We start from the raw sequence: 116,428 nt of genomic DNA on the forward strand, positions 1-116,428 counted from the left end.
GGAAATCCCTTGTCATCCCTAGACTCAAGTACTCCTCTCAACTCTGGTCTCCTGCTAGTAAAAGACAAATCAAGGTACTAGAAGCTCTGCAATAGAGCTACCTGAAAAAGATCAACTGTGTACACAGAATGACTTACAACAACTCACTTAAACAACTCAAATTTTACTCGTTACAACGACGACGTGAACGCTATCAAACCATATACAGTTGGAAAATAGCTGAAGGCATTGTCCCAAACCTTCACCCACCCATGCAAACCCATGCAACACAAAGAAAATGGCGTCTCTTTCAACTACCATCGGTGCTGAACAATTCCACAAGCTTCGCTAAACTACACAACAGCTTTCGTTATCAAGATCCAAGAACCTTCAAAGCCCTGCCCAAGTCTCTAAGAAGCATCACTTCATGTCCAGTTTTAAAGTTTAAAACAGCCCTCGACAAGTTTCTCAAAACTCTCCCAAATGAACCTCCGATCCCCGGGACAAATGAAGCCTCAGAAAACAGTGTAGTTCGATCTAATCCTCATCCTCCACGTCCACGACAGGCGTGAAGCTACAACTTCAAAAGTTAACACAAGTAACATAGGTAAGTAACATATACCCTTATTTCCAGGAGTAACGATGGCTTATGGTGGCGCCCTTGAGTATTTAATGCTCATTTTGAGGTATGCAGACCCAAATAAGCGTACGCGTCTACCAGTGTGCCATCTCCCAAATTGGATTAATCCGGGGCTATGGTAACGTTTACTCGCTGATAATAAATTGCCGCCAAGGGGAATCGAACCTCGGTCTCGCGCACAAACTGCGAGAGTTATAACAAGCCACAGTGGGGCTTAAACTGGGGCTTATTTATATCCTCCTGTCGTCAAAATTTCATTTACGTTTTCTAGGTAATTTCCAGGCATTCTCCAGCCAAGGCTTTATTTTTAAGTAGTTTCTAACATTTGAAAAAGGAAAATTAAACATAGTCAAATAAGAGGTAAAAAAGGTGGTGACTACTTGGCAAAAAGACATCTATGTGGTTTTAAATATTCTGTGATCTGTTCAAACCAATCTTTAAGAAAAAAGTTTTAAAGTGCAAACTACAGTATTAAACTCGTCCGTTTAAGTTTTAAATTTAGTAGTAAATATTTTGTTCCTTATAACGTTCATATAATAATGTTAGAACATATGTAATTCTTCCCTTATCCAATGAGTTCACTGACATTACACACAAAAATTGAACAAACGAAAAAAAACTTTTTGTAAGGTTTCAATGAAACATGGGGACACAAAAAATGTCAAACCGTAGTTGATAGACAACCGAACTGAGCCACCAAAAAAAGAAGTGTGTGAACACACCCTTGTCTCCAGGGGATTTTCGCCTTTTTAATATGATTTCTCTCTCATGAAAAAGGCAAAAACTGGGACAAAGGCGGTATGAACAATCTTTAGTAGTAATTAAAATATCCTCCCATCTAGATAAAACTTTTACGCGCACGCTCTCTACAATCTCATCTCAACAATACAGAAATGTTTACATTTACGCTACAATTACCATTTTTATCAACCGATGGGAATCAACTATCGCTTAGTACACACGAGAAAAGGCAGCTAGCTGAGTTGGAAAGTCAAAAAGGTAATTTAGAATATCCAATTTAGGAGAGGTATAACGCCCTTGGCAAATTATTTAGCCAGGATGAAATTTCTTCGTGTAATTAATGATGGTGTGGGTCAGATTGCAGGAAGTGTTTTTGTGCCAGGAAGAAACAGAAAAATTGAGTAAAAATCTTATAATTTTCTTTGGTATAGTTTTAACAAGAAAGTAGCAACTTTGTTCCTAGAGATTTTTTTTTGATGAATTTGATTGGCTGCTCGTAATAACAACTCAGGAACCAAGACATCCTGGGGACGAGGATGAAGGAGGATTTGCCACTGGACACTACGAGGGCGTTATGAATAAAACAAGGCATTTTTTTACGAAATGGTTTTCTTAAAAAAAGTATACACAAACAAATTTGGCATGGTCGATCAAACAACAAAATGGTAGCCATATCCATCAAAACATTGTAGAAAAATGTGTTAAAGTTAACTATGGGTTTAGATAAATATAAAAAGTTGGATATAAACACGTTTATAAAGTATTGACATGTTTTACCACTGGTACGCAAACGCGTAGTTACACACTATGGCTTATGATCCATGTCACTTTAGTTGTTGTGAGTTGTACGGCTGACGTTATCAGTGATCTTCCTTTTCTAAAAGAAACATGAATACATATACTTTTTTATGAGAACAAAAACTTTGGTTTCAGTCTGAGATATTAATATAAATATAAAAGATATAAAAAATTAACCTTAGATTAACTTAGATTGGATCATTATAATAAGATTACTAACAGGTTGCCAGGAAACTCTCCCTCGCTGTGCTTCTTTACACGAGTTCAATGCGCTCGAGAAAGCATAGAGAATAGAGGATTTCCTGGCTAAGCGCCAAGGTGCCTACACCTATATTAGGATTTTTTTAGAGTGAAAAATGTTGATATATACGAAGGTCAATCTTTATCACGCGTTACGTTAAGAATTTATTTTATAAATCTTTCTTAGAGGTTTTTAGCATCAAGTTAAAAATGCACAAAATAGTTGCTTAAGATTTTAAAAAATTGCAGAATAGATTCTGAAAAAAAACTTTTTCTCCATTTTTCGGTTCTGCTGACTGCAAAGTAATTTAGTGAGTACTTCTCCGGATTTCCTGGTGTAAATAGAAGAACAAAAAGGGAACAAGAATGAGTAAACACATTGATAAACTATTTAGGGATGATTGGTTAGTATGAAGTACGAGAGATACTAACCTTTCCCACATTTGAGTTGCGTACACACCCAGTGACCACAAGCGCATTTGCTAAAATAAGCACATCAATCATATGTGAATCACGTAGAACAACAAACTCAGTTTTATACTGTAATAACACACAAAATCACGATAGCATGTTAATAATAGCATGGGGAAGATAAATTAGTAGGGAATTATTAACACTTTTTATGCGAACATTGGAGTAAAATCAATAACAACAAAGAACAAAAACGGATGAGTATAATCTCGTAAAAAACGTTCCTGGCCGGTAAAAATTACATTAAATCAATATAGAAATAAAAAAAGTCGAGATGAGAAAGGGAGTAGAAACTGTCTGCAATGATTTTTCTTACCATGTGTTGCATCCTTGTGGAATCACATCTCCTTCGTCATATGCTACACCATCTAAGTCGCATTCTAAAGCAGTAAAGTATAAATATGTGTAAATATCCAAACATGTCCACTTTCCATAACTGTTAGAATTTTAGATGTAATTATAGGTAAGCATGATTGAATGATATTTGTGCTCTACGTTTTGCGATATAGAACAAGAAAATAAAGAAAATTTAAACTTATTTGGTAAAGAAATGTCTGATATAGTTTACAGTAACTCCACTATTTCATACACCACTTTGCATCAAGTTGTGCAAAAATAACAGCCTATGTCTTGCTGGTTCCAAGCAGTAAGTAAAAAGAGAACAGCACAAAAAAATATGTTTTTGAGAGATGCAAATTCTAAATAGTTATACCTTCTTTGGGTGGATAAAAACTTGGATGTAGGCATTTATGGAACTCATCAAATTCTAGTTTGTAATCTGAATTCACATCTGTAATCGCCATTAATTCACTCAAACACAAGCCACGTAGTATAGGATTGGAATAAGTATCTGTGGATAATTTCTACAAGGCAGAATTGCTATACAATGATTATACTTCTTGTGGTGAAGTTGTTCTTATATTTTTCGGTTCCGCCAGGACGTTTCTTACATTAACTAAAGCTTTTTAGAAATTTTTAAAACTTTAACCCTGCATAGCCTTGAATGTTTTTCAGCAACTATATTGTTTATTCATTCAAATTGCTTTTCTATTTTATAAATATTTAAAAGTTAGCAGTATGTTGGTCAAACTCGTGTCTCTTATAACAAAAAGAAAAACGTGTATAATATTGCAACCTTGTTGGAAGAAGAAAGAACAGAAGCAACTTTTGCAGACTACACAATTTAGTGATTATATTCTTCACACAAAGAGTAATTATATTGTTTCTAACCTATTGTGTATTCTTAACACTTAGCTTAACGGCAGCCTACCTTGGATATTGAATCATCTTTCTCTAGGAGTTTCATAAACTCCATTGTGTCTAATGCACCATCACCATCGGTGTCCAGCATGTTAAAATATTTCAATAGTAAACCTTTGTAAGAAATATCATTAAACTCCAACTTTAACTCCTTTTTTAACCAATCAATGATGGCCTCTCTGATGTTGTCCCGATCTCGCTGCATACAAACAACTAAAAATAGAAAAAAAGTGAATATAAAACTTAACATAAATTCAGGTAGGCTAATAAACACTGACACTACAACATGATACTGTTACATGGATGTTTTTAATAGAAAAAACCTCTCTTTTAGCCTACACTACAGTCTCATGGTTTTATCAAAAAAACTCAGATACTCTAAACACATACTGGGCTTTGGTTTACTTTGATCCATTTCTATTTCTTTTGTCAACATCTTCTCTTTTTCTTTTCCTAAATAAATTCATTTTTGTAACATTACAGCTATACCTTGCACAGAAAGTTAGCAATGGAAGAAATCAAAACAAGTTTTCACTTTTTCTACATTTCTAATAAGTAAAATACCTTTTTAACATTACACATGATGTATACAAACCTTCTTCACATGACATAGCAGCAACCAATTTTATTGTTTCTTTTTCCTTTTGTAAACATGATGCTTGCTGCAAGTGGCAAAGACTTTTGTATGTTTTTGTGTGGGTGCCATTGCTGCCACACACCGGCTTTGCATCACCCATGCATCTTTTAATACATTCACACTCTGCTATTCCATACCGTTCAACACATTCTGATCCAATGGCACAGTACATTGTATCACATGTTAACTTCTTTCTGGCATCTATGCATGACGTAAAACAATTTATAAATAAAATTCTAAATTGATAAGTAATCATAACACACTCTGTAGATAGAAAGGGTTTTTTGTATCCAACCTACCTTGTTTAAGGTCTTGCATATGACCACCAAGAGCAAGCTATGATAAATATATAAGTTACACACTGTCATTGAATTTTTTGCAAGGAAGAGTTGTTAAAATTGATCAGAATTAGATTCTGTAATTCAATACTAATTTTACAGAAGGGTACAACAAATGTGGTCACATTAATAAAGGAATGCTAAGGTGAAAAATGATGTTGTACTTAGCTATATTGTAGAGTTTAAAAAATTGTTTAGCAAATTTATTAAAATTTCTTTTTATTTTCAATATATATATCCACATTTACACAACTTCAAATTTCATTCAGGTTGCTTTTAAGTGACGTGAGTAAAATAGCCAAAGTTAAAAATTGTTATATTATGTGCCATTTTGAACGATTTTTGAAAGCCTTTTTAATTTTACTGCCAGAGTAAATAGTTTAGGATCAAAACATGTGTGAAGCAGCTAGTGTAGGTTTTCTGCCCTCAATAATAATTTAGATAATAGATAATTTATAAATAGGCATTTGAATCTTAAACCAATTTTAAATATAAAATAAAACTTACTGTTATTAGTGTGAATATCCAAATATGATGCATCTAAATGTAACAATATAACATGAAAATAAATTAACTATAGCTAACTACACATTAAATTGTATCACAAAAATAATTTACTATGATGATATCTTTGTTTTTAGGTACAAAGTTTACGTACTTTATGTTCATGTAGGTATAACAAAGTAGCGATGCAAAGTTTAAACTTTTGTGTGAAACAGTTTTGTGACTGTCTTTGTGCTCTATTATGTTTTTAGAAAAAATCAAATAAAAACATCACTTAAAAAGAAAAATTAGTCACTAAATCAACAACAGCCGAATAGAAATTGTTTTTACTAATTGTTATTTTTCTTTGTTTACTTGTCACATTCTACAAATCACAGTCAGGCAAGTTTTTTACAAACCCTTTAGCAGGAAACACTTTGTTTACATTATGTACCGCTTTCATTTTTGAACTCAGGGCAAAGTGGATATAATTTGTTTACATTCATATTTTGTGAAATTGTCACATGAGGCCAATCCCGGATTTTCCTTGATTTTCGATTTCACCTTTCATTTTCGAAAGTTCAATCCAAGACAAGTTCGGAAAGAAAGGGGAGGGAGGTTTAAATGGTTCTTAGTTTTATTTCAAAAATTGGTACATTGCGAGTTTATTAGCTGGATTTATCAAATTACTTTACTAAAAGCGTGAGCATGAACTAAGCACACACAAGGTGAGAGAAAAAGAAAAGCCTTACCCCCTCCGCTCTCGCCTGCTGAATGGATCAAGCTGGGCTTATATAAATCTATATTAAAATCCTTGTCAGGATATTTTAAAAAAAGATCTAGTTAGAATGTGTCTAGCTAGCTATTGACTGGATTTGAAAATGCAATGGAATAATTTCTTGAGCTAGCTAGTATTAAACATTCAGCATCAGTTCAGGATAACACAGGGATGGATGGAAACAGTTTCCCTGTTAGAAACAATTTTCATATACAAGAGCTTTTTTTGTGTAAAAATAGGAAATAGTTTCTGAATATGGAAACAAATTTCAGTTTTCCATCTTGGGTTTCTTCATTATAATCTTTTGGCCAATAGAAAGCCCTACCAATGAAATTAAAGATATTATATGGAACTAGGGTGTACTTCAGGGGTTCTCTTACCACTAGAGTTCTAATCAAAGTTACCGTTATATTAAAGATATTTTACCCCATCCCCCAGCCAAATAGAAAAACAGTTTTCCAAGTCGGAAACGATTTCTGTTTTACACAAAAACAACATATATAAAATCTGGTTTCCAAATTTCTATTTTTTTCATTATATGGAAACTTTCTATATCTGTACCTTATCCCAGGCTGTTCAGCCAGGTTAGTCACAAACACGATAGAGTGAGGAATAACATTTTCGTGTGTGCCAGTGGCTGGGTGTAGAATTAAACGTAAAAACATAAAGGAATCCTTAATAAGCATGATGCACAGTTTAAAAGAAGCTAGTTAATTGATTTTCATATGGTATCCAAAAAGATCTGCTAAAGGGTAGTGGATGGAGGAAGGGGGGGGGGTAGTTTAACGGATAAAATCTGCTAAGAGCGAAAAATCGCTTTTGCCACCAGACATGTCTAGCTCGTCTTTACCAAAAAACCTCACCAATTTGTATAATTTATTTATTTTTTGATTGAATTTTTTTTGGTTGCATTAGATTACTAATGGTCTAATGGTCTGTTGTTTATATTTCTACATGCAAGAGTGTGCATGTATGTTTATTTGTTCTTAACACAAAACCAACCATCACACAGAAAGTGTTCTATGGCTTCAATCACAAATCAAACCCAACAAGTAAATTTTACATAACACTTATTTTCCTGTAGTCAAAATTTCCATTTTATGTAGATACTAAATCTTTCCCTAATTTTTATACCCTTAAACTTTTAAAAAAGACTTACAATACTGCTTAAATGTAACTTTACATGTACTGAGTTTTACAATGTCGTGTAACGATCTCATGTCTACATAAAGAACCTTCGCATATCTTTTTTTTACACATGAACTTAATTGCTTTCTATTGTTATCGTCATGCACGAGTCATAACAATAAGATTTGATGAATCCCTTTGTTCTTAAATGTAACATGCATGTTATTGTTTAAAAGTGTTAAAGATCGCGAAGGCTATTGAAATATATTATTTTAGAAAAATGAACGAACATAACACGTTAAAATTAAATCATTAACTTGATATTGTGCTTTTGAAATCTAATGGTCTTGCATTGTAAATGATTGGGATGAGAACTTGTGGATGACTCTTGGCTCTGCAAGATCTGAATTTTTGATGGAATAAGGATATAGGTGTAGGTGAATTTTAATTAATTTCAAGCCATCTGAAGAGCAGACTGGTCCATTCTCTGTAAAACAGTTGCAATATTTCTGCATTAAGAGAAAATCCAGCTGGAAAGTTAAAAAGATTTTTTAATAACAATTCCACTAATGTTTTAAAAGCAATTTTATTTTTTTTGAAAGGGGGAGGGAAATAAGTTTTTTTCAGGAGACAGAACAACTCTATAACTAAGGTGTCTAAATGAGATACAAATATGTGTTTGTCTTTACTTGTTTTGTTCATTATGTTGCACTTTTTCAAAACAAAACAAAAAGAATACAACAGAGTTTCACAATTTTAAGTTTTATAACCTCTTTTTAACAAGCTGTGTGATATGAAAGGCTGAATTGAATGAAACATTTCTCACAGCAGCTATGTGTGAAATAAATAATTAAAAATCTTGATGCTATATTTTTTCTATAATTATAAACCAGATTATTAGAAGTGGATAAAAAATCAGGACACAAAAATTATTTTTGTTTTGAAAGTGAAAGTGATAGTAGAGCTTGTATATATGTTGTTAATACCTTAACAGCTATTATATATACAAGAAATAAAAGTTAAACTTTCTTTTTCAACAAAGATCTGTTTTTAAGTTGGTGATAGCTGTCAGCATAATTATTTAGATTTCAGCTAGAAGGTTGGGATTTCTTTTGCATCCCAATCGTTCTTGTGTTTATTTAAATTTAGATGCCATGGTAGCAATATATAAAATATTTATTGACCTATTAATTATTTATTTATTTATGTGAATTAAAACAGGGAGAATATTTAAGTCAACCTAACTACATTTTCAGAAAATTGGTTGTGAAGGGAGCTCATTGTTTTTAGTTTTGTGAAAAAGTATTTCTTCTGTATTGTTTGTATTTTTATTTCAGGGTAGAATAAAATGTAAAACTTGTGCATCCACAGATCCCACAAATAACTAAAAAATTATAAAATTATAAAAACAGTCACTCATGGTAAGCTGAGTATACATGTATATAAAGAAAATGTCTGATATTTATTTTTATGATATTATATGTTTTATACAAATAAATTACTGTAAAAATAATAGTTTTAACAATAATCCATGTTTATTTATATATAATATAAGAAGAATGATCACTATTTTTTAATTTAATTTCTGGATAATTTTTATTTCTGTATATTTTGTGGATACTAAGGAAAGAAACCTGGAATAACTTTATGTTTTTTATGAAATACAAGTGAGAATTTAATTAAAATGGAATTTTATAGGGTTGTTTTGGTCCTCCTAATTTGGGTGAATTTAGAGTGGTGTACGCTAACCAGCAAGTTCCCTCTGGAGAAATTGGTGTGTCGGTTGTAAATGCACACAAGCATTATGCGAACAATGTTGTTGTAACATCCAAGGTATGGTGTATTTTTAGCATCAGCAAAACATTGGTTACCTGTTGTTAAGGCTTCCACTTAAACAACATTTATGGAATCGAATGAGATCTATTATTGCAAAAGTAGGTTCCTGCTTTTTATTAATTGTTGTCAATCGATTCCATTTTTGTTTTAGTGAAAACCTATCTAAACTCTGTCTTTAACTAAACTGTTTTATTTTGTTTTTAGTATAAGATATGGAATTTTGTGCCAAAGAACTTATTTGAACAATTTCGAAGAATTGCAAACTTTTATTTTCTTTGTATCGTAGTTGTGCAGGTAAACATTTTACAGTTTGTTATTTCATAATGTCTCATGCTTTTCATTGTATCCATAGATTTTTTTACAGTTTATGTCAAATCAATAATGTTGGCATTCACCTCAGCACATACTTAATTCCAAGTTGAATTAGAACACATCTCTTCATCTGCTAACTTTTCTTAAAAAAATATTCTTTTATTTTCAGTTCAGCATATTGGATCGTACTCCTGTGTCTCCCATCACAAGTCTTTTACCACTAGTATTTGTGATAACAGTCACAGCTTTTAAACAGGTATGTTTTACTTAAGGTTACTGTAAAGAAAACAATTTTTTTTTTTAGGTTTTTTGCAAAAAATTCATGACATACAGAAAAAAAAATTCTCTTTCCAATGACATATTTTATATTCTATGAAAATATTTGGAGCATCCCTTTTTTCTGGAAAAGCCTTTTTAGAGGTGTTATATCCTTCACACCTTTGAAAAAATATGTGCAAAATGAGTTGAGCATATTTTTTGTAAACATTATGCATAATATGGAACTCCCGTATAAAAATATGCATAATAATATTTTTTAGATAGTTTACTTTCACTATCGAATTAAAAAAAATCAAAGTTAAGGAATATGCATATGAGCTGTCTCCTGTAAACCTGACTTCTGCCTATTAATAATTCTGAGCGCGTTCACGCATATTCAGCATAAAGAAAAAGTTCGCACTTCTATCATCTTTCTGCATACTCAGTTCACACATTTTTATAACACCTACGAAAATCTTTAAAAACAAGTTAGTAAATTTTCGCCTACATGCCTTTACGTTTGTGGTCTCTTTTTCCGAAAGCTTCGTATTGGCTCATTGAAATTTTCGGTAACGAAAAGCTGAATAAATTATGCACAAAAGGTTCCCAGATTTTTTTGTATAAATTACTGATTAGCGAATTATGACGACAGAAAGAAAAAAATATGCATTTTTTTGAATGATTATATATAATTACAAATAATTTCATAACAACGTTATTAGAAAAAAAAACCGGGAACCTTTTTGAATTTAATTCCTGCTGAATATAATGGTGCGAAAACGAGAAGTCTGCGACCACGCGTTCGGAAAAAGAAGCCATTTTAAAACGTACGGTGAAAAAAAATTGTTGTGTGTTTATTTCATTATATTTTTCTTTTTGGAAAATTACCATCTCACGAAAATAACACCATCAAAAAAGTCTTACATCAAGCATTCAGAAACAAAAAAACATAAAAAAAGTATAACAGTATTGATATAATATAAGGGTTTTTCTGAGACTACTCATCAAGTGAGTTTTTTCCTTTACAGTAACCTTAACGCCAAATGACACATGAATAAGTCGCTGTAGTATAACTAGTTTTTATAACATGTCTTATGGAAATTGCACGGTTTGGAGTACATTACTACTGTGGCTATACATTCTGCGAAACGCTATTTGCTTTTCTTTTTTTCTTCTGGGACATAACATATCAACTAAGTGCTATTTTGTGGATAGAAAGCGAATTCGAATTGCGAAGCGAATTTTTTTTTAGCATTAGGAATGTATCTGTAATGCTGCACTCCATTGTCTGTTTTACTTTAAAATCACTTATGCAATCCCAGCAACAAAAAGTTGTGTCTATACATTCCTGAATAATGGTGGTTGATTATAAAAGAAAATAGCCTTATTTGGCCATTTTAATTTGCAGTAAAGTAGTTCTTTGGTATGCTGCTTTGTTAACAGGGCTATGAAGACTGGAGGCGACATAGGGCAGATAAAGAAGTTAACAATCGACCTGCCATTGTTATTAAGCAAGGTCGTGAAAAGTCGGTTTATTCAAAACATATCAAGGTATCTTATATCTTGCCATATTGTTCTGCTTCTGTTTGTACATTTTTATGGCTTTTAGTTTTTTTGCTAAGAAATAGGCTCATGTACATACCTTACCATTTATCAATTTAATTTAAAGATATGTAATTTTTTTGCAGTTTTATATCTATATTTATATCTGAATGTTTCTATCTTTTTATTTGATAAATATAATTTTTTTTAAAAAAATGTAGAAAAATTGTTTATTTTTGTTAAGCGTGGTTTTCAATAGGTTGTAGATGCTCCGCGGTTCTTGCACAACAGTTGTCACGCAACACTGCTGCAACAAGTTGTTGCGCAACACTATGTTTCCAAAACAAAGCAAAAACCAAAACATCGTAAAAATGACACATGTGAACATGCAATTTATCTTTCTTTGTCAGCTCAAATTGTTGATCAGTATACTTGCAAGAAGATGAAAACTAAAACAAAAGAAGAGAAAAATTCATAGATTTTGCTGCTGAGCGATTAATAGTAACACTTTGTTATTTGGCCACAGGCGAATCCCAACAAACGCAGTCTTTTACTTTCGTATTGGTAGAGCAACGGTATGCAATATCATAAGTGAAACTACTCAAGCTATATGGGATAGTTTGATGCCGATATACTTAAAGTCGCCAGATACTATTGAAGAATGGAGAACCATTGCTTTCGAATTTGGAAAAGAATAGAACTATCCTAACTGTGTAGGGGCAATTGATAGTAAACACATATGCATAGAAGCTCCAGCTAACTCTGGTTCCGCATATTATAACTACAAAAAAAATTTTAGTATGGTTTTTATGGCAATATGCGATGTCAAATTCTGTTTCACGATGGTCTATATAGCAAGTTATGGCAGAGATAAAGATGTGTCTATATTCAATGCATGTGAAATATACAAGGCTTTTCAAAATAATTTATTAAATATTCCTGAAAATAAAACAACATCATCGAAATTAAAATTTCCACCAGTTTTAATCTACTTTGCTGTAGTCATCATTTAATTCTTTAAACACTTGTCGCTGTTGTTTGATTTAATTATAAGTTTCTTTTTGTTGTTGAGTGTTCAAATTCTCGTGTATAAATTGAATGAAAATGGAATCTTTGATCAAATTAATTTGTTCAATGCCGTCACATTGTTGTCGTTCATTACTACTGTTCTCTGGCTGCATCACACGATGAATAAGTTGAAACTCGGACAAAAGATAAGGTGTTGAACTTCAACAAACTTTCCCACGCTGTCTGCAGTGGGAAAGTTTGTTGAAATTTCTCTGGGCTCTATATAAGTGTTAAACCATTTGAGATAGTCATATTCGTGACTTATCAAATTCCTTGAAGATCCTGAAGGCGTGGATTTTCTTTTTCTTAAAAATCTCCCATAGGCGGATCGTATAGTTTTATATTTGCTCTCCGCCTCCATGCGTTCATGTTAAATTTTGAACCAATTTTCTCCCAGGCATTCCTTTTTTTATCCTGGTTTTTGAATTCGAAATCAAATTTGTCATATAAAATCTTGTTTTGTTGGACTTCTTGCATGAATCTTTCTTTTGAAAACGAAGTAGCAGCAGCCATTTTTATTTTTGATTTGTTGTTGTTGTTCAGAACAAGGGTTATTTTACAGAACCAAAATTTTCAAAATAAATATTCAACTAAAATGACGCACTATTGCTTATTCTTCAACAAGTTGCAACACAGAACAAAATAGAAATTTGTCAATCTCGGCAACACTTGTTGTGCAACATCGAAACAGTTGTGCAACATTTATTGTGTTGTGCTACATTATGTTCCCAACAACTCCGCAACAGTTGCACAACAGTTACACAACAGCCCGCGACTTATTGGAAACCACACTTAAATGTAACACCAACTACTTTCTTATTTCTTTTAATTTTACAAATATGAAACTTGTGACTTCTTAAATTATCAGGTTGGGGATATTGTGAAAGTTCAAAACAATGAAGAAATACCTTGTGATCTTGTCGTTATTTCATCGTGTGAAGAAGAAGGAAAAGCCCATATTATGACAGCAAATTTGGACGGAGAAACTAATTTGAAGGTTTCTGTCTATTTATTTTTATTTTTTTTTTGTTTTATTGGATAAGTATAAACGAGTACTTGCTTGATCAAATAAATTTTATAAGACAAATTTAAAATGCATGTGATGCTATTCCAATATTAAAGCTTATCTTTCAGCTCATTGTACATATACCGGTTCCAACATCTAAAAATCCTAAAATTACATGATTTTTTGTGAAAACTCCTAAAAATCCCAAGTTTTTAGGAAAAATCCTTTTGTCAAACTCAATTTTTATAACAGATTTTCTTTTGTGGAGTACAAGACTGAAATATTTATATTCTGCATCAGCTAAAGCATAAAAGAAATCTGATTAACCCAATATGCCTTCCTTGTTAATTTTTTTTCAAATTCTTTATTCTTGTGATTCTAAGTTACACTTTCACTAATTCAATTTCTCCTAAAATCTAAGTTTTAGTAAGCGTATTCCCTGTTAATCAATAAGTCTCCTTAAAATCCTTCTATATTCTCCTAAATATCCTAAAACAAAACAGTTGCAAAATGAGTGAACCCTGTATTTTTTTTTCATTAATGCACCTGTGTTTTATGCCAAGTTATTGGGTCATTGGAAAAATTTAAGAGGCCTGGGACGAGCAAATGAGTGAGATTTTAGCAAAAAAATTTATGTAATCAATTCACCTTTATATATCTATGCATTTATAAAGTTTGAAGGCGCATCCCTTAACGGGTCTAAAATTACTGATGACAGAAAATATCAAAATTTGCAATTGTTTAAATATGACATCATAATTTATGCAACATAATTAAATCTGAAATTTTTTAAATGTGAATATCACGAAAACGAAATAAGCTTTTTAAAAAATTTAAAAACACTTGTTGACCAACTTCTTAAGCTCTATAATATAAGTTCAACATCATATTATACCCCAGGTTCCCTTTAATACTCTCCTCTTATTCTGTTTGACGTTGATTTGTGTATTTTTATTTAGGTCAGGTCAAGTCTGCTTGAAACAGCTCAGTTAACAACAGCACAAGACTTGACAAATTTTCAAGGAAAGGTAGAATGTGATCATCCAGAATATGATATGTACAAGTATGATTCCTTGTTTTTTATGGCAAATTTGAAAATGCAAGTTTCAAATTTGTCTCGTTTTTAATTTTTTTTGCTCTTATGTATCAGCAACAAAAGCTCACAAGCACAGCCTTTTTTCTTTTTAAAAAATTTAGAAACCTAAAAGGGATTATGTATGTATGTCATTATATTCACACAGTTAATATGTGAGACTATCTGTTCATTATAGATTTAATGGTCGTATGATACTTTTTAATGAAAGTGCTCCAACAACACAGTACGTTGGTTAACTTTTTTGTTTGTTTATGTTATTTGTACGGTTTTTGTTCTTTTATCCATCCGTCTTTCCCACCCTCTATTTGTTTTTGCTCTAAATATTTATTGGAAGTAAAGAAAGTCAGGAAGTTTTCTTTTTTCAGTGCAGTGTGTTATTATAAACCTTGCACAATAAGGAAATTCCGATACAGCTATGAATTGAGGGTTGATATTTAAACGTGCTCTTTTTTCAGTGCGCTTGGTCCAAGCAATTTGCTCCTTCGTGGTGCAAAGTTGAAAAATACTGAATATTGTTATGGTAATTTTTTTTTTAATGATCAAATATAAACACTTTATCTTGCATTTAATTAAGTTACCAATATTTACCTTATTAATAAAAAAAAAATTGTACATACTAATTTTCACACATTCTTGCAAAAGTACAAAGACACAAAGATTAGCATAATTATTACATAATGAAGGGTGTATGTGTGTAAATAAATTTACAATACTAATTTTTTCAATGCCTGGTGCTCTAGGACTAGCTGTATATACTGGAAGAGATACGAAAATGGCACAAAACCAAAAAGACAAAACCACAAAATTCTCATCAGTTGAAAAGTATGTCATTAGATGCATTGGATTGAAGCAAAGAAGTTTAGTCAAAACTATATTTTATGCTTAATACTGCATTTTAATTTCTGTTTAGAAAAATGAATTCATATCTTCTCGTTTTCTTGGTGATACTTTTACTCCTCGCCATAATCTGCACCGGTCTTAAATTTGCTTGGGATAAGAAAAAAGGTGATGCGTGGTATCTACTCAAACCGTATGACTTTGTGAGTGTTTTTGGTATAATTAACCGAATCTTAAGGGGTTTGAAAGATCTTTTCTGACAAATCGTCAGGCTGATAAGTTTGTTACCTAAAATTTTGAATGTAAGATTGATATGTCCATCCATTTTGTTTTCGTTATAGGATGTTGTGGAAGTGCTAATTAATCTTTTATCGTTTCTGGTTTTGTTCAACTATGTCATACCTATTTCTCTCTATGTGACAGTTGGTAGGTTATATTTGCTTATTTTTTCACAAATGAAGAAAAAAAATTTGTGTGAAAGTTTCTGTAAAAACCATTTAATCTGCAGTGTAGTGTGTCCATCATGTTATTGTGAATTACTTTAATAGGATTTCTAGGATTAATTTAAATTTTTATTCTCTATAAATGTGACAATTCATAAAACTTGCCATTTTTTTAAGCAGGTGTTGGCTTAGCTATATTTTTACAAAAAAAAGGTTGCTACAGTTACACTAATATCTAAAATTCTTTGTTTTCAGAGATACAAAAGTTTTCAGGAGCATTGTTCTTTGATTGGGATTTGGAACTTTATCACGAGGTATGTACACTATTTCATATGGTGCAATAATATATGGTGCAATAAAAAAAATTTAGGCAAATCGTACATGCTATATGGCATAAAAAAGTTTTTGCCCTGTCTGGGAAAGTCCTAGAATAACCTCTAGCATACTCCTGCCACAACAGAAATAGCAGGCACGTATTTAAAAACTGCAAGATGAGCCGATGCTATTTCAACAGAACCTGTGTGTAAAAAATATATACTTGTTTTTTGATCTACTTGTGTTGACAGGATAGGTTGGTGGAGTGTTGGAAACTCTTGTGTGTAGGAGTGTTTGTGAAGATTTTTTAAATGTAATGAATTGTGTTAAAAGTTTAACACAACTTCGCCTTTTATTTGATTAATATAATCTGGGCAGGGATAGGACATTGCTTCAACATCTTTAGCCTATGGTTAAAAGGAAAACATAAACATATTAAAAGTTTATTCTTGTTCATCTTGATATTTTTCTTGTTCTTTAGTCCACTGACGAGCCTGCCAAGGCTAATACATCCGATCTTAATGAAGAACTAGGACAGGTAAAAAAGTATATCTGAAATAACATATAGATGGTAAAAACCAATTAATTATGTTTTACAATTTCTGTAGGTTGAATATTTATTCAGTGATAAAACTGGTACACTGACAGAAAATGACATGCAATTTCGACAGTGCTCTATTGGCGGTGTAAAATACATTGTAAGTGAGTTTTAACTAATAATCCACACACTTTGGCATCAACTGTCTGTTCTTAAATCAAATCAGTTTTAATTTTATCTTCTCACATTTTTAAATGTTGTTGATCGCATGGTCATACTAATACGAACCTTGTGCTAACGTGGCATTAAAATTATTTTAGGAAGTAAACGAAAAGTTGTTTCAGGATGAGGCTGCTAACGAAGCTGGTATCGACCATAGCAATGTCACAGTAAGTTTAAGGCTTATCATAATTTCTGGGTACTAAATGCGGTTACTAAGAGTGCGTAGTCCCTTCCTGCAATACCACACCAGTGGTTTGCTGCATGTAGTTTTTTGTGAACGTTGTTATACTATCTAATGTCACTGTCCTGGTAAATTATGTTTATTTTTTTTAAAAAAGTTCAACTTTTATTTTCAGGAAGAAATTAAGGAATTTTTATTAGCTCTTGCGCTTTGTCACACAGTACAGGCAGACGAAGCTAGTCCTACTAAATCGGAAGATGACCAATCGGATGGTGTTCCATTGACACCAACAACTACAAAAGTTTATACATATCAGGTAAACCTGCTTGACTAGTTATACTAATAGGTTTAAAGTGTTTCGGAAGGTTGAGAGTTATCTGTATTTCAAGATTCTTTTTTGTTTAGACGCACTGTAACTTGATTTCCAACCTTCCTGCTCTTGACTTCTTGAAAATACTGTTAGCAAATCTTGTATATATATTTTTTTAATGAGGTAGAAATGTGGTAAATAAAACTATGATTTTGTTTCTAGGCTTCATCACCTGACGAGAAAGCATTATGTGAAGCAGCGTCGAGGTATACTTTTGATTTGAGCCGGAGATACATGATTCATTTTGTTGCATTTAATTTGTCGAATTCAAACTTTACATTCAAAAGTAATGAGTGATACACAATTTATTTTGTCGAATTCGATTTATTGAGTTTAACAGATTTAATTGTGTATGAAATTTTATTTTAAGAGTGTGATTGGTTGTAATTCTTTGATACAGTTTTTTTAAAAACAGTCAGGCTTATGTTTTTTTTAACAAATCTTAAAAGTTGACCATGTTCAACCTTTATATCTCAAACTTGTCAAATTGAATCAGAAATGTGATACAATAGAATTTGTCGAATTCGCCAAATTGGATTTGAAAAAAAGTGGATTGTGGATTGCCCACCTAACTGTCACTTTTACCCCCACATACCTTATTTATGCTAAGATGCCAAATTTATTATTTTAGATATGGTGTAATATTTAAAGGTAAATCCAGTGAATATATGGACCTGGAAGTGTGTGGAAAACTGGAGCGGTAAGGAGTGTGCAATTAATTTATTAGCAATTAGGCAAAGTGACTTGATACTATTACATATAATTTCACTAATTGTTTGGATCTATTTTATAAACATATCCATTTTAGTTATAAAATTTTGCACGTCCTGGAGTTCGATTCCACTCGCAAACGTATGAGCATCATTTTGGAGACACCAAGAAAGGAGATCTTGTTATTATGCAAAGGAGCTGAATCACATGTGCTTCCGAGGTGTGTGTCTGGACCTTCCCAAGAAACACTGGATCATATTGATGGATATGCAGAAGTGAGTGTCTGTGAGCCTGTCCATACATGTCCTATTCTAGTAGGATCTAAGAAAGCAGTGTCATTTTCGCAACTTGTACAAAAATTGTTGAACTGCTGTATTTTTAGGAGTATTTTTATTCTGATAGTGCAAAACTTCTTTCTACAATCTGTATTTTATCTTACCTTTTCTTTGTAGCTTGGTCTTCGCACACTCACTGTTGTGTCTCGCAAGATACCACGTAGTTTGTTTGAAGTAATCGATATAAAATTAGTGGTAGCCCAGCAAGCCATCACAGATCGAGAAGAACAACTTCAAGCTGTGTTTGATGAAGTTGAACAGGACTTTCATTTGCTTGGTGCTACAGCAGTCGAAGATAAGTAAGTTGTTAATGAAACATAAAATTGGTTTGGTAAAGGTGACAGTGTGGTCGCTATTTTTTCTATTTTTGCAGGTTCTTTAGAGGAATGATCTTAAGACAATTTTTTTTTAAGGAGGATCTTTAATCTCTTACCTAGACAATTCAATTATATACTTGCAAAATTAACATAAACACTTAGGTTGATTTGTTTCACGGTTTTCACGAATTTTGGTGCAATTCGCGGGAGTAAACACGAAAATATAATTATAGCTAGCAAACATGAGGTATATCATGATGTATAGAATACCCACTAACTATTTAATTAAAGTCGTTACTTAACAGACCAACCGTTGTTGTTTATGGCGATTCGCAATAGTTTTCCTCCATTTTTAGAAATTTACGCGCCTAATCGATAGTAAGTTGTTAGGTGTATACCGTTTCTCAGTAGTGTAAATGTCATCAAAAGTATATTTTTCTTCATGTTTTAGACTACAAGATGGTGTCAAACAAACAATCGAAGCTCTAAGAGAGGCAGGTATTAAAGTCTGGGTGTTAACAGGTGACAAAGAAGAAACAGCTGTAAACATCAGTCACTCATGCGGTCATTTCAAGCATGGCATGGAAATTATGTCTGTCACTCACAAAAAGACGGAAGAGGAAGTCAACTTAGCTTTTGATGAGTGCATGCTGAAGTAAGCATCGTAATATTAATAACATCTGTATTTTGTCTGCTATATGTCGGCAAAGATCATTTGGTGCTGGAATGCACGAAATGGTGTACAGTGTACAGAAGTTGAGACACGAGCTTACCTGCGTAGCCGGATCGTTTATTTGTGTTATGCACGAAATAGTGATGCCTGAGATATATATACGGGTGATAATTTTAAGACCGGAATATAAAGCCCAAGCAAACCCGCGACTATTCTGTGTTAAAATACTTCCTATACGTCTATCTATAAGCCAAAATGGTAGCTGGGTGTAGCGGTGGACGAATTCCTGCCAATTTTTCCATGGACTAATGACTAGTCTAAATGATTGTTTAGATGTTTTTGTGTTTGTTGTTGTGTGTGTTTTCTGTGTTTTCTTTCTAAATTTCCATAGGAAAAAGTTTCTCAGAATAAACCTGAAAGGACATTTTTTCATTTTGCGTGCCATGATTTCAGGAATTATTATGTCACTAAATGACTGATCAACATATACACGAACGTAAATAATACAGTGGAAATATGTTTTATGAATCATTCTGTCCCATGTAAAATGTTTATCCTGATCGGTTTGTTCTTAATTTGAGAAAAGCAGTCTTTGATGTAAAAGTGGGCTGTAAGGATAGAGTTTTATACTTCTATACTTTTTTCGATGCTACTGACTTACCATTTGATGTTTAGATTGGAATCGAAACATAATAGATCCACAGAATTTGCTGTTGTCGTTGACGGTGCAACGTTGGCTGTAATTCTTTCAAACCAAAGTGGTTAGACATTGTTCGTTATTGTTTTCAAAATTGGTGTTCACCAGAAATCGGAATTGTTTGTAAATACCTAAATCCTTATGTCCACTATATTTGTATAACTTTTCGTGTGTATGTTGAGCCACGGGACTTGAGTGTGATTTTCAGAATGATCTTCGAAATTTCGGAGGTTATTCACAAGTCGTTTATTTGGTCTGGAATTGGCCATGGAAAACATCTTATTTAAAATGAGTTATGGAGAAGTTGTGGACTTTTTCGAGGTTTTTGTTAAGAAATGCCCCCATCGTCATGACAGGATTTTTTATTTTATAGTAGATCTTTTATGGCGAATAATGCATATGCCATAATTTTTCGTACTAATGTTCGTCCATTGTTCAAATGCTTGCACGAATGCGCAAAAATTAATAAAAGAATTATAACAAATAAAATAGTTTAAAATTGGCCCACTAAGGGACTGATAATAGGAAGTATCAGAACGGGTAGAACTTCGGGCTTGGCAGCTTAAAGTTTTTCCTCCTAGGCTAAATACTTGCTCATGTAATCAGCTCCTAATAAGATTATATCTTTGATTCAAGTTTGGCGTTTGAAGTCACTCCTCCCCTAGGCTTTGTATCCCTCCACCGACTTCTACGGATTAAACGTCACATCTTATTTTTATAGAAACATTTTTACAAATTTGTAAAGAATGTGTAGCCGTTCTATGCTGCAGGATGTCTCCACTACAAAAAGCCCAGGTATGTTTTGTAGTTCACGTTTTAGTGTTTACTTTTGCTCTCAATCTCATCGTGTAACTGTACCCTTGTGAACAAGTAGTTGGGTAGTTAGATAACGCTTGCGCAACCATCTTCTGGTGGTAAACTTTTACCAACTCAGGAACCATAAAATAAGCACGTTTTTGTTTTTGTTTTGTTTTATTTTTTCTCAGTGTGGCAAACATTTGCATCCGAGGTATTTTTCTGTTTTTTCAGGTTGTGAAATTAGTAAAGACTTCGGGATCTGCTCCGATTACTCTCGCTATCGGAGATGGTGCAAACGACTGTTCCATGATACAAGAGGCGCACGTTGGGTGTGGCATTATGGGTAAAGAGGGACGTCAAGCCGTACGGTGTAGCGACTATGCTTTTCACCGGTTTCGTTATTTGAAGCGTGTTCTGCTCGTGCATGGACATCACTACTATACTCGCTTAGCAGTTGTTGTGCAGTATTTTTTTTACAAGGTAACTCTTCTCTCGGGATGCTTTGTTATTAGTAATATCTATGTTAGGCCTCCTTCTTTGCGTTCTCAGAGGTTCAGTGTGTTCAGCCTAACGCTTTGTGTATCGTTTCAGTTATCCTCCTCTTCTGAACACTTCTTAAGACTACTAACTTTTCATTTAGAATGTGTCCTTTGTCATCCCTCAACTTTTGTTTCAACTAATGAATGGGTTTTCTTCAATGGTAAGTATGGATACCGCGAAAGTTTATATATATATATATATATGTATAAACTATAGCAGCGCTTACTTGATCTCTTTGGTCGATGAATGGATCATTCGAAATCGTGTGTTTACGCACAACTTATAGACACTCTAATTCTGAATGAAATCAAACGTAAACGTTTTTGTTGCGAAACTGTTTCGAATTGACAATTCTCGAAGGTTTATCTCGTAAAATTCATGAATTCGCTGTTTCGCGAATATGTTTCGATATTTTTAGGATTCTTGTTTGTGTACAGTTGTGGTTACTTCTTGTTTTAGTCATTGTATTCCAGTGCGTACCTCACGGCCTATAACATATTCTTTACATCCATGCCAGTTTTATTGTATGGTGTGTTTGAACAAGACTTGAAAGCAGATTCTCTCATGGCGAGTCCAATATTATACAAGTACGTCCACATGGCTAGCACCATTCGTGTGTTTTGCTCTGTATAGAATAATCCTTGTTATCTTTAATTTTATAAATCCAATACAGTTTTTTTGTAAGAACCAGAAACATTGGCTTTAGCTTTAGATGTTCCTATTTTTTCCACGTCCGGACTGAAATTGTTCTTATTTTGTTCTCATTTTGAGCTTTATATATTTATTTTACAGTACATTACAAATGTTAGCAATGTAGAATCCAATTTCAACTTTTCTAAAATCACAATAATTATTTCTGCGAAAGTTTGTTTTCGCCAGGAAAGAAATAGACTATCAGTAAAATTTCAGCCTTGTCGTTGTTCTTATTTTCAGCAACTATCAGCCTTTTTGTTCTTTTAAAATTGTTTTAGTAAAAAAAGTGCAACTGTCTTTCTAGGGACATGGCCAAAAACAAATTACTATCGTGGAAAGAATTTGCATATTGGATGATTGCAGGTAAAAAAATTGTTGTCTTTAAAATGGATTGTTTTTCTCACTGTTACTGATTATAGAACAAGTAACTTATGTTTTAGGTATCTGGCATGGTCTTGTTATTTTCCTGGGAACGAAGTTTTTATATGGCAAGAGTTCCTTTGATTCAGGAATGTTTGTAAGTAGAATCGTGTATACAAAATTTTATGTGAGTTATCTTGAGTGGTGGAAATCAGCGAGTTGATATTTACTTCTTCAAATGCTGCAGTTCAGAGTAATGATGTTTTGTTATCTTCGTCTATCCAGGAGGCTAGAGCTAATTGCTGGAATGCGGCATATTTACACAGCACTAGTCTCGACTAAAACGGCAAGGGAACGCAGGCTAATCCCCACATTTATATCGTATCATCAATTTTTAATTTGAAATTTTTATTTTTTTTATTTTTAGGATTATGGAATGTTTTCCTACGGTACTTTTGTTTACACTTTGGTTATAATTGTTGCAAACCTAAAGGTAATTTTGTTGAAGTTTGATTTTGCTTTCACACCGTTCATTTGTTTATTCGTCACATGTCGTTTTATTTTCTATTCCGTCCGTCCGTCCGTTCGTTCCTTGCATTGGTTGGTCGTGCTACCATGTTATTACAATTTTCTGTTACGTTTTTTTTTAGTTTGCTTTATATATTCACTACTGGACATGGTTTGTTCACTTCTTCTTATGGGGATCCATTCTTTTGTATATCATATTTGTCCTTGTGTTTTGTGGGTTCGTGTGGCCATGGTAAGACGATTTCAAGACATTGTTTTCAGCTTTTATGTTATTTGGCCGCGAATCTTGTATTTATTTTAAATGTTGTGTGTGTGTTTGTTTATTTATTCATTTATTTATGTTTGTCAGGCCATGGATCAAGGACGCATTCAATGTGGATTTGGACATGTCTCTGTACCACGTGGTCTATCATTTGTTTGACTCCAGTGCGTTCTGGCTAGCTAGTATTCTAATCATTTGGCTTTGCATTATGCCAGATATCACACTGACAGTGCTGAAGAAGCATTTCATGCCGACTCCGTCGCAAACATGTCAGGTTAGTGTGCACATAGCTTTAAGTTTGTTTCACTAAAACAGGTTTTTTACCGTGTAATGAAAACTGTAATTTTTGAATTTTTATTGGTTGATAAATCATTTTTTGTCTGCGAAGACAGAGAAGAGCAATATAATTAATTGTTGACAGAAAGGCCAATCAAATTGTTTTATTAATTTTCTGAAAACAGGATTAATTTAAAAGTCCGTTTAACTGATTTTTAACAAGGAATGTGTCGGAGAATGAAATAGATGAATAATAACGTGTTGCAGGTTTTAATGTTTTGATTTTTTACATTATGACTTTTAACAAAAGTGTGACTACTAACGAATTTGATGTAGTACTTTTGTATAAACAACATTAAGTGTGTAATTGCTAACAAACTATAAAGCACTTTAAAATATAATGGTTTTCCCTCCGTAGATAAACTCGTTTATGGAGGGAATTCAACTTTTTAATTAACAAAACCAACAGAGCTTAGCTCGAGCAATTGATATCAATAAGGCAGCTTAAATCTCTTGTGGAAAAATTCATATTTTTTTATGCTTTTATATTTTTTAACGTTGTACAATAAACCATACCTCAGCTAAACCGCGTAAATTTAACTTCACACTGCTATAAAAAACACAAATTAGCATAAATTAGCATAAATTAACATAACCAATATAAATATAAAATCAGTAAACCGCGTAAATTTAACTTCACAGTGCTATAAAAACACAAATTAGCATAAATTACCATAAATTAACATAACTAATATATCATAAATTCATTTAGATGATCGAAACTTTTGGCGGTGAGTTCGTGTGCAACAAAGTAGGAGACACCGGGGAGGAGAACACTCATATGTCCATGCAAAGTTTGAGAGGAAAGTTTGAAAATGACGATGTTAAGTTAATCAGCGTGAAAAAAAATGTAACTGACGCATAAATTTGCATAATTAACACTGTAACAACATTAATTATTCTTTAAATAAATCAAATTTTTAAACGTGTAAATATTAAAAGATTTTGTTTTCATTTTTGTATCAATTGTGCATATGGTCAAATGTGTTTCTTTTTAAGTTTTGTGAAGTATAACTCTCTCTTTATTTCGCGAAATTACGTCGAGTATAGATTCATTTAAGTTAAATTACGTCGAGTCTCATTTGATGAAATTATGTTGAATGTAACTATTTTCGCGAAATTACATCAAGCAAAACTCTTCATTTCGCTGGGTTGCGTCTAGACTCCCTTACCGTCTTATCTTCTCCTATCTTAACGTTATTATTGCTTTTCTATCTTGCGCATTGTGTTTTTAATTAACCACGAGTCAATCTTTATAATATTTTATAAAATTTATTTGTATTTCTATGCGTTAAAATATCATTCTTGTTGGTATACTTCCATGTTTTATAAATATCCCACTAAGAGTCAACATATACAAATGTGTAATTAACCACATTACCAAGCGAGCCTCGTTCTGACAGAGAAGCTTGCTTTAGACAAGAAAAAAGTTTAATGTGCTGAAACAGGTTTTTTTTGCGATGTGTACTAACATGTTATTCTCTGTTAGTCCATTTTTGACTTAAAGTGGTCGAATTTTTCGAATTTTCGCCTACCTCGCTAAATTTTCTGCACGCGAAATAATACTTCGGTATCCATTTACAAAAATATATCCGCGTAAATTTTTTTCATACATCCAATTCTCAAAAATGTACCCTGCTATATAGTGAAAAACGTCATTTTTGTTATGAAAACGTTTTAAAAACCAAATCTTTTATGATTTCCACCCGATCGCAAAATGGTTTTTTAGCAAATCAAGCAGCTGCAAAAACTTCCCCGCGAAAAATAAATTTGTTTAATTTGCGAAATATATTTTCCGTGAAGTATATATAATTTTTGACTCGTGAAACTTAAGTTCCCCTAAGTCATTACTATGGCTACTTGCAGTAAATCTCGTGCGCCATTATTTAACTGGCAAAGATAACTAATAGTGACCATGTATGCTAAGGTAATAAAAGTTTTTCAAAAAGAGGCCATGCTTTGATTAAGCAATCGGGCGCCTATTAAATATTTAACTTTTTACATGGGCGGATATTTAAGGGGGGGGTATGAAGTGGGAAGGGGGAGTTGAGGGCGCTAACATATGTGGCAGTTGGTGATCTTGCGCTATAAAAGATGAATTTAGAACTTCAATTACCTTAGTGACGAAATAGTTCATGTTTTCAGTTCATATGATATAAAGCTGTTTTTAATGAATTCACGTGTCGCTTGTGGTGTGGTACACGTTGTGCTGGTACCAGTTTTAAAATTTACAGAACTGTTGTGTTAATTTTCAATATAAGAAAGTAACACGTTCTTTCTAACTTATTTGTTCAGCCGTTGTCATTGAATATTATAAATATTTTCATGTCATCAACAAGCGAGAAAAACAGTGTAACAAAAAGCGATCAAACTAATGTTTTCATTCACGTCCGCTAATATAGTTACTTTGTTATTCATTTCGATCCTCTAATTACCTCATTTACTAATGAATACCGAAAAGTGATTTCGATCAATGCCCTTGGATGCTGTAGCTGTCATTTTTTTATGACGTCATTTCTAAATAATATTTTCTCTTCACCCAGGTTGCTGATAAAATGTACACACGACAGAATAAGCATTCCATCGAAGGTTATGGAACTTTTGCCCCTCATCAAGCCCGCGTGTAGTGTAAAGGTAGTATTAACCATATAAGGCTATAACTGCACGATGGTTTTTTAGATAAATGTAACGTAAACGAAGTTTTAAAAGCACCTAAGCACACCTTTCTTTCATTTTTATTCTAACCCACCGCTATTAAAGTTAACCGTGGCCACACCCTAATCTTTTTTTTCGCTTTAGTAAGGACATTTTCACGGAATGTAGTGAGTTTCCAGTTGAAAACTTTTGACGATGTATATGGATAAGTTTCTTATAAAATACCAAATAGTGCCAGCTCTCTAAATAGTCATTCATTTTCTAACATTTTCAAAACATCTTGCTAACGCCATCATTATGGGTGTAACAACTCGTTTCATGTGTTCCTTCTTTCATGTACCGGCTAATGTTTTGTTAAAGAATAATTTAATATTCAGAACGAAAGCTGTGCATTAATCGATTGGTTTCATCATTCTCGGCTTAACGTCCGTTTTCCATGCTAGCATGGGTTGGACGGGGTATATTAATGGCCCTCTTCCAATCTGATCTATGTAACAAATGTGCCGAAGTAACTAATTTTCGTGAATTTGCAGAATAATGATATCCAGCACAACCATTGTTTTTTTTAAACACTCTGTACAAACGGCGACCACGTGCTGATTGCGATGTTTTGCTTATTAAAAATATGTTTCTCACAGCAAAAAAGTTTCTCGTGCATATACTTTGGCGAACAAGAAAATTCGCAGTTTAGTTTGCATTTCGCAAAAATAACCTTTGTGTACGTGTATAAGTATTTAGAGATTTTGCGAACATAAACATTCGCGAATCAAGGCTCTTGAAAATTTCGCAATATAAACTTTCACGAGTTTGGTCACTATTCGCGAAATTTAACAAAAGTTCCTGCATGGCAGGCTTTCTTCACATTCTCAAATTTCGATATATGAATTGCAATTTAAGACGTTTTCTTTTGTTGTATAAAATTATGACTAACACGGAAACAATCTACTCTTTCACTAATCTGGGGCCGAGGTTGCTTTTCGCATCGGTCTGAAACTAATTTGCCGCCTTTTTTGACTTTTAATCTCTGCAATGGAGGACCATGTTAGTTCATCTACATTTTTTTTCGGTAGGAGATTCAAAAACAACGTCGTAGATTAAATTGTGGCGAGTTCTAGGTAAGCTACAATGCATGCTTTCTTCTTTTTGCAACCTCGTTCCCAGTAAACAAAAGATAAGGTTAAACGGACAGAGTTTCAATCTTTATCATCTTAAAATTATTGTTTCTCCTGAAGAGAAATCTCAAACTTTTAGTTTGGTGAATAAAAATATTCGAATAGTGATAGCTACACTGTTCTGTGGTTCTGTAAAATATTTCTTTTTTTTGCAAAAGTTCTGTCTACAGGTTTTGATTTTTTAATTGGATTGCGCTTGATAAAAACGTTCTGTCGTTAATAGAGTGATATGTGGCTAGTTTTGTTATCAAAAATAGGTCTAGCTATATGGAAAACGATATAGTGACTGTAGATAGCACGTTAATGGAATTATGTCAACACTTTTGATGTGTAAAAACTAAGTGTATTTTCTTGCATTAGTAGAGTTAATAAAAAGATAACGCAATGTGAAAATAGTGTATATCTTTTGATGATTTATGTATCTGCCAATGTAAGAATAAAAAAAATTGTCTCGAGTTGATGTTTTCCGTAAACAATTAAATTAATTTACGCTTAACTCTAATTTGCTATGTATAACTATTGGTCAGTGATAGAAGCTCCAAAATTGCATCGAAAATATTTTCTGGAATGATTGCTTTCTGTTACTTCCGCGCCCTTTATTAGCGAGAAAGTTATTTTCATTTAACTAGGAAAAACACAGCCAGTACATGTCTCATTTGGAATCACAAATCTATATAACATTGACCAGGTCTATGTTGTTTTTTTGTTTTTAAAAAAAAACAAACTCATCATTGATGAAAAAGCTGGCAAGAATGAGCTTAATCGTCAAGGATTAGAGCTCGCGAAATACACTCTTTTTAGATTCGCTTAAATCCGAAATGCCTACTCGAAAAGTTTTTTTAAAAATTTTTTATTGTGTGTACATAATGGCGAAAATTTGCAAATGCGTTTCTGTTTTAGGATAAAGAAAACAGGCGTCGTAGCAAGTGTCGGAAGTTGCGAAAAAAGCGTGGAGTGATGAATATATGTCAGCTTACAGAGTCGCAAGAGCATCGTCGAGAGCTAGAAGAAAACTTAATTGAACCAAGCTTATATTATTACGCAGAATCTAAATAATACGAATGTTCTCGGTTCACTGGTTGCGCTCATCGATGTCAAAATAATAGATTTTTTTACGTTTAAAGATGGATAAAATTTAATCTATGGCTTCCCTGTGACTCTCCAATAATTTGCCCACCCTTTGCGGAGGGTATGAAAATCTAGAATTTTTAAAGAGGGAAGGAGAGAGGGGGTATTTATACATGACCCCTAACTTGGTTTGAGCAGAGAAAATATAATACATAGTCTGCTTTTAAATATCTCTCTGTCAATTGCTGCATTTTCGGTGTCGTAAAATCCGACTTCTAGACGAAGATTTCGACGTTACCTTCACTTCCTATAAGCTAATTTAGACCTATCGAACTTTTTATGAAAAGCTTTTAAAATTAATTTTTAAGATTCCTTATCAATTCTGTGTCAAAGGGGGGGGGGGCAAATTTCATTTCAAGTATTTTTATATATATGTACAACAATGTATATTGTAAAGTGCAGAAAAAGTTTCTGTTGTATATATAATTTGGTTAATATTTTTTTTATTATTTTATACTAGTCTATAAAGGCCTTTCTTCACTAGACGGAATTTTCCGAGCGAATAGAAGTGCAGATATTTAAATTTTTTATTCCGCGGAGAATATTTATCTGGTGAAGAAAAGCCTTTAGACAGGCAGAATTTTGTTTGCTGAAAAAATCAAGTGACGTTGGATATTTTTGTACTACGTTTAATAAACCTTTAGTTTTTCTCAAAAGGAATGCCTTTATGTGAAAAAAACCCATCATATCAGAACAAAAATTTTGTAGAGGCGAATTATTGCAGCAGATTGTCTGTCTGTCTTAGTCATTGAATTTGCTTTGTAAATTTTATAATTATTTTGACTTTAGAAAATATCTTAATTGCTTATAAACATTCCGTTGAGTAGTACATTTATTTCTGTGAAAATGGTGGTTAGATTTTTTAGCTTCATCAAGGCGGATGATGAGTATACTATAGTCTGAATTTCGATTGTTATATGCTAATTTTGCCCGGAAGCAGTCTTGATGTGAATTTCTGTCTGTTTTGACAACTTTTTGTCCCATAACAAAAAAAACGCGCTAAAATCAAGGTCAATCATGCGTACAGGAATTTTGAAACATTCATTGTTAACCGTCTGAATTTTGCAAGCGGTCAATACGGGTTTTTAGGCATTTTAATTGACTTAGCGCTCTTGACGACGGGCCGATATGGAGTGGTATTGCGTCGTCGTGCGTGCGTCGTCAAGAAAAATGATAGCTTATTGTAAACAAGTACGAAAAACAAGTTTCAAGAAGCATTGGAAATGATTATATATCTAACTCCTACATTACATTTATCGATAATATGATAGAAACAACAACAATGTCAAATGGTTTAACAGATGAAATAAACCAGATTCAGCCACATTTTGTCTGGATGCTTCTTCGACATGGCTAGTTAACTAGCTACATTTTCCGTAAAAAACGATGATCTGATATCCAGTTTTATCAAAAATACTAAATACAACACGACGAAATTATAACAAATATGTCTCCTCTTATTTTCAGACTCGTTCCTTCTGCTTTTTGATTACTCAGTCAATAAAAAACTCGTTGAAGCCCATGTTATTTTTGGCCAGCTAGCTAGCTAGTTAAAAGATTTACTTCAATATTCGCCAAAAATATCGCCCCAGTCATTGCACCGACCTCACTAGCCCGTTTGGCACTTAGACCTCGGGCGATATTTTACGGTACAGCCGAGGTAATCGGTTATTATTGTATTAGTACATTGTATATAAGTATCATACTAAAAAAAGTAATTTTAACAAAACAAACTTTTTTAGTGTTTGTATGAACTATTTTTAATTTCGGTCAACCTCGTTTCCAGGGTTCTGGAATTCTCTCAAGAACTTTGCTGTCAGTTTTGCGAGGTCGTGAGTATTGTTGTTGCTATATTTCCAAGTCAGAAATTTTGCAAAATTATTTTTTATCATTATAAATACCTTTACTCAAAAAGGTCCGTTTATTATTAGCCTTGTCGTAATTTCTGACAACATTAACATTGAGTAACCTAAACATCGCCGTATCATGTTATAAAAACATTTGAACACGATGTAAAAGTCCAACTTTCGCCTATTTGACCATAAAACCTTCGTAAGGCGTAATTACTGCATCTCGCATATTAGTTTTTATGAACTGACAACGCACGAACTGTCAACGTATTGCAGGGTGGCGGTAGCTGAAAGTCAAAATCAACAACGTTTTGCGACAGCATAATGTTAAATAACTGTATTCGATTTTGTGTGTTTACATATTCTCTGTCTAACCGAATTTTTTTCAGCAAAAGTCGCAATCTTTGGCTTTATTAATATTTACCACAATTTAAAATTTCATCTGCTAAAGTCATTATTTAAACCTATATGAGAAATTAGTCAAGTGGTTTCGTTGTATCTTTATCCATTTTATTCTTTTACTTAAACTTTTTTTACGATATTAATCTTATTTGTGTTCATGGTATCATCATCTGTATTTATAACTTGTCAACTTCTTCGTAATTTGACTCGCTTATCGGCTGATTTTCTGCCTCACTTGCATTCGGATTGTTTGTATCTTTATCTTCTTTGCTAATTTCGACGTCAGAGTCTTTTCTTACTTCTTTGGAACTTACTTCGTTATTATTTGTTTGATCAGTCACAGAGCCCACGCTGCCAATTTCGGGTGCCGTGTTCTCGGTACTATGCTTTAGTTTGTCTTTGGAGTCTTCTCCACAATCCTTTAAATCGCTATTTGTATTATGGTTGATAGTTTCGTTGACTACTTTTGATATTGTATTGTTGCCTTCCTGCTTAATTTGATCGTTACCATCACTCGTTTCAGTATTTTTGTCATCAATATTATCACTAAGGCCGCTCAGAACGTCGGGACTGTTAATGGTAACAGCAGTTGCGGTAAGTCCCTTTACTTTATCAGCCTGATAATCACCACTCAAGTCAGCACTAAACTTTGTTATTTCAGTAATACCCCCACTTTCAGCGTTGCAGCCGGTATTGTAAACAGGCTCGAAAGAGGCTTGTGCATCATTATTTTCGCTACCGTGTTGAGATGCTTCAGTGTCGATTTGTTTTTCTTCTTGATATTCCTGATTGTTATTGTTACCAGTAACAATTCTTTCATCGCTTTTTCCTTCCGGATTTTTAACTTTCTCTTCCGAAAGGTTAAAAATGCCGCTATTCAATGTAACGTATTCGTTTGCTTCAGTCGGGTCGTTATTAATCTTTGGTAACGCTTGATCGTGGTTAGTTACGATACTAACTGCTGAGTTTTCAACTTTGTAAACATCCACGTGAGGAAAGACTTTACCTTTTCCTAAAGTTGGAAGCTTATCACCACTACTTTTCTTTTTCTTCGTGTTCGCAGATCCCTTCTTTGATCGACCAGATTTTTTTCTTGTTTTTTCGCCAGATTGTTTCGATGGCAGCGGTGTTCTTGATTCTTTTTGAACTGGTGATATTTTGGGCAATCTTGATGATTTCCCTGTAACAATTCTGGATGATTTCCCTGTAAAATTACAGCAGGAAGAAATGCGTTATGTAGACGAGCGCACAGCGAAGACAATTTACCGATATTTGTATTTTTGCGTAACTCTTCGCACCTTTCATATGCAACTTTTATTTTGACCTAGTACTTAAGTTGCTAAGAAATTGCTTTAAATTTGATAAAATAAAGTTGCTATAAAGTTATAAGCAGAAAGTGAGAAAACCCAAAGATTCAAGAAAATTAGACTTCTCGAAAATTAAATATTAATCAAATATTAATCTAAAGCTATACAAAATAAAGTCTCACAGTGTCAAAACCAATGTAAAACCCAGCAACGCAGTCAAAAATAATTTATTCCCTGCATCTAATATTATTTGTACTAAACATTACTTAGAACTTTTGCACACCTTAATACAGCTGCTTATAAAGTGGTTGTTTATGCAAAAAAAAATTAAAAAATACGCGTACAAAAGAGAGCCTGCGGAATATTATATATAGAGATTTATAGAGCAGAGTGCCGCAAAAATATTATTTAATAATTATAAGGTAAATTTTAGTGCATCTAAATCATGATTCATCAGAAAAAGTGCTTACCTTTCTTTTTCTGTTTTTCCTTACATACTTCACTATATGTTTTTTGAAGCACTAAACGACAAGTATTTCCTTCTGACCATTTACTAACCCAATCTTTTTGCTTGGTATTTAAGGTGGTTACAGGCCTGTACTCTGTATGGGCAACGTACGTTGATTTAACATGACTTTTCCATGTATGTTCTACCCCGGGAAAAACATTTGATCTAAATGTGCGTGATAAATTCCTATAAGCTTCGCCAAATTCCGCCATAGTTTGTTTAGAATATTCAAATGAAATTTTCTCATATTGCTAGAAATATTAGTTAGCATATAACAACGTAGTTATGCGTTATTGTTTTTTCACGTGGATTGAAAAGAATCCACCATATTTGTTTACAAACAACTGAATATGGGTACAACTTAGAAGTTTTGATACCACTGTTGAGAAATCGAAACATGAGATTGTGCGCACACGCACAAAAGAAACAATGTTTTTAAAATGAATGGTATGGTAAATTTTGCCAAATGCATTCTTATATCCGTGTACAAACTTTTTGGAATCTTTAGGTAGTGGTTATAAAGCGTCCTAGAGGCATTTAGTTAGCAAAAAATCTGAAAAAAAGAACATTTCACCTCAAACACTTCGTCCCCCACTTTTTCTTTATTGATAATTCTTGGATCTGGGTTAATATGCTTAAAATTTCTAGCTAATCATTTTCAACAAAAACGACCAACATATTGAAATTCAGCACCAAAATTTATGGAAACATGTATGTTTTCAAGTTTATACACTAAGTACAACTGCCTCTATTAGTAGCCAAACTTTTGATGTTTTATGAAGAAATGACCACACATTAACTGCAGTGAAAATTTTTCACTGCAGTTAGGTATTATTGTCAAACTCTTATAAAATTTAGAAACTTTAAATTACAAAAAATCCTGTTCTAATAATCTTTTGGTATTCTAAATTTCCTATGTTATAAAATTTTTGCTGATAAATTCAAATATGCCACTCATTTTTCTCAAAAGTTCCTTGTTTTCTTTTTCAAAATTTGATAATGTTAACCCAGATCCGAGAATAGGAATTATCCGATACCTCATCTATTTGTATTAGCAGAAAGTTACACTTAGCAGATTTTGTCTGTTCACATTTGCCTCCACCCTCCCCTTAGCAGATTTTTTTCTTACCAATTGCTTTCACCTGCACTGTGTATGTCATCTTGTGTTTATGGAACTGTATCGAAGCTGAAACGCTAAACAACTTTACTCTTCTCAACACAGGAATATTCATTACCACTGTTTTAAGATAATAAGTGAACAAAATTTAAACACATAACATGCATATATACAAAATTGAAAATTTTTACTGAATAAACAATTATATTAGCTAATGTGAGCTAATATATAATTGTTTACTTAGATATACCCTGTCTATTATTTCCTAGATGAGCCATGGTTTAGATTGGGACTTCTAAAGTATTTAATACTCATTTTGGATCTGCTTTGTAACCAACAACTCCCTGCAACATCCAACATCCCACACAGTGTGTCATGTCCCCAATTTCTCTCATGTGGCTTGGGTTAATCCAGGGCTATGGTAAAATTCAGTCTCCCATATTGAATCACTACCAAGGGGAAAACCTGGGTCTTCTCCACAATGTGCAAAATTTATAACAACTAAAGCTACAGCACCATAAAGTTACAAGCTGTGTACTATAAATTGGAAGAGTGTGCACTGATGTGAAAGAAAAAACTTCTTAAACTGAAATATTTCTATTTTAAATTTCTTTAACTAACTTATACATTATTTACGGTATGAAAACAGGTCCCCTATGTTCTCCAGTGAAATATTGTAAGTTATGATCCATGTAGGAAATTTTTCTGCTTGTCAAGGTATATTTTTTATGACTAGCTATATGTAATAAACATGGCCTACAGATTGCTTTCGCATCACAGTGTACGATTTAATCCTCACTATATTGGTGGTGGGCCTGTTGCCTTTGCTAAAGCTGTCAGAAAAACATTGACATATGATGTTAAAACACCACAAGAGTTTGATGAAAAAGTTTTGAGATCAGAACTTCCAGTTGTTGTTGACTTTCATGCAAGGTTGGATATTTAAATTTGTTTTCATATTATTATTTGAGCATTTAAGATTAAAATATGGGTGAAGTTTGGCTTTTGTGCATTTATATAAACTTAATTTAGGGTCTCTGCTGCCTAAAGAAGTTTGGATAAGTCAGACAAGCATAACTTTTGAAACATCAAATTCAATTTATAAGAAAACAGTTCTTTCTTATAATTATACTTTTATGAAGGAATATAAAAGACACTTTTTATTGACTTTCTTTTATATAGTTGGTGTGGACCATGTAAAACTCTCACACCAAGATTAGCTTCAGTTATGGAAACCTATGAAGGCAAAGTAAATTTAGCGAAAGTGGATGTTGATGATCTGCAAGACCTGGCATTGGATTTTGGGGTAGGAAATTTTGCATCTTATAATGCATACAATTTTTGGCTTTGTTGGTCTGATAGTAAGCCATGGACAATTAAAGTTGCATGCATGTGATATTGATGTATATTGTAAATAATAATAATAATAATAATAATAATAATAATAATAATAATAATAATAATAATAATAATAATAATAATAATAATAATAATAATAATAATAATAATAATAATAATAATAATAATAATAATAATAATAATAATAGTAGTAATAGTAGTAATAAGTATTTAAAGTGGCTAGCCCAGAAAATCACTAAAACCTATAGTTAGCGAATTATTTCCACTGGTAGCCACAATGACATATATAGATGTTGCCCAATTCCTATGGTCTCTTTCGTATCTTAAGAGGATTATGGGGACGTATTCAATGGTGTGGAGAGATTTTAATCAAATTTCATACATTGCCTAAAGTTTAAAGTGCATTTTAGCTAATCTATAGAGGATTGGAGTTTAAAAATTCCTGCTCAGTAAGCGCCATCATGGTGGAGTCTCCCAGTCATTTAAAACAAAAAAAAAACGTTCATAATATAATAATTAAGAATAAGTTCTATATATAGCAAAGATTCCTAAAACTTTAATCATTACTGCAATCAATACTTGGTACAAATTGTTCTGTTTACTGTCTAGGTTGTTGCCTTTTGACAGACTATTTATTTTGTTTTTATTTGTTGCATCGTACTGTTACATCTGATTCGAAAATATAATGAGTAAAACTTTTGTTTTAGATAATGTCAGTTCCAACCGTTTTCGGGTTAAAAAATGGCGACATTGTGGACAAGTTTATTGGTTTAAAAGAAACAAATGAGCTGCATTCTTTCGTTCAGCAACTAGTCGATTAATGACGTTAAGAATTAAACGACACTTAGAACAAATTCATATGGTAATTTGTCGAAAATCTTTATTTTAAAACGAAAACAATTTGCATCTTTTGTATATAAGGCCACTAATTCTTTTTTTTCGATTTCAGTTAGAACTTCTATATTTTATTTCTATTTTTGTAAGAATGTTCTCCTAAAGATGTTAGCCTGTGAGTGAAGAGTATTTTTGTGAATAAAAACATAGATTTTTGAGAAATTTACTCTGTACGTGAAGAAGTTATTGCAATATTTTTGTTGACCAGGAGTTCTGAATAAAATTGGGGATTTCTATTAATAAAGTGAGAGGTTTCAGAATGTTGCTTTAAGGAAACATTTTCTACTTGTATAATTTGTCTCAGAAAACATTTTGTTAATATGGGAATGTCTCCCAATTATCTTTGACTACAAAGAAATAGGAATTACAAAATTAAAACCGATTATGGTATTTTTATTTCGTATATAAAATGTAGTTTCGTTCGATTGGAAAGAGGCTTTTTTTGATACTACATTTGAGGAATAATGTAATGGGGTGGCATCAGTTTTTCATAATTTCACTGTTTTTGACTTCTAACACACTGTTATCCCCTTCCCCAGCATTCAGTGTTGCCGGTCAACCCTCAGGATTCTCAGCTCTTAATCTACATCGAAGTTGAGGAAAAGCGGGAGCTTCGCAGAGCGTCCTATTAGTCCCCGATTGTAGCTGTTACTCTGTTGCAAACCCTTAAAAAACTTTTAAATAATGTCTAATTATTTTTTGTCATATTAAGCTGTTATAAACCGAAGGTATAACCTGCATCAGTATATTTTACAAGTTTTGCGAACTTATCTTTATTTGCGAAATTCTAGGCGAGATCAATTTGCGAATATAAATCTGAGGAATTTTTATTTTTACTCTTTTTCGTGGTAAAATGCGAACTTCCAAGAACATCTCTCGAATATCTCTGCCACTTATCGACTTTTCACTATTTTCATTACCATATTTACCTATCCTTTAGGCAGAATATCCGTTTTCAATGTTTTTGTTGTTATTAAACTTTGGAAGAATGGGAAAAAATGATTGTCAAGCCCAGATAAAACCAAGTTCAAATCCTACCTTATCTCAATCAATAGACTTGAAGGAAATAAAATAAAGATTTGGGAATAAATTTTTATCACAATAATCTTACTTCTAAATAACTCTCGCGATAATTCCGCAAAAACTTGTTTCGCGAAAATTAATCTTCACAAAATCCATTTTCCTAACCCGCGAAAAAAGCTACTTTTAACTTTGTCGTCATTTTGTCATTTAGAATTTTTGACCTTTTTACGCAAAATGCTAAACCTTTTTTTAAGATTTGTACGTTATTTATGTGAACATTGTTCCCAGGGTCTTTTTACTTTTTTGATATTAAAAAAGACCCTGGCGAAGAGAAAAATTTTAATTGTTTTTGCCATTCAACATTTCTTTATTAAATTTGCGAAACTTTATTTTCACGATTAATCGTCAACTTTTGTCTAATTTACAAAACACATTGCGATTTGCTCTAGCAGTTCAATTTTCCTTAACTTAATATTGCAAATAATGGTCTATATAGTTCTTCCAAAATATCTTCCATTGAAGTATTTCACATTTCTGCAGCTCTGAATGCTGTTAAGTAAAGCGAATGAAGGGACGTATGAGTGCGATAAAAATAAGTGTTTGTCGGTTCAGCTTTAATAAAAGTTGTTACTTAAAGTAGTATGGTATTATTGAAGATATTATTTCGGTTTGTCTGTTCAGTATTCATATTACTGTGGAAAGTTTATCATTCTTGAACATGATAGTTTAGTAGGCGACGGTTCGGGAGATCTTTCTCCCATCATGGGGCAAAGTAAAATGATGTTGCGCATGTATTTATATAATTGCAGAGGATCGAAATTCATAAAAATTAACCAATCAGAAACGAGCTGATAATTATAGTTAATTACGGTAATTAACATTTCGGACCTCGATGTAGGTAACTACTTCTTCTGTAGGGCTGGTAAACAAATCTCAGAAAGTTGATACGAGATGCTGTTTATGTGTTTGTTACGTTCTACGCTGTTGATGGTTTCTTTAATCTTCCTGGCCGTTTTTCTGGATTCTCTGTCAATGATTTTCTTCTCATCCCAATTAAACTGATGACTTCTGCTCCAGCTGTGGTCCGCAATTTCGTTTTTCTTCACAACTCTGTTTCTCACTGCGCGCATATGTTCTTGTACTCGTTGCTCAAACTTTCTTTTTGTTTCGCTTATATACACTGCATCACAATCTTTGCACTTAGACAAAGTGCTTCTTAGGGTGTCTTTAGAGTTTAGATTGCATTTGATTTTGCGTTGCCTTAAAACTCGACGAAGGATCTCGCTGGTACCTGTTACAAAGGATAGGAATGCTGATGCGATAAATTCCTCTGATGTTTCCTTGTTGTCTCCGATGTTTCCTTGTTGAATTAGTTGCGAATGTGGAAGAGGCAGTTAAAGATTTACCAAAAGAAGAGGCAGACACAGTAAGAGCTAAAGTAAGCCTCACGCTACAGAAAAGCAAAACACCAAAGGACAATTTGCAAAAATCTGAAAGACTGTCATTGAAGAATCTAAAGAAGGACAAAGATATAATAATCCTACCGGCAGACAAGGGGAGAACAACGGTTATCATGAATACACCTGACTACATCGACAAGTGTAATGAACACATCAACAACGGGCCTTACAAACTTCTCAAGAAAGATCCCACAGAAGTCATCAAACGAGAAGCGAGGAACATCATACATCGACGATAAGCAGTATTACCGACTGAAACCTTTTGACGGACCACCACCGCGATTTTACGGACTACCAAAAGTTCATAAACAGGGAAATCCAATTCGACCAATAGTCTCCTGCACTGGAACACCGCTATACAACCTATCACAATTTGTTGCTTCTATCCTCAGCAAATTCACAGCAAGTGACCACAGCAAAAACTCAAAAGAATTTTCGGAATACATCAGAGAAATAAAGAAAGCAGACGACGAATGCATGGTATCATTTGATGTCACATCACTCTACACAAATGTTACCATAAAAGACACCTTAAACATTATTAAAGACCTAATCGAAAACGATGCTGCATTCGGTGAAAAGACAAAGATTCCAGTACCGGATTTTCTGCGTTTGGTCGAACTTGTTCTAACCAAAACATGGCATCTGTTTAATAAGAACTTCTACACTCAAACAGACGGAGTTGCCATGGGAGGCCCTGCATCATCAGTAGTCGCAGAAATATACATGAAAGCACACGAGACAACAGCATTAGTCACATCAGACAGACGTCCAAAGGTTTGGAAAAGATTTGTTGACGACGTATTTGCCATAATCAAAAGATCTCATCTAGAAGAGTTCCATGAACACATCAACGGCCTACATCGACAAATCAAATTCACCGTTGAGCTTGAACACGATGGAAGTATCGCTTTCCTGGACACTTTGGTCAAACGCAAGAATAGTTCCATTTCAGTTTCAGTGTATCGTAAACCAACACAAACTGACCAGTACCTTAACTTCGAATCAAACCATCAGAAATCTTGCAAAGAAAGTGTCATATCTTCATTACTGAATCGTGCCAACAGCGTAGTCAGTGACAAACAGGAGAGGAAAATAGAAATTCGACGTGTAAGAAATGCATTAATCGCAAATGGTTACAGTCATAAAGTTATCACGCAAGTAAAAAATAAAATGAAGAGAAGATGCAACGGAGACAACAAGGAAACATCAGAGGAATTTATCGCATCAGCATTCCTACCCTTCGTACCAGGTACCAGCGAGATCCTTCGAACAAAGCAATGTTGTTTACGAAATCCCGTGCAAAGATTGTGATGCAGTGTATATAGACGAAACAAAAAAAAAGTTTAAGCAACGAGTACAAGAACATATGCGCGCAGTGAGAAACGGAGATGTGAAGAAAAACGAAATTGCGGACCACAGCTGGAGCAGAAGTCATCAGTTTAATTGGGATGATAATAAAATCATTGACAGAGAATCCAGAACAACGGCCAGGAAGATTAAAGAAACCATCAACAGTGTAGAACGTCACAAACACATAAACAGCATCTCATATCAACTTCCTGAGATTTGGTTACCAGCCAAGTAGTTACTTACATCTAGGTCCAAAAATGTTAATTACCGTAATTAACTGTAATTATCAGCTCGTTTCTGATTGGTTAATTTTTATGAATTTCGATCCTCTTGCAAAGAAAGTGTCATATCTTCATTACTGAATCGTGCCAACAGCGTAGTCAGTGACAAACAGGAGAGGAAAATAGAAATTCGATGTGTAAGAAATGCATTAATCGCAAATGGATACAGTCATAAAGTTATCACGCAAGTAAAAAATAAAATGAAGAGAAGATGCAACGGAGACAACAAGGAAACATCAGAGGAATTTATCGCATCAGCATTCCTACCCTTCGTACCAGGTACCAGCGAGATCCTTCAAACAAAGCAATGTTGTTTACGAAATCCCGTGCAAAGATTGTGATGCAGTGTATATAGGCGAAACAAAAAAAAAGTTTAAGCAACGAGTACAAGAACATATGCGCGCAGTGAGAAACGGAGATGTGAAGAAAAACGAAATTGTGGACCACAGCTGGAGCAGAAGTCATCAGTTTAATTGGGATGAGAAGAAAATCATTGACAGAGAAACCAGAACAACTGCCAGAAAGATTAAAGAAACCATCAACAGTGTAGAACGTAACAAACACATAAACAGCATCTCATATCAACTTCCTGAGATTTGGTTACCAGCCCTACAGAAGAAGTAGTTACCTACATCTAGGTCCGAAAATGTTAATTACCGTAATTAACTGTAATTATCAGCTCGTTTCTGATTGGTTAATTTTATGAATTTCGATCCTCTGCAATTATATAAATACATGCGCAACATCATTTTACTTTGCCCGATGATGGGAGAAGGATCTCCCGAAACGTCGCCTACTAAACTATCGTGTTCAAGAAATGATAAAATTTCCACAGTAATAGTATGGTATTGTCCAACATTCTCTTTCCCAGACTTCTTTAAAATGAACTGACATCATTGGTATTTCAAATATTATCCTAAACGTCAATATCAGAATTATAATACCTTATAATCGATCTGTCTGTTAGTTGATAGACAGCACTTTCGTCCCCAGGCTATCTACCTCTTACATATTTTTCGCCTTATTAAAAAAATAAAAAAGGTTTGTTGACGAGGTAGGAAACGAGATCAGTGACTAAGCATAATTAAGATGTATACAAAACTGTAATTTATTTTTAATTTGTAACTTTGGTAACGGCAAACACGGTTTATTAAGCCACAAAAGCCATCATTAGGACGGTTCTGTGATGGAATTAATCAGAAAAAATAAAACATTGAATTATGAGATATATTATCAGCGCATAGTTTTGGTTTATATTTTCGGTACTGAAGAAGAAGAAAATAAGAAAGAAAACTCAACTTTTGGTTGTAATGAAATACAAATGTAGTTCTTGCTGTCAAATCCGTTGAGATGTAGCTTAAAACACAATTTTTTTGGTTAAGCAAGATATTGATAAATGTTAAAAAAGCTTGTGCTCTAGCAGTGTCAAATATTCACTTTACGCAATTGCGTGAATCAGTTTATTCGTTTTAATGAGCAGTAACTAATCCCGTGTTTTATTCAGGAGAATGTATTAAGGTTAAATAAGTTCTATGAAAAATACTGTTAGCAAAGTGATCGAAGAAAATCATCATCAGTGATTTTTGCCACCGGGCAAACATGATGGAGAACAAAAGGGTTCCAATATTTATGCTGAGTATTTGTAAGTTTTTTTAACTTCTATTGTTGTTGTTGTCGCAGAAACCTCGTTCCCAAGGCTATTTTTGTTGTTTAATAAGGTCTTTAAATAACAACATCAACCCGTAGTTCCAAGACGGGTAGGTTTCTTCCAGTAGAAAGTATCTATGTAAACGAAGGCGGGTTACTCGGATTAAAAGCGCTTCCTTATCCCCTGAGGTTTGTTGTCTGGTGTCAAAGTCGCTAGCGCTTACTTGACGGCTAACTCGCACACGACAGTGGTGGACGCAGGGGTGTGAGACAAAATCATATGGCCAAGGATACACAAAGTAAGCATCTGCGTACAAGAAGGGGTTGTTGGTGTTTATTAAGTCACAGAGAGAAAACGTACTAAGTGGGTGGTCCCTATCAGCATCATGGTGAAACATAATCTTTCTTATTGCAGTTCTCCTCTTGGTATGCGTTGTTGCGAAGAAAATTGACGGTAAGATACGTTTCCATAGCGATGATGATATCATTATGTCGGACGACCGGATTCCATACGGACCACAGCGTCCGCTAGATTGCTCCGATTTGAGACTACGTGCGGCTGATGTGGGAGCTTGCATTGAGATGAACAACCAGTTTTTTGGTAAGTCCTTATTATTTTTCTTTAAAACAACGACATTTTGTACACGCTTGTTATAAGAGCAATTTTATAAGAACAGCTTCAAACTGAAGTCGTTGCTCCTAAAACTAAGAACAATTCGAGCCTGGATTTTGCCATAAAATAAGAGCAATCCAGAATGTAAATTCGTTTGCAAGGAATGTTATATATACTGGAATCTACTTGGGTTCATGTAGGTAAAAAGAGCAAAAACCCACGTCTCGATGATTCAGACATACTCACTGACAAAAAAGTACACAGAAGGAGGAGAGTGGTAAAACATTGGCTCGCTTGGCCAAAAAGTTCAGACGGATATGTATATGTGCCGTATGAATTCTATACAAGCATCTCAAACAGTATGTCGATTTTGATTCTTTTCATAGACCCACAGTTTTTTATGTAAGCAACTCCACATTTCATTTTAGCCTTTGTTTCTAAGGGCAAAATTTCAGCATCAAAGTCGCAAAGAAGTTAGACCTAATTTTCAAGTATTACAAGTTGTTAGCTTTACGCCTTTGTTTTGATGCTTGTTTTTTGGCTTTTTTTTACCTACATTCCAGCCTCGGCTACAAGCAATTTTATTCCCTATAAAAGACTTAAAACCAACTGTTTCTTAAACCTACAGTATTTTTGTAAGAAAACCAAGGTTTGTAACGAGCGATCGTATGCTGAAGAACTATTTTATTATACTAAAATATACGATATATCTCAGTTATTTACGAAGGACATATTCTGGTGAGATTTGTAGAGTAAACTTTAATATATTTTAAATTGATGTTATTTTTAGTTACGTCAGGATTTCTCAAAGCTATTGCAGACTTTAGAAGAGTCTCCTGTATCAGACTGGTTCCAAGAACAGCTTTTCATAAAAATTACATCAGAGTCATCAATGACGAAGGGTAAGGGAGAGAATACTTATGACGAATGTTGCAGTTTGGTCTACCATATTGACACCTCTGTGTGTTGTTCCTCTTACTTTCTATTGTAAGAAATTACTCTTGTATTTAACTTTCGTTCCCAGGATTCTCAGTGTCCTCTCAGTGTCAAAAAGACAAGAGAGGCAGTTATTTCGCGTCAATAAGATCTTTTTCGAAAAGCTGGTTGAAATCAACGTCTTAGCGCAAAAAATCACGGGCTCTCTAATTTTTGCGCTATTCCGCGTAAGAACACCACTAAACCATTTCCCCGCGTAAATAAAACAAAGGTCATTCACTTTTTCACGTTGATAATAATATCTCTTAAACTATTAGATGTTATTCTTACATTGGAATGCAAGGAGGGATGCAAGAGCTTTCTTTGCAAGCATACACCTCGTGTACAAGAAAAGGAACAGCTATTCACGAAATTCTACATGCTGTGGGATTCTATCATGAAATGTCCAGAAGAGACCGTGATAAATATATTGATATTCATTACGACAACATATTTACTTGTGAGTAAGCAAAGAGCATCGATTGTGTGTTATGTTGATATATATCGTATGTCCTTCTTATGTTCAGTGTTTTAACAACATGGTTTCCTCTTTCATCCGTCTCTTCCTTCCTGGAAAGGGGGTGTTGAGATTCATCAACCTTATTACCAGGACTTCTTAGTTTTTTTTGTATTGGTACGGAAAAAAACCTAACATGCCCTGAGGACGAGGTTAAACGTTTTTATTGTTGTTTAAAGAAGTTTTGCACGAGACCTTGCGTTTTCGTTGCTACTAAAGTTTAAGTAAAGATGATCTGTCTTAAATAGTGACAGGTTGTTCTTTTGATTGTTCATTAAAATTAAAAACTATCGCGAACAGCAGCTGTCGCAAACTTTCTAGATTTTGACCCATTCGCGAAAATTTACAGAGTTTGCATTAAAGTAAGTGTTTAGTTTCAATTGGTACGCTACCACACATTTAAAACTCCAATTAAGGCTACGAAATCCGTGCAAGCACAGCAATCGTTCAACTACACAACCTCCTAAGATATCAATCTTATTCTCATGCTGAGCGCTAAGCAGAAAGGATAGATATGGTGTCGGTTTTAAAGTAAAAGATATCCAAGTGTTCATAAAATTGTAAAAATAAAATACCGTTTTCGTCAAATTTAAAAAGGTTGTTAATATTATTTTATTTCAGCCCGTTGGAAGCAATTTGCAAAACATGAACACACAAATGGATCAGTATATGGAGCAGAATATGATGTGCATTCCATCATGCATTATGGAAAGTAAGTATACAGAAACTTCTAGTGTTGCTTCGTTGGCTACACCTTTATATAGTAATCATAACACAACCAAATTGTACCAGAGCAAGACTAAGAAAATTTGCTTCTGAGATGTTCCAAATATGCTTCAAATTTAGCACCGTGTGTATTGTCAAGAATATTTTACCAGTAAAATTTTTTTCTAGCGGTTTAAAACCCATTTTTACCTAACTTTTATAGAACAGATAGTGTTTTTTCGTAAGGCATCCTCGTCCCCACAGCTCTTTGAGATAAACCTTGAGGTTTGTATCAAAGAACTCTGGGGACGAGAATGACAGATAGGGAATTTTATCATTATTTTGCTAGAGTCGTGCATTTTGTAAAGGTACGCAGCAGGACTTAGGACTTTGTATACTGAAAGATGCTAATTGTTGCTGACGTTAGCACGAACTTCTTCACCAATTATCAGGACCTTCGTGAGCCTTGACGTGGATTATTTCGTTGTACAGGAGTGCTGTAGAATGCCACCAGCAAATTTCAAACGACGTTCACCTGGCCGTACGTGTTCAAAAGTAGGGACTTTGCAGCCTACTGGTTGCTGGCAGAGTAATGACAATTTTATACTCTCGGCCATGTTTGAAACATGAGGAAAAAAACTCACTTTGGTTCATGAATTTTGTTCACGATTGTTGACTACAAGTTTTCTCGTTCTAAGATGTTCTTTAATTTCTTTTAACTAAATATCTACTGACTTGTTTTTCCAGCTACGCATTCGCTATAAACAGAGAATCAAGAACGATAACATCATTGCGGAATCCAAGTGAAGTTTTGGGACAGCGAGACGGGATGTCACAAAACGATATTTTGCAACTCAACAGGTTATACAAATGTGACCAATATCTGTAAATACTTGATTTCCGCGATAAATTAACCCTTTTGTAGAAATACAATTTTATAAGAACAAAATAAGAACACTGGTAAGGCTGAAATTTTTCTGATTTTTTCCCCCACATATCAAACACGGAAAGCATCAACATTTTACTTGCGATTTCGCGAAACTTGTATATACGTGAAATTAGGTGATAAAGGTGCATTTTAACTCCAATCATGATTTCTGAAATCTGACTGGCTGATAAAAAGTTCTTGTTGGGATCCCTTCCAGCTTCAACTTATTTAATTTAATTTTTATGTATATATAAAAACTGTATTTTGTTTTTATTTTTTTGCTTGCTTGTTTTTAAAAGATTTTGCGATGTATAATACTTTCTTATTTTCATACTCTTTTTTAACACATTTTACACACACTTTTATATAAGAACCCTACTTTTTAGTTTATTCCTCGTGATTCTTAGAAAACCGACATTTTAAGCTAAAAATTCTTATAGTGATAAATGAATAATTATTACAAGCTCGTGAGCTTGTATTAAAACGCAAATGTGTCCTACAAGAATGGAAATTTTTGCCTCTCCGAGCACCGACACGGGAGTCGTCGTGTGTTCGAATCTCATCTTGGTAACTATTTTTACTTTTTTTTTCTTTTTTCTTTTTTCTTTTTTAAAAAGATAAGACAAGTGTTTAAAACACTTGTTTAACTAACTAGTAAATAAAGGTGTTTCCACCAAACTTTTTAAAAGTGAATGTAGGCAGAATTAACTGAATTAATGAATTTCGCAAATTTTGTAGGTTTGTGGGTTTGTGGTCTTTCTTCTTCCTGTCAGTCGGTTCACCCAAGACGGACCCATCGAAAATTAAAAGTTCGAGGAATTTTCCGTTCAGGAAGGTCTCACAAATCAATTTTGAAAAATAAGTGTGTAACAAATATTATTGCGTATCTGAATAGTAAAATATGTCGTGTCTAACTTCGTAACAAAAATCCCAATTTGATAGACTTTTGTAAACTTTATTTGCGAGGTTGTTTGCGTATATCATACGTCTTGTTGTCTGTTATCCAATAAAACATACATAAAAGGACCAGTATATAACATATATGCAAAAAATCCACAATTGATGGTAATATTCCTTCCACTTTGTCATTTTCTCAAGAGATATAAATATTCCAGATTGTTCAAATTCTTACAAATTTTTGAATCTACATTATTTTTGTAACAATAATTCTTAAAAAAAAGTTGTGTAAAAGGTAGAGAGAAAAACAGAAAAAAAAATTGACAAAAAAAATAACGAAAAAGTCATAAAATGTACATATAGGCATAGCTGCAGATATATAATGAAGACTTTAGACGAGTGGATAAGCATCACAACATATTTATTTTTGAGCGTAGTGCAACCTCGATCCCAGGACCTGTTGATGAGAGACAAAAAGCCCTGGAAACGAGGTTGGACGTAATGGACTGTTTAAGCCTCGATTACATTTGTTTTATTCTTATTTAAGCTTTACTTTAGATATCACATGCTTGTTTATTTTTTTTTCTAACCTGTAATTGCATTATTATTTATTTGTCTACTGACTTTCTACATTATTCTATTTTTTAATATATTTATTCTTCGATACTGGCAACTGTGTAAAAAAGTAAAATAAATTTAAAAAAATTATATCTCCTTACGCATGGCACATCTACCTATGGGGCAACCTCATCCCTAGGACTTTTCTTCTCTTTTTGACGTTTCCAATGGAGTTTTGAGTGCGAAAACTACTACCGGCCTTTGGAACATGACCTTAACCTAACCTAATTCCTGCTAAGCTTTTTGAAGCGCCCTAAAAGTATGTGTTAGAAATCGTGCCCCCCCCTTCTTACACACACAGAGAATTTTTTGTTCAACGAAACATTTAATGTTTATATTTCCTTAATTCACGTACAATTCGATGTCGAATATATTCATTTTTCAGCTGACTTCATTTTCAGGTGATTAGTTCATGTCATTAACCATTCACATCATTTTTAAGCTTTGTAAATGTCGTATCTGTAATCTTCAAGTGATTTGCAATCCAACGAGATCTAATAAATATGCAATAGCTAGGAATAAAATTTCTTAAAATTTTCATTCTACCACCTGTTAAGGAATTAATCCCAGAACCAAAGATCGATCCTATATTGAAAAAATCCAAAGTTTCGGCCGAAAAACTGGCGAGGAGGAGAGAGAGAGAGGGAGTGTGCCCCTTTATAGGAACAGGGTTAAAAGCGTTAAATTCATAACGGAATAATGTTCAGAAAAAATATGAGGTTATCCTGCTATATTTAATGTACCTTCCCTTCGTGTTTTCACTTTCAAAAAAACATAACCATAAGGTCACATAAGTTTACCAGCCTTCATAAACAACGCTTATCACTGGAAGAATATTTACTTTGGTTTTAAACGCTATGAAGGGAAGCCGGAGGTAAAGTTGAAGGAAGCGTAAGTAATAAGCTGTATCTTAACATGTTCCTTCTCCGTTCTTATCAATTCTTCTGATAAAGTGAAGTCATGCAGTAGTGTGCATAGCTACAAATAAACATCGTGAAATGTTAATTGGTTTCGTATTGCGTCGTTTAATCACCTGCAGGTCCAGAACAATTTGTTAATAATAGAAACCCTTGATGTTTGAGTTCATAACTGAGAACAAATAAGATATGGGTCAAATAAAAAAGCATGGAACGAATTTTAATTCCAATATACAAAAATTACTAAATACAAAAAATGTTACCAGACTTGCAAGCAAACATTATGCAGAGAATAGGCAAGGTTGAAAATTCCTTATTCTCCTCCCAAGATCACTTTGAAATACTTCGAGAGTAGTGTGGACAAGAATAATATTTCCTAGGTAAAAAAAGGAAAAAAAACAAATTTAATTATAGATTATCATTATTTACAAATCTATGGACGTGTATAATACAACTCCAGTGGCCATTTTAGGTGTTTTCCCTTCCCAACTTTCTTTTAACAAGATAAACGATCATAAAAGGCGCCATTATCTTTTTATTCACGGTTTAAATTCATAAACCGCAACATTGTTTTTTTTCGTATCCCACATAATTAAGAATGACCGCTAGAGTCAGGAATCCGCTTATGATGCAACTTTCCAAGCATCGTTAAACTTTATGAGGTGAAATAATTAGAGGGGTTTAACCATTTAACGAACTTTTTTTAAAATAGAAGAGGGAAGTATAAGCGTAAAAAAAAACCTACAAGTAGCCCCACCAAATGCTATTTTTTTATATTTCCATCTTCTATGATGAAGTAGACGATGCAGTTTTGTTCGGATTAAATAAACTTCTTTATACCACATCGTTCTCAGGGCATCTTTTTTCTGAATCAGTAAGTTTCACAACAAGGTGGTCGTACGCAAAAACACAGTTTCTGTACTGTTCTGATATAAAAAAAAGAATTAAGCTTCTTGTTGAGCAACTTAGAATATGTTGGTGCAGAATTTTAAATAAAAGAGGCACAGACCTTTTCTCTATTCTGTTTAAAATTTTTAATTCCTTTAAATTAAGGAATGCTTCTTTGATTCTGTAAAAGAGTCACAATAAAGAACTCGGAGGTAAATTATGATATATTTCTATACTCCTAGGCTGCACTGTATATTTATAAATACAAAACTAGATAACTATATACATTTTTTTTTATAACAACATCTTAAATTTAGCTGGGGCTGGATGAGTTTATTTTCTTACAATTATCCCTTCAAACATTCTTATTTGTGTTTCTCAGAAATATAGGAAAAGATATGATTGCATTTGCTATTAATAACAATGAATGTTGTTAGCACTTAAAACAAAGAAATAATTGTCCATAAAAATAAATGTTGTACATTGTTTTTTGTTTGTTCCATTGCAGTGATACTACGTTCCAAGCAATTATACAAATATTTTACGAATCTCACATTTAGGATAATCTTTGCCTGTCTTTGAGGACGTCATTGATAAAAATGTTGACATCAGCAAATTTTAAGGCTTAAGCCACACCTGTGGCAAGTAATTACAGAGGTGGGGAAGGAGCGAGTCAGGAGACCCCAAATATCCAGGGTTAAAAAAATAATTTCAATGTGTTTTAGATTTTCAGTATGAATTACAATAATAGCTGTAACAGCTTTTTTACCTACAAAAATGAGTGCGCATGCGCAAAAATCTGCAAAGTTCCCACCTAAATACGTTTTAAATATGTTCTTAATTTTTGGCAAAATATCAACACTAGGTTCTAAACTTGCAAAATCAAAAGTAGTCGTATAGCGCATTAATTATTTTGATCCATTTAGAGCAGAATCAGTTAAATTTAAACGAACAAGCATAAAAACCGAAGAAAAAATGTATAACTGCATGTAAACTTGCCTGGTGTTTCTTCTATTGTTATTTATTTTGATTGGACAGAAAAAGTAGACTGCCTATCCTTGTTACCTTCCACAGTTCCATAAAGACCCCAACCCCTCCCTCCCCCCTAAAAAAATCGCTTCTAATTGTCTTCGCACAAATAAAACTTAAAGAAATTCGCATCATGGCTATCGAAACAAAAAAAAAAACACGGTTTAACGTATTACTAAATTAAAAATGAATGACGTAAAATTTTGACTCCATGCCTCCAATTATAAAGGAATTTAGTTCATTATATTCGAGATTCCGCAAATAAAGAAATTTAAAAGGGAAATTTTATATAAGTATTTGGCTTATAAATGGTCTAACGTGGAAGTGTTACAGAAGAAAACATTAATACTGCGCTACAAGACAGAACAACAAAGATGAGAGGAACTTTATTGCTATTTACAGGTAAGTAAGTCTTATGTATAGTGATGTGTTATGTTTCAAAAGAGTTCAACTCTCTCACATGGCAATGAAAAATACTACTTGTAATAGAATGCAGATTTTCATTTTTCTTGCATAAATAAAAGAAGACGTCAAATCTTAATTCAAAATTGTGAGAAGAAATCAGTTTTAAAGAAATTGTCTACCGGATGCTAAGTGACTATACATAAACCATAGCACTTGTAGGAAACCTTCTAAAGAAAAAATTATTTTCGTGGCCTATGATTGATGCTGTAACATCAAATTCTCTGATAAATATACATCTCTTATAAAAGCTTTTTTGTTCCTCAAACATCCGCACTTAGTTTCCCTAATAAAATTTATGAACATACAGTTCCAGCTTTGCGAAAAGTTGAGAAACTTTGGGAATTACACTTCCTTACGTTAGAGTTTATTGTAAATGTTGCTTCTCTATGGAATTGTACGCTGGTGTTGGTGAATTGGCTTGTTGGAGATTTTAAAATGCAAATTTAGGAAAACAAGGATTTTGTTACAAATATGTTTACCAACCTAAACTATATTATTTCCATATTAACCACATGAAACGTAATATTTTGATTTTGAATTAAAAAAATTGGGCATGCGCACTTATTCGGGTAGGTAGAAAATATAAAAAACAGACCACAAAAGTGAAGAAACCTATTGAAAAAAAAATTCGCCTAAAATTGTGAAAAAGAGAATAAATTATTTTCATGGACTTTTAGATCTTGTGCTTCGAAAAAATCTGTATGAATTACAATAATAGCCATTATTTCACCCTATATGATCCTGCTTTTTTTTATCTGCAAGAATGCAATGTTCCGTAAGATTTTGTAAACCATAGTAAGTCGTCTATGCTGCAATCCTTTTTTAAATCGCTGGAATGTGTTTAAGACAATTTTTTAAAAGACCTTTTGACACGAATATTTATCCTTAAACGACAGATATTCCTTGCATGCCACAAGGAATTTAGATTTGTCGATAAAATTAACATGAAAATGTCACACGACATGAAATAAATAATAGCTTTAATTTTTTACATCAGATAAGCCGGGTTTTTATTTATATTTCTTTGTTGAAATATAAATGTTGAAATATAAAAGCTCGGTTGACGGAAGTGTAAAACACAGTTCGTGCTTTCTCTCGCATTACCACCTTTCAAAATTTGCTGACACAGAGAAATGTCAACCAATCAACAAAATAAATCCTTATATGACAATCTTTGTCATTAGTTCATTTTCTTATGCAGGCGTTTTTATTCTGATATTGCACGTTGTTTTCAACAACTTTTATATCTGATACCCAGGGCTTGCTACTTCTTTTACACAGAAGAAAGCTTGATTGATGTAAAAAAGCCTTTTAGTCCTACAAAGCTCGAAGACGTAAATGAATATTTTTTAATCTTTGTGGATGTAGCCAATTATTATTTAGTAGAATTTTTTTGTTAAAAAAAAAAAAAAAAAAAAAAAATCTGTAGACACATTAAAAAAACACATTGCCGTATGGGAAATTATTACATCCTCGTCCCCAGGTTTGATTTTTAATGTGAGAGTCGCCTACTTCACCGCCGTGGTCAAAAAGACTTGGGAACGAGGTTGAGATTTCTGACATTTTAATGAGGTAGTTCTTCTTATGAGAAACTAAAGTCGGGCTATAATTCAATTGTAAGACACTTAAAATTTAAAAACGTTTGATGATAAAAATAGATTGACAATTTTATCATGAGAAACTTATAAAGAAGAGGAGAATATTGGTGTTTTCTCATGCATTTCTGTAACAGTACATATCTCAGCAAAATTTAGACTCTTATCCATTTTTGTTATTTTAAACTAGACCGAGATTCCCTGATTTGCTCATAATAAATTCTTTTGTGCAGTTGCGAATCACACTTTTGCAATTGTTAAAACGGACAACAGATTTTTCGCGCCATAAATTAAATTAAAAGTAATGTCATTTTTTAGTATGCTGTGCCGTTCTGGTGAGCACATCATTTGGAAATGACAACGTCTTGAGCGAGAAAGACAGGAACTACTTACTTGCGCACATTCCTGCGAACCCACCTGCAAACGAAAAATGCAATGATCTGAGGTTGATGGCTGCAGACGTCGCTGCGTGTGAAAATGCAAAACATCGTAAGTCTGATACCCAATCTGAGTATGATGGTTAATTTGATCTTGATATGTGTTTAATATTAGTAAGAAATACGTAAAGCTTAGAGACAACTGAAACGAAAATTGTATTCTTACCCATGTTCGTATTTATCTAAATTTAGCTGTGAAGAATTCTGAAGATATGGATTTGTATAGTACGAAACATATTCACAGAAGAAGACGTGTCACTGCTCATTGGCTTGCATGGCCCAAACATAGCGATGGAAATGTTTATATACCATATTATTACGCGACCACTACAAGAAACGGTAAATTTTATTGTACTTGGCTATTTTGGTCACGCATTTTATTCTCTTTACTCAAACTTATTTTCATTTTTCCTATAATATTTCTTTCTTTTTCTTTTTCTATTATATCTAAAATTTATATCACCACTCCACAGATAAACATAAATTTACATTTCTTAGTGAAATGAAATAAATATCTTGAAAAATCTTTCACTATTCACGAAACTCGCGAAATACGCGAAATGTATATTTTTAATACAACTCAACCTCGTCCCCAGGACCTCTTTTCGCTTTTTTGATATAAGCGAAAAGAGGTCCTGGGGACGAGGTTTAATACAACTGTTTGTTCATTTCTACTCTCTTATAAATTGTTTCTATTGTCTGTTATTCGCGAAAATCAACTACTTATTTAAAATAGAGTTTGCGAACTCACACAAAAAAATTATACAGAAATACATTCGCTAAAAAGTCATCTCTTTAATGTGCACATAATTGGATCACAGTCAAATAATGAATAGCTGGACGGAAGAAACTTTAACGAAAGAAATTCTTTGGCCAAAATCGCGAAAAATAAACTTTGATGGAAAAATTTATTTTTGAAAAATATGTTAAAATAAAATAATCGCTAAATTTAGTTCTTATCATTATTTATCACACGTTATTTCGAGAGCTCCTTTCCAAAAACTTAGCAATACCTGCACATCGTGAAATTTAATATTTGCGGAACTTTTAAAAGGGGCTATTTTCCTTAAGTTATTTTTCTTGATTCGTGATTTTCTTGATTCGCAAAAGTTTCTTCCTTTAAAGTATCACAAACAGAACTGTCTCGCAGTTTAACAATTTTTTCCTCTCTCCTATATCATGACCACGCAACCTAGCAGGTAGGGCTTTTTATGTCAAAAATGGAAAGTGTGTTTAGGCCAGAGAATTTTGATAAGATGTGATTTGTTTTGTTTTATAGTAACACTCGCTTTCGAACAAGCTATTGCTGACTTCAATCGTCTCACATGTATCAGATTGATACCACGAAGATCTTTCGATCGTGACTATATTCGACTTTTTAGTGGATCAGGGTATGTTTGCTGTTATATATTTTCTAACGTAATTTACTTGGTCTACCCCGTGTTTTACCCGGATTTAAAAATGATAACAGAATGCAACGGATTGTTAACCGGGTATAATTAATAAATCCGAATAAGTCTGGTAGAAAAATTCGTTTTGTGGAAAGCTTTTGCTAAGGGAAAAATAAGATATTCTGCTTGTCTCTCTTTTTCAAACAGATATCCCTCGCAATGCAATGAGCATAGGAAGTGTTTTCCAATTAAACCGAAATATGCAATCTTATTCTAAAAATCTCTTTCGCTTGCTGATCGTGTGCTCATAGAGGTATAATAAATATGTTGTGCTGGGAAATCCTAGAAACGAGACTGGCTGTTTTATTATTTTATTATTTTTTTCTGTTATAGTTGTTACACATTTCTTGGTCGAAGAGGTGGTTCGCAAGATCTTTCATTAGAAGCATATACAGGCTGCGCACAAAAAGGAGTGGCTATTCACGAAATTATGCACGTTCTTGGATTTTACCATGAGATGGCCAGAAGGGACCGTGACGAACATATTACAATTCATTTTAGCAACATTTACTCGAGTATGTACATTTGAAGTTATTTTCGTATAAAGTAATATGTTAACCTCTTCCCTTTTCCCCTTTCTTTTTTTTTTCTTCTTTTTTTCTTTTATCTTCTATGATGAAAAATATTAATCTGTTTGTTGACAGAAATGACGCTGTTTATAAAAATATACTGAACTTTTATCTGTAGGTTTTTACATCTGGACTTGATATTTTTTAATTTAAAAGATATTGTGAAAATATACAGAATCTAAGCCCCGCTTTATGTCTGTAAAATACTTTTCAGCATTTGTCTTTTCAATTCATTTCTATCAATGAGTTTTTCCAATATTTCCGCCACAAATTAGCTGTTGGAAGTACTGTTTCTTAAAATGCACTTCTTTAATTATAAACTTTTTAAAATGCGTCTGTTTTTTACAAATATTGATGCAGTAAAAACATATCAATCATAAATGTCAAACTGCTTACATTCTGGGGTCAGTCTGCTACAAGAATTTGAAATTATTTATCCAGGAAGGGTTTCTATTTCATATACTTTAATAGGAATTAATTTTCGCGAGAAGTTTTTTAAAAAATTCCTGATATTTTGCGAATTTCGCGAAAACTAATTTAATGATAAAAACGCTGAAGTTGAGCTTCAAATTATTATGTCAGTAGGTGAATCGGAAGAAGAAAATGTTTGCGGGAATTAATTTTCGCGAATAACGAGTTTCCAAATAATTTTCGCGGAAAAAAAGAGCTTGTCTGACGAATTCCAATTATTTCTTCATAATAGGTCGATGGAGACAGTTTCATATGCACCCTCATGGAAATGGATCGGTATGGGGAGAGGAGTACGACCTTCAATCAGTGATGCACTATGGAAAGTAAGTGTCCAAAGTTACATTCTGTCTTTTACTTGTGGTGTTTACCTTTTTCAGCAATATTGAGCATGATTGATGTCGTCCATGCGCAGAGAAGCCTTTTTACACCACTAATCGCTTTTTTACCTCGCTAAATGTTTTTAGGATCAAGCACTATTTAATACGACTATATAAGAAAACCGTTGGATAAAAACAAATCGTTAAGGCTTTAGCATGTTCAATATCCACTCGTTTCTCCAAAAACAGTTCGAACGACCATAAAAACATGACAAAATGTGGAGGTTGGGAATTGTACTACTGTATCTATTACCATCTTGTAAAGTAACATATATTTTCTTCATTTTCTAGCTATGGATTCGCCATTAACAGATTTAGTCCCACGATCACGGCAAAACGAAATCCCAGCCTAGTTTTAGGTCAGCGATTTGGTATGTCAACAAAGGATCGCAACCAAATCAACAAAATGTACCGATGTGAACGGTTTATTACGCCACTTTAGAGCTGTTACGTGCACTGTAATTTTTATACTATTTACACTGGACTGTTTACCTTTAATTTTTTGCGTATATATTTTTATAAGAAGTAAGTTTTATGCGTAACTCAAATTTTGCTCCATATCCCGAAGAATATTCTGCCACGGTAATTAGTAGACAAAGTTTAATCTACCTTGTTCGGCTCTTTTTTTTACTCTTCAACATTCGTTCTGAACACGAAGCTGTTAGAATCTAACATCTGCTAATAAGCATTAAAATCTTGGCTATAAATGTCACGCAAATATTGGAGAAAAAGAAAAGAGTTGATCAGGAAAAAAATATATACTACTTTTATTTATACAACGAAAAACTTTTTGTGAGAATATTTTAAAACGTTTTGCTGAACTACTCGGACTAATCTAAGAATTTTGCACTCTAGAATGTTCATATTCAGTGAGATTATCTGGGCTGGAATAAAAATCTATTTTTCGTTAAGATATTTTACTTATCAATAAACTTCTGCCTAATAAACATAGAAAACAACAACAAAACACCACTAATAACAACTAAAACAACAAACAACAACAAACAACTAAAAAAATTGATAAAACCACTGGATTCGAGGCTGATTCAAAGCGTTGCATCTTCAATAGTAAACACTCGTGCTAAGTTTTACGCCCAGGGCGTTTGTTTGATAAAATTGCAAACAGAACGAGTTACTCCCCAATGAAGGTGAATTATAATGGCGTAAAAAGTCAGTAGCTACATTCTCTTTGTCTGTGCGAAACTTATATACTAATCTTATTAGAAAAATTTTATAAGAACAATTAGGTAGGCAATAGCTGAAAATATAACAAGAAATAAGAACAATGGCAAGGTTATCTATATTAAAATACCCGTATACGTCTGTCTGTCTGTCACACAAAATGGTAGCTTAGCTGCGTGAGTACCAAGACGCACGCAATGGGATATAAAAAGGACGGGCGGACCCGTGGATTCTTTCAGGGGCTAACGACTAGTAAAATCTATTTCTCTTAAAGAAAAAAACCTAAAAGATATTTTCGAATCCATTTGTTGTGATATATTGCAACACATGTGCGTAGATTTTACATTGCAAGTATATGGATAGATAAATTGGGAATGTTTACAAAGTTTCACGTATATGCACGTGCATCTTTACAAGCAATAAAAAAAGGACCACATAAGGAAAATTGACTATTTCCTTAAATTTACAGATTTATCTAAAAGGAGCTTGAATTGGTTTTTTCTAACTATTATTTTCTCTTTTTAAGATCAGGTTTTAATTATTTCAAAAAGTAATTTGTTTTTTTAACTTAATTTCTTCAACACTTGCGGTCTGTTGTTTATATTCCTTGCCTGCGTGCATGCGTGCGCATGTCTATTGATCTGGACACATAATCAACACAACTGCGTCACGCTAGAAATTAGCTATTGTCTCATAAAATAAGTAAAAATGCTCCATAAGAACAAAATAAGAACAATTTCAGGCTGAACATGTGATATATATATAAGAACATTTCAGGAAAAAAATTTTTTTTTGGTTCGTATGAAAACTTTCTCCAACAGTGAAAAAAACTCGATTGAGTGAAACAAAACCATCAAACAAAAAATTTAAAAATAGATAAGTAAGCATTTTTTTTAACAACGAATTTCACTCGTAAACAACCTAGTCCCAGACTTCTTGTGTGAATATAAAGAAAATTATTTTATAATTCGCTGTCATTTGTATTATGGACAGTAATAAACGCCTGTATCGCACATATAGAAAAGAAGTATTTAGTTAAACTACAATTTCTTATCTTTTATTAAAATTGCTTTGTGTGAAAATTGCAGTTGGGATACATGGGTTAAAGTTGATTAAAAAAGAATGAGATTAAAATATTAAAAAAACAACAGAAGGATTATTCAGTTCTACAAAGAAAATAATTGTTTAGGTGAAAGCTAAACTGTGCCATTTTATCCTGCTATAAAGCTTTACTTCTAGTGTTAAGGACATGACTAAACAACATTCCGCATGAGATAGTCACTTGGATAAGCCTAGAATAAGAAGGACTACAAGCCTGAGAAGTTGGAGTCAACAATACATAAAAAATGAAGACCTTTTTCATGCTATTTGCAGGTATGTTTGTGCATGATGTTATACACGAGTTAGCGCAGTTAAAATGGATAAGCTGTACTGTTTACAGTATCTACTCATTTTCATGCATTCTGTTGTGCTTGATTGAAGATTAAAAGAAAAAAGAGGGAAATGTTTTTTTAGAGAAAATGGCTGAAAGGAGAGGGGAATAGAATACTTACTCGAAAATTTAAAATCTGGTTATCAGGGACATGAGTCGTAATAACATGCTACTTTAAGTGAAAGATTCATAAAGATATGATGTACTGTTTACCTTTTACCTTTAGTTGCAACTATATACCGCTTTCCAAAATCTTCTAATCTTAAAATCTTCATACTGAGCTGGAAGATTTTAAGTTTAGTTTATCCCAGGTGTATCCCACACCATAAAATAATATATGTTATAATTGCGTTCTTAAACGAATTAAACTCAGGGGATAACAAATAAAAAAACGAGCAAAAAAAGGATAAAAAGGAGGCGAATGGAAACTGTTTCGGTCTGATAAGGTGTATTAAGAAATTTAACTTCCTAAGTAGCTCGATATGAAATTTTTGACTTTTTATCTGCGAATACTTGGAGTAAATTAGCACTTTATGCAACCTCGATCCCAACCCTATGTAAGAGAACTTTTTTTCGCGCCAGCCGCTTATTAGAAATTGATAGAAGAAAGTACTGAAAACGAGATTGCTGCAACAGAAGTAGGAAGTATAACCTCAAGTAACTTGTTATCTACTTAAAAAAAGAAAAATAGCTGATACACTAAAATAAGATATAGCAGGAGTGTACAGGTGATAAAACAGAGATTCACTTATTGTTAACCTCATGTAAGTGAAAAAATATGAGCAGATAAAATAAAAATAGCTGTTGAGTTAACTTACTTATAACGGAAGTGTAACAAGGCTCTAATGCGGCTCTGTATATTAAGCCTCGTATTTTAAGCTGCAGAAAAAGTTCTGCCGAAGTAATTACTTTAATGAGATATTTACAACAGGATGCATTTTCGTCAATAAGTACTGCATGTGTTTTCGCTGATTTTACGAAAATTTTACGAATTATAGCCTATAAGATAAATAATAGAGAATTTTAGGTAAAACAAGCAGCAGTCTATAGTACAATAGCTAACTATATATTCTAAAGTACGTACGGTTTCTCTCATTCTCACAAGAGTTTTACGAACAGTAAGATTTTTGTATAAACTTTGAGGAGATGTATCCTTGTGGATATTGTTTATTGTCATTTTTCGAGAATATTTAATTTAATCGCCTATGCACTAGTATGCATAGTTCGTTAATTTAATATCCAATGGCGGAGACATATATTGATTCCTTCTTAAAAGAAACTACAATTAAAAAAGGTTCAAAGCGAGAAAACGTTTATCTTTTAATGTTAGCAAAAGACGACAAGATCTAAAAAAGAAGAAGAAATTGACATTATGTAGCAATATTTTGACCAAAAAATACCTAATTTCCGTTAACTTAATTCTGATCTTTCATATGAACAGACCCTTAGCCCTGTTGTTCAAAAAATATAAATAAATTTTAAGGTCACTCAGACAACCTCGTCCCCAGGACTTGTTACTTTTTTGCATTGGGACCGTCCCTGATCGTCTCCAAAATGTGTTACGTTGAAAAATGAGACTAAAAGAACACGTTATATTTTTGTGTTGCTTACATTTTTAGTGTGCTGCGCCAACTTTGCATATTCCTCTGAGCGAAATAAATTAAATGAAAAAGACCGGAAATACTTTCTTGAACATAACCCCGCTTATCCACCTGCAAACAAAGAATGCAATGACCCGAAGTACATGGCTGCCGATATAATTGCTTGTGAAAACGCAAAACATCGTAAGTATGATGGCTAACTCGGAAGAAATTTTATACTTTCTTTTTAATTGCGCATTTTAAAAATTTTTTTATGAAGCTTATTTCTTAACGCATTTTTTAAATACGCTAACTATTTTTGTTTCTAGCTGTGAAGGATTCTGAAGATATGGATTTGTATAGTACAAAACATATTCACAGAAGAAGACGTGTCACTGCACATTGGCTTGCATGGCCCAAACATAGTGATGGAAATGTTTATATACCATAGGTGTTTGAAACTTCACTTTCAAATGGTAAGTGTGTGTATAGGAGACGGAATTTAATCTTTTAACTCAACCAATGCAGTCTCCATACCAAGTTAGTACATGTACTTGCTAGCTTACTCATAAATCAATTTTTTAGAATCTTAAATTGAGAACAAAAATTTTTTAGAATACAAAGTACATTCTAAAGTGAAGCCAACCGTGAAAATTATGTCGCGGTTTTGTCGAATCACGAAATTTTCTTCCTGCGAAAGTTTCTGACAATAAAGTGCTGTAAGATTACAATACACGCCAAAAGTGCATGTGTCCAACGTACCAAGGCGGTGCTAGGTAATAATAGACAATAACAAAACCAGTCGTGCAAACTTTCGCGAATAGTAAATTTCGGGAAATGTTTACATTCCAGGAACGCAAAATTAAAGAGAAAATCTTTTCCAGTTCAAGTTGCGAATCATCCTCTTGGTCAATTATTATACCCGCGAAAGTAGTCATTTTTTTTACTTTTATTGTTGCTGTCTTCAAGGAACATGTTATTTATGCTAAACATTGTCTGAAGTAGCTAATACTGACTGATTAGGAAATCGTATTCTGGATAAAGTTTGCATTCTTCATTACTTCCAAATCTCCAAGTCTTTAACCTTTGGCGCCACAATACGAGTTCAAGTTATAATTATGTTTATTATTTAGTGACAAGCCCTTTTTTGCAAGCAATTCAAGCCTTCAACCAACAAACGTGTATTAAATTAATCCCAAGAACCGGACAACGTGACTACATCGCTTTGTTTAGTGGCGAAGGGTAAGTAAAGTGTGTACACCGAAACGGGTTCGTGAAAAGATTTGAATTTCGCATGTCACAAAAAATAATTGACTGCGTGTAGAAGGAGATTTACCGTGATAAACGTATTGGGAGTTTATAATTAAGAGTGATCTTATTAGTTCCTAAACTAACTGAACTTATTAAGTCTCCATGGAGAAAATAGCTATCTATGGAAGTTATGACATTTGGGTTAAGGTAAAGAGCCTTTAACCAAGAATCTTTCTTTTTTTGATAATAGCGGTATTCTGTCTGGCTGTCCGTAGGTAACACACCGTGCTACGGGCACACGAGATAGCGAGAAGTTTAAGGATGGGCGACTCCGTGGATTGTTTTACGGGTTAACGACTATAAAAATATCCCTTTTGGCTATGGGGATGGGAAATGCGCTAATTTAAAATGGTTGCTCCAAACATTTATTTTACCACTCCCTTCTTCACCCGTGGAATAATTTTATTACATTGTGCTAACAAGCGGATAAAAAAAGTACGAAATATGTGCGACCGGCGAAAATCGAAGGACCAGGGAACCTGTGGATTCTTTTTCACGGAGCGAAGCTGTGGATTCTTCACGGGGTAACGAATAGTGTATAAAAGTGACAGTGAAAACCAGCGTAACTAAACTTGTTTTTTTAGGTGCTACACTTTCTTAGGACGAAACGGGGGCAGGCAGCCACTTTCATTACAAGCATATTCAGGCTGCGCACAAAAAGGAGTTGCTATTCACGAAATTATGCACGTGTTGGGGTTTTATCATGAGATGGCCAGAAGAGACCGTGATGAACATATTAGGATTCATTTTGACAATATTTATACAGGTAAACGAGTTTCTCCAATTTAGCATATTGTTTGATGTTGTAAAATAATTCCCTAAATGGATAGCTTAATTCATCAAACGTTCAAATTTTACCCAAAATTTTGAGCACTTTGGTTTAGAGCACCCATTTAAATTCTGCGCATGTCTTACAGGAAATATACCTCGTCTCCAGACCTTTTTGTCGCTCATCTGAGTACGTTGACGATAAAGTTCTTCTCGCCACCCGATGAGAAAACAGGTCCCGAGATCGAGGTTCACGGGTCATATATAAAAAAAAAGCTTGACGAGCATATTAATAACTTTCACTCCTTTCAAAAGTAAAACTTAAAAGTCTTATCTTCGTTATTACATAACGTTTTATATTTGATTGGCGCTTAAAAACTTTCATCAATCTTGAATCACAAACAGAGGGCAACTTGTGCCTTTTTTAATTTGGCTAATTTTGTATATATCCAAAGATTTTTTTTTAACAATTACATAATGACATAAAAATATTGATTGCGGCATATGATAATAAAAAAACGAAAAGTTGCACTTTGACATTTTGTTACGGATATTTCGTCTTTTTTTAATTTTCCTTAATCATAAAAGTTTAGTAAATAATAAATAACCACGAATATATTCTTTCTTTAGGTTGGTGGAGACAGTTTCGAATGCATGAGTACAGTAATGGATCAGTATGGGGTGAAGATTACGACCCTCAATCTGTCATGCATTACGGGAAGTAAGTGCGTCATTAGCTGCGGAGTTTTCGCAGGAACAAATTTTTGGCTATTTTTTTTTGTCTCGATAGCCTCAATAAATTTTATGGTCAGTTTTTCATAGCTATTCTGGTTAGTGCTGCGAAAAGAGGTAGAAATGCAAAATCCTGCCTGATATTTCGTGCACTAAATTTTTGTTTTTAACTTTTAAATGAAGTCTTTGTTAGCAATACCTCTCTATGTCAAGTCATAAAACTACTATTGTTATGTACCATCCATTTAGTATTGACTTCCCACTAATTAATCTATCTTATGTCAATCTTAGTTACGCCGCAGCCATCAATAGCAACCGAATGACGTTAACATCTGTTCGTAATCCCAGGGAAATACTTGGCCAGAGAAATGGCATGTCTCGAAAAGATGCCATTCAAATTAATAGAATGTACGAATGCGCAAATTTTGTTAATCGAGTTTAGAAGGAGTATTTTGTAAGCACGTAAAATGTTAGTTTTAAAATTATTTGGATCATACACAAGATGAATATTTATTCATTTTTGGACGATTTGTTTTAATATCCGACAAACATATTTTAGCTGTCTGTTAAAAAACATGGACACATCATCAAGGCCTAAATTAATTACCTAAATTAATTAGCTAACTGACAAAATACGATATAGAAGGAAATATTTTAAATTTTTTAAACAACATTCGAATGTTCTGTTTTTATCTCAGTGGTTAATCAATGCATTATTTGAAGATAATCATGTGTCGGATTTAATTAGTAGGTTCTAATTGAAAAGGCAAGACCTTAGATAATAATTTTGGCTGGAAAAAACTTAGCGAATTCGCGAAAATTTATTCTCGTGATGTACACGAAAACTTCCTCCCGCGAAAATTGTTTTCCTGAAGGTATATTTTTGTTATTTCACGTATACATGTATTCACACCTATTAATGCAATAACATTTTCGTATAAAAATGTTTTCTTTAATAACCAAGCGCAACCCTTTTTAAACGGTCTGGTAAAGTGGGTATATGCTGAGAACATTGCTAAATGGGCTAAAAACGGTTGTTGGTTTTCAACTTTAGTAAAAGTTTATGATTAGTGAAGGTAAAAACAACAACTTAAATCATCTTAAATATCCATAAATAACTGAAAATGATAGAAAAGTTTCCTACTTATATTGGATATCCATGATATACAAGTACGTACCTCCTTCTAATAAAAACCTTTTGAACTCAGATAGCTATATCCTTCGAAATTTTACATAGAAACATTCAAGTTTATTGTACATAAAGCCAACGTAATCAACAACAATGACTTCAGAGTCTTTTTAGAGGTTATTAATTACCTTGTTTGAGCTAATAACATAGCATTTTATAAAAAATTCAGCTCTTCGTGTTGTCTCTGTTCCCTCGCCAAAATCGTTTCGTAGCCCCATTGAACGACACTTCCCAGATTTGTTTTCCTCGACGTGCAGCAGATTTAGGAAAACACTTCAAATGGATAAAATATTTATAATAGCATATATGTATAAAATAATTATAACCCTCACTAAAATGTCCTAAAGTTTTTAAAGTCAGTTGGCAAATCAATAACCTAATTTTTGCGTGAATGTGAGGCTCGTAAGAGAAACCAGAAATTAAGAAGCATTTGACCGTCACAGTAAAGTAAGAGTTTCTGAAGCTGAAATGAGTTAATAATTTAAAGGTATGAAAATCAACAACAACAACAACATAAACCCCAAAAAATCCCGCAACTACTGGCATTTCCATGAAGAGGCTAGGAAATGTTTTACCCAGTTGTAGCTTATTTTTCCTCGCAATTTGAACATATCGACACGTATAGAGATATTTTTGAGCACACACAAATATTGCGCATTCCTTTTGTTTTAGCTTGTGCGCTGGTAAGAAATATAATTGTAAAGTTTTGAACCAACATGCATCATGAATGAAATTTTATCGTAATAGCGGATTTCTTAGAGGGCAAGTAAATGACCTTCTTGTAGGTTGAAATAAGGCTACAATATATTTTGTCACTGATTGTAGAAGAGGCGGCATAAAACGACCCCTGCGTATTTCATAAGGCAAAAACACCTTTACAATTTTGTTTCATGAAGCTAAAACCATGCCAATACGACAGAAAAATCGCCAACTTTTTTTTCTTGAGATTCAACAGTAACAAGGTGTCCACTTAATATTGTCGTATATTTCTGACATTCTTGACGTTTTTGCCTACAATTCTTGACATTTCCCCCCGTTTTACCTGGTATTTTGTGGGTCAAATTACTCTAAAAATGTAAATTTAATTACTGGTATTTTGATAATTTTGAGTTTTTTTAACAACGGATCTAGAGTTCAATATTTTAAAAAATTAAAAAAAAATTAGCTGACCATTTGAACCTAAAATTTTTGACACTTTTTTGGTATATTAAAGAAATTACTAATGTTGTTCCTGACACCTGCCTTTTCCTGACACTTTGATTTCTGGCTTTCTTCACATTCCTGACTTTCTTGATTTTCTTGATACAGTGGACACGTTGAGTAAAATACCCTCGTAAGTCAAAGATTTGATATTGGTGGACGTAAATTCAATTTGGGATGTTAAACAAACTGCAGACAAAAAAACATCCAGTTTTGTAAACAACTTTAGCTTCTTAGAAAGATATAAAACAAGGAAAAACGGAAATCATATTTAGAAAGCAAAACATCTTGCGAGCAGTAATTTTCTTGTATGACACACGACATTTCTCATATTTTCAGAGCAAGGAAAATGCAAACAAGCCTCGGTAAAATAATCTTTATAGGGATTTTGCGTGCAAAACTTTCGCAAACATTCACCAAGATTCTGGAAAGTTTCTCCTCGCAAAGATTCCTTTTCTAAAATTTATAAAACAAACAGTTACAAAAACAAAAAAACTGTACTTCGTTACTTCGCTTGGATCAGATAATTCCAGATTGTTCAGTAATTGCCGTCACTACAACACTTTCGTGTTCGTTTACACCGCATCATTATTCTCTTTATTGTGTTCGTAATTTGACATACTAGTTGCTTTGTTGGCAACTAATATTGAACTATCATCGTTTATTTCCAAACCTAAGTGTAAAGAGAATAAAATAACAACACAAAAGACAGGCAAAACAACAACAACAACAACAACAACAACAAATAAAATTGTTGAAATTATTGGAAGTAGTCGTTAGCCCGTGAAAAATCCACGGGTTCGCCCGTCCTTTTTATACCGCATTGCGTGCTTCGCGCTATTGCGCAGCTAAGCTACCATTTTGCGTGACAGACAGACGGACGGACGGACGGATGGACAGACGTATACGGGTATTATAATATAGATTAAAGAAAGATCAGATAGCTGTTGCTTTGCTTATAAATGTTTTCACTGAATTTATAAAAACAATCCAATCAGAAATGTAGTAAAATGCATTTATTCCAGTCCTGGATTGAAAAAGGCGGCAAAATAATATCCCCCTCCCTTTCTTCACCAAAGGTAGCCCAATAAAAGTTATTGAAACTAGACAAATTACCTCCTATATTCCGCGATGTCCTTGTTCCCGTTTCATGACTTGTCATATCGTCTGAAGAACTAGTGAAGTCACCTATAGATGCATCTTCGCCACCATTCCTTTGGATCCAATTCAAAACTTTCTGGTGCAGTGTCTTAGAGGATAAACTAGCGTCAATTTTATTTCGAGGGCGTAAACAGTTGATTAAAAGTGTGCGGAAAGTTGTTAGGTAGAGATATGAATTTGTAAAAAAGTCGGGGAATCTTGTTTCCAAGAAGAACACAAGCAGGATTAACGAGCCCATAAAAGCGATACTAAGCTGAAAGATAAACAAGTAAGTAAAAATAATATATCAATACATAACAGGAATGAATGCAGACTGAATGTGTAATGGTAGCCAACTTACCAATACAATAAGTAAGGAGGGGTACAGACCATCAGGTGGCATGCCATGAACTTTTATGGTGAATTGAAACGTGTAATCGCAATTCGACTGATCAATATCTCTAAGTAAAAAAAAAGTTTATATTACCAATACATGTCTAAGGCTGTTTACATGATGTTTCACTACGGGTGTAATTTCACTACGGGCAGTCTGTGTCAAATGATAAAGAAAACTATTTTCAAGATGATGGCAAAAAAAAAACATGAAACGTTCAAGAGCGGGTATATAGTGGTGTTTTTTATGTCATCTATAATCTCTCTGATTCAAATACAAGCCAGTTAATTTTAATTTCGAAACAACGACAAGAATAATGAAATGCTTAATGAACTGCTTTTTGATACGTTAGATATACAAATAAAACGGGAAAGCATTGCGAAATGATTGATAAATTATTTTCTAGGATTGAAAAGCCCACGTAGAAGAGATTTATGGTTGACCAATTTGTTACATGGAGTAATGCCTGAAGAAGCGGGAGTTTGTTTATATGTAATATGCGCATGATCATTGTTGATGTGCACATGCGCCGGAACGTCATTTTTTACTGACCCTGTTCACACAGTAAAGTTTTAAGAGAAGATGTCAAATCAAAAAGAGTTTCGCTTTGGCATGATTTCGAGCGAATTAAAATCTTTATGTAAACGCCGCCCAATTATTGACCAAGACTTGATGTACTTGTGTTATGAAACAAATTGAGGTTCAAATCAGGTACTTTAAGTGAACAATTTTTAAAATCTTTTTTAAAACCCAGACCCATAAGTCATAACCATTGGGTATACATTGTTAAATAGAGAAAAGCCCTTCCTAAACTTTAATTCAGGTTAAAAGCTAACCTTCTACTCAAAAAAAAGTTTATGAAAACAGGTTCTTTTTTAAGCCAAAAATCTCGAGAACCAATAAATAAGATCAAAAGATTTCCAGACAACTTTCCAAGCTCCAAACTTGGTCCAGGGATGCTGTTAAAAGTTCACAAGGTATCAGCCAATTGTATCCCTAAAACCTGGTTCTAACAAACATACAAACAAGATATTAACACAAATACCTTAATGGATCATATTTTCGCAAATTTTTTTATGTGATTTTGCGAATCGAAATTTTAGATTTTTTTTTAGATTTCGCAAATGGATAGTTTTACTAAATTTCGCGAGAATATGTTTTCGCGAATAGCATTACTTTTCTTACATAATTTGCATATTTAATGTTGGCATATTTAATGTGTTTTATAAGAATACCAAATTTCTAACGAGGTTGGTTACTATTCTTATATCGCTGTTGTTCTAAACAACAGTCGTTGTTTTAAAAACAATAATCGTGGATCACAAGTTTATTAGTATTCATCAAATAGGCATTCGTTCAAAGCCTTTGTCACAACCAAAAGTTTAAAGTCTATAACACAACGTACAAATATACAAAGTACAAGCGGAATAAAAAATTGGTGAATTTACAAAAACACACTAAGTTATTATCTCCAAATTTTTTCTAAAATCAAGGTTTTGATAAATTCAATTCTGCGAGAATTTAATTTCGCAAATGATGAAATTGTCAAAAATTCTTGAGAACATATTTTTGCGAATGGCGACAGTCACAAAGCATTTCGGAGAAAAACAAAAAAAAAATCGCGAAAATTCTCGCGAAAATTTATTCCATAAAAGTGGGACTAATTTTATTTAAAGTTCTTAAATGACTCTTGTGTAGAAGTTGCCTATAAATTTCTAGGTATGTTGCAATAGACAGGACATTTCAAAGATGTCGAAGTTTTCGATGAGGCACTGTGAAAAGCTTAAATTTACTTTTACCTTCGAGTAACTCGATAAAATAACAAGCTCAAAAACTCAACAGAGAAGTAATATACCTATTTGAAAACTGCAATTGAAAATAATATTCAGGAGTGCTAGGGAAAACTGGTGTAATTCCACCACATGGGCTGAGGTTACCACAAAGCCATCTAAAAGTAAATGAAAAAATTACCTAATTTTCCATAAGTTCTTAAAAGGAAACCTTAAGTACCAAAAAAAAATGTTATAAAAGGCGACGAAATTTTTCAGGGGTAACAAAAAGTCTAGAGTTACTAAAAAAATTAAGAAATTGACAAAAATGATGAAATTTTCCTGGTGACGATTATTTAATCCTTATCGGATTAAATATTCGTCACCAGGAAGATTTAACAGCAAAACAATTCCCTTAATAGGCGTTCTCCTAAACCGTTGAAGAAATGTCAGCAACATGCTTAATAAGCGCCTCTTTAGAAAGAGAAAGAATCTAATAAGCGTCCACACAATGTGTTTGCTGTTTTCTCTGTGTGCAAGCTGTGCCCTGCCCCAGAGCTCAAATTATTAATTGATTTTATCATAAGCTTTCAAAAGGCTTTGCTTACTTTGTGTTAGTCAAAAACCCTTTAAAACATAACGATAGAAACAATAAAGAAGCTAATGCTGATTCTTGAACATTAAATACATGAGTGAGAACAATAACGTCATTCTTGGTAGACTTACTGGTATGCATTGTCACTAGAAGACCACGCCCAAACCAATGATGCACTAAAATAAATATTTTAAGAATAACACTTCTTTTCTTTATTCATAAAATTCTTAATACAGTTACGTATTGTGTAATTCAAAGGGAGACAGTGTTTGTCGTTTTTGGAAAAATCGCAACGTGAGAGTGTTCTTTTTTCGCAAAACCGCAAAAAATTTTATTCCTGCAAAATGTCTTAATTAGAAATGGTCTGAGAATTTCGCTTTTGTAAGACAAAATTCATAAAAAATCAGTTCAACTAGTCGGAAGAAATGTCTGTAAGAACCGGATAAACTTTAACTATGTATAAAAAAGTAATTATAGAATACAGAATAAAAATAAACAATAAAAAAATATCATTTATTGCCATCAACTGAATTCTTTTTTTCTTTAAAAACCTTTAATTTCGTAGAACTGCGAAAGTTTTTCATCGAAAAAAAGCGAGGGTTTTTGCGGCGGAGCTGAACCGCAAGTTTATTCCATGAACATTTTTTTCCGTAAAGTAAAACAATGATTTAGAAAGAATAAACTATTAATATCACGTGAAATTATTACGAACCCAAGTTTATGATTAAAGTCGTATCTTTCTTGATCAGAAAACAACGTAATTTCATCGATAGAATTTCCACCTCCTACTATTGTGAGGTTATACTTTCCAGGAAACACAACGCTGTCGCCAGTTATTTCATCCACGAGCATAAATACAGGTTTGAATGCTAAAAAAATCACAAGTTACTATTGGTTACCGTCATTTTTAAAATAAAGTAATGACAGAAGGGGACAGAACATTGCACCGTGACTATACAGAGCCTGATCCTGAGCCGTAAAATTTCTAGGGGAAAATTTCGTCCACCTTAATAGTGGTTTACTCTGCGGGGATCCGAAATAAAGCCGCATGCAACCATTTTAGACACAAAATACCATTATTAATACAAAGATTAGTTGTCATATGTACAAATTGAACGTTTTAAATGAATCACCATAACTTTATAGATTTTCACAGATAAAAATTATCGACTTTTTTCTCGGCCGGCACGTTTATTTTGCCAGCCGACATAAGCATCAAATCAATGCGTCTTTTATAAAATATCCCGCCTTGCAATAAGCGAAATTTGCCTTGGAAAAAACACAGTACGGACAACGTTTTGTTCTCTTTGATTGTATTATAATATAACTTATTATGACTTGGTTTGAAAGTTTTCTCGTTAACTACTTGTGTCTACTATTAGTTTTTCGTGTGATCAAAAAACTTTTAGTGAATATATTAAATTATTTTACGACTATTTTACTTTTTCTTTTGAGTTTAGGGAGAAGAACCATTTGTGAATATAATGAAACCCGATTTTATGATTAGTAGTAATAATAATAATAATACAATTATCAATTGACAATACTAAAAAAACTGCTACAAAATAGTCGTATGCAAATATTTTTCGACAAAATAGTCGCCTGCAAATAATTTTTTGACAAAATAGTCGTTATTTTCGGAGAAAATAGTCCTTCGCAGATAATTCCCGACAAAATAGTCGTTCGCAAATAAATCCCGACAAAATAGCCGTTTGCAAATATTTACTGACAAAATAGTCGTCTAAAATATTTTGTCACAAAATTTACTTTTAAGGAATGATATACGCGTTGCTAGCGTCCTTGTTGGCCATAACGCACTTACGTTTGTCGTAGTAAAAACAGTTTTCTTCTTCACAAAAATGACGCTGTTCTTTCTTTGATTCTGATAAATTCAAAACAACAGTTTTATCGGACACACATCCGTGCAAAACCTTTATGTTTATATTCGTCTGAAAAAGTAAAACACTTAGATATATAAACATTCATACAGCTTAATTTAGCCTAAAAAAGCATGAAACATTTTATGCACAATGTGATAATACTATAAGAAAATAGAACTTTGGCCATAACATCGAACAAGGAACATAGGACGGTGACCAACACAGAAGCGACATTCTGCCAAAAAATTAATAAGCTATAAACAATAAACTGCTAATTTAAGAATTTAGTGTGGCGGGCAAGAGTAAAATTTTTACTACTTGAAACTTTGTTCAATAATTTTTAAAGTAATACCGCATTTACGCGATTTTATGACGAAATTCACATAATTTTATTAACAATATTTTTACCGGGAACATCAAAGTCGTGCCGATGAAGTTTTAGGCTACAGTTAAGCGAAACCCTCCGTTAAAAAAACATATCCATATCATCCTCTGAGCGTTACACTATACTGCCTTAGCTACCTTAACGAGAAAAATTTTCTCAAATAATCTTTTTCCCCAACTAATTTACTTCCTGACAAATAATATTCTCCTAAACCAATATGACACCTATACCTACCGAAAAGGGTATACTATTTTCGGTATGTTTGCTTTTCCTGATAAAAAATCTTTACCCAATCTAGACTAGAGATTGGTGCATTTGACATAGACGCCGTTCAACACTGACGCCGTCTATGCGAATACAGGGGGGGTGCTTATTCTACAATTTTATCCTTTTTTATGAGGATGAGGAGCGCACGTCACAATTTAGCTTAAGGGTCCGTTACACATAGCAAAGTGTGCAATAGCAAAAAACATACAAGTACTTGTACAAGCAGTTGTGCAAGCAGTTATTTATACTTGCACAAGTTTTGTCGATTTCAAATAACAAAAACAAGTTTTTGCGCGCACATTTCATTTGAAATTTACACTTTTCTTCGGTGTACATGTTTTCTATAGCAAGCTAATTCTTCGAAATTCTACCAAACAATTGTTCTTGGGTTTCGCTTTCATTAGGACTCAGGTTTAGGTTTACAACTGCGGAAGACGTCTGACGAGGCTCATCCAATCGCTCTGGCGCTTTTAACATCTGTCTGCAACAGATACATCTTAATATTTTTTGACACTAGGTGACTTTTCTCGCTTAATGGCTGAACGCCGGCGTAGGAGTTTCATCATCACCATTCGGATCTTCGAGATAAGAAGCCATTCATCTCCCCATAAAAAGGCCATTAGGAAGTGCAAACCTCATCCAAACCTGCTCCACTTTTCTTTGAAGCTAGGATTTTATGTTTTATTTGACCGTAATACGATCTCGAACCGACCATTTTCATTTACCAATTCGTTTGAAATCAACTCCAACGCTATATTGATTCTCGCATGATGATACTCTGCATGGTTTCAGCTGAAAAGGCATTCGTGTAGTTGCCACTCTGCAATTAGTTGTCCCACCATATTGTGTGTCCAACTATCAACTTTGTTTTTTTTATTTATCGCCTCCATCTTCAACGAAATATTATTCATACACGCTACAAGACTATTCACACCAAATTTTTTTATTTTCATCAATTCGATATCCTATTTGCTCAATTATAACAAAAACAACAATGAAAGTCTAAAATTATTGATCGGTTATTATTCCGAACTTGATCGTATCCTATTGTTTATTTGCTATAGCAAACGTCGATTTTTTTAAATCATTTTAAAAAAATCAGAATTTGCACAAATTATTCTTATATAAGCGCAATGCATAGTAGCAGCTGTTACACATAATATTGTATTGCACAAGTACTTGTATGTTATTTGCTATTGCAAATTTCGCTACGTTTAACGAACCCTTTAGATACACATTCTGCACTAAATTCGAATAAGGGTGTTGCTGAAAGACCAAACACTTATTAACCTACAAGCACTATTTCCGCAACTTTAAACTATAAATCTTTCACCCAATCACAAAGAAATACAAATTGTAGCAATAAATAACAGAATAAAAAAGTAACACCATAAATAATCATAAATAATAAGGGGGACAAATTTCATCAGGGAAAGATGGCGAAATAATTTTCTAGTTTTAGTTTTCCCCAGATGAATTTTACCCCGATTAGGTTATGTTTGTTACTGATTCATTGAGTTGATGTTTACTTAACAACCTGCCAACCCTACCACCCCGGTCAACCCTAACACCCTGTCAACCCAGATACCTAACATTCTCTGCTGACTTACCTTGACACGATGCACCAATAAACATTCTAAATCAGATGGATTGATCTAGACAAACGAACAGGTATAATAAGTTCAATGACGTCAAAGTTTTGACTTGCAATTCCAACGATAAATTTAACTATGACAGAAAAACATGCTTCTTTGAAACACACAGCCGAAATAGTCGATTCTTAACCAAAGTTAGAATTGTGAAAGATGATATGATGGTGACATTGGTGTGGTGATACTTTCACACTGTTTTGGCCTAATTGGAAACTTCCTTGCCATCACAACTTAAAAAACCAACTGTAACTTTTCAGTCTGCAAGATAGTTCGCAATTATACTACGATCGTATACAAAATTAATGCAACAAAAAGCAGTTACCAACAATATTTCGAGCATGACCAAAAAGGTTAAATGGTTAATACTCTGCAGCCAACAGGTTTCAAAGGCGACACATTTTCGCGCACATAGCCCAGGTGGCAGATTCAAAAATTGCTAGTGACATTTTGTAACGCTTCCCCAAACGACGAATTTCACGTCGGACCCACAAAGGCACCGAAATTAGAAAAATGGTCGTAGGTGCGTTTTAAGAGCACGAATTTAACCAAATAAGACCTGACGACGTAACTCGACGTAATTTCAAAATGCGTGACTCTAATATAGAAAGAGCCTATAATCACTTGTCGTGTCGAAATTCGAAATTAGCACTATTGTTTTATTATATTTTGTCTATGATGTAGCTACATTAAAGTTTAGGTAACTCCATATTAATGTTCGTTTTCAAGCTCTTCTTATATTTTAGCGCCTTTGTAACCGCTACCCCAGAAAAGTTACTATAGTTAAATCAAATCAATAAAACAATTCTACATTAAAATAAATAAATTTAAAGAACTTACTTGAAATAATGCATGGCTTACAGTTTGGTGATCGCCGGGAAAGTTTTGTGTTCGTTTCACACCAGTGTCACATAATGTGACCTAACATCAAGTAGTATAAACAATTACAAGTTGAACAGCGTCACAAACAAATAAATAACAAACAAATAAACAAACATGCAAAACTACCGCTACGTTTTTAAAAAATGGACAGCATTTTCATAATGGCTTACTTGAAATATTATCACTCCATCCAAGTAATCGACCATCTTCGTAACACCAACTGATAGCTCATGAAGTGGCGTGAAAGAAGATTTCATTATAACATCATGATGCGAAAACAGAGCTAAAAAAATCCATGGATTTAGATACCTTTTCTAAGTGTTAATTTGGGAATGTCGACCATTGTTGTTGGAAGCATATACGGAACAAAATATATGCTTTAATACCAAAAATGACGCGGGTACAAAGACTAGATGTGATGTAATAGATGCAAATTCGGCTTTAGGCTAAAACACCTGCACACTTTTGCTAAAACATATAAAGCCATTTACTGATTACGAAGTCGCTTGGGAAGCAGGCAAGTTAAATAAGTAGTGTGGGTGGTAGTGGTCTTTGGCAAATATGCAACTAAGAACTCAATACGCCCAGGAGCGTTAATTTGCTTGCCTGTAGCTATTCCAGTTGTAAATTTTATTATTTCACGCTTGAAATATGAGCTTATTATTTAGGATAACATATTAAAGAAAAGTTTGAATGTGAATCCAAAAACAGCAGTACAGGAACAAGGATTTGAATGAAATCACACTTATATCAATTCTGACAGCCACAAAATAGACCTACTTTTAGTTGCCATACCAATAGAGATATTCACTTCATAACATTCGTTTAAACCGAGTGATATTTCTTCTGGAAAACGTTCTGGAGGCTCGAAGATACTGAACTGCTCAGCATCTATGACATCAGTGCGGAGCTCGTTTGTCACGTCATCTAAGCTGTATATGTTACTAAGTTGGACTCTGTTCACATAGTGAGAAAGCATCGTCTTAATTCTTGAATATTTACCATTTTTGTCAGGTGTAATCGAGAGAAATAAATATGGACAAGCGGAGTGATGACCGAGGTAATCCAATTGGGGAGAACAACTATCCAGGTACGGAGAAGTACATATTGTTCTTAAATTGTTCTCCACCTGCGATGACAACGCAGAGTGAAGTTGTGACTTTATATCAATGGTTTGTGATTTAAAACATGATTCGTTACTACTAGCAACGATGAGCTAAAAAAAGAAAAGAAAGTTAGTAGAAAATGACCAAATCTTGTGTGACTAATATATTTACTTAATAAAACTTTTACCGACCTATTTTATTACTGACTTATTTTTAAGGTATTTTATTTTGTATGATACATAATCTACACTGTTCATTCCATGGTTAATATTATACCAGTTCTCCACTTCATTTGAAAGTGTCTTATAGTATGTTTTCAATAAACAAAAACAAGAAAAATTTACATTTTCATATGTACCCACAAGAGTGGTTTTGCTACATGGTAAAAAGACAACAAACGGAGACAAATCAAGCTTACACACATAGTGGATATTTTCATACTTCAAAGTCAAATGCAAAACACTACACAATCAAGACAATGTTATTATGAATATTTTTGAAGAAACTTTTGCCTTTTGGAGAGGCCCGGGAAGAATCTAGGATAATTTTCATTTTCTAAGACATTTGTAAAGTTTTGGCAAGGTGTAGAAATCTTGTAAGAAGAGCTCGTCACTTCTTTGTTTCTCATAGTTCAGTAAAAAAATAATAAAAATGTATTTTTACAACAGGGTGAAGGGGTTGCATATTTTTTTTAGGGATAGAGAATTTTGTCATAATATAATATTTTTACCTGCCACCGAGAAGTATATCTCACCTCTTTCAGGACGCCATTTGAGGTGAAAAAATAGGCCAGATGGTTCAAACTAGGAGTACATTTAAGTTGTATAACTCTCTCTACATCTGATAGCCCATACCATAACTGAAACACAAACCAAAGTAATGTATATCAAATGGAATATTTCTTCAGCTTATTAAATCTAACCATATCCTAGTCCAATCAAAAGAGTGTCTTATACTGAATCTAAGTAAACAAATTAATAAAATTTACCACTTGAATACAGGCAAGCAAATTAACGCTGCTGGGCGTATTAAGTTCTTAGTTGCATATTTGCCAAAATTTACAAGTTGATTTTACATGGAAGACCCTGGATCTTTTTTTGAAAAATCTTGACATTTTACAAAGTTCTTATGATACAACAACAAGTGGTTCTGGGTGAGGTGTTGTATGGAACTGAAACATTCAGGGCTATATAGATTTCTACCCATTCAGTTCGACGTTTTACATATTCGTTAACTACCTGACCAATGTCATAATTTTGCATAATAAATTCAAGACCAAAACCTAAAAACTAATACAGAATATTCCAAAAATAAAAAGATTTCTACGCAACTTTTCAAGAAACTTCATATGGAATCAACTTGTTTTACATGAGGTAACACAACACTATTGTAATAGGGAATGGAAGCATATTCACCTACAGTCAAGATCATTTAATGCACTTCAAATATAAATTTACAACATTGACAATGTCAGTTTTAGTGAGTGTTGAAAATAGTGTTAAAAAACAACACACCTTGTTGGAGTGAGTTACAAAAAAGAAATCCTCTCTATCGCCAACTAAAAATGTAGCAATGCTCGTATCGTCATACACAATTTCATTCAATATTTCTCCGTTGTTCAAACTAAACGTGAGACAAAGAAAAATAGTTATTACTAGCAGAGACGATTATACAGCCTGGAATTATGATGTAGAAGTTGGCAGGCAGTTGCCAAAGAAGGGCGTAGACGTCAGGGACCGGCTGTCTAAATATCATTAAAAGTCAAGGCACAGGAAGCAGTATGAGGGGTCTTAGTGAATGATTTTAAGAAATAAGATGGTTTTATAACCACTGTAAAGACACTGGTTACAGGATATCTAACTGATGATACTACCGAGTCTATCACGCATTTGAAGAGTTTGATAGTTTGGTGGTAGTTTTTCAACGTTTTTTGTCGAACATGAAAAACAATATAGAGAAGTCAAGCGATATAACTTAGAGTTACCTACAGGTATACATATTTTCTTTCTTCTACAAGCAGCCAATTTATTTATCGGAATTAGAAAAACTAGCTCGACCCACAGCAAAGCTAGAATATGATGATGTTAAGGAAAATTGAAAAAAAAATTAGGAGATTCTATAAGACTCTTCAATAGTTGTTCAATAGTTGTTCCTGTGAAACAAGAGGGAGTCTTTTTTATACTTCACAAAAGATAAGAGGAAGTGAAAGAGGAAGAAAAAGAAGTAGTTCTGGGAATAGAAAAGGAAGAGGTAATTTTTTAAATACAGAAAACAAGAGAAGAAGCAGTCCAAAATAAAGTCTTAGTCGAGTCTTCCATGGGGATGAAAATGGGTTTTTTAAAGCATGCAGTTGAGAAAATAACAAGATAACGACGATATGTAATTCCACATATCACTACTGCATACCTCTGACAACTTTGAATGACAAAAATTGTAATGCAGTGTTCCACCTGACAAGTTTTTCCACAAGTTTGAATGTTGCTCAGAAAGAGGAAAAAGACTTTGAAACAAATCAAATGCGAAGCCTATATCAAAAGAACGTATAATTAGACTTTTAAATAACACTTAATGTGCTGATACAGAATATTTTCAAGTATTAAAAGAATTTTGTGATAGTTGTGAGTTTTGCCAATTGTATAAGAAACCATACTCCAGACCAATAGCTGGCTTTCCTGTTTCCAGTGATTTAATGATACTATACACATCTTAAAGTGGTTCAGGAAAGAAAACATTGACTTTTCATTTAATTGATGCTGCTAAACGATACACTGCTGCTCGTCTGATCAAGACTAAGAAGAAAGAAGTAGTTGTATGCAAAATATTCCAAATGTTAGTTGCTTACTTTATCTTAAAAAAATTCGCTATGATTGCAGTGGTGAGCTTTGCAAGGACAACATTCAAGAAATAAACAAAAAATTGAGCATTGAAACAAGCGTAATGCCACGTAAAAATCCCTTTAGGAATAGGATTTTGGAAAAAAATAACAAAGTGTGAAAGTTACAAGTGAATAATGAAGACAATGAATGACACGGAATGTGACACGGAATGTGACACAGAGACAGCTCTTGTCTGGGCAGTAGCAGCAAAGAACACACTTCAAAATCATAGAGGTTTTTCACTGACCAAATTATTTGGAGCAAAAGTAAACCTACCATACACTGTCAGTTATTTGCACTCTAGTGAGATAATTAGAAAAAATCTCAACGCCTTAAACAGTGCCTGTCAAAAATTTATAGAAAAAAAATGAATCAAGTGAAAGAATCAGACGTGCTTTATGGCATAATATTAGAACTTATAGTGAAGTTTCTTTATAAAAATGGTAAGAAGGTATTTTTTCCAAAAGAAAGATGCGAAAGATTGTAAAGGTTTAGGGACAGTACTTAGAGTGGATAGAAATTTTATTGTTGTGGGTTACGGAAGTGCCTTTTACAAATACCATCCATGTCAATTAATGAAGGCAATACAATAGGTTGGAGCAATGATTCATACGATGTCCAAACCCGAAGAATCACAGAAAAAGAAAGGGAAGAAAGATGACAAAAAGAAAAAAACACACTGTAATGTACATGAAGAAGAAGGAATTGTGGACAATGATTCAAGCAGTGATAAAATTAGTGATCAAGAACTTGTACCTGATGCTCTTCATGGATGTGGTACAAGAGGTGGTGATGTTGATGAGTGAGTTGGAGATGATGAGTTAGTTAAAGTTGATGAGAGTTGATAATAAAAGAGTTAAAGATGATGAGACATTTGCAGAGAATAGAGACAAAGAATGGAGAGAAAGAGAGTTGAAGAGAAGACTAATAGCGAGAATAGAGAATTAATGTTGATCACATAAGTAAGAATAAAAGAAAGTCAATTCGCTTAAAGAAAGTTATACAAATTTTTGCAAACCAAAAAGTAATACAAACATTCGATTTATGATGAAAAATAGTAGTAGTGGCAGTGCATTGGCTCTATCTAGACAACCAAAAGATCTGCAAGCTCAAGAGATTGGGTTAATGTGAAATTAGTTGGATCAAAGAAGGATTATTTGGACAGAAATAGTTCGGTGAAAACAATGCAATAATAAAGAGAATGTGCTTTTGTTGCCATTTTGTGACGAATTTAGTCACGCTGGAATTGATGCAAAGTCAAAAACAATGGAAAACCTGAATGATAACCAATATTTATTTGGGTTAGTGGTATTGGTGAGAACAGAGTATCTTGTAAATGGGTGGTTACTGAAAGAAAAAAAGTACAGTACAAGATGCTGAAAGCAAAATTTAACAGATTTTGAGAAAAGAAGACTTGATAAAACGTATTCACCTACATGTAGTCAGTACGATCTGTTGGAATTTGGAAAGTTTGGACATTAGAGCTGCAGACATTTTTGCAAGACGATGGAAAAGAATTCTCCCGACAGACAGACAGACAGACAGACAGACAGACAGACAGACAGACAGACAGAACGACAAATCTACCAGTTTCCCTAACGAAAAAATCTCTCTGTATTCCAGGTTTTTCATGTTAACGGACAATAACAATAAAAATAAAAGATTTATAAATTATTCCGATTGGTATGGACTTTTTAAAAGTTTGGGATCTAATTTCTTGCTAGAAATGAGAGATAAAGTAAATTTTAGGAAATTTAGAAGGGTCAATATTCCTCTCGCAACTACCCTCCCATTGAGTTTATTACCAACGTTGCTTAACATTGATTGTAAATTCAGTTAAGTAAGGGGTTCGATTGACAATCTGAGTGTGTCAATAAGCAGTAGTCTTTCTTCATCTGTGACTCTCATGAAGCATGCTTAAAAAAAACTAGTGGAAATTTACCTCATAAACAACTGCTCCCCCCAAAAAAAGATACGATTTGATTTTGTCGTTGTGATATGTGACACATTCGCCACAATGTTACCATTCACCATTTGATAATGCCAAGATGAGTTTATGACTAAAGACAAGATAAAAAAAACTTTGTTACTTGTAGTTTTTCAGTGGCTTTAGGTGTAGCAGATTCGAAAGATGTTCTTAACACTCTAAAACTCATACTGATAATTAGTTAAATCATTTAAAGGGACACTTTATCTTCAAACCTTTCACTTCCACTAAGACATTGCTTTGATTATCGTTTAACAAGACAAGAAAACAATCATCAGTCAGTCTTTTTGTGACATCCATAATTTGAAAACCTGCATGAAAACCAATTATTATATTAAAGTATTTTAAACGTTTATTGCCAAGAAGAGCACACGAATGTAACGGCAGAAATTATTTTAACGTTTAGAAACAAAATTTGTTCGTGTCGAAGGAGGGGTCACAGTTTCATATTTAGAACTGTTTTTTTTACTAGTTACATGTAGTCGAGATTAGATAGTTCTTGTATTTTTTTTACTAGTTACATGTAGTCGAGATTAGATATTTCTTGTATTTTTTTTACTAGTTACATGTAGTCGAGATTGGATATTTCTTGTATTTTTTTTACTAGTTACATGTAGTCAAGATTAGATATTTCTTGTATTTTTTTTTACTAGTTACATGTAGTCGAGATTAGATATTTCTTGTATTTTTTTTTACTAGTTACATGTAGTCGAGATTAGATATTTCTTGTATTTTTTTTACTAGTTACATGTAGTCGAGATTAGATATTTCTTGTATTTTTTTTTCTAGTTACATGTAGTCGAGATTAGATATTTCTTGTATTTTTTTTTACTAGTTACATGTAGTCGAGATTAGATATTTCTTGTATTTTTTTTTACTAGTTACATGTAGTCGAGATTAGATATTTCTTGTATTTTTTTTTACTAGTTACATGTAGTCGAGATTAGATGGTTCTTGTATTTTTTTTACTAGTTACATGTAGTCGAGATTAGATATTTCTTGTATTTTTTTTTACTAGTTACATGTAGTCGAGATTAGATAGTTCTTGTATTTTTTTTACTAGTTACATGTAGTCGAGATTGGATATTTCTTGTATTTTTTTTACTAGTTACATGTAGTCGAGATTAGATAGTTCTTGTATTTTTTTTACTAGTTACATGTAGTCGAGATTAGATAGTTCTTGTATTTTTTTTACTAGTTACATGTAGTCGAGATTAGATATTTCTTGTATTTTTTTTACTAGTTACATGTAGTTGAGATTAGATATTTTTTGTATTTTTTTTACTAGTTACATGTAGTCGAGATTAGATATTTTTTGTATTTTTTTTACTAGTTACATGTAGTTGAGATTAGATATTTTTTGTATTTTTTTTACTAGTTACATGTAGTCGAGATTAGATATTTTTTGTATTTTTTTTACTAGTTACATGTAGTTGAGATTAGACATTTTTTGTATTTTTTTTTTACTAGTTACATGTAGTCGAGATTAGATATTTTTTGTATTTTTTTTTACTAGTTACATGTAGTCGAGATTAGATAGTTCTTGTATTTTTTTTACTAGTTACATGTAGTCGAGATTAAATATTTCTTGTATTTTTTTTTACTAGTTACATGTAGTCGAGACAATTACTTACTAACCTAAGTAACGTTTTTCTACTTTCTTGATCAGGGCTTTTGTTTGATAAATAAATGGAAAAAAATATCTCCCTGTTATTGTGTAGGCAAAAAAATACTGCAAAGAAGGTCTTACTTATTCTTTTCTTCAGTGTGAAAAGTTGTTAAAGAAATAAAAAAGACAAAAAGGATAAACAAGCCAAACTGGACCAGGCAAGTCCACACAATAATTTTGTGCTTCCAACCCCCTCTCCCAGTCCATATATTTTGCCTTCTTACCATCAAGATTAATCACATTCCATTGTGGTGCCAACCAACTATACAGATTATGACCATCAGCATTTTGTACTTCAGAAAATGATCCTACAAAAAATCAATATATTTCTAATGGATTGTGTAGTTACACTAAGCTGCTACATTTGAAAAAAAATCTACCACAACTGCTCTGCTCTCTACCTGTCATGTCTAATGATTTCCAAAATATAGACTTGCCATCAACACCTAAAACTACAACTTCTTTCGCATACTTCAGAGTACCAACTCCGACCAACTTCTTTATACATTTTGAAAGAACTAGCTTCGAATCTGATGCTAAATATTATAAAACATTAATATTTACAAAAACTTCCATCTAAGCATACAAAAAACTGTGGTGACTAGTTTGTATTGACGAAAGTAACAGAAAAATTCCTATACTAACAACTACTACATAGTTAGTATCACAACAGAAGATGTCATTGAGATGTATATATTTAAACGTGGAAGATATAAGCTAACAACTTACAATTTACAATTACAACTTACAATTATCATACTTGAAGACACCAAACTAAAAAGCAAGGTCAAGAATACTTATCAGTTTTGACTAAATATTCAGATAAGCACCGGTCTCTTGATATGGAGGGGGTGGGCAATATTTGAAAGGGAAAGAAGGAGTGTGTGCAATTTCACGTCATTAGTAGAAATGCCTGACCTTGGTAGCAAGTAACAGACAACCATCGAAATACGACATATCAAGTATTTCTGGCGAGTCATCATTACATCGAAGTGGTGACAACAGGGACATATGTGTCATATTAAACTGTAAAAATAAGGAAAAAAAGTTTACTTTCAGGCGAAGTTTACCTTAATAAGGAAAGAAAAAATAGCAGGAAAGAAAGTTTTGCAAAAACTATTTCTGTGATTGAGAGGCCTGAATCGAAAATCTTTGTGAAACAAATTTTTGCGATTGAAGTTTTAAAGACAAGTACCAAATTTATTTTTACAATTTGTATTTTCAATTTGTATGTTCAAAAAAAATCAGAACTAATATAATGCGATTAGAACAGTTTTTAATAAGAAATAGGCATTTTAATTTTCAATATTTCCTACACATGTAGAATACATTATAAAGATCATTATCATTATCTTACTCATTGTCCACAAGAATTTCAAATGTTTTTTGTGATTTTTTGTGATATCCTTTAACTATTGCAGATTAAAAATTTGACCGAAAATTTTCTTTCCGATTAAAACATATTTATTGCTGACAATCTTACCTGTTTAAGTGTTGATCTTTCAAACTCTGATTGAGTGAACAAAACATATCCATTGTGGATATGTAAATACCAATTCCCAACATCGCTTTTCACAATTTTTTTATGTCTACCACCATGGGTAAAGTTTTCATGCAAGTGATGTACATCTGGTATAACAGGTATCGTGTTAACACTGTGAACCAAACTGAAATAGAGTTTATTACTGTTACATATCAATCCTATAAGTGCTGATAGAAACAAATGAAGACTAGGGATTCTTGTATTTTTGTCAACACTTGCGTTTAGTACAAAATCTTTATTAGTTAAGAAACAATTCTGGTGGTCTAAAACATAAGGTTTAAACATGTCAAATTTTTTAAGGCACTTTTCTTTTTATACGACTTTGTTAAAATGTATTTATCACAAAAGAAGAAATTAAGAGAATAACAGATTTATAACGCAACTCTGTTAATTAGTTAAGAGATTTTAAATTAAATTTCGTATTTTTCAAACTTACTCTTTCTCACTCACAGAGATTCCAAGACCATTATCACTGACAGATATTTTTAAAGATTTTGTAGCAGATGTTACTTGCAGTCTTGCCAACCATAGCAAATCACATAATTTATTGACACAATGTGTATTATTAGTTGCTGTTGATTTCTCTGTGTTGCATTGGTTGGTTTGACTTCCAAAATCATCAGTGTTTACATCGTTAAAACTGGAGTGAAAAAAAAAGTAGCTACAAAACCAAAAGAACTAACAAGTTAGCACTAGTCATTATCCCGTGAAAACACACACGCCAATTAGTATGTTGCCATGTGTTGCTACTATTTAAGCTTGCAGAAAGACATAACAAGGGACAGACGAAAAACATTTTATTGGATCAAAAACAGTGGAAATTAAAGCATTCTTACAAATAGCTTCAAAGTTTGAACATTGAACACAAATAAATCAAAAAACCTGTGACAGAGTTGTCTAAGGGCATTGATCCCACGAAAGAATTATGGCAAAGATACTTTTTAAACAAATGGTAACTTTTTTATCTCAACAAGAATTTCAGCAAATTTACTGCATTCGAGTTGGTAACATGCAAACTTTTTGGGAAAGGTTTATTGCTGAACCTGGCGAGGCAAAATATATTTATAAAAACATTTTTTACAAGCATAGTACAGGAGTCAGGACACTTAACACAGTGATGGCCATGATGGCGCACAATGTTTATGTTGGTTAATTCTTATTTAGAATTTGTAAAAATTTGTAAGAATTTGTAGTGTAAAATCATTAAGATTTTTTAAACATAGTTTAAGCATAGTTTCTTGACGAAGATTATTAATTTCAAATTTAAAACGAACTTTCTCAACAAAACTATAATCACACTAGGTAACATTTTTTTACAAAACAGTATTGTCACTCGAAATTGCTTCTGAAACTTTGTTTGCTTTGTACAAAACACTTTGAAAAATTGATTTGTATAAATATATATGAAGTTAAGATATAGACCATGAGTTAAGAAAAAAGTTTTTCTTAACATTTAGAAACAATTAGGAAAATGGTACAATTGTGATGAAAGTAGCTTGAAAATTGTGAAACCATCTTTGTAAATTTAAAATTGTGGGTTATAAAAATCACTAGAATAACTAGACAGTAATTTAAGGTAATTTCAAGAGCTGAAAAATTGTTTTTTTGTTTAAATAAAGCACAGGCAACAAACATTCTTTTTATTTCAAATTTTCTCGCTCTACTTTGATTATGCTTTTATGTAATTTTAAGTGATGTGGCCCCAATTGTAATGTAGTTGAGATCGCGATGTAATATTCTCAGTAGATCACAATGCTTACAACGCTCAAAAACTTTGCTATAATGATGGCAACGTGGTTCTGACGTGTCAAGTGTGGTATTATTATGTCCTAATTCCAGTACTATACCATTTGTTGCTGTCAAATCGATTTAGTTTTATACGTCAATAAAAAAATGTACCCTTAATTATAATAATTAACCCTTGCTTGGTTTTCACAGAAAGTGTAGTAGCTGTGCGTAGCGTTGGGTGAATTCCCACAAATCCTTTTACTGGGTGAATTTCTGTGATTTTTTTACAGGTTCGCAACTAGTGTACTACAAACAAGCTACTAAAAGAACGATACATGGTACTGCTTACAACGAATAACAAAAACAACAACAATAAATTATTTTGCGTACTGTTCCCTCAATATACTATTGTCATCATTGCAAAGACAATCCTTCGATTCCACAAGCGCAGTTTCAATAATGTGCATGCTCACACCAAACTCTGCAGTAATTTGAACGTTTACATGAGGTTGAAAGCCCAACATAGCCATCTGTTTTCCAACATAGGATTTCTAGTAGATATAGAATACATTATTGCAGTATAAGGATAAACGTTTAGGAAAACATGTTATTATAAAAGTAATTTTGCACAAAAATTTGGTAGAATCTTCCTATGTATGGAACCTTGGATCAAATGAAAACATAAATTTTATAAATAAAAAATAGCTTAACTTACATTCGGACAAAATAAACTAATTTGTAAGAAATATTCATCACAAACGGTCTGTAAACAAATAATTTCCGAAGAAGAAGAAAGTGATTTCTTGGCAGCATCATAAAACAAAATATCCAACTCGAATTCACATGCCAGTGACATATGTTGACAAAAGAATACCAATACCAGATAAAAAAGCATGCTGCAAAAAACAAAATATTTAAATTAATATTTTATGCAGATAAAACAACATGGTAGGATTGTGAGGACTCAAAAAAACTTTATCTACACAAGCTGAAATGCTTTAACCAATAACAAGTATGAACATGAAAACCAATGATTTCGTATGTTTCCATTTTCAGGTTTGCTGTTGCAACAAATTTGAGATTAATTTTTAAATTAACTACATGCACGTATTTACCAAAAATAAAGTTATTTAAATACTGAATTCATACTAGAGTGCTAATTGAAACAATTTAAAATACCTCCTAACACTTGCTGATAACATAAACTTTGAATCTAACCTTTCTGACTATTGTAATTATTACTACAAAATAAGAAGTAAAAGAACTAGGAAAACACATAAGAAACATGAGAAATTATAAAAACTTTTAACTAACATTCAGTTCCATTATATAACTGCAAACAATTCTAATACAGTATAAACTGTTTTGTCTATCTATACCAAGAGATATTACCAGAGGTCAAAAGTATAGACCGAGAATAAGAGGTTGATACGCTGATTAAAGGTAATATTACTAGGAAGAGATAGTTAAAACAGTTTACATTGTATTTATATATAGCTATTTTGTTTAGGTTTGTAGAAACTAGGATTTTTTTCTAAAGATTTACTTGTGACAGCATTTTAAAAACCAGGATTTGATAAAGAAAGAAACGTTCGATTTAAATTCCATTGTATTAATCTTCAAATACACGTAAAAAGAAAAAACAAAATATTTGAGTATCCATAGAATTCTTATAAACGTTGTTTGAACCAAAGTTTATTTTTCATCAAAAAAAGTCTTATCATGCAAAGTCAACAAAGAAAGCTAATTCTTTTGTCTCTGAAATATCTCAGTCTTGTCGATCAGGAAACTAATTTATTGGCTAATCAAATTATATATTTTTTTAATCTTTGCAGATCATTTCTTTGTAATTGAAAATTTTAGCATCTCAATTGTGCAATGCAATTTCCTTTGCATAAAAAATGAATGCTGGATCAAATTTAATGACTGTTACTTCATATAAATTATACATTGAAAGCGTAAAAACTTTATAAACAAATTCTGACTAAGTTTGGCTGGAACTCAAAATCCTTTGCAAGTATACTTCAATATTTTATACATAGCTAAGATATCAAAACATATTTAAGAATATGGCGTCTATTTTTCACAGTTCCGTCATCATTACTTCATTTTATAGCTTTAAACAGAAATATGGAATGCAGTGGCTGCAAAATTATTTATCCTTTCTCGTCTTTCTGTTCATGGTCTCAAAACATAGTGTATTTGCCTTACTGATTAATCATTATTTCTAATTATTTTTTTTAATGAGAGGGAATTTTATCCAACAAAAACTTGGCAACATTTCTACCTCTTAAGTAACAAAATGATCCATATACCGGCAATCATAACAACTATTGTAATTATATTATAAACGTTTTTATAAGAAATACACATGTATAATATAGTACAAAAATATAATCCTTGATTTAATTTTACAATAAACAAACATTCCTCCTAATATTCTTTATTGCTGGATTTGCAAATAACTAGTGGTTTAATATGTTGAACAGCAATTTGACAAATTGGACATTGAAAGTTACTATCTGCATTCATGTTACCTTGGATACAATAGTAACAAAATACATGGTTGCATTCACTAGAATATGGATTTGTTGCTTTCTCAGAACATATCCTGCATTCTAGAACACTCCCGGGTATTATTTCTTTGTCCTTCGGTGAAACACTGGGTTGCAACCAGTTTTTAGTTAGATTATAAAGTTTTCTGAAATTTACAAAAGGTAATATACAAAACACAGTATCCATAATGTATCTCCATAATAATTCCTTGCGCATGTATTCGTAATCAATATATCTTGGTGAAGGCTTTCCTCGAAAAACATGTTTTAATCCCAACAACCGCTCTATTAAATTAACACTTGTTCCAGTTTGCAAAAACAACAAAAAATTTATTAAGGACAAAAAATTTAAGACAGTTATGAAATGTGAAATAAATTTTTCAAACAGTGGTAACAGATGTATTTTTTCGTTTTTCTCTAAAAGTTTAGCAATCATAGCAATTAATAAACGTTGACGATCTTTAAGCCAATAAATAACAACAGTTAACATGCCATAAGCATACTTCTTCTGGTTGATTAGCTTCCCACCATTCATATTTGTATATTTAGAGTTTAACATTGCTTGACCTATGGACGATTCGGTATCATGTACAGAATATTTCCATAACACAAATCGCAATAATGCATATATTTCTGGTTCAAAATTCAAAAGGTATGAAAAGGGACTTGTTTGAAGTGAGCCCTTAATTTCGTTTCGAAGTATGCTGCATATCCCATTGTTTATTTCTTCTGCATCAAGTTGCGTGACACGTAATACATGAAATACTTCTTTCTCCGGCATTTTAACAGTATAAAGCTAATGGCATTTCCATCACTTTTTATCTAAAAACACAACAACAAAGCAATTACTAAGTTTGACAAGTACACACAGAGAGAGGGTTCCTAGTCAAATATCACACAAATCTCTTAGACATATTTTAAAAATTATGCTTTTTTATTCCCCACTTCCTAATTCCAAAAGACAGGAATTTTATAGACTGACTGTAGATAAAAACAAAATAGCATACATACATAAAAAAGAGAGCACATACAATAAGGTGAATAAATGCAATGCAACATTAAGAATTGGTAATTTTAAGTAACATTGGTTCAAATTAACAATATAAAATACTTATTTCCGAGTTTTTCTGAAGTCAGCATATTATTATATACTGAGAAGCCATTCCAATTATAGGACCACTAGCATGATGTTTATTAAAGGGTGGTACCTTTTGGAACAGGCATCCATTACAAAAACCACGCACAAACATTAAACTTATTTCTACATTCTCAGGTAAAAAAAGTAAAATATAAACGCAACAATTGAATGATTGAAATCTATAATTTGCAAAATAATTTTGTCTACTTATATCACCATGATAAGTTGATTAACATGGTGCTTTATGTTAATGAATCATCTTGATTTGGCACTACACAAGATCAGATAGCAGACACAACACATGACAAGGGGAGAAAAAACGGAATAAAAAACAGAATAAACACATTGTAAGTGTGTTTAAGCAATATAATCTAAAATAACTATCAATAGTTAAATATAAAATGTAATATAAAACTATGAATTTACAAATATAAAGTGGGTGCGAAATTGTGTATAAGCAGATTATCAATATAAGAAGCTTGGCTGCTGCTTGATGTCCACAACTATCTTTTTGTCAAGAAGATAGATCAGTCTGTGATAATTTCTTGCCACTTGATTTGATAAGGAAGACTTTATTTGTTAGCCAAATAGCAAGGGAAAACAATCGAACAGGATAGTCACTGAAATAAAAAAAAACATTGTGTTACTGGTTCAATCTTCTTAACATAAAGATTTGAAAAAATGTAAATCGTCTGTGATCAAAGATGGTAGGGAAATGCTCATGTCACCGTAGAATCGTCCACAGGTTTATAACTAGTATCTTTAATTTATGACAGAAAAAAAACTGAGCAATTAAAAAAATACAACTTCAAGAACATATGGTGAAATACTTTCAACATTAACCAATTTTAATCATTGTTTTTTAAACCAATTAAAAACAGACATTTTGCTATTCCTAACGCAATGAAGAAACATATACTGAGGGACCGAAAGAAAGTATACAAGCGGAATAAGATGAAGTCCAGTTATTTATATCAAATGACACAAACTACATACCATTGTTCATATGGACGTGCATCAAGACCGCTTAATATAAAGATGGGAAATGTGATACCAAATATACATGCACTAAAAACAACAATAGGAATTTTAGGTTTTAGGTAGCTCAAATTTAAATTTCAGTAAGCAAGCCAAAATATAAATTAAGGAAAATATAAACATTATTGCATTAACTAAAGCTTTGAAATTATTATTATCTATTCTCCTTTCTCTTACTTTTAAAAATCAAGGTTTAAATTCATTTTATACACCAAATTATACTGTGCTGTAGTTATGCCAAGATACTTGTTATTTCGACAGCACGTTCTTCAAGAAAACTCTACATACCTGATGACAGCGGAGGATGTCAAATTGGTGAGTGTAGAAAGAAGAACACCAAATCCAATAAAATAAGGCCAATTATTTTCAATATATCCCAACCTTCGAACAACTGTCCAACCTAGCAGGAATAAAAAATGAAACATTAGCGTTGGTGGCGAGGCCTGTGGAAAATACATCTAGGCAGAAGAACAATGAAGAAGATTCTGTCATTTGAATTTTGATAATGACATGTGGATACACACTGTTTGTTTAGACATATTTTGGCTGTGGCTTCTAGTGTGTAGAGTTTTAAATGGTGATCAAGAAAATTATAGGATCATGTACTTTTGACGAACGGTTAAAGAGATATTAGGGCTTCAAGGTATATTTAGATGATGTCATTAACCTGTCTGCTTGAAAATAGGTGGTATGACCCAGCTTTGGGGAACTTACGTAATTTTGGCTCCAGTGGCCCCTAGTTACCCATGCATAGATAAGCTCAGTTATTTCCAGCCGTTTTCAAGATAAAAGGCCTTAAACATAAAAGCACAATGCAATTGCTTTGCTAATTTTAAAAATGCTATAGACGTCAACCTAATGCATAGCCTGTTATTGACAGAAACACATAAGTTAGCCTATTAATATAGGACGATGAATATAAAAGTGAAATACTTAAGTCAAAATAAAGATAGCTTGTAACAAAAACAAACCTAGATTTGTCCATGTATACTCAAATGCATACAGTGAATAAAGTAATGACATGTGAATAAACGACAATGCTGGCCCAAATATAGGTATTAAACCAACAAGTTGAGCCTAAAAAATTGTAGCTAGTAAATAAGCACAATACTAAGACACACAATTTGCTAGTAGGCATAAAATCCAGCTTACAAATGTGAAATTAAAACAATGTTTTGGTTGCCAAGAATTTAACTATTCAACATAGATTGGTGTGGATTTAAGCACATAAAATAGTTTATGAAAATTTAATCGTTGTTAGGATGATTCACTAAAATAGTATCAGTATTATGGTTGTTCACATCAAATTAAATTTCATTTTAAAGCAATTCATAAATTTGTTTCTTCTAGCCGTACAGTTCATGATAAAAAATTACAAACAAGAAAATTGATATTTAATATACCTGCAATAAAAAACACACTTCCACGTTGATACTGAACACAAAATCTGCCATAGTTTTACTCAACACCTTAAAAATACTACAAAAAAACGGTAAAAAAAAAATGCTGCATCATTATTTTATTTTATCCTTGCAGAAGTATCTCAACAGAAGTTAACACACGTACCTATCTTTTGAAGATAAAAGCGATGAAACTGGTCTTCCAAATTTTTTCCTATATGCAACATCAGCTATTTCCTGTAAAGTAATATTCATTTTGTATTAAAATGCTGATCATACTTTTTATTACATAGTAGTATATTTTTGTGTGCTTTTTTATAAGAGAAAAGTGGGCAACAAATTATTCTTTTTCGAAAGGTGTGTTGCCCAGTTGTTGATGGCAACATACACAAGTATAGAACTCGGTGTATTTCCTATAATACTGTTTCTTGAAATCACTGTAAAAAAAATTAAAAAATGTACAAAATATGTATTAGTAGCATGCATCAAATATGCTATTACGAGACGTTTGAAACTATGGCATGCATTTTTAAAAAAAAACAATGCATATCAATGAACTCAAAATAATGTTTTTGTGTTTTGAGGATGTAGGGGTGCACAGGGATGCGTCAACCCCTGTTAAATATGGTAGAGAAAACTAAATCTTCAATAAAAAAGATAACAAACACAAGTGTAATGTTTTTTGATTGAATATTTACTTTTGTATTTTGAATAGCTGAACTTTGATTGAAAACCAAAGGAAAACATTTCAAGTCTTTTTAGCCTATGATAAGACTTTTTAACCTCAAAATCTGCAACCTATATAACTCCTGAACCAATCCTGTAAAAAAATAATAAACTCACCACAAACCAAAAAATATTCAAGATTTTGCAAAGCCAAAACAATGGCACTACCCACAGGTATTTGAAAATATAGTTCATTGTCGGTTCCATCCAAGACCAAAGTGAACTTTGTGGACCATTGCCAACCATAAAAAGTCCTGTATTTAAGAATATAGGATGTTTGGACATATACTTATATAACCCCACACAAAATCTATGATGGAAAAGGTCGCTTTTATGCAGTGTAATTATTTACCATGCATGCCCTACAGAAAGGACAACACGAATGTTGAAGTGGGCAGTGTGTCAAAAATGGCGTAACCATGGTTCATTATTAAATTTTCCTCTGCTCCAGATACTGTAGAATGGTCTCAAATTACTCTACTTAGTTGGTTCACCATTTGAAAAAACAACAACGTTATGTAGTTCATACATATGTTACAAGTTCTGCATTAAAAATACGTAACAGAGACATCAAAATGAAAATAATATAAATAATTTGACATTGTTTTTTTCCTAGCAAAAGGCCAAGAAGGGACCCTTTTCTAAGTAATTAAAGGAAAAAAACATACAAATAATTTTGTAGTCATAAATACTTACCAACCATCATCATCATAATATACTTGACAGCAGGAACAATGTATCGTTCAAACACCATAACGCTTAACTAACAGAAAAAATATTGATCACTTGATTTGATTTTTTAAGAAGTTGTGAGGCTAGCTATGTAATATATGCACATCTATCCATCCACATGAAAAACTTTTAGCTAGGCAAGAGGAAATTCATCATGTCTGGGGAAAATCATACTTTTTACATGTCAAAGTGAAACATCAGTTCAATTTATAAGAGATTCAAGGTCAGAAATAAAAATTAACAACCTACAATTATAGCATTTATTACTTTGAACCTATTTAATTCCCCACATACTTAACGTTCATACCATGTTGCAATAAACTATAATAAGGTCAAAGTCTATGATCATCAGAAAAATTTACTAGTTTATACTAAAACAGTAGTAGAACAAGTAAAATAATAAATAAACAAAAAAACTATAAAGCCAATTAGAAGAACTTTTATTTTAAGTGATTTAAATCAACTTTCAGTAATTCAAGGAGATTAAATGAGTGTCCAGAAAAACTAAACACACGATACAAAGCACAGCAATAAAAACTTACCAGTAAAACACCACCATTCAAGAAACAGCATTGTGCCATCATTGGTAAAACTTTTCCCTTTCTATAAATGAGAAAAGTGGCACAATGACACATTTGCTCAAATTGTATCCTGTTGACAGTTAGCAGCTTATAATTTATGATTTGCAAATTGCAATTTACAAAAGAAATGTTAAATTTACAAATTCAATATTTTGTCTGTTAATTTCATTTACAACATATCCATATAAACAAATAGAACAACTACACTAGCGGTTACAATAAACAATAACTTAATATTTACTAATGTCAAGTATTTTAACAAGACATAAACATTTTCTAACCTTTTTGTGTCAGGCCGAATTTGGCGTACACCATGTTTTGATGAAGATCGTCCCTCAACTGCTTTACCCTTTTGATCATTATCAATATTTGATAACAGAAATATTCCGAGAAAAGAATCCTTTAACCCATAAGAACAACCAACAGCAAGACATTTAACACTGTTCATCCCTGAAAAAAAGACAGGCTCGCAATTATTTATGAATTCTGTTTTTTCTACAGGCTTTTAATGGTAAGTTATACTTTGTGAGCTTATTGTAAAATATTATTATTATTTTAGTTAACAGGTAATTTTTCGCCAACATACGTTTAGTGAGACTCTTGATTTTAAAGGTCTTGAAGAACCTGTTTTATTTTTAATACAATGTAAACACAAGCTACTAACCAAATCTTCTGCACAAAAAGAATAGTTATGTCATTCAGTATAAGTCTTTCAGTAAAGAACTTCTAAAACTTTATTTGTTAAAACACGCAACACTGGCGTTGACGGCAAACGGAAATAAATGATTTATGAGGAAATTTTACAATCTTTACGAAGAAAAGATTACCCCCAGGCGAAAAGATAATCTGGGGCCAAGTTAAGTGTCGGATTGACACGGCAAACAAAAAATTGTAGACCTGCAATGTTGTTGTGTGTATGGTTTCATTCAGTGTTTTAATGTAATCCCTGCAATATATATTTTCTATAGGTTACTTTCCCGACAAAGAATTGTATTTGACACTTTCACACCACTTAGCTAGGGGTTTTATAACGCCTTTGCATTTTCTTTATAATGCGGATTCACGCATGCAATTTGTAGCATGCGTATTGTTCTGTTCATGAAATTCCCTGGTAGTGGCTGGTAAATGAAGCAATCATACATTGTAACAATTTATGTGAGTATTTGACTGTGAAAAGTCTGTGTTTTCAATGGAAAGTAGTACCCACGTGACACTGGTGTCAATATAGACAGTCAGGGTAAACACCTAATTAGGCGGCATGACCTAATTAGGCGAGTCGTTCAGTTAGGCGAAGTGATGTAGTTTAACTAGGCTACCCGTAGTCTAACTAGGCGAACGAAAACTTTCTGTTGTAAATACGTCAAAATCATTGCATTTCGAACTACAATTTTTACGTGAATCAACCCACTTTGCAGATAATTTTGACCAATTATCGTCTTATTTGCATCGCGCATTGGTAACTTATGGCCCAAAACTCGTGTGGCACTATTTGTTGTTTTAAATAATGGATTTCAGCCATTCACGCTGCAGGGAAAAAATAAATATGGCAGACGAAAACGTTACCTAAACAGGCAACACTTAACCTAATGAGGTTATATATTTTATCTTAACATAGTTCTTAGTTGCGCAAACATATTGAGGCACGAGTGACAATTTTGGAATCATGGTCGCATATAGACTATCCATTCCGAACAAAGATTTTTTGCGATTTTTTCTTAGGAATGTGTGAAAAGCCATTAAATATTTTAATGTCTTAACTAAGTTACATATGGCCTAACTAGGCTACAATGAGTCGCCTAAATAGGTGGTATGCCCTAATTAGCCTACCGTGCGTCGCCTAATTAAGTGTTTACCCTGAACTGATAGACGCTGGCTACCGTAGCTAGGAGGCAGTAGTCACAAATTTTTGAGGTCTCAGGGTTACAGATGTTGGGGAAAAAATAATGGGGAAACAGGATAAACATCTCCTTCGTTTGCGCAAAGCAGATTCTCCAGAGAGGTATTGCTAAAAATCAGTAATCCAATGTGATGGTCGACAATGGCCGCCATTAATGCCTTGCTTACCGGTTGCCGAAAATCACATCCTTAGATTGATTAAAAACAAAGACCACAATATACATCAGTATTAGCAAGCTTGAAGAAAATGAAGCATTGCATTAAAGCTATCCATAGACTTTAAAACAATTTTTAAATCTAATCTTTTATACTTTACCTCTGTTGTCACACAAGAATCGTGAATTATGTTTTGGTCACTTTTTTATTCAATTTGCGGAAGATTGGGTCCCAGTGCGCAAAATGGAATCTTTGGTCCGGCATGTTCTTTTCTAACGTTGTTCACTGACGAGTGTAACAGAACCAGAGCAAGGTAGCTAATAGCTAACTTTTCTATTTCACAGTTTTATTACTGTTTTATTATTTTTATGGTGTAAATTAGCAGTACCTTGTGCCGTTATTTTTTATATCATGTTACATACTCGCTTGCTACAATTCTTGATTCTTATTCAATTCTTGATTCTTGATACAATTGCTAAATGACTATGTGGTTAAAAAAGTAACACAACTCTGTTTTCCTTTACAAAGGTGGACAAACCCTAGACAAATATCCTGAAGTTGGTTTGCCAGCAATTCGGGAGATGACACTAAAAGGGAAATGGTTTCCCATGTTTTATAGGGAAATTCCAATGTCTTATAGCTAGGGAAATTGTTTCCCATATAGGAAACAGTTTCCTTGACTAATTTTTTTTTATTTTAAATAAAATATTAAAATATATTAAAAATAATAAAAATATTAAATAACCAATAGAAAGAGAAAATATTCCCTTTCTATTGGTTAAAAATTTGTAGTGCGCTTCTTAACCAGCTCGTGCGCAGTTTCCTCTATATTTTGGTGGTTTTCCTAATGGGAAACCATTGCCGTATTTCTGGCCTGTGTAGGGTGTTTCCAAGATGGGTAGCGGTGTCCCTTTTCGACTTAACTCCTGAACTGGCCAGGGCACGCATTCATGTGCCTTTTCAGAGGTTTTATTTTAATTCAGATTTTCCCCTGGCAGATTGTTGGGTATAAAATATAATTAAAAAACTTTATGTATTCTTAAATCTGTGTAAAAACGCACAATTAGCTCTATTATCTCGATCTGCAAATGTCACATGATACTTTTAAACCAATTACAGGTCTATTTTTTAGTGTAGCTATTATGATTTAAGGGAAAACATGCTGTAAACTCTTCAAAAAAATGGGCTATATATTTTATAGGATCCTTGTTTCGACCCTATGTAGTTTTAGGAGAGTTTTACTAGTTTAACTTTGTTTAATTTTGATACTTAAGTTATTTTTTAATCAAAGCTTCTGTGAGAGTTTGACTGTGAAACGTCTATGTTTTCCCTCAACTGAAAGTTGTACTGCATGACATTTCAACAGGGATAGTGGGTCACTTCTCTTTTAAGCGCTTCTCTTTTGCACTTTACACTTTTCTGCACGAGGTCAGAAACTTTTTCTTCACAACTTAATTTTTAAAAATCTGGTCCTTAATTTTTTTTGGTTTGTATATTTTTTCACTTTTTGCAAAAAGTATACTTGGCTAACACATGCTCAATTTACCAAAAGCTTTTATTTTGGTTCTAGTACATGTGCACAAATAAAATAATATCAATCCAAATTGATTTCTCTGCTATTAACAGTAGCAGAGTAATTTATTTTATGTATCAATAAACACAAGAATTGTCAAAGTAAATGGCTACACAGAGTCCTCAAAATCATGGTAGTGTCCAACAAGCAAATGACATGCTTTTTCTTTATAATGAATGTGCTTTATAAGATTGTCACGCTGGGATTTTATGTTAACAACAATAGTTCTTTTGTTTGGAACAATAGAAAAATAAGAATAACGACCAGCCTGGCTTGAATTTGTACTTTAAAACTGGAGTAAGAACAATTTAATTTTAGTGCTAAAAACTTCACTTTGGATTCTGAGGCCAGCAAAGATGATATATAGAGATAAGATATTAATCTGTCTGAATTGTCCAAATGGTTTTTGGGCCAAATATGTATTAAAAATGTCATTCAGAGTTGTTTCAACATTCCTAGATTATCATACGAACAGAAAATATCTTAAGTTGTGCATAAATAGCTTATTTTTTATACATAATAAAATATATACAAAAAATGATTTTGTTTTTTTCTTTATATATTGTAATGAAATAGCACCCAAACTGTGACTACAACTAGCTATCTTGTAGCTACAAACATATTTGATTTGAACTATTTGTTCTTAAGGAAGGCCCACCAAAGTCTTACGGAATATAAAAAAAGTAGTATTAAGTTACTTAGCTACGGAACACGATGCAAACCTTCCGAACTGTAGGACTGAAAATTTTCTACTTAAAACTTTAAGTGAACGTGAACAGCATTTTTCTTCAAATCATAATGGCTACCCTAAAATTATGAACCTTAGAAAAATACGTAACTGGATTAAAATTGTCACGTGACATTTGCCTATCGTGAGAATAACATATTAGTGTTGATTAAAGATTTTTCGCTGTAAAAAAATTCAGACCACTTGTTCACCAACAAGACAGTCAAAAATTCTGTTGCTCCTATTGTGATGATTGCTTTGTGTCTGAGTAATGTGATAAATAACCACAAGACCCAGCTTAATTTTTTTTACCACTGACTGATTGGGTAACACAAGAGTATGAAAAATTTCCCTGGACCACAAACAAATTAGCTGCCATTTTGTTTGGTTACTTCTATTGTTCTTTGCTAACATGATCAATGTCAGAAAAACCATGTCCCTTATAAGAAATGTATACAATACTAGAATCAGGACACTCTACAATGTGAGCGTGGATCTTCATGATCTTTACAATAGGAAAAAATTTGTGATAGCACTGTTATCACTTTAAGATTGCAAAGGGTTTGCAATTTTTATGCTGTATAGGCTTCTAGTGAAGAATTGATTAGAAAACAATCTATATGTTAAAATGTTTATGTATTCATTTGTTTAGATGCCTGGCGGTGTGACAGTCAAAGATGTTAGCCCACAAGAATTTGTAAAGGCTTTTGCTGCTCATCTTAAAAAGTAATCTTGAATTTTTTCTTACTGTTACTTTTACTACTTTATTCGGAGAAACTTTTACGAGTGAAACTTTCGCGAATTTCGCATTTTTTAATCTTTTTAGCGAAACTTTGTCTCCCTAAACTATCAAAAAATGGCCATTCACGAAAGTTTATTCAGTACAAACTAAATTGTCGACTCGCAAAAGTTTATTTACTAAAATTTAAAAAATTTGCTGGTTTTAAAAGTTATTTCTTGACTTGCCCTCCCTAAGCACAACTAGTGCTGGGAACGAGATTGGAATAAACTTAGAAATAAACAAAAGCGATGATGTTTCAAATGTATGTATGGCTTATAACCGAGTTACTGGTGAAGAAGACGATGACGGCGATGCGTTGAATCCAGAAGAAGACGAGCCTAGAAATGTGTTTGATCTGTTTTGTGATATTGACGATGAACCCAATTTGCAAATAGAAGTTTTTACATACCATTAGAAAGAAAATTACATCGTTTAAAAGCACTTTTTTATCATAAGAAATATAGGCCACTTTTTTTATAAGAACATAAAAAATCACGAATCGCGAAAATTTATCTTGCGAAAATTTCTCCGAATAAAGTAATGTGCATTTTTCTATAAGCATCAGTCTTCATTCTCGATTATGTTTGTTTTTCATGCTAGCATTAGTATATATGGTCTACCATCTATATGTTTTTTATGCATTTGCTCCAAGCGCAGATCAAGCGTCTTTATTAGTGATCAAGATTTCTCCGATCTCAGTTCCAAAGTTAGAATGTGTATAATTGTAAGAGAAAGTAATTTTATGATTCAATGTTTATTTGCAGCGACATTTTATTATTCTTTGTATTTCGCTTATTGTTTTCGAATTAGCTAAAAAAGGCAAGTTGTTTAAAAGCCAAAGTAACAATGCTTTGGAAGTTAAATACCCTCATCCCCCACCAACAAGAATAGGGTTAAAATGCATCTTAAAAAAAAATTTATAAAGAGAATCCAAGGTATAGAATTATGTTGGACTTATATTATTGTGCTTCAAAAGTTGGTTAACTATTCTTTACATTTTTTAAAAAGCTCTTTTTGTTCTTAATTACACTTAGGCCATCTATATTTTAAAGTTTGTATATCATCAAACGCGCATTTAGGATTTTGCTAGGAACACCGTTGCGATTTTCTCTGTTACGGCGAGTAGCCTAATTTGGTCACCATCGAATATAACGAGGTATGAACATGGTATGAGAGACAAAAACCACTCCGTAAGGCAAAAACGGGGTCTTTCAATCTTTTGCGAAACCTTAAAATATCCACCGCATTCCTGTATTAAGCTATACAATGGCGATGAACGAACTTTCAAGCATAGATGGCCAAAGAACCAGTGTATGTATTTAAATCAATTTTTTATTTCAGGTCCAATAAATTAAAAGTTCCAGAATTTGATACCATTGTAAAGACATCAAAAGCAGCTGAACTAGGCCCAACTGATCCAGATTGGTATTACGTCAGATCAGCTGCAGTTGCACGACATGTATACTTGCGACCAAATGTCGGTGTCGGAGCTGTACGAAAAATATACGGACGTGCCAAGAGAAACGGTACTCGCCCGAATCACTTTTGTTTGGGATCTGCATCAGTTGCACGTAAAGTTCTTCAATCACTCGAAGGAATGAATATTGTCAGCACAGATGTAAATGGTGGACGCAGCATCACATCTACTGGTCGTAGAGATATGGACCGAATTGCTGGACAGGTAAATATATTGTTTTATCTAAAGATCGGTTTTCATTAACATCAAAATGTTGTGGAGATATGTTTTGCATCTCTGCAACAGTTACACAACAATTACAGATTGTAAGGGAAACCAAGCTTAAAGAAAAATCGAGGTTGTTTAGTTATTTGAAAATGCGTGATGAATGTTGTTGACCTTGATCTGTTGCTCTTTTCACATCCTTTGTTTTGTTATGTGCTGTTTATGAGTTAAAGTAATTTCTGTTTTCTTTTAGGTTGTAAACGCGTGAATTTGGTGAAATATAACATAATATGCTACACATTGTGTTCTTTTTTTGTGTGCGATGTAGGGAGGGTGGGAGAATTGTGTAAGGAATGTGTGCATTTCTAGCCCGGGACCCAGCACTTTCCTTCTATAGCCCAACATTTAAAAACAGGCAAATCCTACGTAAATAATGGTGTCATCTAGAGAAAACCCAATTTTATAAAATTATAAATTATCAAAAATCATTAAATTTACTTTGCAAAAAAACGGCGAAAAAACAGGTAAAAACAACTCTAGACTGCAATATCTTTGCGTCACTTTTGTCCGACATTTTTGACTAATTATCGAAAAAGAGAGCCGTTAGATCTGTGCGTTCAAAAAACAAAATTTACTTCTTCATGTTTTTCCAACTTGAAACGAACTGCTTGGTAACCTGTTTAAAAGAAAAGTACTTTTTTCAAGAATTCTAATTCCCGCCCAAATTCCGTTGATTTTTGCCTAAAATGTCACTGTTCGAAGTCCGAAAAATGTCATTTTCTAGCATTGGGATCAGCTGGTGCAAATAAATTCTTCCATTATATATATATTTTTTTATTTTTTTGTGCTGATATTACTTTTAAAGTACGTAGATTTGCTGTTCAGGAAATTAAATTCGGGATAAAAAGCAACTTTCAAACTTCGGTAGTCATTTGCGCAAGTGGTGAGTTGAAATTTGGATCCCGCATTTTCTGCGCGAACCTCAAGGGTAAGGATATTTCAGAATTTTAGTGCATAACTTGTCATATGGCATCCAAAAATTCGCAATATCATGACACAAATCATTGAAGGTGAAAGATTCAATACGGATCGATAATCAAAGAAACAGAAAGATGTGCCAAGGTACACCTTCAAATGTTTCTAAATTTCAAAATATTGTTAAATAATTTTCAGGAAATTCCAGCACCGTGGTAGCATTAATTATTTAATTTTGAGATAGAAACTTTCGTGATTTTTAAGACCGAGAAAATTTTGAAAAGGCTTTATGCAAAAGTTTATCCTTCAAAATGATTGTAATATGCTATTCGCAAAAACTGATTCACGCAATTTTGTTCTCTATAGTAACTTTACACACTATTTTAAGGCCTCTGTGAACATAAACTCCTCTGCTTATCATAGGTGTTTTAAAAATGAGATATTCGCGAAAGTTTTTTTCTTAATTTCACAATCTTTTTACTCGCAAAATTTTTTTCCCGTAAAATATGTTCTTTTTCTAATTAGAGTGACCAGCAAATTTCGAAAACAAAATAACGAGACTTTTCAGAACAATTTGAGACAAATCAACTAATATTCCAGGTCGATTTTGAGATTTACAAGAGTTGTTCTGATTGACTTATTCGGGCTATATTGTTCACAAAGAAAGGAGGTAATGTAATCGATCTTAAGCCAGTTATTTTAATCTTAAGAATCGGCATTAACAGGGAAGGAACGTACTGACAGAGATTTTTGAAAGATTTTCTTTCCAGGATTAGTATTCAAAAAATCTGCCACTTTGCTAAGGTATCACGAATTCCCCAGTTATTATAGGGCATTTCAACTCTAGCTCGGAATGAAATCTGTCAAATCAACAGCAACAAAACTTATGAAAAAAGGTAAAACTAGAAACATAACATATTAGAAAATATATATTTATATACATTATAAATATATCTACTTAATAAATTTACATAACCACGTATATACATTAATATTATAATCAGAAATATGTAGTTCCGACTAACACATCTTTTCTCAGTTGATAAGAATCACCAAACTGAAATCTTTTTTGGTACAGTAAATTTGTTCTGTTGTTGTTAATGGCGGGGAACAAGAAATTTTGTAAACAAATTTCTCATTTATCTCTATCATCACAAGGGTTTTTGCCCTTCTTCACACACACTTTAAAGACTTATCGAGAATCAGTTTAAAAACCGTATAGCGCCTTTGACTTCTCAAAGATTTTGAGTCCATTCAAATAGCATTTTGCCTTCTTCATCCCAAGAATCATCGTTGAAATCAACATCCACGATTCTTTTTTGTGACGTCATGTTTGACTGCTTTAAAATAACGTCAGTGCCAGCCAATCGCTTGTCTTCATTTATGTAGTTGTCATTACCATCAAGTCCACTTTCTATCTCGTTTGAATCATCTCTTTCAGGTGACTGAACAAAAAAAGTTGTTTCGAAAAGTTTTCGGGAGTGAAAAAAACAACAGAAGGTATTGTTCACAATAATGGAGTTTTGGTATTCAACACCGTATTTAACATCGACATGTATGCACTAAGATGTCGATGTTAAATACCAAATTTTAGATATCTTAGTAGCAACGTTATAGAAGTTTTAGGCGATTTGGGGGTCTGATCACCAATACCCTTAACGGCAACCATTCGCACTACATCTCTTTTTAACGTGTATAGTCACATAAGGTCATTAATGCACTAGTGTGAACAGAGCTGAATTATTCGAAAACACTATCAGATCAAACACAGCTTTAAAGTATTTCGATATGTCACAACATATTGTTGTCGATAAACAAATTTTGATAATGAGACGTGTTAACAGTCCAAACGGTATTTTGAAAATCTGAAAAAAAGGGGGAGGAGGAGGGACAGGGTTAAAGAATCTTTTTAACAAAAAGAATACCTGATACAATCTTCTCATTTTTTCAACTCTTTGGACAGCTTGTTTCGAACGGCGAGTTGGTTCGCTATCTTTATTACTAAATTTCCTAAAAACAACAAAACTAACATTGTAACATTTACCAAACATAACATGGAAAAACAAAAAAATATAATAAAGTACAATACAAGGCTTGTTCTGTCCATTGGAGTTTTCCCTCTCTACTGTTCGAAAATTGTTAAAAAGATAATCGTGTATACTGAGTAGAACGTTTTTAAATAGAGATTCGAATGTTGAGTTTCATCAGAGATCCTCCTTTATTTTACTTTAAAGGCGAATGTTACATGGCACGACGTAACGATAAGTTCGAATTATAGAGAGCCTACTGAATGTTAAACATGTTTCAGGTTATTCCTTAAATTTAGTCGAAATTCGCGAATATAAATACCTGTCAAAATTAGTACTATAAACGTGGGCCAAGAGTAACTCATAAAGTTATTAATATTCCCAGCACAGCAATAATTTTTTTAGGCAAGCGACGAAATAACTTTAACTAACTTGTTGGCCAGCGTTTTGATGTACTCAACCTGTTGTTGTTGGCTAGGTGGGAAGAATTTCCGAGATTGCAGCTGTTGATAAAATCTTTCTGTTTTTTCTCCTTGATTAAGATACGCGAGTACGTCATGTAGAATGTGTTGGCGAGGAACAGCTGAAAGAAAACAATGACGTATTCTGTATTTTTTTCTTCTTATAACCGCTCACAGTTTAACGCCCTTCACTTGTGGCCTCCAGCCATGAATTATAAATTTCGTCATAAACGCCCATTAGAGACAATACTTCAAATAAGTCAAAACACCCATGAATACGGACAACAGTTGCTCTTCGATCCGCATTCATTCTCATGGACTGGGATTTGCGTCACCGTTGTTGCAATGTCGGTGTCAATTTTGTCTGTTTCCCTGCTAAAAATTGCCACTCACACTACAGCGGTAGTGACGTAAAACAGAATCCATAAAAGCCGAGTGCTAGTCCAAAGAGAACATCTAAAAAGAGCCTTTTTTGCGATTCTCGTAAAGTACTTACTTTCAAGTAATAATGTTCTCCAAGAGTTTGCTTTTCCTCCCGCACTCGCTGAACGTTCATCTAACGTTGACAAATACTAAATAAGAACATTAATAATTCGTTTTAGTGAATCGGACGATTTCAAATGTAATTTTTTTCGACATAAAACTACAGTGTAAACTATCATGTTTGAGAAATGATAAACCTTTAACAATATATGAATACTGAACAGACTAACCGAAAAAAATATCTTGAATAAAACTATCGCTTCACAAATCCAATGAGATAATTTTCGCGATCTTAGCAAGTCCAAATATATGGTTGACAGTGTGGAGTGGTGCTAGTTTTAGGCAAGTATAAAAAAGGCAAGAGCTCCTGAGAATGAGGTTGACATTTACGTAGACATAACAATATGAATTTTCTTACGATATACTTTACTCCTTTGTAAACAATACAAAATTCTCCTTTATTGTTGTACTTTTATTGAATAATAACTTAGAACATTAAATACGCTACAATCATGGGCACAATATAATTCGTGAGTTTTTTTGAACTTCTCACAGTTCACTTGTCAATGGTTACAGCGGACCTATGACACCAACACAACTATTTTTCCAGAATTTCGCAACCTACGTAAACCTACGTAAAACTCACAACCTTGGTCTTAGAAAAACAATATTTTGAACAAAAAGAAAAAACACTTAACGGAAGTCCCTAAAGTCGAGTTAATAACAAAAAAATACCGACCTTCATATAATCTTTCAGATTAGACACATCCCCTACGTTATTAATTTTGGTCTGATTCTCTTCACATAAATCTGAAATCATTTGATCAAAAAATTTGCGATTTCCCATCAAACTTAAAGAATCGACAGCTGCCTATAAACAAAAACGTGCACTTGTAAAATTCAGAGAAATCTTTGTTCAATTATAGATTAAGCCCAAACAGAACAGAGAGTAGTTTTTGTAGAGGTAAAGGAATTTATAAGGGAATCCTTATGTCATAGTTTAATATAAACTTACATACCTCTGATGCAGGACGTATAGCTTTCTTTCCACTGAGATACTTAATACCTTTTCCATCCGTCTTAATGAAAACCTTAAATACAATGAACGGTGGAAATTCCTCACCTGCAAACCTAATACAAAAAAAACAAAAAAAACATTGTCCTTTTTTTGATTGGAACTGCGCTAATGAACACAAGGTCATCTCCTATGATAATTATATTCTCAGCATAACCTTTGAGCATGACTTTTCCATTAATAATTTTACAAAACTATTTTACAAATGTAATTTATTTTAAATAGTAAAAGCTTTTTGGCTTACACCATCATCAGTACATAAATGTATTTTAAAAATATATATTTCGTTTTATTAAAAGTAAAAGCTTTTCGGGTTACGCCATCTTCAGTACATAAATGTATTTTAAAAATATATATTTCATTTTATTAAAAGTAAAAGCTTTTCGGTTTACAAAATATAATTTAATCGCCTGATTTTTTTCTAACTCTTTTTTGCCCTTAATAGGTTCGGGTAAGAAAATATTCTATGAATATATGTTTGTTAATGCCGTATTTACTTTAAAATTATATTTATATCAAGTTTTTTTATGGGAGAACCTACTAATTTGATTTTGATGCATTGGCAAAATGTATGTGCACTTTTCTGGCATCAAAACTAATATGGTGGTATTTTTCAAACAAGTGTTCTAAAATTTAGATTCCCTGTTAAATAATCACTTAGGTAAGATTCTACTTAAATAAATGGTGAAAATAAAATTGTAGGTCTTTAAAAAAGGGACATTTAATAAACTTGATAAACATCCTCTGAAGGGGGATAGTGTTTATTAAAGGGAACGGTGTTTATTAGAAGGGTGTATATTAAAAAAAAGGCACATAGGTGTTTGAGGGGCACTTATTTGAAGTCATCATTCATCATTCTCGGCTTAACGTCCGTTTTCCATGCTAGCATGGGTTGGACGGGGTATATTAATGACCCTCTTCCAATCTGATCTAGACTGTGTTAGATTTAAACTCAACTTCCTCTCTATCAAGTCTGTCCTTATAACCTCCTGCCAAGTCTTTCTCGGTCTGCCTCTGGGCTTTGCCCCAGGAACTATCAAGTATCTACACTTTCTAACCCAATTATCCTCCTCCATTCTTTCCAAGTGCCCCAGCCAATTCAATCTTCTTATCTGGATAACATCTTTAATTCTACGGAGACTTAGCCTGCTTCTTAGCTCATCTGAACTCTTTCTGTCTCTCAGACTGGCATTACACATCCACCTAACCATTCTCATATCATTCCTTTCTAAACGGTCAAGATCTTCCTGCTTCACTGCCCATGTCTCACTACCGTACAACATAACACTTCTTACACAGGCCTCATACAACCTACCTTTTACCTCAATTGACAGGACTCTGCTAGTCAATAAAGGAAGTAACTCTCTAAACTTTTTCCAAGCAGAACCTATCCTGCAAGTAACACTTCTTCCAACACCCCCTTCACTGCCCAACATATCACCTAAGTAACAGAAGTTCTTAACTATCTCTAACGAGCCACTGTTGTACATCATTAAAGCTGGAAATACTTCATTCTCTATAATCTCACCCTAGCAACGCTTGCATACAAACTGCATGTCACCTCTTAACCTTCCACTAATACTACTGCACTTCTTATGTACCCAATGCTTGCAAGTCTGACAAAAAATTGAGTTACTACCAACCCCTTTCCTGCAAACTCCACAAAGCCACTTTCCAACTACAAGGTCACACTTGGCTGCAATGCTACTTATCATGACTTTAGACTTTGCTGTGTTTACCTTCAGCCCTTTCTCTTCTAGTCCTTTCTTCCACTTCTCAAACTTTTCAACTAATTCTTCCATCGACTCTGCTATGAGAACCAAATCATCTGCATACAATAACTCCCATGGACAACCTGTTCTGAACTCCATCGACAGCGCTTCTAAGACTAGAATAAACAACAAAGAACTAAGTACAGAACCCTGATGTACACCAACATTTACACTAAATTCATCACTAAGTGAATCGTTAATCCTGACACGACTTCTAGCATTGCTGTACATAGAGTGTACCATCGTAACTAGCCACTCATCCACACCTAATTTTCTCATAGCCCACCAAATAACTTTACGTGGCACTCTATCAAAAGCTTTCTCTAAATCTACAAAGGCAAAATAGAGATTCTTTCTCTTTCCCAAATACTTTTCCTGAAGCTGTCTGAGTAAAAATATTGCATCTGTAGTGCCACGCCCTGGAAGAAAACCAAATTGCATCTTATCTATATCAATTCTTTCTCTAAGTAACTTATCAATCACTCTTTCAATAACTTTCATTACTTGATCAACCAACTTCAAACCTCTATAGTTACCCCTTTCTAATGCATCACCCTTTCCCTTGAAACAATTCACTATTACACTCGACTGCCACTCACTCGGAATAACACCATCCTTTATAATCTGGTTAGCAAGACTTGTAATAAGCTCAACTTCGATATAACTATCGATATGAACTCCGATATGAAGTATTAAGGGTATTTCCATCTGTATAAATTATGAGATTTGCAAGATTCGAATTAACCAGGTCACAATTCGCAATTCGAAATACCTTCTTTGCAAATCATTCTACAACGAAAATAATAAAACTATGAATCACATTTTTTCACCAATTATTTGTATTACTTATTCCCATAACAGTTTTTGCAACAAAATAACCATTAACAAGGGATCAATTGCAAGCTCTCCCAGATAACAGCTGCAAAAAAATATTTTCTCTACAGTCAGAAATTTCTGTGAACTGACTCTATATTTCTAATTCGGTCCCTGATTTGTTACAAAGAAGATTTCCCATGCTTTCTGACTTCTACTTTCAAGTTTTCAGCTACCTGCACCTGTGGAGATAGTTTCATGACCTATATTATAAAACTAATTTAACTGTTTGTGATTATAAACATACCTAAATCTAATTTTAGCCTGAAATACAGGATCATTAAAAAGTTGCGCTTCTGCAGGATTGATTTTCCTCATAATGTCATACGTGAGTGTGTGATCCTAGAAAAAAGGTAACAATAAATTGTTTTATTGAGCTTGCGTTTCCATCAATGTATGTAACAGTCGAAATTTTATTTGTTGTGCCCATGAAAGAGTTTTACATCTTGTCTAATTAGGCATTGAATCTTACTTCCCAATTATAACTTAAATTTTTTGCATTTATGATTGAGAAAATAGCTGTGCTGGGTGATATAGATACTGGCAATAGAACTTTTAAAAATGCTATTTTTAGAAGATAGTTACAATTTTCTTCTATCACTTGCCATGATATTTTTTAATAATTTTAAAAGCGTAAGAAAGAAAATGGATTTTTAAAATGCATTGGGGTTTAAACAATACATTTCTGTCATGTTGAATCCACTATAAACCAATGATTTTTATATCTAAACTGTAATTATTTTTCAAAAAAATAAACATACTATGGGAATCAAGAGCCTATCTAAAACTATAATTTTTGTACAAAATACTTCCAGTCTTCATTAGAATTGAATGACACTGATCTAGTCAGATCTGCACAAAGGGCTGAGGGTGAAATCGAGATGTCACCAGCTATTTTTAAAAGGTTTCTCAGAGTGCTAGAAGCTTGTAACTGTTGTTGTTGCTAGCAGTTCAATTTAATATATTATGAATAAACATTATATATACAACTATATTATGTTTTTATTTGATTCTTTCCATCTCAACATTTCAACTAGCTTTATTGCGATCCAACTTTATTGGTACTTACAAATAAAGGTATATTAACACAAGGAATAAAATGTGAATATTTCCTTACAGCAGTGCATATTGCATATTTCAGCAGTTTGAACATTTGACGGTCACGGTAACAGCACCAGCAATTTTCTATTTTATGAGCTGCATTCCTACAAGTACAAGAAAGATGTTACTTTGTTTATAAATAATTAAAAAAATTAAAATATTATAGAACATAGAATATTATATTGATTTTATATAAATCCATTTAAAGGCTACCAAACATTACAAGAAAGAGTCTAAAAATCTCTTAGTCATGAGTTGAGGGAATTGCAAGCTGTGAGTGGATAATTGATGAGCTAAAAATATTTACTAGCCACCAAGCTGTTTTTCCGATATTTTTCATAAAATTCTTTTCGGAGAATATTTTTGCTTTAAAACAGGTTTATCTATAAATTCATGGTATAGTTCAAGTTACCAAAATTATAAGATGCTCAATCCCCAGGAAACACTTAAAAAACCTTGATTTTGCTGTGGCCAAAATTGAACCACATACTAAAATTGCGCATTATTAAATGCAACAATCTTCCTTTGTGCAAATTATATCTTGTTAGTGCTAGTATCATAGCCACCTGCCCTTTAGAGACCCTGGGGATAAGGCCATAATCAGCGTAATTTTTTTCTGGTTGGTGGTAACTGGTAAATTTAGCAAATCACTGATACTTTTTTGAAGCAGTGTGCAATCAAACAATCAAACAGAAAGTTAAGGTATAAAAATAAATAAATTATGTGTAACTCTAAAATATTTGTTTTCCTGGTTACACCCTCAAAAAAATTTAATTATTTATTTTTCGACATATTACAATGTTGAAACTAGTCGATAAAATTCAATATAAAACTTAAAAGTGTTTTTACTTGTTTCAAGTTACTAATAACCTTAATCCTACTGAGAACATATGGAAATATATAAAAACCTTCCTACAAAGACTTTATATATATGACATAAAACAAATTTCCTATAGCTAACCTTTCATTGAGTGACATAGTTTCTTTTATATAGAAGTTTTTTATTAACTAAAATAAGAAACAAATAACAGATTAGGATGAGTCCATAAAAACATTACAAAAGCTGGTAGCTAAATATATAGCTATACCTTTATCAGACAAGACAAGGGACAAGCCAGATAATCAAAGTAAATTAGACTATCACGTGGAATTAGGATAAAAGCTCAGGTATGTAGATTCATTTATTCCATAATCTGTTTAGATCTTCTCCTACTTAGGAGATTCATTAGCTATATTCTTTACATAATTAGAGTCAATTGACTGTCCCTATTTTTTGTTAGCAATTTTTGACATTCAAAGTAGGGGGTGTGGGGGACACAACTTTAAGCTAGCTAGTAAGGGCCTTCGAAAAGTCTATTGATTTCTCTACACAAGCAGGAGAACCGGAGTTTTTCTTTTTTGACCTGTCGGTTCGCTTCCTGTGCTTTGTTTGTTTCTCTTGCAAATAAAACTGCGTGTAAACATTTCACAAAAAAGAAAAAATCCGAGCATAAAAAAACCCGCAGACCAGAGTGCGCTAAAATCGTGAAGTGCAATATAGTAAATTTACCAAAATGTTTACTTTTTGGCAAAACTTACTTTCAATTCACCGAAAAGTAAAACTGCTTCTTTTTTAGTGACAAAATATTTAGCTGTAACCTTTAAAACAATCACATGGAAGTCATTGGTGTACATGTTGAGATCTGCAACCGCGCCAAATAGGCAGTCACCATTTCGCCTCTGACTAAATCATAAATCTACCAAATGGAAGATTGCAGATATTTTGATGGCACGTAATATTAAGCTAATAGCCTAATTGCCACTGAAAGTTTGTTAAGTTGAAGATAAGTCTCAACCCTCTCCCCTCTTGCCCCAATAGTTTTAAAAAGATGATTAAAAAAATGAATAAAAAAATAAGAATTTTGTTTCTTTTCTAGTATACTGTATTTACGTAATATGCATACATTTTTGTTAGATTTCTATACGTTTCCCGACAATCTAAATGTGCTAATTTTTAAAATCTTGGTTGGTAAAACCATGGTTTGTCTTGGCTGAGACACTAAATCTAACCCATCCCCTCCCCCAGAAAAAAAAAATTAAAGCAGAATTTCTTCCTACGGCACTGATACCCAAACCAGGCGTGTTCGAATCGGGTTTAGAGAAATAACAGAGGTTTGACACTGTTCAGTGTGACTTCGACATTGAATAAGGTGTTAGCTTTTCATAACTAATCTGCACATTCACCGCTCACAAATGCGTCTTCCGCAGAAGGCTCTGCTGCTAAAATTCGGAAAGTTTGGCTCATCAAAAGACTTAAAGTATGTCGTACAAGATAGAATGAGCATTCTGTGGCCACAAATATCGCAGTAAAAACAAAATCAAATAAAATTTCTTGAATAATGCGATGGCCAGTTTTGCAAGAATCTAACAAGATTAAGTGTCACAGGCATGTCAAAAGAAGATGTCTTAAAGACAACTGGTTAACTGCTAGCAGTTAGAGAGAAAAATTTTATGTAACAAACTGCAACAAGACTGACATGAGCCAACACACTACTTTGGCGGCCGTCTTAGAGGCCAAACCAAAGTATTCAATTTTGTCACCAAGTGTAGAAGATTTGACACACGTGTTAAGGACAATCCATCGGCCAATTCTTTTCGCAGCTCTTACTAACAAGCAACACGAACTTATCCATCAACATTCCAAAAACCAAATGACCCACCGTACCAACCAAGTTCATAATTGTGGCAAAACCCATCATGGCAAAAATTTTCCTGCTAAGAACCCTCAAACGCAATGTTCTGTATATGCCCCGTTGTAGCCACTGTAATCGCTTTCACCACTTCGAACAGGTCTTTCGCACAAAAGATAGAATTAAATCTCAACGCAATGACAACGAATGTTAAGGTGCAGTGTTCAATACCATAATTTCAGCATCTTAGCCACATAATAATTAGATATCATTGGTCATTAACTCTATGATTAACTCACTAATGCATGGATCAAATCTGCTTCCACCTCACAACCATATATTAATATGTGACTTGACAACTAGTGAGGACTACCCAAAACTTTATTTCCAACTTATAACAGCTTCGAAGCCAATTAAAAAAACAAGTTACCAGGCATATCTGATAGTCTAAGATGTCTAGCTGGTCTTAATTGCATTAAAGCTCTCGGACTTTCAACACAAGATCTCATAAGTGTACGAATGAAGTTGCATTCAGCAAATGATTAACCAATCCAAATGCTTGGTGCAGGTTGTCTTGCGAATTTCATGCGACAATATACATGGTCATACCAGGGAAATTACTGGCTCACCTACATTGCATACCAGATAGAGAATAAGTATCTCAACAAGAGCGCGTGTATTGATCTCAGAATGTTCACAACACGTACTCTAATTGTTGAAGTAATGTATACAGGTGCTTTCATTGCGGTGCATCACCCATCCAGCATTGTACATCCATACAAATGTTCTATTATATTTCCAATGCATTGGCAGTCTGAAGTCAAGACAGGTCTAGACCGATGTTGAACTTGGTGCAATAAAACAAGTCCGATTGGAAAACTAGTCTTATGGTGACACAGGTTGTTTTTACTACGAAAAATGGTAAACCAAGGCGCAAATGAGAATTTTAATCTCTCAGTACGGAGGTCACTAGGAAAATCAATCATACGCAGCCTCCATTTCATCACGTTCATCCAGTATCACACCCTGGGGACGTTACTGCAACACCGCCAGGGCTAGCTATTATAGATGCATCGACACAATAGCTTGATCATTCACTAAAAATTGTGGAGATGACATTAGGAGATAGAATTTCTTCCAACTTATAGATGGTTAGACCATTACGAAACTAACAGCATTTATTTGTGGACTTCTCTGATTTTAAAGTTACAGTGTACGCCCATAATACATAATAATTCGCAAGCTTCTTGAACCGAAATCAGTTTCCTGCCAGGATGGCAACATAAAGGACCTCTTCGAAGGATCGAAAAATCAGATAATTCAGGAAATTGAACAAAAAGCTCGTACATTTGATATGTCAAAGCCCACATGTCTCACTACCAACTAGTCTAATGTTGGCCTTGGATATTTATTTTATTTCAGATGAACCATGAATGAACGAGGAAACTCCAAACCCTTTTGCTGCACCACTGGCTAGTTTTTGTACTAGTTAGATACCGGTTTACACACCCTTAAGATTCTCGATATACACCAGTTAAAGGTAAAGTATTGGCAGTTGCCAATGTATTTGATAGATGTCTCACTTTGTGCTAGGCTGTGGCAAACTACCCACACCCGTTGACTGCAAGCCTTTCCTTGTCCGGAGAAAAGAACAGTTATCTAGATACAGATGACCGTATATACTCCACTAGTCATATACACCGCATGCTTAAATCTGACAGCTAGAACAATATCAACCTTGCTGTAACTTAGCACTTACTTCATTAAATTTATGTCGTTGAGAATGGATTTCGTCGAAAATTTGTTACCTATGGCATACTACATAAGCTATTTTCCGATAATGGCCTATAATTCACTGTCCATTTTACTGGAAAATATCTTAACAATCGGATCGTCTATTACGGTGTTTCTTCTGTTGCATATCCACATAATACAGTAAAGAGGTTGACTTCAGACAACACGTGTAATCATGATCAACTTGACGTAGATACATTTCAGCGACCTATGCCAACCTATTGAAACACATCATGCCAAGATATCAAGAAATGACCTCTCATGTGCATCGGCCGACCAATAAGAGATTTCAACCATACATTACCAGGAAAGTACAAACCACAACAAGGAAAGCGTCCCTAACAACAGAGAAGAAACATTACGACAAAGACACAAGAAGATTTCCGAGCGCTTGTCCGCTCATATTAGGCGACTGAAGTCATTCGTCGTTGATGATCGGGTTTGCAGAACCAGATTAGAAAAGACACTCGTAAATGGGACAGGACAGGTGTAGTCACTGAAGTGCGCCAGTTCGACCATTATGCTATTAGAGTAGACAATTTAGAAAAGGTGTGACCTTCTACGTAACTGAAAATACCCAGTATTTTTCTGCGTCACAAGTTTCATCTCAGCAGCGAACGTACCACCACAGCTACCACGATCAATCCAATTCTTTAGACCGTCATCACCGACTGTTGACGCTTCCCCCACTCCTGAGCCAACTGAAGGCAGCCAAGTTGTGACAAACACTGTAACATTGGATGATCTAACCTCTACTATTACAGAAGATTGATCAGGATCAAGCACCAATCTTCTCACTCTCCATATTTTGTCATGAGTTGTGTAGTATCAACTTATAAAACTCTACACCCTGTCATTTTGTAACTTCTGTATGAGCAAATTGACTGGCGGGAGGTAGACAATATTTGTTTTTTTTTTACATTTGGATTCTTACTTAGTTTACGCAAATGGTTTGATACTTATTTACTTAACCGGTCAAAGGATGAGGTCGGGAAAAATAATTGATCGTATAAAATTTTGGCTGGTGCAAAAAATTAGTCACTGAATCGAACTTTGGTCGCTTTTTAACGAATATTTTAACCTATGGTTGATAGATAGATAGATGTGCATATTTTCCATGGCTTGTCTCACAAATATCGAGGGATATACCCAGTCGATTATTTCCAGGAGGAGGGGCCATGGCCTAGATAGGGAGTCTTAGAGTATTTAATGCCCACTTTGAGCTAATCTACCAATTAGGGTCTGTGATCTACTAGACAAATTCCTGCCACATCTAACGACCCACACGGTGTGCCATCCTCCCAATTTCCCTCACATGGGTTGGGTTAACCCGAGACTATGGTAACATTCACTTGCCCATATCTAATCGCCACCAAGGGGAATCGAACCCCGGTCTCTTGCACAAAGTGCGAGAGTTATAACCACTAAACTATGGTACCTTTTTTACATTGTACAACAGTTGTAAAACAGCTATAGTAGCAAACCCATTTTGTAGAAAAAATAATAAAGTAGTGCTATTTGTGCGCTATCATTGCCCCCAGCAGTGCTAGCACAGCAATAAGTAACATTTGATTCACGGTTGCTAAAACTGCGAGCAAGGCGTAAGACAGCCAAGAAAACAGGCTTTTTCCCTGGGACCAGGCATGAGAGGAGGGTTTTCCTGGCGTAGTAAGAGCACCTCGGGATACAAAGGGCGAGGATTGTTTATATCCCGTTATGACAGGACGTTTTCAGTTCTGCGAATTATAACTGCAGAGTTTGCAAAATGGCGGTAGGAGTTGCCGGAAAAGAAAAAGTCTGCTTGCGTGTTGCTGTTTTATGTTTGTTTTGATGTTTTCTTTCATTGTTTGTGCGCAAGGACGCAGCCTTGAGATGACCTCGGTTTTATTTTGATTTTTCCCTGCATTCCTAAATTGACTGCATCCCAACAAAAGCATTCCCAAAGAATTTTTTTAATATATTTATGAAAGTGAACAAATTTACAAATCTGGGAATTTTTTTCAAAAAAGTAGATTTGCATGAGAATAAGAATGGGAAAAAATGTTAAAAGCTTGTTTTTCAAAAAGTTAAATTTGAATTAACTAGAGAAAGAAGTGACCTGGTCCTAAATCTGGCAACAATATGAAAGTTGCGATTAAAAAAGTTCAAAATAAAATATATAGCTAGCTAGCTACGTTAAAGTATTATGCATAGCTAGCTAGCTATCATTTTTTAAAATATAATTTTTTTTAAAAATACTTAGCACGTTTTAAAACCAAATATTACCCTTCTTGTAATTTTTATTCTGTCCTTTTTTTATCAACAAATCATTACACAAAAGATAAAAATTGCACACAAAACTATTGTTGTTAAAAAAGGTTTTATGCCCATGTTTTTTGTTATAAAGACTTGTCATGATTTTAAGAAACTATTATTCTTCTGAACTTTTATTGGTATATATATTTATATTATAGCATAACTTTAATAACAGGTTTTTGTGGATGAAAGTATTTTGTAGATAAAAGAATTCCCTTTTTACTTCAACCGCCGGTTATGTTATAGAAGATCTTCCCTGTAAGGAGCCGTATAAGCCTTCTACAGTACTGAATTGATAATTTCCAAGCGAACCACAGTGCTGTATTAACCTTCTGCACTATCGTTTTTATAATTTATAAGCAACTTCATCATTCTCCGCTTAACGTCTGTTTTCCATGCTAGCATGGGCTGGACGGGGTATATTAATGACCCTCTTCCAATCTGATCTAGACTGTGTTAGATCTAAACTCAACTTCCTCTCTATCAAGTCTGTCCTTATAACCTCCTGCCAAGTCTTTCTCGGTCTGCCTCTGGGCTTTGCCCCAGGAACTATCAAGTCTCTACACTTTCTTACCCAATTATCCTCCTCCATTCTTTCCAAGTGCCCCAGCCAATTCAATCTTCTTATCTGGATAACATCTTTAATTCTAAGGAGACTTAGCCTGCTTCTTAGCTCATCTGAACTCTTTCTGTCTCTCAGACTGGCATTACACATCCACCTAACCATTCTCATATCATTCCTTTCTAAACGGTCAAGATCTTCCTGCTTCACTGCCCATGTCTCACTACCGTACAACATAACACTTCTTACACAGGCCTCATACAACCTACCTTTTACCTCAATTGACAGGACTCTGCTAGTCAATAAAGGAAGTAACTCTCTAAACTTTTTCCAAGCAGAACCTATCCTGCAAGTAACACTTCTTCCAACACCCCCTTCACTGCCCAACATATCACCTAAGTAACAGAAGTTCTTAACTATCTCTAACGAGCCACTGTTGTACATCATTAAAGCTGGAAATACTTCATTCTCAATAATCTCGCCTTTGCAACGCTTGCATACAAACTGTATGTCAGCTCTTAACCTTCCACTAATACTACTGCACTTCTTATGTACCCAATGCTTGCAAGTCTGACAAAAAATTGAGTTACTACCAACCCCTTTCATGCAAACTCCACAAGGCCACTTTCCAACTACAAGGTCACACTTGGCTGCAATGCTACTTATCATGACTTTAGACTTTGCTGTGTTTACCTTCAGCCCTTTCTCTTCTAGTCCT

General features: G+C 33.3%; 12 protein-coding genes across 16 annotated transcripts; 6 read left to right on the forward strand and 6 right to left on the reverse strand.

Annotated features, from left to right (window-relative positions):
* Positions 1–1,933: 1,933 nt before the first annotated feature.
* On the reverse strand, positions 1,934–5,863 carry LOC130636289 (follistatin-related protein 1-like). The gene is made up of 10 exons (XM_057445956.1): positions 5,763–5,863; positions 5,612–5,644; positions 5,066–5,102; positions 4,725–4,967; positions 4,520–4,582; positions 4,140–4,342; positions 3,582–3,732; positions 3,186–3,249; positions 2,831–2,880; positions 1,934–2,237 (listed from the first exon to the last, which is right to left on the reverse strand). The coding sequence occupies exons 2-10, from the start codon at positions 5,642–5,644 to the stop codon at positions 2,221–2,223; spliced, it is 861 nt and encodes a 286-aa protein (XP_057301939.1). The 5' UTR covers positions 5,763–5,863; the 3' UTR covers positions 1,934–2,220.
* A 2,943-nt stretch (positions 5,864–8,806) lies between these two features.
* On the forward strand, positions 8,807–29,626 carry LOC130636291 (phospholipid-transporting ATPase IF-like). Of its 5 annotated transcripts, none has more exons than XM_057445961.1 (34): positions 8,807–8,914; positions 9,192–9,326; positions 9,534–9,623; positions 9,811–9,897; positions 11,343–11,450; positions 13,378–13,506; positions 14,475–14,578; positions 14,787–14,834; positions 15,067–15,131; positions 15,352–15,433; positions 15,522–15,651; positions 15,790–15,874; positions 16,147–16,205; positions 16,688–16,744; positions 16,815–16,904; positions 17,065–17,133; positions 17,323–17,463; positions 17,680–17,723; positions 18,149–18,217; positions 18,326–18,503; positions 18,681–18,862; positions 19,332–19,535; positions 20,229–20,314; positions 20,972–21,045; positions 21,280–21,528; positions 21,689–21,748; positions 22,048–22,175; positions 22,586–22,644; positions 22,722–22,798; positions 23,069–23,134; positions 23,292–23,401; positions 23,519–23,705; positions 26,311–26,401; positions 28,495–28,634. In XM_057445961.1, exons 1-33 carry the CDS (start codon positions 8,912–8,914, stop codon positions 26,392–26,394), a joined length of 3,339 nt encoding a protein of 1,112 aa, XP_057301944.1. In that variant the 5' UTR covers positions 8,807–8,911; the 3' UTR covers positions 26,395–26,401; positions 28,495–28,634. The 5 variants fall into 5 exon arrangements, with proteins under 5 accessions (XP_057301944.1, XP_057301945.1, XP_057301942.1 ...); XM_057445962.1 differs by lacking the exon at positions 26,311–26,401 and adding an exon at positions 27,493–27,537; XM_057445959.1 differs by lacking the exon at positions 26,311–26,401 and having other exon boundaries at positions 28,495–29,626.
* Positions 29,627–29,927: 301 nt separating this feature from the next.
* LOC130636292 (myb-like protein D) lies at positions 29,928–33,040 on the reverse strand. The gene is made up of 2 exons (XM_057445964.1): positions 32,752–33,040; positions 29,928–32,178 (listed from the first exon to the last, which is right to left on the reverse strand). The coding sequence occupies exons 1-2, from the start codon at positions 32,999–33,001 to the stop codon at positions 31,151–31,153; spliced, it is 1,278 nt and encodes a 425-aa protein (XP_057301947.1). The 5' UTR covers positions 33,002–33,040; the 3' UTR covers positions 29,928–31,150.
* Positions 33,041–34,608: 1,568 nt separating this feature from the next.
* Positions 34,609–36,541, forward strand: LOC130636293 (thioredoxin, mitochondrial-like). The gene is made up of 3 exons (XM_057445965.1): positions 34,609–34,839; positions 35,089–35,212; positions 35,973–36,541. Exons 1-3 carry the CDS (start codon positions 34,658–34,660, stop codon positions 36,084–36,086), a joined length of 420 nt encoding a protein of 139 aa, XP_057301948.1. The 5' UTR covers positions 34,609–34,657; the 3' UTR covers positions 36,087–36,541.
* A 5,010-nt stretch (positions 36,542–41,551) lies between these two features.
* Positions 41,552–45,986, forward strand: LOC130636295 (hatching enzyme 1.2-like). Its single transcript, XM_057445966.1, has 7 exons — positions 41,552–41,918; positions 42,339–42,524; positions 42,737–42,895; positions 43,327–43,438; positions 43,790–43,971; positions 44,650–44,740; positions 45,481–45,986. The coding sequence occupies exons 1-7, from the start codon at positions 41,876–41,878 to the stop codon at positions 45,620–45,622; spliced, it is 915 nt and encodes a 304-aa protein (XP_057301949.1). The 5' UTR covers positions 41,552–41,875; the 3' UTR covers positions 45,623–45,986.
* A 4,285-nt stretch (positions 45,987–50,271) lies between these two features.
* On the forward strand, positions 50,272–56,286 carry LOC130636299 (high choriolytic enzyme 1-like). The gene is made up of 7 exons (XM_057445971.1): positions 50,272–50,412; positions 52,389–52,559; positions 52,700–52,846; positions 53,787–53,898; positions 54,292–54,473; positions 55,231–55,321; positions 55,667–56,286. Exons 1-7 carry the CDS (start codon positions 50,385–50,387, stop codon positions 55,815–55,817), a joined length of 882 nt encoding a protein of 293 aa, XP_057301954.1. The 5' UTR covers positions 50,272–50,384; the 3' UTR covers positions 55,818–56,286.
* Positions 56,287–59,204: 2,918 nt separating this feature from the next.
* On the forward strand, positions 59,205–62,822 carry LOC130636958 (hatching enzyme 1.2-like). The gene is made up of 7 exons (XM_057446810.1): positions 59,205–59,211; positions 59,609–59,773; positions 59,899–59,994; positions 60,703–60,811; positions 61,465–61,646; positions 62,279–62,369; positions 62,672–62,822. The coding sequence occupies exons 1-7, from the start codon at positions 59,205–59,207 to the stop codon at positions 62,820–62,822; spliced, it is 801 nt and encodes a 266-aa protein (XP_057302793.1).
* Positions 62,823–64,980: 2,158 nt separating this feature from the next.
* On the reverse strand, positions 64,981–86,242 carry LOC130636296 (uncharacterized). The gene is made up of 24 exons (XM_057445967.1): positions 85,819–86,242; positions 85,355–85,535; positions 85,030–85,190; positions 83,348–83,551; positions 82,852–83,035; positions 82,287–82,394; positions 82,118–82,142; positions 81,770–81,904; positions 81,593–81,676; positions 79,915–80,010; positions 79,655–79,772; positions 76,351–76,459; positions 75,567–75,695; positions 74,511–74,946; positions 73,901–74,013; positions 73,689–73,769; positions 72,810–72,854; positions 70,490–70,616; positions 69,380–69,536; positions 68,799–68,843; positions 68,159–68,251; positions 66,271–66,370; positions 65,886–66,183; positions 64,981–65,442 (listed from the first exon to the last, which is right to left on the reverse strand). The coding sequence occupies exons 1-24, from the start codon at positions 85,839–85,841 to the stop codon at positions 65,345–65,347; spliced, it is 3,150 nt and encodes a 1,049-aa protein (XP_057301950.1). The 5' UTR covers positions 85,842–86,242; the 3' UTR covers positions 64,981–65,344.
* Positions 86,243–86,926: 684 nt separating this feature from the next.
* Positions 86,927–88,469, reverse strand: LOC130636298 (peroxisome biogenesis factor 2-like). The gene has a single exon (XM_057445970.1). The coding sequence runs from the start codon at positions 87,973–87,975 to the stop codon at positions 87,073–87,075; it is 903 nt and encodes a 300-aa protein (XP_057301953.1). The 5' UTR covers positions 87,976–88,469; the 3' UTR covers positions 86,927–87,072.
* Positions 88,470–88,684: 215 nt separating this feature from the next.
* Positions 88,685–93,259, reverse strand: LOC130636297 (etoposide-induced protein 2.4 homolog). The gene is made up of 10 exons (XM_057445968.1): positions 93,091–93,259; positions 92,771–92,831; positions 92,193–92,259; positions 91,614–91,750; positions 90,937–91,007; positions 90,774–90,849; positions 90,342–90,447; positions 89,659–89,770; positions 89,329–89,400; positions 88,685–88,952 (listed from the first exon to the last, which is right to left on the reverse strand). The coding sequence occupies exons 1-10, from the start codon at positions 93,255–93,257 to the stop codon at positions 88,847–88,849; spliced, it is 975 nt and encodes a 324-aa protein (XP_057301951.1). The 5' UTR covers positions 93,258–93,259; the 3' UTR covers positions 88,685–88,846.
* A 1,830-nt stretch (positions 93,260–95,089) lies between these two features.
* LOC130636300 (uncharacterized) lies at positions 95,090–99,919 on the forward strand. Its single transcript, XM_057445972.1, has 4 exons — positions 95,090–95,174; positions 97,814–97,887; positions 99,284–99,623; positions 99,877–99,919. Exons 2-4 carry the CDS (start codon positions 97,814–97,816, stop codon positions 99,889–99,891), a joined length of 429 nt encoding a protein of 142 aa, XP_057301955.1. The 5' UTR covers positions 95,090–95,174; the 3' UTR covers positions 99,892–99,919.
* Positions 99,920–101,509: 1,590 nt separating this feature from the next.
* On the reverse strand, positions 101,510–109,433 carry LOC130636302 (uncharacterized protein CXorf58-like). The gene is made up of 9 exons (XM_057445974.1): positions 109,352–109,433; positions 108,407–108,494; positions 107,537–107,631; positions 104,589–104,700; positions 104,309–104,440; positions 103,583–103,658; positions 103,058–103,208; positions 102,524–102,608; positions 101,510–102,043 (listed from the first exon to the last, which is right to left on the reverse strand). The coding sequence occupies exons 1-9, from the start codon at positions 109,366–109,368 to the stop codon at positions 101,834–101,836; spliced, it is 966 nt and encodes a 321-aa protein (XP_057301957.1). The 5' UTR covers positions 109,369–109,433; the 3' UTR covers positions 101,510–101,833.
* Positions 109,434–116,428: the final 6,995 nt, after the last annotated feature.

Source organism: Hydractinia symbiolongicarpus, chromosome 3, assembly GCF_029227915.1.
Source record: "Hydractinia symbiolongicarpus strain clone_291-10 chromosome 3, HSymV2.1, whole genome shotgun sequence".
NCBI lineage: Eukaryota > Metazoa > Cnidaria > Hydrozoa > Anthoathecata > Hydractiniidae > Hydractinia > Hydractinia symbiolongicarpus.

What these genes read in the sequence shown, in the direction of transcription:
- LOC130636289 (XM_057445956.1), bottom strand. Translation starts at nt 5,644, where the DNA reads ATGCATCATATTTGGATATTCACACTAATAACA. An exon ending in TCAAAGTAAACCAAAGCCCA is followed by an intron (nt 4,343 to 4,519) that starts GTATGTGTTTAG and finishes TTCTATTTTTAG; the next exon opens with TTGTTTGTATGCAGCGAGAT. An exon ending in AAGATGATTCAATATCCAAG is followed by an intron (nt 3,733 to 4,139) that starts GTAGGCTGCCGT and finishes TCTGCCTTGTAG; the next exon opens with AAATTATCCACAGATACTTA.
- LOC130636291 (XM_057445959.1), top strand. An exon ending in TTAATGAAGAACTAGGACAG is followed by an intron (nt 16,745 to 16,814) that starts GTAAAAAAGTAT and finishes CAATTTCTGTAG; the next exon opens with GTTGAATATTTATTCAGTGA. An exon ending in TAATTGTTGCAAACCTAAAG is followed by an intron (nt 23,135 to 23,291) that starts GTAATTTTGTTG and finishes GTTTTTTTTTAG; the next exon opens with TTTGCTTTATATATTCACTA.
- LOC130636292 (XM_057445964.1), bottom strand. Translation starts at nt 33,001, where the DNA reads ATGGCGGAATTTGGCGAAGCTTATAGGAATTTATCACGCACATTTAGA. An exon ending in GGAAAAACAGAAAAAGAAAG is followed by an intron (nt 32,179 to 32,751) that starts GTAAGCACTTTT and finishes GTAATTTTACAG; the next exon opens with GGAAATCATCCAGAATTGTT.
- LOC130636293 (XM_057445965.1), top strand. Translation starts at nt 34,658, where the DNA reads ATGGCCTACAGATTGCTTTCGCATCACAGTGTACGATTTAATCCTCAC. An exon ending in GTTGTTGACTTTCATGCAAG is followed by an intron (nt 34,840 to 35,088) that starts GTTGGATATTTA and finishes TCTTTTATATAG; the next exon opens with TTGGTGTGGACCATGTAAAA. An exon ending in ACCTGGCATTGGATTTTGGG is followed by an intron (nt 35,213 to 35,972) that starts GTAGGAAATTTT and finishes CTTTTGTTTTAG; the next exon opens with ATAATGTCAGTTCCAACCGT.
- LOC130636295 (XM_057445966.1), top strand. Translation starts at nt 41,876, where the DNA reads ATGATGGAGAACAAAAGGGTTCCAATATTTATGCTGAGTATTT. An exon ending in AGAGTCATCAATGACGAAGG is followed by an intron (nt 43,439 to 43,789) that starts GTAAGGGAGAGA and finishes TTAAACTATTAG; the next exon opens with ATGTTATTCTTACATTGGAA. An exon ending in TTACGACAACATATTTACTT is followed by an intron (nt 43,972 to 44,649) that starts GTGAGTAAGCAA and finishes ATTTTATTTCAG; the next exon opens with CCCGTTGGAAGCAATTTGCA.
- LOC130636299 (XM_057445971.1), top strand. Translation starts at nt 50,385, where the DNA reads ATGAGAGGAACTTTATTGCTATTTACAG. An exon ending in AACTTTATTGCTATTTACAG is followed by an intron (nt 50,413 to 52,388) that starts GTAAGTAAGTCT and finishes GTCATTTTTTAG; the next exon opens with TATGCTGTGCCGTTCTGGTG. An exon ending in CGCGACCACTACAAGAAACG is followed by an intron (nt 52,847 to 53,786) that starts GTAAATTTTATT and finishes TTTGTTTTATAG; the next exon opens with TAACACTCGCTTTCGAACAA.
- LOC130636958 (XM_057446810.1), top strand. An exon ending in TTGTGAAAACGCAAAACATC is followed by an intron (nt 59,774 to 59,898) that starts GTAAGTATGATG and finishes TTTTGTTTCTAG; the next exon opens with CTGTGAAGGATTCTGAAGAT. An exon ending in GCTTTGTTTAGTGGCGAAGG is followed by an intron (nt 60,812 to 61,464) that starts GTAAGTAAAGTG and finishes TTGTTTTTTTAG; the next exon opens with GTGCTACACTTTCTTAGGAC.
- LOC130636296 (XM_057445967.1), bottom strand. Translation starts at nt 85,841, where the DNA reads ATGTTATCAGCAAGTGTTAGGAG. An exon ending in ATCTCTGTGAGTGAGAAAGA is followed by an intron (nt 83,036 to 83,347) that starts GTAAGTTTGAAA and finishes ACTCTATTTCAG; the next exon opens with TTTGGTTCACAGTGTTAACA. An exon ending in TATTGGTGCATCGTGTCAAG is followed by an intron (nt 70,617 to 72,809) that starts GTAAGTCAGCAG and finishes TTACTTTTTCAG; the next exon opens with ACGAATATAAACATAAAGGT.
- LOC130636298 (XM_057445970.1), bottom strand. Translation starts at nt 87,975, where the DNA reads ATGCCGGAGAAAGAAGTATTTCATGTATTACGTGTCACGCAACTTGAT.
- LOC130636297 (XM_057445968.1), bottom strand. Translation starts at nt 93,257, where the DNA reads ATGAACAGTGTTAAATGTCTTGCTGTTGGTTGTTCTTATGGGTTAAAG. An exon ending in AAGTGTGTTTTTTATTGCAG is followed by an intron (nt 90,448 to 90,773) that starts GTATATTAAATA and finishes ACAATTTTTTAG; the next exon opens with GCTCAACTTGTTGGTTTAAT. An exon ending in GTATACATGGACAAATCTAG is followed by an intron (nt 89,771 to 90,341) that starts GTTTGTTTTTGT and finishes TATTCCTGCTAG; the next exon opens with GTTGGACAGTTGTTCGAAGG.
- LOC130636300 (XM_057445972.1), top strand. Translation starts at nt 97,814, where the DNA reads ATGCCTGGCGGTGTGACAGTCAAAGATGTTAGCCCACAAGAATTTGTA. An exon ending in TTTGCTGCTCATCTTAAAAA is followed by an intron (nt 97,888 to 99,283) that starts GTAATCTTGAAT and finishes TTTTTATTTCAG; the next exon opens with GTCCAATAAATTAAAAGTTC.
- LOC130636302 (XM_057445974.1), bottom strand. An exon ending in GAGAACATTATTACTTGAAA is followed by an intron (nt 103,209 to 103,582) that starts GTAAGTACTTTA and finishes GTTTTCTTTCAG; the next exon opens with CTGTTCCTCGCCAACACATT. An exon ending in AAATGAGAAGATTGTATCAG is followed by an intron (nt 102,044 to 102,523) that starts GTATTCTTTTTG and finishes TTTTTTGTTCAG; the next exon opens with TCACCTGAAAGAGATGATTC.